The following is a 108,736-nucleotide window of genomic DNA, read 5'->3' as shown; positions in this document are numbered from 1 at the left end:
TTTATCAGAAGGCACGAACATTCGGTTCGGTATATGTTGAACTGGAGGGCTGTACTTGTGTATAAGCTCTATTGTATATCCCTGGATACTGCTTAAGATGTAATTATCGGTTGTTAACTTGCTCCATGCATTCAGAAAAGAGTGTAGTCTCACCCCCAAGGGATTGTGGTTTGCGTGATTATCTGGGCTGCGTCCACAATCTGGGCTGCGTCCACAATCTGGGCTGCGTCCACATCGGTCTTGGGTGGACATGGTCACTAACCGTGTTGTGGTGCCTCCTGATAAAATGCTTTCTACGGCGCATCTGTGAAAGTTGGTGAGAGTTGTTGGGGACATGCTGAACTTCCTAAAAGCCCTGTCCCACTGTACGAGTTCATTCAAAGAGTTCTCCCGAGTTTGCCCTGATTCGAACTCGGAGACTTACGGTAATGGCCGCTTATCAGTACTCGGGGCTCTCGTGGACATTTTTCAACATGTTGAAAAATCTTCATGAGACTTCCCATGCTTACCGCGTTTCCCGAGTACCTGCCGTTAGCATTACGAGCCGCTAAGAGACGTCCCCGAGCTCCGACGTACCCGCTACGTTCATTCTACGTGCTTACCACGAGTTTGATTTTTTTTTAAACTCGGGAGAGCTCTTGAATGAACTCGTACCGTGGGAAGTCCAGAACAAAGGGTCACAGTTTGAGGATAAGGGGGAAATCTTTTAGGACCAAGATGAGGAAAACATTTTTCACACAGAGAGTGGTGAATCTGTGGAATTCTCTGCCACAGAAGGTAGTTGAGGCCAGTTCATTGGCTATATTTAAGAGGGAGTTAGATGTGGCCCTTGTGGCTAAAGGGATCAGGGGGTATGGAGAGAAGGCAGGTACGGGATACTGAGTTGGATGATCAGCCATGATCATATTGAATGGCGGTGCAGGCTCGAAGGGCCGAATGGCCTACTCCTGCACCTATTTTCTATGTTTCTATGTTTCGATAAGCCTTCATCAGTTCATAAGTGATAGGAATAGAATTAGGCCATTTGGCCCATCAAGTCTATTCTGCCATTCAATCATGTGTGATCTATCTTTCACTCTCAACCTGCATTCTCCTGCCTTCACCCCGTAATCCCTGACACCCGTACTAATCAATAATCTATCTGTCTCTGCCTTTAAAGCATCAATTAACGGCCTCAACAGCCTTTGGTGGCAATGAATTCCACAGATTCACCACCCTCAGACTAAAGAAATTCATCCTCATCACCTTCCTAATGGAACGTTCTTTAATTCTGAGGCTAGGACCTCTGGTCCAAAACTCTCCCACTAGTGGAAACAATCTCTCCTTAACCACTCGATCCAGGTCTTTCACTATTCGGTAAGTTTCAATGAGGTCCCCCCTCATCCATCTAAACTCCAGCGAGTAGAGACCGTCACACACTCATCATCTGTTAATCCAATCATTCCTGGGTTCTGAGGAACCAATTGAGCATTTCAAGAATTTTCTCTTTTACTTCCTGTTTTGATTCAGAATTTAGTAGCATCTTACTTTCACTCTTTATACCTGATGGTTCAGTTCAAGAATGCATGTCTCTTATAGTTGAGATTCCTGTAACATGAATCTTTGGATCTTCATTTTGCAAGTGATTTTTATTTTTTTAAGAACTCTGGACTTTCTCAAGCCTAATGGAAATTTCTGTTTCTCAGCACTATGCAGATATTGTTCCTGCACAAAATTACTGTGGTCAATCGAGGTCCTCAATTAGGAAAGAATATCAGAGACTGCAGTTCTATTTGAAAATACACCTTCCGTTTTGTTCCAAAAGAACGGGTTCTGGATGGCATAATGTTCTGTGTTACGTAGAAACATAGAGACATAGAAAATAGGTGCAGGAGGAGGCCATTCGGCCCTTCGAGCCAGCACACCCATTCATTGTGATCATGGCTGATCGTCCCCAATCAATAACCCGTGCCTGCCTTCTCCCCATATCCCTTGACTCCACTAGCCCCTAGAGCTCTATCTAACTCTCTCTTAAATCCATCCAGTGATTTGGCCTCCACTGCCGTCTGTGGCAGGGAATTCCACAAATTCACAACTCTCTGGGTGAAAAAGTTTTTTCTCACGTCAGTCTTAAATGGCCTTCCCTTTATTCTAAGACTGTGGCCCCTGGTTCTGGACTCGCCCAACATTGGGATTTTTTTTCCTGCATCTAGCTTGTCCAGTCCTTTTATAATTTTATATGTTTCTATAAGATACCCCCTCATCCTTCTAAACTCCAGTGAATACAAGCCTAGTCTTTTCAATCTTTCCTTATATGACAATCCCGCCATCCCAGGGATCAATCTCGTGAACCTACGCTGCACTGCCTCAGTCACAAGGATGTCCTTCCTCAAATTAGGAGACCAAAACTGGACACAATACTCCAGAGCCCTATACACTGCTGTGTTCTCTTGGTATTTCACCCAAACAACACTTCTTTACGTGTAGGAAGGAACTGCAGATGCTGGTTTAAACTGAAGATAGACACAAACGGCTGGAGTAAGTCAGCGGGTCAGACAGCATCCCTGGAGAAAAGGAATAGGTGACGTTTCGGGTCGAGACCCTTTTCAGACTGGGAATCAGGGGAAAGGGAACCAGGAGAAATGGACAGAGATCTTTATGTGTGACACACTTGGAAGATTATTTCGCTTTCATGTGCATCAATCAGTACAGATCCGGAACTGTGTGCACGTGAATGAGTAGATTTTCTAGTGCTGAATTATTGGATCGCAATCAGGATCAGTAACAGAAACAGAAACAGATTCTCGCCTCCCTTAAGAAGCTTCTTCACCTGAGATTGTTCAAAGTTTAAATGTTTGAGCTGGCATTTAACTGTTTGATATCTCAATATGAAATCTTAACATAGAAACATAGAAAATAGGTGCAGGAGGAGGCCATTCGGCCCTTCGAGCCAGCACCGCCCTTCATTGTGATCATGGCTGATCGTCCCCAATCTATAACCCGTGCCTGCCTTCTCCCCATATCCCTTGATTCCACTAGCCCCTAGAGCTCTATCTAACTCTCTCTTAAATCCATCCAGTGACTTGGCCTCCACTGCCCTCTGTGGCAGGGAATTCCACAAATTCACAACTCTCTGGGTGAAAACGTTTATTCTCACCTCAATCTTAAATCTTGTAGCAGTACGTTGGTGAATCTTGTAAATAAAATTTCAGATTAATATTATAGCCATTCAACCTCACCGTGTGTTTGTTCCGCTCAGTTTGTATGAATTATTATTGAGTCCAGTTTGACGAGAATCGGGTACCAGTAGGTTAGTTATTAATTTCATCTTTTATTTTTGTTCATGTTTAGAGATGCAACATGGGAATAGGTCCTCCAACGCACCGAGTCCACGCAGACCATCGATCACCCGTTCACACGTGTTCTGTTTTATCTCGCTTTCTCATCCACTCCATACACGCTAGAGTCAATTTTATAGAGGCCAATTACTCCAAAGACGTACAGGTACGTTGACTTAGTGTATGTGTAAAATGGTCCCTCCTGTGTGTAGGATAGTGTTAATGTGCGGGGATCGCTGGTTGACGTGGACTCGGTGGGCCGATGGGCCTGTTTCCGTGCTGTATCTCTAAATTAAACTAAACTAAATTAATGAACAGCAGTCACAGGGTGAACTTGCAATCTCCACACAAACAGCACCCCAGGTCAGGATCGAACCCAGGTCTCTGGTGCTGTGAGGCAGTAGCTCTCCAGCTACGCCATTATGCCGCCCAATCCTTTCAAAATTATTACAAATTTTAGATTCATATTGTTCATCTGCAAATTCACAGGGTCACCATTGATAAATTGATCAAACTGAAAACTAGGATCTTCTGTTTTTAAACCTCGTATTTACAAAAAAAAATCCTCAGTGCTAGAAGTTGTTAACTTGATCTCTAAACTACATGGCACCTATTTAAAGTGACATAAGGTACTTTCCCTTGCAACCGCAAGAGATGCTACATCTAGACTCCATTCAAGGACCCAAGCAGTCGTTCCAGGTGTGACAGAGGTTCACCTGCATCTCCTCCAACCTCCATCCGCTGCTCTAGATGTCAGCTGATCTACATCTCGTGAGACCAAGCGTAGGCTTGGCGATCGTTTCGCCGAACACCTCAGCTCGGTTCGCAATAACCTACCTGATCGCCCTGTGGCTCAGCGCTTCAACTCCCCCTCCCATTCCAAATCCAACCTTTCTGTCCTGGGCCTCCTCCATGGCCAGAGTGAGCACCACCGGAAATTGGAGGAGCAGCACCTCATATTCCGCTTGGGCAGTTTGCACCCTAGCGGCATGAACATTGACTTCTCCAATTTCCGGTAGCCCTTGCTGTCTCCCCTCCTCAGCTCTCCTTCAGCCCTCGGGCTCCTCCTCTTCCTTTCTCCTTTCTTCTCCCCCCCCCCCCCCCTCCCCCCGCCCCTCCCCCCCCCCCCCCCCCCCACACTACTTCAGTCTGAAGAAGGGTTTCGGCCCGAAACGTTGCCTATTTCCTTCGCTCCATAGATGCTGCTGCACCCGCTTATTTTCTCCAGCATTTTTGTCTACCTTTAAAGTGACATAGGGTTGCCATTGTGATCTAATATATGATTTGATGGTTCATCTTGAATATGTTGTTTTAACATATGAATTGTTATCTTTTTTGATAATATCAGGCCGTAACGTCTGTTGAAGCTTGCTGTTTATATTGAGATCAATGGTACAGGAATCTCAATACAGCCTGGTTGAATTAGGGGTAGATGGTTGCATCCCTGTCTTATAGTGAGGACTATGTGCAGGTAATGGGGCATGCTCGTTTTCCCAACTAGAATACATTTTGATATTCTTTTGTTCATGATAATACATTATTTAAACACCACTATTACCATTATGGACATGGTCATACAGGAGACACAAGAGACTGCTGGAAGAACTCAATGGGTCACCATCCGGGCCACACATTCATCTCCCTGCTACCTTCAGGTAGAAAGTACAGGAGCCTGAAGACTGCAACGACCAGGTTCAGGAATAGCTACTTCCCCACAGCCATCAGGCTATTAAACTTGGCTCGGACAAAACTCTGAACATTAATAACCCATCATCTGTTATTTGCTTTATCAGTTTATTTATTTATGTGTGTATATATTTATACAATGGTATATGGACACACTGATCTGTTTTGTAGTCAATGCCTACTATGTTCTGTCGTGCTGAAGCAATGCAAGAATTTCATTGTCCTATCAGGGACACGTGACAATAAACTCACTTGAACTTGAACATCTGTGGACAGAAAAGAGCCGATGACATTGTGGATCAGGATCATTCATCAGAATGATGGAGTAGAGGGGAGATAGCTGGCAGAAAGAAGTGAAGGGACGGGTCAGTCTGGGACATGACTATAGATTTACTTTCACATTTGGGCCTGTGCTGTTAATTGTAATACTAGAATGTAGAAACGAGGAACTGTAGATGCTGGCCCGTACACAAAAGGACATAAAGTGCTGGAGTAACTCAGCAGATCAGGCAGCTTCTCTGGAGAACATGAATAGGTGACGGTTCTTTCTCCAGACTGATTGTACAGGCGGGAGGGGAGGAGAAAACTTGAAAGGGGAGAGACAGGATACAGCATGACTTGTAGTAGCTCAACAGAGGCAAGGGGTTTTCGACTGGCAGAAGGCCAGTGGAAAGAACATTAGGTGCGAGACAGGTTTGAAGAGTTGGGGATTGTAAAGCCAGGGGAGGAAAGTAGCGGGGGGGGGGAGAAATAAGTGGAAGTCCAGGTATGGCCTGGGAGGGGGAGGAGGAGGATGGGGAGGAGGAGGAGGAGGGAGAGGGGGAGGGGGAGAGAGATTGGAAGAGAGGAGAGGGTTTTGGGGGGGAAATAGGAGGGAGGGGGGGGGTTTAGTTAGAGGTTACCTAAAATTGGGGAATTCAACGGCGATGGTATAATACTAATTGTTTATACTTGCACGTCTATTTATAACTCTCACTATCATCACCTCTATTAATACCTATCAATATTTGTTGTCCAAAGGTGACCACCCCAGATTAATGATCCCTTTTTAAATCTTTTCCTCACCAGATTGTTCCTGAAGGCATAGTTTCCGAGATGACGGACCATTCCATCTCCATCGTGGCCATTGCTCACCCACCAGCTTTTATTTCACGGGCTTGTCAAGCCAGGGCTGATGTACACACAAAGTCCGCTTCCCGCAGTGATTGCTCATCCACAGCTAGGGTTGGAAACTAAGCTGCTATTTTTTGCCTGTCTTTTTCCAAACCTAGGCTAATTCATCTCTGATTCTCCTTATTGAGTTGAGTTAAACAAATCTGCGTAGACTGTCTATTCACTTGGCTCACCTTTCCATGATGTTTCATGTAGATTCCTCGTATAATCCCAGATCAGTGGTGTTGTCGGGCAAGGTAAGAGGCATAGAAACATAGAAAATAGGTGCAGGAGTAGGCCATTCGGTCCTTCGAGCCAGCACCGCCATTCAATGTGATCATGGCTGATCATCCAACTCAGTATCCTGTACCTGCCTTCTCTCCATACCCCCTGATCCCTTTAGCCACAAGGGCCACATCTAACTCCCTCTTAAATATAGCCAATCAACTGGCCTCAACTACCTTCTGTGGCAGAGAATTCCACAGATTCACCACTCTCTGTGTGAAAAATGTTTTTCTCATCTCGGTCCTAAAAGATTTCCCCCTTATCCTTAAACTGTGACCCCTTGTTCTGGACTTCCCCAACATCGGGAATAATCTTCCTGCATCTAGCCTGTCCAATCCCTTAAGAATTTTGTAAGTTTCTATAAGATCCCCCCTCAATCTTCTAAATTCTAGCGTGTACAAGCCGAGTCTATCCAGTCTTTCTTCATATGAAAGTCCTGCCATCCCAGGAATCAGTCTGGTGAACCTTCTCTGTACTCCCTCTATGGCAAGAATGTCTTTCCTCAGAGGGACACAAAGTGCTGGAGTATCCCAGTGGATCAGGGAGCATCCTTTGGATATGAGACATAGATAGGTGATGTTTTGGGCCGGGAAGCTTCTTCAGACTGCGGAGACAGAGACGACTACTTCATAATCAATGACTCGTGGTGCTTGGACATGGTGGTATTGGTGAGGTCCTGCTCCCTGGAATATGTAATATAGAAGTGGTCCTATTAACTGCAGCGGGAATGTTCTTCTGCCATTCCGACTATCGTTTACATCCCATCCCACGGACGTGAAGCTTGTACTGAAGTCAAGTTTATTTGTCACATACACATACGAGATGTGCAGTGAAATGAAAGATGTGCAGTGAAATGAAAGTACATACTGAGTGCACAACTGTTACTTAAACATTGGGATAGTCCCAGCCTCGACTACCTCCTCCGGCAGCTTGTTCCATACACCCACCTTTGTGTGAAAAAGTTACCCCTCGGATTCCTATAATTTTTTTTTTCCCTTCACCTTAAACCTATGTCCTATGGTCCTCGATTTGCCTACTCTGGGCAAGAGACTCTGAACGTCCACCTGATCTATTCCTCTCATAAATTTATACACCTTGCAAGCCTTCCATAATCGACTGATTGGGGATGATCAGCCATGATCACATTGAATGGCGGTGCTGGCTCGAAGGGCCAAATGGCCTACTCCTGCACCTATTATCTATTGTGTGGCTGTGTGGTTGGTCTGGTCCTCTAGCTTGGCATGAGTAAGCCTTGAAGCAAAGTACCCAAAGGCATTGTTTACCAAAGCCGGGACTTCAAGCAGACCAACCTCAAGAGTGTGCGACCAAAATACCATCAACACACCTCCTGTCCCACCAGAGGCCCACTGATACACACCATCAAATACATCTACTGTTCCAACCTCCACCCACATGGTCGAAAATCTGACCATCTGCCTGTGCTCCTACTCCCTGCTTATAGTTAGAAACTGAAGGTGAGGATCTGGTACAGAGTCGTCTTGCGCTCCCTGGGGAAACACGTGTGACTGCTTCGAGTTGGTGGACTGCTCCAATTTCAAGGGCTCGGTGGCCAAACTAAACGGACCAGCCGGAAAACTAAAAGGACTGTGAACGCTGGTTTACCAAAAAAAAGACACAAAGTGCTGGAGTCACTCAGCAGGTCAGGCAGCACCTCTGGAGAACATGGATAAGTGACGTTTCGAGTCGGGACCATTCTCACTCCCCCTCCCGTTCCCATACTGACCTTTCTTTCCTGAGCCTCCTCCATTTCCAGAGTGATTCGACAGGCAAACTGGAGGAACAGCACCTCATATTCCATATAGATGCTGCTGCACCCGCTGAGTTTCCCCAGCAATTTTGTGTACCTCATATTCCACTTGGGTTAGCCTTCAACCCAATGTCATGTACATTGAATTCTCCAATTTTAGATAAACAACCCCCCTGCTTCCTTTTCTCTCCCCCCCCCCCCCCCCCCCCCCTCTCTCTTCCCTGTGCCCCACCTGGATGTGCATCCATCTCTTCCTTTCTCTTTCCCTGGTCTTCTTCCACCTGTATTTCGTCCTCTGGCTTCATATTTCACACTTCCATCCTTATCTCACACTTTTTGTCTTTTCATCTCTGGCCTTTATCCAACCATGTGCCAATCATCTACACCCCCCCCCCCCCCCCCCCCCCCTTGATGTTTCCACCTATCACTTTGCAGGCTTTATCCTGACCCCCCACCTCTCTTCCAGCTTTCTCCCTCCTACTACAATCAGTCTGAAGGAGGGTCCCATCCCGAAACGTTCTCCGGAGATGTTCTCCAGAGATGCTGCCTGAACCACTGAGTTATTCCAGCACTTTGTCTTAATTGAGAATGCCATTGCTGTGACAGACTTCATCGATAAGTGTGCGGAGGTCTGCATGCCAGGTAACTCAATCTGAGGATGAAGCATGAGACTTACTCCCTAATGAAGACCCAATCTCGGGTGTTGAACTGATCCTAAAGCCATCAAGAATGCCAGGCGACAATTTCAAACCAAGCTGGAGGTCCAGACTAACCACACAGACGCACGTCGATTGTGGAAGGCTCGCAAGGTGTTTAAAATCATAAGAGGCATAGATCGGAGACATGCACAGAGTTTCTTGCCCAGAGTAGGTGAATCGAGGGCCAGAGGACATAGGTTTAAGGTGAAGGGGAAAAATGTAATAGGGATCTGAGGGGTAACTTCTTCACACAAAGGGCGTTGGGTGTATGCAACAAGCTGCCAGAGGAGGCAGTTGAGGCAGGGACTATCTCAACGTTTAAGAAACAGACAGGTACATGGATAGGACAGGTTTGGAGGGATGTGGACCAAACAGAGGCAGGTGGGACTGGTGCTGCTGGGACATGTTGGCCGGTGTGGGCAAGTTGGGCCAAAGGGCCTGTTTCCACTCTGTATCACTTTGACTCTATTAGGAAACACTGGCACAGAAAAGAATTTAACAGGGTGGGGACATCAAAAATAAGTAATTTCAACATTCAATCTTTTTTTTACGGAGCCCCTGGCCGTGTCCTCAGGTTCTGCATGGACCAGCTGGCAGGAGTATTTGCAGCCATCTTTATCTTCTGCCTACTCCAATCTGAGGTTCTCACCTCCTTTAAGACCACTACCATCATCCCAGTGTTAAAGAAAAATAAAGTAGTATGCCTTAACGGCCACAATCCGGTGGCTGACATTCACCATCATGAAGTGCTTTGAGAGGAGGGTCACAATGTCCATGAAGTCCAGCCTCCAGGCTCACCTAACCCCGCAACAGGTTCACATCAGATGCCATCCTGGCATTGCGCTCATCGCTGTAACATTTGAATAACAAGGACACCCAGGTCAGACGCCTATTTGGTGTCAAAGAGTCTAGTTTAGTTTAGAGATACAGCACGGAAACAGGCCCTTCAGCCCATCAGGTCCGCACCGACCAGCGATCCCCTCACATTAGCACTACCCCACACACGCACACACACACACTAGAGACAATTTTACACTCATAACCAAGTCAATTAACTTACAAACCAGTACGTCTTTGAAGTGTGGGAGGAAAATGAAGATCTCGGAGGAAACCCACACAGGTCACAGGGAGAACGTACAAACTCCGTACAGATAGCACACGTAGTCAGTCAAACCCAGGCCTCTGGTGCTGTAAGGCAGTAGCTCCACCACTGCGCCACCATGCTGCCCTAATATCGAATATTAGTCCCCAGTCATATAATACGACCCTAGTCATATAATATCGAATTTCCCATGCTGACCAAGATGCCCCATCAATGCATCTCCCACCTGACTTGATTGGTCCATATCCTTTGAAACCTTTCCTATCCATGCACCTATCAAAATGTATTTTAAATGCTGTTACTGTACCTGCCTGAAATATTTCCTATGGCTTGTACCATATACCCATCGCCCACCCTCTTGACTATTTATTGACATTAGGTTCACATTCAACACCATAATTCTAATCAAACTCATCTCCAAATTCTTGGACCGAGGACACTCTGAACTCCCTTTAGAACTGGATCCCTTGACTTCCTAACTTAGAGATCGCAATCAGTGAGGATAGGTGACAAATCATCCTCTGTGAGAATTCGGAACATCAGTGCAGAGTATTCAGCCCTTTATTGTTCTCCCTGTAAACTCATGACAGTGCAGCCAAATACAGCTCTAACTCCATTTACAGGTTTGCAGATGACAGCAACGGTAGTGGGCCAGATCTCAAACAATGACGAGGAAGAGTACAGGAAGCAGGAAGATAGTTCAGTCGCATGGTTTCAAGACTACATACTCTCCATCAATGTTAGCAAAATGAAGAAGTTGGTCATTGACTTCAGGAAGCAGAGTGGAGTAACACGTGCCAGTCTGCATCGATGGAGCTGAAATGAAGATGGTCAAGAGCATAATGTTCCTAGGTGCAAACATCACTAACCATTTGTCCTGGTCCAACACATTGATATTATGGCCCAGAAAGCATCCCAATGCTTCTTCTTCCTCAGAAGACTCAGGAAATTTGGCATTTTTCCAACAACTCTTACCAATTTCTACTGATTCACCGTAAAAAGCATCCGATCCAGATGCATCACAGCTGGTGGCAAGAAATTGCAGTAAACACATCTCAGTCCATTGTGCAAACCAACCTTCACCACATTCCATTGACCCGATCTATACTACACATTGCCTTGGGAAAGCAGCCAACATAATCATAACAAGAACCACTCACACCTTGGTCATTCTCCCTTCTCCCTTCTCCTGGTCAGGCAGAAGATTATAAAAGCTTGAAAGCATGTACCGTCAGATTCAGCAACAGCTTTGTCCCGTTATCACTTTTGAACAGATCTCTCAAATCCAACGTGTGTAGGAAGGAACTGCAGATGCTGGTTTAAACCGAAGATGGACACAAAAAGCTGGAGTAACTCAGCGGGCAGGCAGCATCTCTGGAGAGAAGGAATATGTGACGTTTCGGGGCAAGACCCTTCCTCAGACTCTGAGTCTGAAGAAGGGTCTCAACCTGAAACGTCACCTATTCTTTTTCTCCAGAGATGCTGCCTGACCTGCTAGTTACTCCAGCGTTTTGTGTCCATCTCTGATCATAAGGATAAATTCCCGATCTTCCAATCTACCACGTGGCACTTTGTTTAATCTGCATTTTCTATGTGGCTGCACCACTATATTCTGGACTTTTTTCTTCTTTTGCACGACCTTGACGTATTCATGTAAGGTATGCCTGGATAGGGTTTATCACCATATCTCCATAAGTGTGACAATAATACATACATACCAACAGAAAAACTGTGTATGACAATCAGTTTAGTTCTGTTTTCATTGCATTGTGTTTTTAAAGGAAATTAAAATATACTTTTGAAATAATATTGTAATATTTTTATTGCTCGACTCTAAATTGGAGATACAGTATCTACAATTCCTATTTAAAGGATGTTTTTTGCTTCCATCATGCCTTTATTCATGTTTTTTCCTTATTGGAAAAGGACGTTAGTGAGTACAAGTACCACCCCATATATATTTATTTCAGAGATGGAGTTCTATTGACTATATTCTACAGAAGAAAAAAATAGATATAAAGTGTACTGCTATGTAGGGAGGAAAAAATGTATTCAAGAAGGAACTGCAGATGCTGGAAAATCGAAGGTACACAAACATGCTGGAGAAACTCAGCGGGTGCAGCAGCATCTGTGAAAAAATGTAGTTCCTTTAGTGAAAAATAATCATAATGCAAAATTATTAAACAGATGGAAACAACGCGCAATTGCATTATCGAACGGGATGTTTTACCTCCTGGAATAAGGGGGGAAAAATGGGTTTTATGTTTTTGCAAAAAGGTCTGCGCACCCATTTAATCAAAAAAAAAAAAAATCACCTCCAGTCCACTCTCCCGTTGCAGAAGGGAGAGAGCTTTCGCCTGGGGACGATGGAGTTAAATGACGTAATGCACCGGCCCGCCGGCGAATGGGAGGCAGCCGCGCGGGTCACGTGAGGCGGAGACATCGGCAATTTCCGGCAAGTGGCGACGGCTTTGGCCGAGCGCGGCGGGTCTTTTTTTTTTTACGTCGCTGCGCTCGCCGAGAGAACAACAAGCCGCCATTTTGTTTGGTGGGAGAGAGACGGAGACGGGGAGACGGCGAGAAGCGGGCGATAGAGGGAGAGAGGAGAGATCCTTCGCTCGGCTTGGCGGATTGAGGGCAGGGGAGGGGGGGGGGGGGAAGGAAGGAAGGACGAGAAAAGGACGGAGAAGAAAAGGAAAAAGGCGGGGAGGAGGGAACGGGGGGGGTGGGGGGGAAACAAAAGAAAAACTAACAAAATATATAATCAGCAATACGAATTCAACAGCAGGGAGGAAAAAAAGTAGTACTGTAAAAAAAAGCCTCATCTTTTTGCCGACTCCACCGTCCGTTATTTAAAAAAAATTTAAAATGATAGACTAAGAAGAAAATGCCGAAACATTTCGAGTGATTTAACAACGGTTCCTGGTTTTTTTGCTCCAGTGAAGAGCGGAGGCTTTCTCTTGAGGGACGGTGGATGAATCGTTCTCGCTTTATTGGATCGAGAGGGGGAATTTTTTTAAAGGTTTTTTTTTTCTGACAGGGTTTTTTTTTTCTCCCCCCCCCCCCCCTCTTGGTGTCGGGAATGTGGAAGGAAAGACGGTCGTGAGGTGATTTAGGATGCGGTTTTTGCCGGAGACGCCGTTGTGCTTGGTCTTTCATTTTCTTTAATTATTATCGCTCCCCTTTATTCTTATTTTTTCGTCTCTGGTGCCCATGGACGATCGACCTAGAAAGCCTGGGCCTGGCCGTAGGCCTTAGGCTCATTCTCTCTCTCTCTCTCCACACAAGACTTTAGCGATAAGGTATAAAATTGCCCCAGCGAACAGAGGCAGTGGGGGCTGAGCAAAGGAGCCAAGTCCACCGATTAATTCGCGAGGGTTCGTGCGGTTTTTTTTTATTTCTCCCTCTACGTTTTTTTTGGGGAGGGGAAAAAAAGTTGAAACGTGTAATTTTAAAATTGGGGAAGAAATGGCAGAGAATCTCCTGGACGGACCGCCTTCAGCCAAGCGGCCTAAAATCTCCTCCCCAGCTCCTCCGACCAGCGATGGCACAGGTACCGTGTAAACCTTTCTCTTTCGCCACTTAGTTTGTGCTTGTGTGCGCTACAAAATGTATTTGTGATGCTTTTTCTTTATTCTGGAAAGAAAATGTAAGGCTATGATTCAGACTGCAGTTTTTTTTATTTAAATGTTTGTTAAAATTGATGATTCATTTTAATTGCACGTTTTGGAGGAAGTATTTTATAAAAAATACTGGTAATTTTCTTGGGCTATGGTTTCCCTCTGGTTGGAAAGGATCTGTGCTTGTCCAGTGTATTGTTATGGAGGATGGATAAGTCATTTTCCCTTCACATAGGTTGCATTTTAATCAGTGGTTTTCTCTTCCTCTTGCATGAAAGGGCTTTAAATGCATTTATTCATTTCTTGTGTCTATGCAAAGAATAAATAATTCTACTATGCCAAGAATTTCAGGAGTATTAATGGAAGATAATGTGGACGTATTCGTTTTTAACTTGGTTGACTAGGTGTATGTTTAATGGATCATGGTTGGTTTGGTAGGTAGGTCTTGCAGTTGGCTCTCTAAAATGTGCTGGTTTATAACTTTACATGTTCTGAGTAATGTAGATAAAAACGAATTACACCATGTTGACGCAGTGTAGTAGTGTGCTTGTTGGCGTTTAGTGAGTATCCTCAATTTTTAACTGGCGATATTTGTCTAATGACAAATATCTAAATCCTAGGTATTGTAATTTAAACGTTTCTTCAAGAGATGCTTAAATATTATTGGTCAGCATATTATTAGGCTGTTTTAGCTGAATTTGCACCTGTGTGTAAAAGGTATGAAACCTTTTGAAGACGGCATGTTTTGACTTTGGGAATATGCAACAAGCTTTGCTTAATTTCTTGTCCCCAATAAGAATATGAATACAAATCTAATTCGGAGAGATTTCCAAAATTAACTGTTGATTACGATGTGTATATATATCTATGGATGTATTTGATTCTATTTCATGGAAATAAAGTTTTGAGTGAGAAGTTCCGTCCGGTATGTTGTCTTCATACTTTAACACAAGATCATTCACACACATTTGTGTAATTTGTTTTCTTTTCATTGGAAATAATTCTAACAGTGTTCTTGTTATATCTCGCATTATCTTAAATATATTGAAATTGAATTGAAAGACCAGCAAAATTAAGCTCAGTTGTGAAGTAAAGGTCAAATATGGCAAAACCTGGGTCAATTTATGGTGCAGAGAATTCGGTACAAGTGTATGGTTGATTTGTTTTCTAATTTAAAAACATTTGCTACTTTGGATTCCATCTTTTTATGTAGTTATATTTTTGATAATTCACTTTGCAGCAGTGGCGCTGGTGCTGTGAGGTGAATGAAACTGCACTTTGTTCTACAGTAATCTTCAGCCAATTGGAATGCTACTTTAAGCTTACTAAAAATGCAAATAGAGGACACTTCACAAGTGAAAGATTTCCTCGAGTAACTTGACAGTATCTCCAACATCAGTTTCAGCTAAATAATTTCAGCCTGGTGAAATGAGGTGCGATGGAACTTGCACTCCATAGTTTTCTTCAACCAAAATCTTATTGAAAATGAAGTAGTCACAGCCTCATTGCAATTCAAAATAATTTCTATTGATATGGTCAGATCACTTTTGAGTTTTCTGACAACTGTTTTTCAATCTGCTTCATGGTATATGGTCAGCGATGGTGGAGTATTAGTGGGTTCAAGTATTGGTCCACCACCCACTTCGTCTTGTGGTGTTCGCTAAGCTTGGTGTTACACTGATACTACTACATAATTTATTCTCCGTTTCTTCAACTTTAATGTTCCAAACCATTAACTTTAGCCTGTTAGTTTTTCATGGCAAAATGGATTCACGACATCAACTTTATAAGTACTTGGTTCTCTCTTAGAGAATTATATAAAAATAATTAAAAATTAATTTCCACTGGGCTTTAAGTTTCAGTTATCATATAACTGAAAATTGGGCTTAAACTAGTTTTGGGGGTTTGTAATTATATACTTTAAATCAATTTGTTATTTTGAGGGTTTTTTCTCAAAAATGACAATTATGGGACTTGTTGCATGCAAGATAATTGTGCTTACCTTTGTTCATAAATGCAGTCTTCAGAATTCCTCTAATAGCTTCTAATCTGGGCAGCCTTGGATTTATTTAAAAAAATTATCCATTTTATCTTATATTACTAGTTTATAATATGGATTTATTTTATTTGTCTCTTCCACTACATGAATAGGATCACTACCTTTTATCATAATTTTTTTTAATAGATAATCCAGAGATGTTTCTGGTAAAGGCAGCATCTCTGGAGAACGTGGATAGGTGACATTTCTTGTCGAGAACCTTCTTCAGACTGATGGAAGGGTCTTGACCCAAAACGTCACCTATCCATGTTGTCCAGAGATGCTTGCTGAGTTACTCCAGCACTTTGTCCTTTTGTGCTTTAACCAGCATCTTCAGTTCCTTGTTTCTACATTTTCAAGATATTGCCTGTACTATGTGAATCTAGCGCAGTGAAAAAAAGAATCCTAATGGGAGATATATTCTTTTGTGCGTTTCTTTCACGATCGTTTCGAACAAAGTAGCAAATATGAGTAAGGCAGCAACTTTGTAACAAGAGTTTATGGTTAGGTAAAACTATTCTTGGTAGTATTTAATTGAGTAATTATTAAATTTGTTGAAGAAATAGCCATCGTAAACCTCGTGTTAAACCCTGGTAGTTGTCAGTGGCAATTATTTAAATCAGTGCATCATATTCTGATTTTCACAGTTAGCGATGTATTTGTCAGATATTTAACGTTTGTAGGTGGATATTGAACTTGCAATCCTGCACAAACTTTGGAACAAATCTGTCAAATGCCTGTTTCTGTATACTAACTTCAAAGGCATGTTGATTACCAGGAGACCTTGAACTTGAGCATTGACAGTGGTTCTTCGGCTCCTGCTAATGCTTATGGTGAGATTGTAGAGATGGTGATACAGATCACCATTCATGAAAGTCAGATCTTGGTTATTTCAGTTTGGCATCAACAACAACCTTTCCCATCACCATCAACCATCACCACTGCCAATTTCAGTTCTATTGAAAAGGGTCTCTCAGGAAATTGATTTCTTGGTTGTAATGGTGATATAATTTGAGTGTAACTAACTAAGCATGTTAATGTAAGATAGGATTAATGTGTTGTCAAGACATTTAACATAGTTCTATAGTTTCCCCAATGTTGTATTATGGATCAACACTGCTATGATTCCAAACTAATGAATTGCATGTATGTAATGCATAGCTTTTTTGTAGTGAATTTCTTTCAGACTTTTTTTTCAAGATCAGGCTCAGTATTGACCATTTTATGCCAGTTTGGTCATGTTAGAATTTAAGCAATTTCTCAGTAGAATATATATTTTTGTGTTGTGTAGTTTCATGTCAGAAACACAGAATCGCTTCTGGGCCCTAAGCACACTTTCCCCATTAAATAATGTTGTGTATGTTCTAATGTTATCTGTTTGCAGCTTTTTGCAACTTGAGTAGGAAACTTCTTCATAAACATGCTGCTTTGATGAAATGAAGACGTGCAATACTTTCAAAGTATGTCACTCATTGGTAATCTTGGATTGTCTACAAAACAACCAGTTTGTCTACAACCAGATTGTCTACAACCAGATTGTAGACAACCAGATTGTCTACAAAACAACAGAGGTACTGACATATTTGAAAAAAATATGAGTTTAAAAAAAAATCCTGTACATGAAGCCGCAGTGTTGAGTAACTGGTATGGAAAGTATTAAACTCCCCAATGGTGTTCTTTGCATGACATTGGGGGAAAAATAACGGAAAATTGTAAATGGGAAAGGGTTCATTGAAGATATGTTTTATCTTAATGCTTGATGGATTAGTCTATGTACCCCATAAAGGAATGATACCTATTGTATTTATTTTAATGTGAAAGGTAGCCTATGATGTTTACAGTAGATTTTTAACATGCACAAATTATTTTCTGGTATTTATCCAACTAAATGTTGTCAATTTTAGATATAATTATTCAGGTGCTTGCACTGATGACCATAACCAATTGGTTTGGATATCAGTTTGTTATACTATTTGATGAACCTTTTAATTCTAACATTGCCACACTGAAAATGCAAAATAAATCTACCAAGTTAATTGAAATCCACCAAAAAGATTTCTTGTTAACTGGTGCTGATGCACTAAATGTTTTTAAAATCACAAATGTTGAAATTCAGAGCTTTAAATACGAAAATGCTGGAAACGTCAGTATGTCAGGCACTGAAAAGAGAAACAACAAATGTTTGAGGTTGAAAATCCTTTGTCAAATTAAAATGTTTGCTCTTTTTCTACCAATTATGCCTGACCTATCGATTTGTTGCTTTTTATATCTTTAATTGGAAAAGATTTTTATTACAACCAAGCCTATTATGACATTTTGAATTGGGATGCAAGTTTTTCACCATGTGCAAAAGATGTCAGATCTAAATCTATCCAAACAAAGTGCAAACTAATTTGAACTCAAGTGATTTTTTTCCCTGAGTTCTCTTGGTTTAATTGTTTACTGTACATTAACACATGCCTGGTGTGCTCTTGCTACATTAGTCTGTATTTTGAATTTATTGCTCATAAGCCACCAGTTTCATGTTCGTCTTCTGTGATTATTATCCTAATAATTTAACAAACCACCGAGCAGGAGAAATCAATCTCATCCAAGGCAGTTATGGTTTAACCAAATTTAATCTAATTCCAATATATTACCAATTAAAACATTTTCTGCATTCAAAAATGTATCCAATTTGCCCTTTAAGGATTAAAAATAATGTATCTAATCACTACTTGCTATCTGGGTGGCACCTGTATGACCATTACGTATCACCCATTGCTGATTGCTCAACTGAAGATGGTGCTGAGCCATCACGGTGGTTGAAACCTGCACAATTTTACCTTGGAAAGTGTTCCATATAATTTTTAATTGTTCTCCATCTTCCCTCGCTGACCCCCGGCCTCTCAACCTTGAATTCCATTCCAGCAAAGGTGGTATAACTTGAAGACTTATCACTGATTTTTCAGAGGAAATATCAAATTAACCTTTTGAAAGGAAGCTCTCGACAAGTATTTTGACCACACAGTACTATAGATGCTGAAATCTTGTGTGAAACACAAAGTACTGGAGTAACCCAGAGGGTCAGGCAGCATCTCTGGAGTGAATGAAAGGTAATGTTTTGGGTTAGGATCCTTTTTCAGACTGGCAGCTATTTCACTGAATCCAATTTGGGTAATGGATTCGGTGGAATAACTGCTACGGCTCAAGCAGTTAACACTTTTCTGTCCTCTCGTCATTCGCCTACATTTCTTTTGCATATGACATTTTAATGTTCCTTCTATAATAGTGTCAAAAGTGGCATACAGGGCTGTAATTGTGACCTAACCACTATTTAGTGTTGTGAAGAACTCCAGGAGCCTTATTTATCTTTATTTTGTGTACTGCACTGTAATACTATAGAACGGAGGGTAAAATTAAATTTTCGATGGTTGATAGTATGTACCTTTTCCGAGTAGTGGTTGGTCTAGTTTGAAGTTTTAGGAGAAATGGGTGTGATAATTAGTTTAAAGACGCAACAAACTTCAGAGCTGGGGGGGGGGGGGGGGGTTCAGTCTTATTTAACCATCATAATTCTTTGACGTGGGTTCTAAATATATGGAGTATGCTTCCAAATAATTCCAATCAGCCACAGACAGTAATATATATTTTTGAAAAAAGTGCCTGGCATGATCGTATTCAGAATAATAAAAATAACTAAATGGCTTTGTAGGATTATTATTAATCATTTAGATCTGTAAGTTCATTTAAACTTAAACGCAGTTATAATCTCTCTTTCCTGCTAATTTTCTTCCCTTGTCCACTAATTGTATTAATTCCTGGGTAAAGGACAGTTCTGTGAATCTAGATGTGTTTTGATTGTTACTCATGTGTGAGTCTAGGGTGTGGCTATTAGAAGGATACCCATGTTGCAGGAAGAGATGGCAAGAGTTACATGTGTTTTCTCTACATCTTCTGTCATAATGATACATAGAAGTTATGAAAATGCACCATTCAGTTTATGCTGTCATTTTGCCTCGGTAAGCCAATAGCTCTAATTACGCAATTACTTTGCCAATATCCCTTCAGCCTTTTTCCGTGGATTTTTGTGTTTATTTTAATCTGAAATTTTAATGAATATATAGTGTACAAGTGTGTTTGACAGCCACATCTGTGTACAAATATTTCTTTTGCTGCCCTGTATTTAATTTAGCAAGTATAATCCCTCATTCTGAAGCTTGTCTGTTTCTTTTGCACTGCACTGTGATTTGGGAATTTTTTGCCCCATAATCATCTTTGTTTAATGGGGGGTGAAAGGCACACAATTTTATATCCATCTTTATTCCAGTTCTTTTTAGTTTTTGGTGGTGGAGTTGAGACTGCTTTTATGCCATTTCGGTTAACTGCAGAATTGAGTTTTTTTTAAATATTCCTGGTTTGCACATTTCAGTTGCTTGTTGTCATGAGTAGTTGGGTATTTAGTGTAGGTTTTGATTATATTTTTATGAGGGGGAAGACTGGCTGTTGTTTTTATAAGTGCGCAGAATTGTATTGAGTCCATGTTGTGCCTTGAGTATAATTAAAGATTAAAAAATGCTTAACAGATGTGGGTCCACCCCTGATTTTTCCAGAGTCTTTCTGGATTATCGGTTTTGCCGGACGAACTGAAGTCATGGCTTGCGAGAGGTGTGGAACGGTAGCATAACACCAAGATGTCGGCCTGCAAAGCTTCCCTTGGAAATTGACTATGTGAACAGATCTGCCGGCCCCGGCTGCAGGGGGCAAATTCGATCGGACGCGGATGGGCTGATGATGTCCTGATCCGCCTCACATGGCGAGACGGGAGACATTGTGGCGATTTCAAGTGCGTCTTGTAATTTTGCCTGGATTAAAGAAGATGCCGGATCACCAGTTGCTGGGAAAATCGGCGGTGGACCTGTATTATCAACCTTTTATTGACAAAGCCACAGATGGTGATAACATTGTGGATGGCACGGAATGTTATAAAATGATAGATTCTAAAGAGCATATTTAAGGAAGGGAACAGTAGAAAGTTGGAAAATTTGGGGAGTTGTATATTAGCTGTTTGTCCAGAGAATATTTGCATAGAATAAAAGGCACAAGAATGTAGAATTGAAAAGGCAACTTGATTCGTGAGATTTGATTGCCCATGATACACAAGACTGCCATTTGGTGCATCAGGTGCATATTGCTTCCAATCAAACAATTCCAGTATCTCATTTCTTTATTTCCCTGCACATCTGCAACTTACTCCTCTCACATGGCCCCACCACATCTGATTCTTTATGCCCTATATCTGCAGTAAGAGATATTTTGTAGTAGCCATTTATCTTTCATTTATTGGATAGCTGAGGAAAATGGAGCAACAAATGGAAACTCTTGGTTCGATAGCTGAAGGAAGCTGCAGAGATGAGGAAGGCAAAGACCAGAAAGGATGAAGATTTTTGTGCTGCTGGATGTGGTGTTGGGACAATAAGCACAAACATAATGGCTAAGTAGGACTTAGGCATGTTAAAATTTGTCCAACTATTGTTAGGTTAAATACAGGTTATAAATCATATATATGACGAAGATAGAAATGTTTAATCAGGCCATAGATGTTGCATTGGGTTTATAATGTCAGTGATTTAACTCTTTCCAATTGAGGGACTCTACTTATTCAGTACAATAAACTGGCAAATCTATTCTACTGTAGCTTTACAATAAATGTTGCATAATGCAGGTGAATAGAATTTTAAGGAATTGTTTTTGATTTTATGCAAGGATGTTATAGCTTTAATTTTCAGGAGCAAGAAGGTAATTTAGTGGGAAATTTATGAAAATCGATACATTTAATAGTAGCTGGTACATGCTGTTTTAATGTAATAAAATGTGAAATTCTTTAATTTAGTTAAGAACAATATTGTTCACCTTAGAGTAAATGTTGCACATTGCCCAGCCTAGATTTAGTTTTCTTCCCTACCTGCCTTCCCTGTTTTCCATTATCTCCCAGTTTTATAATAAAGCTCCTACGAAGTGCCAGTGCCGAAAAAGTTAAAAGTCACCAACCTGAACGACTACCATCTGGTTGCCTTAACTCCAATAGCCATGAAGTGCTTTGAAAGGCTGGTCCTATCTCACATCAAATCCAGTATCCCTGCATCACTGGACTTGCATCAATTTGCATACAGGGCAAATCGATTAACAGAGGATGCCATCTCTCTGGCTCTTCACACTGTCCTGACTCACCTGGAAAGACACGGCAAGTACGTGAGGATGCACTTCATAGACTATAGCTCTGCCTTTAACACGGTCATCCCCACCAAGCTCATCACCAAACTTCACCAGCTAGGCCTCAGCTCGCCGATATGCGACTGGAACCTGAATTTCCTGACGGTGCGACCGCAGGCAGTGAGACTGGGCCCACAACTGTCCTCCACTATCACTCTGAGCACCGGCACACCACAGGACTGTGTACTGAGCCCCATGCTCTACTCCCTCTTCACACACGACTGTGTCCCTGTATTCGACACCAACACGATCGTCAAGTTCGCAGACAACACATCGGTGATCGGGCTGATCACCAACGGTGATGAAACAAACTACAGGAGCGGAGGTGCAGAACCTGGCGGACTGGTGCTCACGTAACAACTTGTCCCTAAACACCTCCAGGACCAAGGAGCTGATTATCGACTTCAGGAGGACACAAAATGGGGAACACACCCCAATCTCTATCAATGGGGACAGTGTGGAGAGTGTGTCTAGCTTTAGGTTTCTGGGCACACACATTTCGGAGGACATCACATGGTCCACCAACACTGCTGCGCTGGTCAAGAACGCACAGCAATGACTGCTCTTCCTAAGAACATTGAAAAAGACTGGTCTTCCCCAACAACTGCTGACAATCGTCTACCACAGCACCACAGAAAGCATACTAACACATGGCATCTCTGTGTGGTATCTCAGCTGCACGGAGGCGGAGAGGAGCGCTCTTCAGCGCGTCGTCCACAGGGCGCAGAAGATTATTGGGACACAGCTACCCGCCTTGGAGGGCATCTACTGCACACAGTACCTCAGGAATGCCGTCGGCATCCACAAAGACTCCTCACACCCTTGTAATAGTCTGTTCGAACTCCTACCTTCCGGCAGACGTTACAAGGCCTTCTACGCCCGCACCTCCTGACTCGGGAACAGCTTCATCCCCAGAGCTATCGCTGCTCTGAACCGACCCTGCGGAGTGCCCCACCTCCCATGAACTGTATTCATGCGCATCGACCTGGCACAGACATATTTGCACTTTAGACTGTTTTACTGTTTTTTATAAATCATGTTTCTCGGGGTATCTACATTTTATTAGTTGTTTAAGTTATGACTATCGGATGGCAGTTGCATACCATATCTCTTTGGACCTATGTGCGATGACAATAAAAGATATTATTATTATTATGTAGAGAATCTTTTTGTCAAATTATTAATCCGCATGTATTATTGCAGCACCAGTCAACTGGCATTATAATTTCTGGTCTGATTTTCCTAACCCTGAGATGCCAAAGATTTTAAACAACATCACTGTAACATGAAGCAACTGATTGCCTTGTGAAAATGTTTAGTTCGATATTTTGTTATGCAGAGTACTTAATGAGTTAATTAAACTTTATTTCAACCTCTTCTTAACCATGTCCTATCAATCTGCTATTTAACATGATTTGTTCAGCAAGAGTACTGAGGCAATCTTGATCATACAGAACTACTTGGATAATGATAATCTCCATGATTTTTGGTAACAGTTATCTCTAAATTAAATTTTTGTGTGGAAAGGCAGTAAAATATCTGTGTAAATTCACTTTCTTGACGACTAGGAGAAACATTTGTCACAAAATTATTTGGAAGCTGTTTTAACTGTTAGTTATGCATCTTATCAAGAACTAATGACGTGATAAACATTTTAATTTTGATTAAAAAACAATGGAAAGTGCGCAGAAATCTACAGTCCAATAACCTGAATATTTTTTTGAAATCTTTGGACTATGTAGGAAAATTACAATAAGCAAGATCAAGTGAGCTGAAGAATGGCTGATGGAGTTTAATACAGATAAGTGCAACTAGTTGCATTTTGGGAAGTAGAAGCAGACCTTCACAGATAATGGTAGGGCCTTGGGGCATATTGTATAGCAGAGGGATCTATGAGTTAAAGCACATAGTTCCCTTAAAGTAGTGTCACAGGTGGATAGGGTGGCCAAGAAGGTGTTTGATATATTGGTCTTCATCAGTGAGGGTATTGGTAATAGAAGTAGGGATGTTATGTTAGTTGTACATTATGTTTTTGAATCGACATGTGGAGTACTATGTTCGATTTTGCACACCTTGCTATAGGAGGATGTCGTTAAGCTGGAAATAGTGTAGAGAAGATGTACCCAGGGCTTGAGAGGCTGTTTTTCTAGCACATAGGCTGAGGGATGATCTTGTAGTGTATAAAATCATGACGGAATTAGATAGGATGAATGCACATTTAACCCAGGGTTGGGGAAATCAAAAATAAGAATATTAAATGAGAGGGGAAAGGTTTAATGTAGCAATGTCACAAAATTTTGAGATTTAAAAAATCAAGTCTGCAATTTATCCCTCAGATAAAGCATAAAAAGAAGTTTAATTTGACACCTAATTCACTTTCATATCTTCAGTATTAAAAAAGTTATGGCCATTTTCATATTCGGAAATTCTCAAAAGCCCATAACTTTCTTAAAAATTAAGAGAACTGAATGAGATTTTCAGTTATTATAGATTGAAGCATTCTGAAACAAATATAAAACATCTTGCTTGGATGACCTGAAATTAAAGCATATAATTAGTTAATTACCTAATTGTAGTTAATCACAAAATTGACCGAGGGTCGGAAATTGTGCGGGGAAAAGCACGGCTGCTGAGAGTGTTTTTTGCTTGTGACCTATGACCAGGGCATGCCCAGTCAGAATACCGAACTTGCTTATATATCTTGCATATAGACACAAAGTGCTGGAGTAACTCAGCGGGACAGGTAGCATCCCTGGAGAGAAGGAATGGGTGACGTTTCAATTCAAGAGGAATTTTGCTTGCCTCTTCTTACTGCAGCAAAATTTCCATTGAAATGAATGCCTCGCTGCTTGATCTAACCCTATCCAGATTATCAGTAATACATGTTGGGGAATCTGGAAGTTTGTGCTCTGATACTGGGCTGCATGTGAATTTGTTATTGCATTTGGAATGTGTGATATGAATGGATAAATTCAAGCAATTTAAGCTTGGACCTGCTGGTATTTATTGGGCAGGATTTTGGCCCAGTATATTTGGGGGCTCAGTTTAATAATGCCTTTTCAGTGCCTTATTTACTTTAATTTCCCTCCTGTTCTTGCTGTTATTGTTCTGGATTTAGCTGAAAGTTATCTGTAACGTGTTTTTTTTCTTCAGTTTCCTTTTTCTTCAGCACGCATCACCTTGGGCATACAATCCATGTTTCTTTTAAAGGAACGTGTTTGTTTTATGTGAACTGCCTCGGCATTAGGTCCTCCATTACTTGGTGAATGTTACACTTTGTGACTTCCTTTCCATTTGATTTCATGCTAGGTTGAAAATATTTTTCACTGTGCTTTCTCTTATTTTCCTCCCTTTTCAGAAAATGTCAGGACATAGTTCCCGAGTTATGCCATCTTTGTATTATGTGTGGTAATGTTAGCTGATTATTTCTTAATTGTGCTGATGCTTGGTGTTTTTGTAAATTATGGTATTTCGGAGGAAAATTTGGGATGAAGGCATTGGGGAGAGAAACGTGGAACAAATCTCATTGTTAATTTTTATTATACGGTCATTACCGAGGCAGCAGAGCGAAGAGACTTCCATTTCCAAATTAGCTGACTGTAAATATTCATGGTCTCTGACGTATGCTGAACTATATATTTGGAAGCCTGCAGATGCTTCTTTAAGTTATTGCTATGGTTGTTCTCTTACCATTGACCACCCTTGTTCCTTGCTGTTGTCTGAGGCAAAGCCCACCCATTTGAATCCCTGGTGTCACTTGCACCCTATAATGAGAATCCTATCATATCCATGCCATCATAAAGTGATCTGAGTATAACTCCAAGTATTGTTCCACTCCATGCCTCCCACAGCTCGTGTTTTGTTGAAACCAGCCTTTATTAATTCTAGTCTAGTCAACTTTGAAGCTCTGGTAGCCAATCTTTTAGATTCTACCTTCTATAAACTTAACTTTCCATAAAACAAGTCCCATGCTGCTCACATCTCCCAACTTGCACCAAATTGCATCCATGCGCAATGAGCAGAAAGGTAATTCACAGCATTGTTTAAGGAAAGTGTGGTTACTCAATTTGTCATATGGTCGCAATTTAAAAAAAATATGGATAATAACTTATGTAACAGCAGGATCGTGATCTGCTACTTCATGTTAATTGAAAAATAAATGTTTATTGAAAGAGATTTGGAGTAAGAATGAATAAATCTTGCTTCTAATATGTAGTGCTCTGGTTAGACCACATGGAATTCTTTGTAGATTTGTTCTACATTACTAAGTAATGACATTCCTCCCTTGGATATGGTGCTGCTTAGATTCACGAGTAATTCTTGGTATTAGTTTATTGTCATGTGTTGTGCAAAAGAGAAAATCAAGAGTGCATAATACAATATTACAGCTACAAAGAAAGTGCAAAAAAAGCCTCGGAGCTGCAACAAGCACTGTGATGGTGGATATTGGAGGGACTGCATGGTAATAGGAGTTGATCTGTGAAGAGAGATTAGGGAATATTGATCCAAATTTACTGATGATTACGAGAATGGGAGGAAATCTTGTTGAAATATAATTCTGGAAGGATTGAACAGGGTAGGTGGCCAGAAGCTGTTTCCTTTGGCTGGAGAACTCAAAATTAGGGACATGAGGGATTAGGATAAATGAGTCGCATGTATGTTTAAGACTAGAGATAGGAAGGATTACTTTTCTGATGGTCATGTGGCAGAATTGTGGCAGTTAAGTATGTTCAGAACTTGATCATATGGACAATAAAGTTATCAAAGAATAGGGGATTGGATTGGAAAGTTGCCTTGGACTCTGGATCAGGTAGAATCTTGGGTTGGATTGTACAGAAGGCTTAAGGGGCTCTTTTTTTTATATTCGTATCCCTGCAGTGGCTAAGTGATACTAGCAGCCCTATTCAAATATCTCCTCGTGCTGCTCATTGTAACGTTTAGTTTGTTTGCTCTTTGCTAAGTAGATTAGGACATTTTCATGTGTTACTAGCAACACATAAGGGAAAATATTATTGGTATTTAAGTGACGTTTGGATGTGAAAGCATGATAATGCTCCGCAGAAAGTGCACTTGTCGGACTACAATCAGTATGAATTGGAAACAACAGTTCTTCAGGCCATCAGCACAGGAGACACTCAAGGTTGTGCGCTCAGTCTCCCGCTCACTCCTACCCATGATTGTGTACCTAGACGGTTCCTAAGCCATCTCTAAATTGACAATGACACTAGTTCGACGAATAACAGGTAATGATGAGTCAGAGTATAGGACGGAGATCGATAATGGTGCCAGAACAATCTTGCTCTGAATGTTAGGAAGACCAGGGTGATGATTGACATCAGAAGGAGGAAGTTGAGGATTGGTTAGTTTGCGTTCATTGACGGTACGGTGATGGAGTCAACAGCTTCAAGTTCTTGGGTTAAAAAATCTCTGAAGATATGGGCTGGCACCAGCACATTGATTCAATCACAAAAGAAGTTCATCAGTGCCTCTACTTCTTCAAAGGTTTAAGGAGATTTCAACCTGTCGCTGAATACTTTATTAAACTTCTACTGGTGAACAGTAAAGAGTATGTGACTGGTTGCATCATAACCTGGTTTGTAACTCGAACGCCCAAGATCAAAGGAGGCTGCACAAAGTAGTGGACATTGGCCCGGTCCACCGTGGGTATTGAATTCTCCACCATCGAAGCTATCTACGCAAAGCGCTGCCTAAAAAGACAGCTAATATCGTCAAAGACCCACACCACCCTGTCCACATTCTTAACTTGCTGCTCTCAGGAAGAATATATAAGAGCCTACTACTGTGACCTCCAAGTTCAAGAACAGTGTCATCTCATCAAATATCGGGCTCTTTAACCATAACTATAAAGGGCCTGTCCCACTTGGCGATTTTTTCTGTGACTGCCAGCATCATTGACTGACGTTTCATGTCACCGAAAGATACGCGGCGTGACGACGTATGACGCACGGTGTTTTTTCAAGTGTCGCAACCACATTTTTGTCGCTGCTGGATTTTGAATTGCTCAAAATCTTTTGGCGGCACTGCATTGACACTGGCAAAATCGCCAATTGGGATGCACAACTCTAACTGGAACCGTACCTCAGCAACGATCTATGATGGACTTTGTTTTGGTTGCACTATGTACTTTGGTTTGCACTATTATGGTCTGGTTACCTAGTATGTCTGATGATTTATTGTATTCTTCATTATAATATTTTTATTCATTGTCTAATTGCGTTAATATGCCTGTAATGCTGCAGCAAGCAAGGATTTAATTGATCCGTTCATGGTACATAGGACAACTAAACACTTTTGACAGTACTGATGTGTGTGAAATTTGCCTATTCTCCCCTGGGTGCTCCCATTTCCTCCACATTCCAAAGATTTGCTGGTTAATTGGCTAGTGTAAATTGCCTGTAGTCTAGGATGGTAGTAAAACAATCAGAGGTGTTAATGAGAATGTGTAAGAGAATAGGTCACAGGAAAATAAACGAGTAAAAAAAGACATGGGAGGCCATGCAACCCATTGAGTCTGTCATAAACAATATGAAAATACCACGGTTCAGTTCATTTGCGGAGGGGTTCATTGAATATAATGTGATCAGGATGCAATACGTTATTTAGTTGGTATGAATGTTTATAACCCCGGGTGACATCGATGCTAACAGAGTCGCTGTCTCTTAGTGCAAGAGACCCGAGTTTAATTTAGACTTTGAATTGACGGTGTTGAGTTTGCACGTTCTCCGTGTGATTACGTAGGTTTCCTCCTGGCGTCCCAGTTTTCCCATAAATCCCAGTCATGGGTCCGTAAGTAAATTGCTCCTAATGTGAGGGTAAGTGGTAAAAGCTGGGGGGAATTAGAGTACAAAATGGATTAATATGGAATTAGCGTAAATGGATGTTTGACGATAGGCACAGACTCTATCTCTAGTCATTTGACACTGTTACTTCAAGTTAGTCGATGTTGTGGAGGCTTAGTTAAATTTGAAACTTTAATTGTAAAATTGTGGATTAAGTGGACACATTTCCTGCAGTTTACACATTCAGTAAACTCGTCATAACAGACCATAGGCAGCCGTTATTGTTGATTGTCTGCTATAATCGAGTAAGGTACTATCATTCTATGTTGTTGAAACAAAGAACCGTAGTTGATGGTTAATACGCAAAAGAACACACATTTCTGGAGTCCAGCATCTCTGGAGAACGTGGATAGATAATGTCGGGACGCTTCAGGCCGATTCATTCTGCTGAGTTACTCCAGCAATTCGTTTCACCTTTAAACAAGGCACTAATGCCGCTGGTCTGCACCAGCGAGCCCTTCAGGTACTGCATGGTCTGGTTGACATGGCTGTTATTGCAGCTCACATTGTAGCCCCTGGACTTCGGCTCTGTTTTCAGGTTGCTGCCAACGACAAGACGCGCTCAGTAAGTGTGGGGCCCCATTCCTTCACACCTGCTGCCATTTCTCCTGTCGGCTGTCGAGTTGTTCGCTCTGCCACGTCTTCCTCCCGCGGTCGCTGACATCTAAGGTGGAATATTTTGGTGACAACAGGGGAGCAGGAGGCAGAGGTGGAGAGGGAAGCAGTGGAGTGGGCAAAGGGACGGGATGAGGTGACGGTGGATCGGATGAAGCGACAGCCAACAGGAAGAAACAGCAACTGGTGAGAGCGGAAGGAGCCCCATGGTGGCAGAGCGCGTCCAGAGCTGCCTGAAGAAAGTGTTGTCGTCAGGGGCTACATCATGAGTCGCAACAACAGCCACATCAACCAGACCGTGTGGTGGGTGAAGAATAGCTCGCCGTTGTCTAATAGTCACCATGCTATAACTGAAGTCCGTTCAAAAGAGTTCTGTTAAAACAAGGGTTTACAGTAGTTATGAAATTACCAAACTAAATTAATGGCTACACTAGTCAAGTGAGCAACAATGTCATCGCATAATTATTAATCTATTGTCATCACTGGAAATCGAGTTCTGTCTCTTTGCTTTAATAACTGGCAGCATTCCAGTTGGTCCATTTCTTGAGTTAGTTTTCACACTTTGCTAATATCTCAATGTGGACTATATAAATTGATAGCACAGCTTTATTTCCTTTTGAAATATAGCTTGTCATCTCGTTCATTCAAACATGAAGTAATGGTTCTATTAAATTTAGATGAAATCTTAATGTTTAGTGGCTTTAGCAAATACCTGTTTCATTCTAATAACAAAAGTGTTCAACAGCTATTTTCCCCCCCATTTATTGGGTTAAATGGCCAAAAAAAGGATAAAATGACAAAATGTAGCTGATATAGATTTGTTCAATCTTTATTTGTGACTTCACTATGCATTGTATCCCCATATTTGCAAAATGTTGTACATCAGACAATAGACAAGGTGCAGGAGTAGGCCATTCGGCCCTTCGAGCCAGCACCGCCATTCAATGTGATCATGGCTGATCATCCACAATCAATGTCTTTCAGAGCCCTATCTAGCTCTCTCTTGAAAGTATCCAGAAAACCGGCCTTTACCGCCCTCTGAAGCAGAGAATTCCACAGACTCGCAACTCTGTGTGAAAAAGTGTTTCCTCATCTTCGTTCTAAATGGCTTACCCCTTATTATTAAACTGTGGCCCCTGGTTCTGGGCTCCCCGAACATCGGGAACATGTTTCCGGCCTCCAGCATGTCCAAACCCTTAATAATCTTATATGTTTCAATAAGATCTCCTCTCATCCTTCTAAATTCCAGAGCTCCATTCTCTCAGCATATGACAGTCCTGCCATCCTGGGAATTAACCTTGTGAACCTACTTTATATATTTAATCTGTTACTGCCTGATTGGGTGTCAATTAACTTTACATTTGTCCTAGTTTTGGGATTTTGTTTAGTTATTCTATCCTAGTTGTGATATTTTTGTTTATGCTAGATAAATTGTCTTTTTTAAAGTAATGGTTAAGTAATTGTAAAAAAGTGGATATTTGGTCCATATAACGTACTCTTGTCCCTATTTTATTATGTTTCTAAATCTGAGGTTGATAGATAACAAAAGATAATAAATGACATGGGCAATGTCATAGCATGCATTTGATTCACAGACCAACTGTGATCTAGTATGGAATAAGTTTGAGAAAATGCTCAATTCTTCTTTTAACTAAAAAATCATTTTTAATCTTGTAATCTAAATATGTAAGAACTGTTCCTTTTAAGTGTCGATTTTTATTTTTTAATTGCTTCTTGACAAATACAGTTCAATTTACTTAAATTTTTAGATTTTTTTTTTAAAGTCCATGGTTTTTAAATGTTTTCAATTAGTTATACAATGTGCATGCTAATCTATAGGCCGAATAAGTAATTTGTTCAACTCCTGAACCAAGGTGTCTTCATCCTGGTCATAAATGTAATAATAATAATAATACATTTTATTTATGGGCGCCTTTCAAGAGTCTCAAGGACACCTTTCAAAAATTTAGCAGGTAGAGGAAAAACATGTAAGGGGAATGAAATAAATAGTAGAGACATGACTAGTACACAAAGTAAAGACAGACTTCAATACAAAACACAATATGAGGCAATTAATGCACAGATGAAAAGGGAGGGGGACGTGGGGCTAGGGATAGGCAGAGGTGAAGAGATGGGTCTTGAGGTGGGACTGGAAGATGGTGAGGGACACGGAATTGCGGATCAGTTGGGGGAGGGAGTTCCAGAGCCTGGGAGCTGCCCTGGAGAAGGCTCTGTCCCCAAAACTGCGGAGTACAGTACATAGACAACACTGTATATGTGCACGTTTGAGTGTTGAGTTCCAAGTGATTACCGAGTCATTCAGTGAAGCATCCATTAATTAACTTTGCAATAAACGTTGGCAAGACACAAGTACTCTAGCGTTCCTAGCGGATTGTCATTGTTCCTAATCTGTGACCATTAAAGGGTGGAGGAGTACCTATAGAACAAAAGAATCTTGAGGGCTCGGTGGAAATTATGGAGTGCAGCACCACCTGAACACCCCATTTGCTGATCCGCTCCACAAGTATCACCTGTAAAATTGTGGCAGAGTTTGTGTGTCCCAAGGTGGCCTGATCAGGTTCCACAGCATCTTGGAGTTGGGAATGGAAGCAAGTTATCCTTCAGCAATTCCTTGGGATTTAGGATGTACAAGTTTCTTGATTATAATTGCAATGTTTCTACTTTACATGAATATAGATGAGCTTTCTGTTTTCATTTTTTGAAATAATTAATCATCTAAAGCATCTGTACTTTTACAGGTAATGAGAAAGTGTTTGTATGAAAGCTTCAGAAGAAGCGAAGAAAATGTACAATACCATATGCGGTAATTTGACTAAGTTGCACTCATAATAGAGAGACGAAAGAGTTATGTGCATAAAACTGGAATTTTACATACCAAATCTGCAGTATACCAGATTTGCAATATGTGGAATTCTTGTTTTAGTAGATTTAACCATGAATCCGAATATTTAAACATCAGTTTTGAGCATATAAATTGTCTGCACATGGGTATTTACTCAGAAGTTATTTACTACACAAATAATTTTCTACAAATTTCCATAGGTATTACTTAGGAAGTTGTACCTATTTCAGGGATTCTAAAAATATAATCCCATTTGATGAGCCTTAGAGTTGCTTCAGGAAATATAAATATTAGCTGTGTATTAGTATTTATTGCTCTTTGATTGGACAGAGATCCAGTTGGGTTGCTCACAGTGCCCTCCATAATGTTTGGGGGTGAAAAGAGCCATAATTTATTTATTTGCCTCTGTACTCCACAATTTGAAATTTGTAATAGAAAGAATCACATGTGGTTAATGTGCACATTGTCAGGTTTTTTTTAAGGCCATTTTTATACATTTTGGTTTCACCATTTAGAAATTACAGCTGTGTTTATATATAGTCCCCCATTTCAGGGCACCATAATGTTGGGACACATGGCTTCACAAGGGTTTGTAATTGCTCAGGTGTGTTTAATTGCCTCCTTAATGCAGGTGTAAGAGAGGTCTCAGCACCTAGTCTTTCCTACTGTCTTTCCATTACCTTTGGAAACTTTTATTGCTGTTTATCAACGTGAGGAAGAAAGTTGTGCCAATGAAATTCAAAGAAGTCATTATGAGACTGAGAAACAAGACTAAAACTGTTAGAGACATCAGTCAACCCTTAGGCTTACCAAAATCACTGTTTGGAACATCATTAAGAAGAAAAAGAGCACTGGTGTGCTTACTAATTGCGAAGGGACTGGCAGGCCAAGGATGACCTCCACAGCTGATGACAGAAGATTCTCTATAATAAAGAAAAATCCCCAAACACCTGTCCGACAGATCTGAAACACTCTTCAGGAGTCAGGTGTGGATTTGTTAATGGCCACTGGTTAGCCGCAAAAATAGGATGGCCATATTACAGTTTGCAAAAAGTACTTAAAACGAGCCACAGTTCTGGAAAAAGGTCTTGTGGACAGATGAGACAAAGATTAACATATCAGAGTGATGGCAAGAGCAAAGTATGGAGGAGAGAAGGAACTGCCCAAGATCCAAAGCATACCACCTCATCTGTGAAACACAGTGGTGGGGGTGTTATGGCCTGGGCAAGTATGGCTGCTGAAGGTACTGGCTCACTTATCTTCATTGATGATACAATTGCTGATGGTAGTAGCATAATGAATTTGGAAGTGTATAGACACATCCTATCTGCTCAAGTTCAAACAAATGCCTCAAAACTCATTGGCTGGTGGTTCATTCTACAGCACGACGATAATCCCAAACATGCTGCTTAAGCAACAAAGGAGTTTTTCAAAGCTAAAAAAATGGTAAATTCTTGAGTGGCCATGTCAATGACCCGATCTGAATGAACCCAATTGAGCATGCCTTTTATATGCTGAAGAGAAAACTGAAGGGGACTAACTCCCAAAACAAGCATAAGCTAAAGATGGCTCCAATACATGCAGAGCATCACCAGAGAAGACACCCAGCAACTGGTGATGTCCATGAATGGCAGACTTCATGCAGTCATTGCATGCGAAGGATATGCAACAAAATACCAGCACATTGGTTTAAAAAAAATTACATCTATTTGGAATACATTTGTTTAAATGACTGGTGGCAGTGAATGGGGAAGGGTGAGGAAATCTGTGTTGCCTAAAGCCTGAGTGATATGAGTATCCAATAACCTAGTGCTTCCCTCCTACATCTCTTCAAAACGCTTTTTATAAATTATAAAGCAAAATACAGTATAACTTATACTGACAGAAATGTCGATTTCCCATATTGGTTCCTTTACACAAACTTGCTATGATATAATCGAATAAACTCCCTAACATCTGAAGTTTTTAATTTAAGTTTATTTGTAACTCTGGAAGGTTGTTGTACTAGTTAATTATGTTTTGTGTTAATGGTTATATTTTGCAAATTATTACAAACTAAATTTGTGATTTTGTCTTCTAACAAATCCTGATCTCAACAATTCTCATGTTTAAACCTTATGGGTGGGATTGAGTTTCATCCTGCATAACTTTTGTGTTTAATATTGGTAAACTCTTGGCATAAAAGGCAGTTATCAGAATTTTAACCTTCATTCAATCTTGCATTGGTTACTTGAGTCTGCAATAAAGTACAGATAACCTCTTATTCGGCATGTCAATCACGCGATCTGAACCCAATTGAGCATGCCTTTTATATGCTGTAGAGAAAATTGAAGGGGACTAACCCCCAAAACAAGCATAAGCTAAAGACGGCATGATTCTTAACTTACTTAGGTACTTCTAATTTCTTTGTCAATGGAAAGTCACGCTGGAAACTGATTGGATTCTGTCCCAACGTTTATTGAAAGATATCTCGGTGGGAGTGATCTGTCAAGCCTGTGAGAATCCCGCCTTTTAAAATCTCAAGCTTGATGTTATAGTCTGAAAATAAGGATCAACTATTTTAGGTCTGAGATGAGGCACATGTTTTGGAACACTTTCTGAAATCAAAACTGAGTGTTCCATATATTCAAAACTTTGTATGAAGAATATTTAAAAATGTATGAGTGGGAGAGTGGAATCAAAATAGTGGTGTCACAATGTTGAATGGCTGAGCAGATCTAAAAAGGCTTTTTCTATTTCTATTGCATTTCTTAATTTCTGTGTCTCTCCGTTGCTCTTTGTAGTGTGAAGGTATATTGTTCAGTTATGTCACCTTGTAAAACATCTTACCTTGTTCCCATACCTAATGTGAAGATTCAAATTGTTGCGAATACTTTGTATGATCAGGCAAAGCCTTTAGATTTCTGCTTTCAATTCTATCCCTGTGGACCAGAATCCTATTTTTAATGGCCTTGTAACTTCTATTTGTGCATTCCTATCTTCTCAACCCTTAAATTGCTTTGTTCTGCTTTGGGGCCTGTTACTGAAGAAATGTGTGGCCTTTTTATCTTCCTACTAAAGATGGAAATGAAAGAAGGGTCTTTATAGCTCATTCAAAGGAAACATGTAGTTTGCTATAAAGCATTTCGGCTGATTTATGTTCCATATTTATTATGGAAGCTAGTTTTGATAGAACTTATGGTGGCTCTACTTATGGAAGGGATGGAGTCTTATTGCTGATGTCTGCTGTAACCCCATAATCCAAGGGATGGTTCTGGAAGGTCTGCGAAGATCCTCAAAACTGACACTCGTGGCAGAAACCAGAGGGAAAGTAGAGTAGATAACAAAATGGGAGTGATTACAATTATATCCTGCAAATGAAAACATTTTTTAATTTGTGTTTGTTTTTCTTTGCAGATTTTGGACCCTTTTTTGATCTTGAGAATGACTTGCCAGATGAATTGATCCGTTCAGATCCTTTAGGACTGACAAACGGAGGTGACTTGGCTCAGCTAACTGGTGTTGGCATGGTGCAGGATGCTGCCTCGAAGCACAAGCAACTGTCAGAACTTCTGAGAAGCGGTGGTTCTAGTATCAACATGGGACATGGAACAGTCAGCTCTGGTGGTGCCTCATCACGATCCATGGATAGTCCAGTTCAGTCCGTAGGCAGCCAAAGTCAACAGAATAGTCCCAGTATAGGAAGTTTAAGTAGCATGGTCAAGAGCCCGTTAACGCAAGGTGGTCTTACGTCCCCTCCCAATATGGGGATTGGAGGAAGTGGAGCCAACCAGCGACCTACAACGCCACAGTCCGTGAACCCCCAAAAACACGACCAGCTTCATACGTCAGCAACCGGTTTGATGCCTGGTGTAAACAGTCCAACCAACCAAGCAGGAATGAGCATGAATGCTAATATGAATCCAGCTCTGATGAACAGTGTGAATACTCAGGGCATGATCCAGGGACAAGTAATGAACGGTTCTCTTGGTGCCGGAAGGGGCAGACCTAATGTACAGTACTCAAGTCCAGGCATGTCCAACACAAATAACCTACTTGCTGAATCGTTATCCCAAGGATCACCTCAGATGGCAGCTGGTCTCAAAGGACCCCAGCCTGGGGCATTGAGCAAGGTAAGAGCCAAGCATTTTGCACTGTGTACATTAACATGAAAGTGAAATTGTATTAAAAAATGTGATGAGCCTCTATTCCGCGAATGACACTATTGGGGATGTGGCAAATGTGTATTAGTACTGATGCTGGAAATTGGAAATCAGTTCTTGAAATACTTAATTGATCTAGTGCCTGCTAACTCAAGGTGGTCTTCCCAATAGAAAAAAAGTGTTCATAAGATCATAAGTGATAGGAGCAGAATTTGGCCATTCGGCCCATCAAGTCTACTCTGCCATACAATCATGGTTGATCTATCTCTCCCTCCTAACCCCATTCTTCTACCTTCTCCGCATAACCTCTGACACCATGGATCAAGAATCCATCTCTGTCTTAAATATATCCCCAGACTTTGCCTCCACACCTTCTGTGGCAAAGATTTCCACAGATTCACCCCTCTCTGACTAAAGAAATTCCTCCTCATTTCCTTCCTAAAAGAACATCCTTTAATTCTGTGGCTATGACCTCTAGTCATAGACTCTCCCACGTCCTCTCCCCATCCACTCTATCCGAGCCTGTACGTTTCAATGAGGTCCACATTATTTTAAACTCCAGCGAGTATAGACCCAGTGCTGTCAAACGCTCATCACATGTTAGCCGACTCATTCCTGGGATCATTTGTGTAAATCTCCTCTGGACCCTCTCCGTTGAACGAATGACTAAATATTTCTGTTTGATGATCATGAAAACTGCTAAAAGTTAGAGCAAACAAAATCAAGAAAGGGAAAGGGGGATGGAGGAGGAAAGGCCAATGTTTAGTATTTGGCTTGTGTAATTAAATGACAGAAGAGGCAATAGTACAAGGTAAAATTGGGTATTGAAAGGATTATTCAATAACAAAAGTTCTGAGGTGGTGTACAGCAGAATAATTGAAATCAATTTAATATGAAATGCAAATTCTGCAAAGCGCAAATTATAGATATATCTTGAGCTTTATACCAATGTTGATACTGTAGACAGATACTCAGAAATGTGCGAATGCTTTGGAACATTTGTGGAGCGAGCAGAGGTGTTCCATGGCACTGATCTAATTTATGTTTGACTTCCCTAATGCAGAGGAGACCATGTGGAGATGATTGCAATTTACTTCTATATATCAACATAATCTTAAATTGTAAGCTACTTTTGCTAGAAATTATGATTGGATTATCTTTGCCAAACCACATAACAGCTATGATTCAACTGGATATTCACAATAAATAAGACCCAAGGTTAATCTTGTGTGTTAACCATCTACGCCCAAAGGTTAGATTGTGAGGAAAATCACCACATTTAATGGGGTAAAATGTCTCAATGCATTTCGTAGGAAGATATTGAAAATTTGAGATTGGGCTTTAAAGCAGCTATAAAGGCTGATTATTCAAACGTTTAATCAGGGAAGATTTAAGGAGTTTGTGGTGAGAAGACATTTGGAGAAGGAGAGGGGTTGAGGGAGGAAGTTCCATTGGCAACCAAAGACAAGGCCACCAATTCTGTTCTATTTGTGTATGGGCTTCTCTGTCATGTTCAGCATATAATGCCCATTCCTAATTTTCCTAATAGAGATTAAAATCAAATATTCTGGAAAGGACTGTAGAACTAGTAAGAGAGATTGGAGGAGCAAAGACGTGTGGGAATTTGATAAATAGGATGAAAATTTAAAAACAGGGTGTTGTTCAAATGAGCACTAAATTTGAGGATTGAGCACAGGATGAATGGTGTGAGTTTGGATAAAGGCAGCCGAGATTTGGATAAACATGTTTGCAGAGAAAAGAATGGGTGAGGTATTTCAGTAGATGAAATAATTCAGTGATCTTTCCCAAATAATGTCTTTGAAACATCTTACGAAAGGGTTTGTCCCCACATGTGGATTTTGGGAAGGGAAGAAGTCCCTACATGGTAAATTTAAATTGTTCATCAGTGACCATGAACCAGTAATTTGCTTCAGTCATCATCGTGGGGGTGGGTTGGCAACAATAATAGTGCATTTTATAAATCCAATTCACAAACTGAGTCGTGCTGATCTTTGCACTCACTTGTCAATGGCAATTGAAAATAATAAAATGAAGACTATGGAGATTACTGTGCTTTCCTCTACATTGCTTTTAGGGATAAGAGGTTTTGATGGGCATGATCACTTTGTCATATTTAACTAATATTTATGGCTATAGTTCAAATTAATTAATCTGTCTAGGGGTTCCTTTCAATATCTTGAATACAAATGTATTTGAATTTTCAGAGTTTAGATCTACTTTCTTACTTCCCATTAAGAAGCTATCATTTTAAGCTATTCTCAATAATTTAACTGTTCAGAATATTTGCTTTAGCACATGCAGTACTGTTTAAATTATTTGCTTTTCTAAATTTGACGGAAAGTTATGATTTATACCTGCAGTAGCTTGACTGACATTTTATGGAGACAGAATGAAATTGCTTATATAAATTTAATTTTAGTCAAGTCGTGTAAATGAAGGCAATACAGTTGCGCTCTGATTGTTGGTTCTAAAGGATGACAATTTCTAAACAATTTCTAAGTTTCTCCTTAAACATGAATGGCTGAACTTGAGTCTAAAGTTTGGCTTAACATGTTGTTGGTTGTGCAGCACAGGGCCCAGCTCCTTTCCCCTCTTTGTTCTTATGCTGTGGTGTAAGCACCATCTGTTGCCTATGCAGTTCAAGAAAATCAGGTCATTTTCTTCTGTCGCGGCCTCATTATGGTCGCCGCAAATTTTTCAACATGTTGAAAAATTAACGGCGACCAGAATGATGCCGCCATGGAGAGTAGTGAGAATTCTCATGCCGTAGGTGGATCGCCAGGAGGTCCTAGTCGGTTGCCAGAAGGTCAAAGGTTCTCGTAGGTTGTAGCTGGTGCTGACTGGTGAATTTCATTGGCTCATTAGGGGGGAAACGTAAGCGGTAGTTTTCAGAACCGATAACCAACCAGTAATGTTAATGTCCGCCGAACTTCACAGCCGTATATCTCTGGCTGAAAAGTTGTCCCCACTCCTTCTTCCCCCTCTCCTCCACTCTTTTAAAGGACTTACCGTACACTGCGCTTTAGCTGTCTTAATTACAGCGCAAACCTTCCTGTTCATCGTGGTGTGTTTCTGTATCACCTTGGCTTTGAACTGTGAATTTCACTCAGACAGCGCTCCCCCGCTTGCCTGGTCCCCCCACCTGCATAACGGGCTGGTGAAGAAAGCGATGTGTGTGTGTGTGTGTTCCACTCTTGACAGTCGCCGTACCAGTTGTCGGTTTTTCAGGCGACTGCTGGCAACTTGATAGTCGCCTGAAAAATCGCCCAAGTGGGACAGGCCCATTAGAGTAGTACAAGGTAATTACTGTCCAATGCATATCCTACTTTTGAAATATTATTCCTTTGTTCTGGGTTACAGATTAGAAAGTAATGTCCATAATTTTGTAATGTTTACATTGTATGATGAATAGTGACAAATTAACCAGGCTCTCTGCTGTGATATTCTAAGTTACTCTGGCAGTGCTTCCGTATTATGGTCAGGATCTGACTAAACTGCATATTCTGCAGTCGGCCCTACCTCCCCATGTTAAATAGCTTTTGAGTATATGGCTAAGTTACACTGGTTTTCCTCTAAATTAACCTCTGTAATTGTATTTTATTATCTTGTCATCAATTTTGCTCTTTTAAAGTGTCATTACATTGATCCATCATTCGTTATCTGAGCTCATGTGAGGAAAACCAGTTGAATGAAGTATCGGGCAGCTGTTGATAACCCCAGCAAAAGCTGGGCACTTTTAGGTGTCAAGTAAACACACAATCTGTAGTAAAGAATCTTATCTAAATATATGGATAGGCGCAGAAGTAGTCCATTCAACCCTTAGAAGGTACTCCACTTGCCACCAAGATTTTTTGTGCACTATTTGCCTTAATGTCCAGAAATCAATCTCTGCTTGAATAAATGTAGCAGCTGAGTCTCCACAGACCTCTGGTGCAGGACATTCCAATGGTTCACCGCCTTCTGAATGCACAAATTAACAATGGAATCCATGTGCTAAGTGATGCATCTTTCCATCCAGTTATTTGAAATATTTTTTCCCCCCCACACGATTTTAACAAACTTCGTAGTTCCTCAGTCTAATACCATATGCCTAACTGTCTTCAGCTGTTTTGGCAATGACCTTTTCCTTTAACGTATGGTCACAAATGGGAATCTGCTGATCACCATGTTTACTTTCACTTACATTTTGGTGGCTTTGGCTGCATATACAATGTGATGCTGTTGTATATGGCAAATAATATTTACACAACATGGGTACCAGCCAGTAATTGCTCCAACAAGACACTGATCACCCCATTCAATTTATAACACGACTATGTGCACATCTCGAGGATCTTATTGATCAGAAATGTAACTGGCCTGTCAAATTAATATAGTGGCTATATAAGAGATCAGATTCTGTGGTGAATGACCTGCCCTCTGATTCCTAACGGTTTCATGCCATCCACTGTGCATCATTCAAGAGTGTAAAATAATGTTTTTCACATAGCCTGATGCCTGCAGTTGTAAAAGCATTTGGGGCCCAGTACCATTTTGAACAGAGTGCTCTGTTTGATTGTCCACCACTTAGTGTTCACTTCCACCATTTAGTAAGTTGCAGTAAGATGCACTGCAGCAACTTAACAAGATTTAACTACTCCTTCTAAACTCTCAAAAGCAGGAAACTGGTAATACTGAATTTTGTTTGTCGGCTCATTATTCTACTATCTATTAAGTAGCATCATAGATGAACTCTCACCATATAGTCTGCAGTAGCTTAATGGGATTCACCACCTTTCAAAGACAGGCTGATACAATAAGTGTGGACATTGTAAGCAGCTCCCGAATCTGATAAATGAACTTCTGTCCGAAATATCTGCAGTCTATATTTACAAGCATTGTTCTTTCTCTCTTTCTTCCCTTTCCAACTCTCTCCTCTTCCAATCGCTCTCGGTTTACTTTCCCTCCACCAATGATTTGCAAGTTTCTCTAATGTTATTTTATCTGCATTCCCATGAGAAATTTTGAAGCATTACAGTGGAAAAGTGATCAGGGAATTGAGGGCAAAATTTGTGGTCATGGTTTAATAGTCAGAAGGGAAATACTTTGAGTAAATATATCTATTGAAGTGGTATGTTTGAATGATGCAAAATCGTTTGTGTACTTCTATACAACCACTTTGATACTGCTTGTAAGTTGTCAGTGACACTTCAGATGCTATTTATTAACTCTTCCTTTTCCAAATATTTTTGCAATGTACACATTCAACAGCTGGAAAAATGGTCAAAGATTCTGAAGTCTCTGCCTATAACTAGCCCTCATATTTTCTACTTTAGAGAGCCCCAAAATGTTCTCTTCTGTTATATTATTAATATGGATTTATGTTAAATGAAATTATTTTTGTATTTTTAGTTCTGCTCATTCTCAGTAGGAGCACCCTTGATTTTTAATTAATGCAGCCAACTTGAGTTAAATTATAAAAAAATCCCAAAGTACACTGATTTTGCTTTTTTTTGCATGAATTGCGATTTCAGAGAGCATTTGAAATGTGAATCTTAATCCAGAATGCATTTGACCGGCAGATACTATTGCCAGATTGGTGACTTGGTGTCAGATAAAATATGTACATGTGTGTGTTTTTTGTCACCAGAAGTGGAAAGTATCATCATAACTTCAAAGAATAAGTTGAGATGACCATTATGAGAGTGCTTGTAATGCCACTTCGCACATTTCCAAATACATTCTTGTAACACGGGTGATTTCACCCTTTGGATTAATGTAAAATTGAGGGGGGGAGGAGGAGTGAAAGATCAAAATGAAGCAGGTCCATGACCAAGTCACTTTTTTTTTAATAAACATTCATTTTGTAATGGTTAATCAATAAGCTTTGCGTCAGTAGCCAATGCCATTGTTTTACTTTGCCTCCTTTTATTTACAAGGTGCCTTCGATTTAAGAATCCCAATAATTTAATCCTGAAAGCATTTGGCTTTAACGGGTACCATTTCCAGTTTGGTGACTTGGTGTGTAAAAAGGATCTGCAGATGTTGGTTTAAACCGAAGATAGACACAGAAAGCTAGAGTAACTCGGGCAGCATCTCTGAAGAAGGGTCTCGACCCAAAACGTCACCCATTCCTCCACTTCAGAGATGATGCCTGTCTTGCTGAGTTACTCCAGCTTTTAATGTCTTTCTTTGGTGACTTGGTGTCAGGTCACACCATTCAGAATTTTAAAAGTAGTGTGTGAAACCCTGCCGTAGTTTTCCTTTGCAACATGCAGGTTAGAAAATACTATAAGTGAATTTTAATTGACAACAAAAATGGTGATTTGCAGCTTTCACCTGTGCATTTATTTGAGGAGTAAACAATATGAGATCATGTGCCAGCTTCCTTGTATGGGAAGCTGCAGTGGTACCTTAGTAACTCAATTATATTACAGTAATATGTAGAGAACAAACTAAAGTCAGCTATCTAGCTTTAAAAACAAATCTTCAGCAACTTCTGATATGAAAGTCATTAACACTGCATACAGAAATGCCTGGTATTTTGAATTAAATTGGCCATTGTATTAATGCTGTTCAGGTGCTGATCGAGCATGTATAAGATATTTTGACGAGGGAACTTGGAATGAACTTGATTCCTAACATTTCTTAGAAAAGTTTCATGTTTTCATTTTGGCATAGGGTAGAAGCTTCCTTATTTAGGAACTAGATCAGGGCATATTCAGATTTTTTAATCTTAATTAAGGTTGGAATATATATATTAGCTCACGTACTCAGCCAGGACAAGTTTTTTTCGAATGGTATCTTTGGCTAATTATCATAGTTTGTAAGATTTTGTGTCACTTTGTAATGCAGTATTTGTTTTCTGCCACTGGAGGCCCTTAAGAGCTACAGTAAAAGAACATCTAAAAAGAATTTGCAGTTAAACGACTCGAATTTTACTCATGAAATCGCAGAATAATTCTGCACATCAAAATTAGCGCTCCCCCCGATCACCCCAGTATATTTGAATGGATACTAAAAAGGTTCAAAGAAAATGTTGCATTAGCACGAGTCGGTATAATTTAACTAATTCCATTTTGTTCACTTCTAGATGGGAATGATGGGAACCCCGAATCCTTATGGGCAGCCTTATGGCCAGAATGCCAGTCAAACACTGGGTAGCAGTGGACTTGGCCAGCAGAATAAAGGTGGGCTAGGGAACAGCTTGCCTCAGTTTACAATGGAGAAGAAACCTGCTGGCAGTGTGGGGATGCCAAACCTGGTGAGTGATGATGCGTGCATATAACTTAATACTCATATTTCCTCAATGCATGATTTGTTGAGTTTAAGTTTGGTCATCCTTGTTAACAATAAAAATGTAGAAGGGAGTGAATGTCAGAATAGATGTTTCAAAGTTTTTTAAAATCATGCTTCCCTTATAATGCAGGGTTGATGAGGATTGTGACTGAATTTCCTATGTTGTTTCTCTGGTTATAGTTAAATTTGTGTAATGAAGAATGATAAAGATTGAAAAACATAAGAACATGATGAATGGGCCAAGCCTGCCTGTTTCCATGTCTAATCAGATCTTGGTCCCCACATCACTTTTCCACCCTTCTCCCTCTACTCTCGATTGCTTGTAGTTCAAGTGTATGTCGATCCACTTTGAATATGCTCAATAACTCTATCTCCTTAGCTCCTTGGAGTAGACATTCCAAAGAATCATATCTCTATGAGGGAAGAAATTCTTGTTCACCTCCCTCTGAAATGAAGAACCATTATTCTGAAACCTTATCCTCTCATTCTAGATACCCCAAGAGGGCATGCATTCTTTCAGCGTTTTCCCTGTCAATCATCACTCATACTGCGTATAGGCCAAACATTTCTCTGTACATTAAAGCCTTTATCCCAGAATGAACCTTCGCACCATTGCTTCCAGTGCAAGTATCACTTTCCTTAAATAAGGAAATCAAAATTCCATTCACCAGATGTGATCTCACCAGGGCTTAAGTGTTGCATTAAATTTGTCTACTTTTATAATCCATCTCTTGCAATAAAGGTCAACGTTCTAGTAACCTTCCCAATTACTTGTATGTTACTTTTATGTCTTGTGTACTAGGACCCCTAGATCTCTTTATATTATAACATTTGGCCGTCTTGCTTTATTTAATAATAATTTGCTTTTTCTTTGTTCATTCCAAAATGGAGGCCCTTGCATCTTCCAACATTATGCTCCCCCTATCAACTACTCATTTAACCTAACTGTGCGCCTTTGTCCCCCCCCCACTCCCCCAACTTGCCAAGTACCTTTGTATCATCACAAACTTTGAATGTAGTCTGCACAGTCCCGTCATCTAAATTAATAATATTGATTGTAAGTAGCTGCTCCACGTGGCACTCCGCTTGTTATTTATCAATTGGAAACTGACCCATTTATCCTGATCTCTTCTATCAGTCACTTCTGTACCAATATATTACACCTACAACATCATTTCAACTTACCTTGCAAAGTAATCTTTTGTGGCACATTGTTGAATGCCTTCCGAGAATTCAAATGCACCATGTATACCGGTTATTGATCCATTCTGTTTGTTACATCCTTAAAGAGTCCTAGAAAATTTGCTATACCTAATTTACCTTTCATAAAACTCTTGATTCTTCCTGATTGTTGTATAATTTTCTGATTGCACTATAACATCCAGTTTTCTCCACACTCCAAAGGCGTGCAGAATTATAGGTTTGGCTTGGGTAAAATTGTACATTGTCTCTAGCGTGTAAGAAAGTGTCACTGTACAGTGCGATCGCTGGTCGGTGCGGAATACAGTGCTCTCTATGATGTTTGAGGCAAACACCCATCATTTATTTATTTGCCTCTACAATTTGAGATTTTAATAGAAAGAATCACATGTGATTAAAGTGCACATTGTCAGATTTTATTAAAGGTTTTTTTAATACATTTTGGTTTCACCATGTAGAAATTACAGCTTTGTTTATACATAGTCCCCCCCCATTTCAGGGCACCATAATGTTTGGGACACATGGCTTCAAAGGTGTTTGTAATTCCTCAGGTGTGTTTAATTGCCTCCTTCGTGCAGATATAAGAGCTCTCAGCACCTAGTCTTCCCTCCATTCTTTCCATCACGTTTGGAAACTTTTATTGCTGTTTATCAACATGAGAACCAAAGTTGTGCCAATGAAAGTCAAAGGAGCCATTATGAGACTAAGATACAAGGATAAAACTGTCAGAGACATCAGAGAAACCGTAGGCTTACCAAAATCAACTGTTTGGAACATCATTAAGAAGAAAGAGAGCACTGGTGAGCTTACTAATCGCAAAGGGACTGGCAGGCCAAGGAAGACCTCCACAGCTGATGACAGAAGAATTCTCTCTATAATAAAGACAAATTCCCAAACACCTGCCCGACAGATCAGACACACTCTTCAGGAGTAAGGTGTGGATTTGTCTATGACCACTGTCCGCAGAAGACTTCTTGAACAGAAATACAGAGGCTACACTGCAAGATGCAAACCACTGGTTAGCCGCAAAAATAGGTTGGCCAGGGTACAGTTTTCCAAGATGTACTTAAAAGAGCAACCACAGTTCTGGAAAAGGGTCTTGTGGACAGATGAGATGATGATGAGCTTATATCAGAGTGATGGCAAGAGCAAAGTATGAAGGAGAGGAGGAACTGCCCAAGATCCAAAGCATACCACCTCATCTGTGAAACACAGTGGTGGGGGTGTTATGGCCTGGGCATGTATGGCTGCTGATGGTACTGGCTCACTTATCTTCATTGATGATACAATTGCTGATGGTAGTAACATAATGAATTCTGAAGTGTATAGACACATCCTATCTGCTCATGTTCAAACAAATGCCTCAAAATTCATTGGCCGGCAGTTCATTCTGCAGCAAGACAATGATCCCAAACATACTGCTAAAGCAACAAAGGAGTTTTTCAAAGCTAAAAATGGTCAATTCTTGAGTGGCCAAGTCACCTGATATGAACCCAATTGAGCTTGCCTTTTATATGCTGGAGAGAAAACTGAAGGGGACTATCCCCCAAATCAAGCATAAACTAAAGATGGCTGCAATACAGGCCTGGCAGAGTATCACCAGAGAAGACACCCAGCAACTGGTGATGTCCATGAATCGCAGACCAGTCATTGCATGCAAAGGATATGCAACAAAATACTAAACATGACTACTTTCATTTACATGACATTGCTGTGTCCAAAAGATTATGGTGCCCTGAAATGGGGGGACTATGTATAAACACTGCTGTAATTTCGACATGGTGAAACCAAAATGTATAAAAATGGCCTTTATTAAAATCTGTCAATGTTCACTTTAACCGCATATGATTTTTTTCTATTACAAATCTCAAATTGTGGAGTACAGAGGAAAATAAATAAATGATGGGTCTTTGTTCCAAACATTATGGAGGGCACTGTAGGCGGGCCTAAGTATCCGTTTCCACGTTGTATCTCTATAAAGTATCTCAGTATATCCTGTTCATGTTAAAGGTGTAATATTAATAATGTCTTATTTTCCAAAGCCACAGCAACCTTCTCCAGTGCAACAAGGAGGAATTGGGCAGCCTCCAGGGCAAGGGATGGGTTCTGCACCCACAGCGGATCCAGAGAAACGAAAACTTATCCAGCAGCAGCTGGTTCTGCTTTTGCATGCGCACAAATGCCAGCGTCGGGAGCAAGCAAATGGTGAGGTACGACCCTGCAACTTGCCACATTGCCGGACTATGAAGAATGTCCTCAATCACATGACGCATTGTCAGGCTGGCAAATCTTGTCAGGGTGAGTATGGACTGAACTGGTAATGTAAAATTATTAGGGATTTGTCTCACTTTTCGGATGCATAAAATTCCATGTACTCTATTTCAAATCATTTAGCGTAGTCTTGGATTTATTTTTATTTTTTTACCTCTAAAATGTACTTCAAACATTTTGTGCACATGATGATGCTAAATGCTCATCGAAGTCACCAGGTCAAACTTATGAAGAACCTGTTTCTGTTGCAGTTGACCTGTGATTATTTTCCATCCTGTTATTACCACCTGCTGTAGCATAGAGTGGAATTTCTGTGGTGATTTAGTTGAGGTATCAGAGTTTAGAACTGTTGTTTTAAATCACTTTTGAATGTGGAGTTCTGATTTTTGTAATATTTTCTGTTTGACATTTTTGTCTGCCCTAATTTTTGTATTTGTTGCTGGTCCTTTCCAGTTGCACACTGTGCTTCATCACGACAGATCATCTCCCATTGGAAAAATTGTACGAGGCACGACTGTCCTGTTTGTCTACCGTTGAAAAATGCTGGGGATAAGCGTAATCAGCAGTGTAAGTCTACCTGCTTTGAAAGTCTGCAAATGCATGGCACAAGTGATTCACAGGATTAAAGTTCTATATAAATCTTGAACAATCTATTATGGTGTCCCGCATTTGTTCAGCTGACTTACTGGGTAACGGTGGATATAGGCTACAGGGCAAGTGGGTGCTTTAGGAATTTCCTATATCATTGTGCAAAATGAGCCTTGCATGCTATTTTCAAAGATTCAAAGATCTTTCATTGTCACGAGTTCTCTACATACAACATTATGTCGCTTCAGACAATGGTAGGGACCCGAGTCAGTTCTAGTAAACGTTGTGTGTTAATTAATATTTTGATTCATGTACATTTTTCCTTTTCCACAGCATTATTAGCTGGTGCAGCAGTAGGATTAGGAAATTCATTAGGGTCAGTAGGAGTTGGACAACCAACCACACCAAGTATAAACACTACCAGTCAGATCGACCCAAGCTCTATAGAGAGAGCCTACGCAGCACTTGGACTCACATATCAGGGTAATCAGATGCAGCCTCAACCTGCGATGCAGAACCAACAATCGTCTCAGTCTTCACAGGGGCACCAATCTCTGCGGTCTATGAATGCTATGGGTAGGTACAGACAAGCTACTCGCAAAATACCTCTGATTGTTGAAGATAATTTGTTCACTGGTTGTTATTTGCAATTCTCTAGACATTTCATTTTGTACGTACTTACTGAACTTGTCCTTAAGTATTGGTAATTAAGATTTAACAAGAAAAGCAATTTTATTAAAATCTGCAGCAGTTCATTTTCTATTTTGTTTGCCAGAGATAATGCCTTCAGAATTGTTTTTCTTGCTTTATAAATACTGGGCAAATTTATAGAAATGTATTGAGGCATTTTAAGATCTTTAAAACTTTGTAGTTGGATTGGATAAAGTGCTCTTCTGATTGTTACTGGCAATTCGGATATTACTAAGAAGAAAATGAGACGTATGACTGTAGTATTAAATGATAGAATGAATTCCAGCTGTAAAACTACTATAGGGAAATCAAATATATATCTGGAACTTAGTGAAGGGGACTTGGCTTTTTACCATTCTGCCTCTGGATATTGTTTGACAGCTTCATACATATTTGTGACCTATTTAACGGGGGGGGGGGGAGAAAGATGAAACAACATGTACAGCTATAAAAAATATTGCTGAAAATGAGTGCTCTCAGGATCATAATGGTGCATTTCAAAAAAATGTTTTATAGATTAGTGTGTGAATAAATGATTGGTGTGTGACACGAAAATATATGCATGTGAACAAATTGGATTGTCATCAAATGAGGCGATGCCTCAGTTCTACCAATGACTTGTTGTTCCATGCATGTTATAGGTACCAATCAAATGGGTGTAAATGGAAGTAATGTGGGTGCGCAGACCTCCTCCCAGCAGTCCAGCTTACTGCACGATGCTATGCTGCTGCCATCCATGACTTCAACAAAGTAAGTCTAGGATTCATTTAAACTAATTTACTGTTCAATATATTTCCACTGCTGATATTTTAATGCAAACATATTAAACCTATTTTGGTTACCAATGTTGTCCTTGCAGCTTAGAGATGCATTGCTTTAGACTCTAGCGATATAGTACGGGAACAGGTCCTTCGGCCCACTGAGTCCGTGACGGCCAGCAGTTACCCCATACACTAACACCATCCTACACACTAGTGACAATTTACAGATTTTTTTTTTACCGACGCCAATTGACCTACAAACCTCGACGTCTTTGGAGTGTGGGAGGAAACCGGAGCACAGTGAGAAAACCCACGCAGTCACAGGGAGAACGTACAAACTCCATACAGACCGCATTCGCAGTCAGGATTGAATCCGGGTCTTTGGCACTGTAAGGCAGCAGCTCTATCGCTGTGCCACTGTTGCCCTATATTCTTATGACCAAGCTTAAGAACTTTGCTGTTACAACTATCATGTGTGGCTGATCATGGAATAAAGAGCTATTAGAATCCATGGCCATACCTGTATGCTTTTAGTTCAGTGATTTTGAATCTGTAATAGGGGGGGTGGGGGATTCAATAACATGCTTTTCACTATTGCCTATTCCATACTCATATCAACTTTTGATATTTGCAGCCAAATGTTATCTGACGGAACAGGTGTTGGCAATCTAAGTGCGGTGCCAACAGCAGCGGCCCCCTCAAGTACTGGCATTCGGAAATCATGGCATGAAGATGTCACTCAGGACCTACGCAATCATCTTGTGCACAAATTGTAAGTGGGATTATAATTTATTCATGGCAGTCAAAGATGAATCGCTTTGTGGATCTTCTTCTTTCGAGTCCAACTTGTTACAAATGTTGACATCGCTGTCATCGACTGTTCTGAAAAGGATGCAAGCTTCCGGCGACAGTCAGTGGGAGCCACCACTTGTTACAATAGGTGATGGTGGTAGCAGAATTAGCTCAGGATGCTTCCAGTTTCCAGCCCTGCGACGTGGACGCTTCTGCTATGGAGCCGCTTTGTGGATATGCATATGAGGCAGTTTAATTCCATTTGTCATTACACTGGTTATTGCACACTCACAAAAGCTGACTATACATGTGGGTTATCCTCATGCAAACTATCTTTGTTGCAAATTTAGAGTTCATAGCAAAATAGTCAGAGGCAATATAAAGAAAAGCGAGTTCTCCACAGTGAGAATCCAAAACCTTAAAAGGCCATGGCAAACGATTCATTATTATTTTCAAAAGACGTATTGCATAAATATTATGAAAGAAGATTTGTAACGCTATGAAGGAAGAAAGTAATTGGATAGGCAAGAGGCAGAATTGTTTCTACATCTGGCTTAATTATAAAAAGAGCCACAAACAAGTGTGCAGTGTTCTTTGCGATTTATTTTGTGAGATATTTAACACAGCACAGCATCTTTGTGATGACGTAGCTGCTTCACTCTGACAAAACTGAATTTAAAGTTGGTACTTTAGGTTGTAAATCTTAATTATGTTATGAAGCCTGCTGCATAAATTAACGATTAATGCTGCCTTCCTGCATGTTTAAAGTTCACTTTTGCCCATTGTGCACCCGAGTTATTTAAAATCACTATTTCCCTCGATGCAGAGTTCAAGCCATATTCCCAACACCTGATCCAGCAGCATTGAAAGATAGACGAATGGAAAACCTGGTGGCTTATGCAAGAAAAGTGGAAGGAGACATGTACGAATCTGCTAACTGCAGGGTAAATTACAATTCAAGATTTCAATTTGAACTTGGTTTAGTGGAAAGCATTGGGGCTGGTTCTCACAAACATGTTATGATAAATGTGTAATTGTGTATGATGTAACTGTTTGAAAATTGAACAGCACAGAATGCTAAGTATAGTTTAAATAATTGCTGTACTGTCAGGTCAATTGAACCCATTATAGCCATTTCTGTAGTCTATCAAAAGTATGTGGAGACAACAAATTATGTGAGGAATGTGAGATACTAGAACTACTTGCGGTCTTCTGGATGTGGTTTAATCAGGGCTTTGTATGGCACTAGCTTTATATATGCACAAAGCATATGGACCAAAATTTGATTAGTTGTCATTTAAGCATGTTAAAGGATGCAACAGTTAGTCAAACAAGCTGTGAGCAATTCTATTACCATAATTTCTGAACAGAGTTGGAATGACACTGAGCTGACATAACAGTTATGAATGAAAATAAAAAACACATTTCCTGCCATTTTGAGTTGGGTTTAAATGTACACTGGCTGCCAATTTACACTCGTACTCTTTTAGAACTGTTTAGGTTCGTTCCCTGTTTTGACCCTGCTGCCTTTTTATTGTTTGCCATTAGATTTTGTGATCTTCCCTTTATGGAAATGAGACTAATTTATCTTTGTAAATTCAGGCTGAGTACTATCATCTGTTGGCTGAGAAGATCTACAAGATTCAGAAAGAACTTGAGGAAAAGCGCCGCACTAGGCTTCAGAAACAGGGTGTGATGCCAAACCAAAGTGGTCTGCTATCTGCAGGAGGAGCCCAGCCTCCCAGCATGACACAGCTGCAGTCGGGACTCCCTCCGAGTAAGAAGCTGGGATTTTGTTGCACTTTTGTAATGTTTTTTTGAACATATGAATGAATTAAAAGAACCTCTTTTTTTCACATTTGTCAAATGCGTAATGGACTCCAATATGGATTCTTTATTTTTCCCAGTACTGTACTTTGCACATAATTTAAGTACATATACAGCATTTTTTGGCTGTTTATTTGGGTTGAGGCAGAGAGTACGAAGGGTCCTGACTGAAATGACATGTATCCTTGTCCTCTTGAGGCTCCTGATCTGCTGCGTTACACCAGCAACTTGTTTTTTCTTTGTAAACCAGCATCTGCATTTCCTTTTCTCCCATGCTATTTTGATTTGTTCATTTTAATAATTTACTTCATTTGGATCAGTATATTTAAAAAAAATCTCCGTGTAGGCATTAGACATCATGATTTTAAACAAACTGGTGATTAACTTTTGGACTGTTAAATTTGTTTGCTGGTGTTAGGTGAAGGTGGTACATATCATCATTTTTATGAAACCTTGGATTAAAACAGAAATCATTTACCAGATGATTCCAGCTGTAAACTCAGTTTGTTTGAGGACCAGATACGAACTGCATGTGGTCTTCATGCAGTAACTCCGCAGTTGAATGTTCAGTTAGTCAGCATTCAGCCCGAATTCATACATTGGAGTCTTGCGACTTATGTAGTAGGTGATCGCCAATGTTGTGGAACAGTACTCCTGTCTGTTGTTAACTAAGAAAGGAAAGGAATGTTTTAAAATACAATGAAAATGCTGTTTATCAGCATTTATAAACAGAAAAGACAACTATGGCGTTTATGGTTTGGGCCTGTAATCAGAAAATACAATTGAACGCATCCAATCGATGCATGATCTTATTTTTGTATTCTTTTACAGTATTATGTGACAAAATTTAAAACCATCACTTGGGATTCATATATAACTTAATATTAAAGGGTAGCACAAGTAATTTAGTATCTGGCCTTGGGAATTATACTTTTAATTAGTTTTTAATGATTAATTGAAGTGAAAGGTCACATTTGCATTGGATTAAAAAGGTTTGAAAGAGCTAGTGAGTTTTTCTTGCTGTACAGATATTTGTTCAGATGCTTTCTCTTCTGAGATTGATAATTGCAGCGTTACTGTTCTCATGGTGCTAGCAGTTTTCCAAAACTTCAACTAAGTACGGCCTTCTGCTGCTTAGTTACAGTGTTGGCAAATTATTTGACTGTGGTGAAGTGGTTTCGGCCAAGACTCATTTTGCCATTATCTAAAACGCATTATGCAAGTGCATCTTTTCAAATAGAAACTGGTTATCCCATATCCTATGTTCTATAATAGGAAAAAAAGTCTGGATTGGAGGAACTTGGAGTCAGCACTAAAAACAAGCATTGATACTGATTAAAGATGAAATTGGGATAAAGCAGATAGTGGTCCTGCTTGGCCTAGGACCGTCACTGGAAAGGGAAGCCAGCCTGGATCTTGGATATTGTATCTCCACAGACTATGTTATAAACATGCTCTACAGTCATACCCTACTTAGATTTGTACATTACTGTTATAGTTCCAAAAAATAAAGCCATGCTAAGTTACTGCAGTTTCTAAATATTTCCTTTGGTTTGGAGGGCTTCTATGCTGTATTCAGGATTGTAAAATGCACATGGTAAAAAAGGAAAGAACACATTCATCGTTGACATGAATGCATTGTTTCATACATTTATGCCATTGTTGAATTGCATAATTCAATCATGCATTGCTTCCCTCCTCTCTCCCCATTCCTTTGGCAGCAAAAAATACTTTTGCATTATTCTGGCATTTGACCACATTTTTGTTTACATCTGATCCTGTTGCATTTCAGATGGGCCACTTTCTGACCCAACCCTTATGCGGCCCAATGTGCCAAGTCAGATCATGAACCGGATGCAGACCCCAAGTGGTAACATACATTTTTCAAAATGTATTTCTTGTGTAGAAGTGTGACTGGTATAAATGAATTGTGCTGTACAATTGAAATGATTGCAAACTTGTTTTCAAAACTTTCAGCCTCTCACCAACAATACGCTTAACAATTATATTGATCTGTGGAGTTTGGTTGTAATCATGTCTTTGTCATAGCTCCTTATTTATGCAATTAAAGGGCAATTCCCTGATTTGTGGCACAATGTAGATAAATAATCTGTTTTTAATTGATTATGGAGTTATCAATAATAGCCTTGCGCTTTTAACCAAGATTCGCAATATTGTATTGATCTTCAATGTTCTGATCGATTCTCTATAATTGGTTGAGCTGTGGGTCTATCAGAGTCAGAGTTTATGAATGATAGACGAAACAAAATAATTGATTAACATTAAGTAAGATCAACAGTTCTTTTATTGACTAAGTTTCAGTGAATAGCAATACTTGAGGGCAACTACTTTTATGTTGCTCTGAAGTATTGGTCCAGTAAGCTGCTACAGCAACCTTTTACTATATTAACACATCTTTCCCCCATTAGTCTAACTGGAGATTCAGCTGAAGTATTCATTTTACATGGAAATGTTGAAGTCTAAAATCTGCTTTTGTATTTGTCCTGGGATGATTTATGGCTTAAGGCAGCACTATAATATGAAGTCACATGTTGACCAAAGCAGAAAGTTAGTGGGGTTGGTTCTTTGAGGCATTAAGAACAATATTGTTGGCAAACTAGACATCATTCTAGACATCTTTGGATGCATGCCACAAACGGCCATATTTATTGAACTAATTTTCATAATTTTTAATGCTTTGATCTCCTGAATTGTTTGAAAATTTACAATAATAACGATTTCATTGTTTGACACTTGCATCCTAACACTGCAGTGAAATTGATGTTAGATGGTAATGGGAATAGAAATTTAAGTGTCCAACTAAACAGATATATTGGCTTAATATAAGCAAGTTCAGTATTCCAACTGTGCATGCCCAGGTCAAAGGTCACTATGCATAAACAGCCCTGGAAAGCAGTGAAGTAGTGCACCTTCATTTCTTCTGTTTTTTCCGGCTTTGATTATTCTAGGTAAGAAAATGCTGCTTTTAAACTAAGAAATAGTTGTATTTATTGTTCCTTTGTTAAAAGCTAAGATTACTTTCTTGTTTTTATTGCTCATGCTTTGGTGAGTGAGCGAGATCGTGCTCGTCGGTGTTGGGTCCAGGTCTGTTGTGTTGCTGCTGGGCCGTCCCCATTCCCTCCCGGGTGTCTCGTTCCTGTCGGGCTGGTGTCGTCGGTCCGGGGCTGTCGGTTGGCCTGGTGGAAGTTGAGCTGGGGTTGCCGCTTCTTCTCCGCGCTGGCTGTGGCCGACACCAGCGGCCCCAGACCCACAGCCAGCACGGAGAAGAAGCGCCAGCGGCCAACCCCACCCCCCCCCGGCGAAAGCCGAGCACTAGCCATACACAAAGCGCTGCAGCAACTCTGCCTCCTGCGCTGGCTGCAAGCCCGGCCCTACACCTCTAGCTGGCTCTGGTCGCACCCAGACAGGGACGAGGCACCCGGGAGAGGACGGGGACGGCCCAGCAGCAACTTAACAGACCCGACACCGACCACGGACGAGCACGATCTCCCTCACTCACCAAAGCATAATAAAGCAATAAAAACAACAAAATAATCTTGGCTTTTAATAAAGGAGCAATAAATACAACTATTTCATAGTTTGAAAGCAGTATTTTCTTATCTAGAAGAATCAAAAAGCGGGAGAAATGAAGGTCCACTGCTTCACTGCTATCCAGGGCTGTTTATGCATAGTGACCTTTGACCTGGGCATGTGTAATCGGAATACCGAACTCACTTATCGAAACATTTTTGATACAATTTTAGTGCATTAAAATTATTAAATTTTAATTATTAAAAGCTATTAAAATATGAAATATTGCTATTATGTAAGCAGTATAAAATGGGGTTAAGAGGGTTATGTGTAAATAAGTAATAAAAAATAGTCACTCAACATGCTTGAAATTACAATTTGGAAGTTAACGTTTCTGCTGGCGACTACAAGGAGTGTCTGTCCAGGTCTATTAGATTTGATTGATGGTGTAAATGACGCTTTCACATTTTTCTATTAAAATGTGCTTTTTGTTTTGTTACTGTGTTCAATCCAGGAATGAATCAGTTTCCACCTCTGAGTAGTATGCAGATGCCTGGTCTGGGACAACGCTTAAATCCTCCATTACCGCATCCAGGACAGATGTCGCAAACAGGACCCATGAATCAGGTCTAGTTTGAATCTTCTCCACCACAATTCTCAGAAAAACCTCTCCATTAAAACACATTAAAAATTAAAATTTTAGTCAAGTGCTACATTGAGGATGGGTTATATTGAAGCAGGAATATGGATTATTGGTAACACTAAATTATGCATATTAAGGACTTGCTAATTATGTACTTGGCATTTGATAATACTGTTTTTAGTCCATTCCTCTTTTAGATTAAATATGCACATAGCGTATGAATGAATATTGATTTTATGCTATACCAAACAGCTGCATAAAAGCAGATTAAACAAACATCAAAGTATAGTGGTAGGATGGCAATACCTTCTGTTATCATGCAAATCAGTTGTTTTCTGATTACAAATTATTTGTCTTATATCCATTACGCAAGCATATTGTTAATCAAATCTGCGAAATCAAGTTGGAATAAAATTGCACGTCTAATTAGCATCATATTGAAAATTGCCTAACAAAATTAATTGCCATGAACAAGCAGGCGCTGTTTATTTAATTTGTCAATATGGATATTCTAAGATCTCAGTAACAGACCGTTGCAGAGCTAATGATTAGTTTGAGAGTTAGACAAGTTACTAAATTAAAAGATTTTTCCCCAATTGCCCCATCTTTGGGTCCACGTATCCCAGTGTATGGGTAAACATGCTCTTAAACTGCCAATCCAGCCATGAAAATGAACACAAAAGGCTGGAGTGACTGCGGGTCAGGCAGCATCTCTGGAGAAAAGCAGTAGGTGACGTTTCGGGTTGAGACCCTTCATCAGTATGGCTGATGAAGAGTCTAGACTTGAAACGTCACCTATTCCTTTTCTCCAGAGATGCTGCCTGACCCACTGGGATACTCCAGCTTTTTGTGTCACTCTATGGTGTAAAGCAGCATCTGAAGTTCCTTCGAACACAATCTAGCGATGACACTGATCTGCCACGCATATTGAAGCGTTGAATGACCAAGGCATTTGTCTTCACTCTGCACTGAATGCCATCAGCAGACAGTTCCGTGATACTGCCATAATAATCAACGACATTCTACACAACGTAAACCCCCTGAAATACAATTAATTAAATGTCTTTCCGAAATCGCTTGTCTTCTCACATCAGTATTTATTTTTGTTCACAGATGGGATTAACCACTTCCCGAATGTCACAGCCAATGGCTGCACAGCATCCTGGCCAGAATCAGTTCCTGACCCCTAATCAGTTTCCTGTATCCTCTCCTGGAATGAACACTGGCAGTCCCACCATGACGCAAGCCAGCAACCAGCCTGTCATGTCTCCGGTATTAAATAGTCTTTCCTCTACCTCTTTTGTATTCAAACTTGTTGGTTACTTTTTAATTTGATGAACGTCATAGATATTATTATCAATAATCTTAAACACCTTGTTGAGACTGGCACAGTCAAGATCCTAAATGGGATTAATACACTGGAAAGGATTGTTGGATAAATCCTATCAAATTTTAATTCTGAGGAAATGTCAACAAAGGGAATCCTTCTACCATACTTAAATCAATATTGAATGATAGTCATTCATTTAATGATTTACTAGATGGAGTAAAATGCATTGTTTTTGTAAACTACATTGAGTTAACAAGCCTCATGTTTCCATCTTAATGCTTTGTGTTATTACATTTAAAATGGTTTCAATATTAATCAGTGGATAGCTTTTGGCTCCCCTTATTCCCATTTCATATTGTCATTTGGGGGATCTTAATGGACAAATGACCATAACTAAAAAATAAATCAAATGTTAAGTCTTTAGAATTGTCAATCTCATCTGGGTGTCAAGTAAAGAATGATAGAGATCCGTGCATGGAGAAAAAACTCAGCAAGGGAACTGAAGAGAATAAAATGAGTAGACCCCATCATTAATTTGTCACGGTGTAGCAATTTAATTGTATACCAGATGTCCAAGATAAAATGGCAGAGGTATAAGGACTTTTTTCCCCAAAGACAAACGAGTTGTAAAAGCTACCAGATGTTAGTTTTTATTTAAAGGGGTCTTGTAGCACAGAAGGGGTTCCGTGGGCCCCACTGCATCTATGTTATTGATCATGTACTCACCTATACTAATACTATTTCCCTGCACTCTGACCGTAGCCTTCTGTTTAATAGCATTTCAACTGTTCATCTTATACAACTAAAATGTGAGATTACCTTCCACAAACAGTGCATTTAAGATTAAACTGCCCTCTGGGTGAAAGAAATGCCTCTTCAAATCCCCTACTCCATAGTTTAACTATGTACTCTGGTCATTGACTCCACTACTAATCCATGCCCCTCTAAATTTTGTACACTCCAATTAGATTAAACTCTCACCCACCACATCTACTCAGCTCCAAGGGAACTATCCAGTGTCTTATAGCTGAAACATTTCATGCCAGGCGATATCCTTGTGAATCTTCTCTGCATTCTCTCCAGTATAAATCATGTCCTTCCTGTTGTGTGACCACCAGAGCTACCTACATAGTCCAGCTGTATACTAATGTTTTATATATTGGTACCATAGCTTACCTGCTTTTTTATGTCCTATGCCTTGCCTACTGAAGGCAAGTATTTAATATGCCTTCTAAAACACCTAATGAAAATGGGGAGGTATTAGATGCTTTAGCATTCTTAAAAATAGATTAAGTTCAAGTTCAAGTTACATTCATTGTCACGTGCACCAATTGGTGCAGTGAGATTTGAGTTATACAGCCATACGAATAAAAAATAACAATACACAATAGAGTTTAACATAAACATCCACCCACAGCGGAATCAACGTTTCCCACTGTGAGGGAAGGCAATAAAGTTCAGCCATCTTCCTCATTAATCCCTTGTTTCTGATGAGATGATTGTAGCCTGCATTGGGAGGCGAGGCAGGAGATTGCTGGGGTTCCAACAGATTAGTAAACATCTCATCAGTCCCTGGCAATTAATCCACCTTTAAGCCTTCTAAGGCATCGAATGCCACCTCCTTTTCAGTGATAATTGTCATGGAATTTCCCCACTGTGCAATTCTCTCACTACAGACAATGCCTGTGTAAGGGGAGGGGGAGTTGCAATCCTAGACAGGGTCTGGTGTTGCGATTTACAGTGATGCGAAGCTGGGGGTAAGCTATGACCTCACAGGAGGAACGTACAAAATACACACTGACAGCATTTGAGGTCACGGTTAAACTTCTAGTGGCATTACCGTGAGACCCCGATATTCTGTATTTTCTGTCTTTTATTTAAATTTATTCTTTATGCAAGCTATAAATTTAGTCTTTAATATATACACAAATATTAAAACAAAATGTTTTGCTTCCACCGAATGTATTTTAGAGGAATTATCAATTTTAGTATAGTGCTTCTGTAAATTGATTTGGCCTTTTTTCACGAGTTCATTGAGTTAATGTCTTCTATTTTATGTATTTCCTTGTTAGGCTCAGAACACCTCATTACCTGTCAACAGTTCTGCTTCCATGCAGCCAGGAGTCCAGAATGCCCAATTTAACTGTCCACCACCTCATTCTCAGCCTTCGCTTCACCAGAATTCCCCGTCCCCTGGACCAGGAAGTCTCACGCCCACTCCTCACCAGACACCGCCTAGTAGCATTCCCCCTCAACAGCGACAACAGACACCGTCACCCAATTCGCAGCCGCCGTCAATGCCGCCCCCTCCTCAAGTTCAGACACCTCCACAAGCGCAGCTTCCCCGTCCTCCATCAGTACCTCCGCAGTCCCAAGTCACGGCTGGGGTGAAGCAGCAGCAACGAGAGCGGGAACAGCAGCAGCCCCCACCGACCCCAGCAGCACAAAAACAGAATACAACACCATCAACACCTACACCGATTCCATCAATACCGCCTCATCATCCCAGTACCCCGGTGAGTATTATTATTAAAGCTTTTAATAAAATATCTACACCTGTGAATGAAGGAGGAGCTTTCTGATCCATTGAAATACAGTGCCCTCCATAATGTCTGGGACAAAGACCCATCATTTATTTATTTGCCTCTGTACTCCACAATTTCAGATTTGTAATAGAAAAAAATCACATGTAGTTAAAGTGCACATTGTCAGATTTTATTAAAGGCCATTTTTATATACATTGGTTTCATTTGCTCTTGAAAATATGCAGTGAATTGCTCTCCAATGCCTTTGGTGGAGAATTCCACAGATTCACAACTCTCTGGGTGAAATTTTTTTTTAATTAAAATTTTTTTACATTTTATAATAGCCAAAGCTGCAATCTGATCTATTGCCTCTACAACTAAAACATCCATCTGTCCTCTACTCCATTTCTTATAATGTTCTGTGAGCCTTTTTGGGTTTTATTTTGTCCAGAATACCATTATATTAATATTGGGAGTCCTTTGAAGAAAATGTAAATCAAAAGAGACAACTTAAATTAAGAAAATAAACCACGTGCGACTGTTGTATGTGTTAATGTTGTGCTTTGAACCAGTTTTTCTTTAATGGAATGTATTCTCTAGTTTCAAAATCCTGATTACAATTGGTTTATTTTAGCTTTCACAGTCGGCAGTGAGTGCAGATGGCCGAGTATCGACCCCAGCATCGGTCAGTAGTACAGACACAAATTCTCAGCAGACTGCTCCTGAAGCACCAATGTCCGATGTAAAGATGGAGGAAAAGCAAGAAGAGGAAGAAACTGAGCCAGAAACTGTGGAGCTAAAACAAGAAATTAAACAAGAGGTGCAAATTTACATTTATTTCTTAATTAATGGAGTCACTTCTGATTTTATGATAATACCTCTTTACTTTAATATCTCTAGGAGTTGAGGATCTGTTTAGCCTGACTTGTTGGGCGACGTCCTCCTGCTCTGAATTTTGCAACTTCCATATTCTTTTGTCCATGTTCTCGCTAAGCTATTTTAAAAAAAAAAGCTTATCTGGTCAATGCCAACGGTCACCCTGGTTTTACCCTATCAGAGGGGATATCTTCCCCTCCCTCCCTGTAGTTTCTTTCGTCTACTTTCTGTTTCTGGTGCAGAGTCTCCAACCTGAAACGTTGACTCTGCTTCACTGCCCACAGATGCAGCCTGACCTGCTGAATATTTCCTGCATTTTTGTTTTAGATTTTCAGCATCTGCAGTTGTTTAGTTTTCACATTGTGAAGCTATAATTATTTACACATTTTACAGTTGAGTTCATTGTCACGTTTACCGAGGTACAGTGAAAAGCTTTTGTTGCGTGCTATCCAGTGAGCAGGAAGCCAATACATTATTACAATTGAGCCATTTACAGTGTATAGATATATGATAAGGGAATAACGTTTAATGCAAGGTAAAGCCAGCAAAGTCCAATCAAGGATAGTTTGAGGGTCACCAAAGAGGTAGACGGTAGTACAGTACTGCTCTCTGGTTGTGGTAGGATGATTCAGTTGCCTGATAACAGCTGGGAAGAAATTGTTCCTGAATCTGGAGGTGTGCGTTTTCACACTTCTCTACCTTTTGCCAGAGGGGAAAAGAGGGAGTGGCCAGGGTGCGACTGGTCTTTGATTATGCTGCTGACCTTGCCGAGGCAGCGTGAGGTATCAGTGGAGTCGATAGAAGGGAGGTTGGTTTGTGAGATGGTCTGGGCTGTGTCTACAATTCGCTGCAATTTCTTGCAGTCTTGGATGATGCAGTTCCCAAACCAAGCATTTTAACACCAGTAAATACGTTCCCAACAAATTGCACAGGTAACATTAACAGAAATTATCTTTGATTACTAAGTCACAAAATGCACGACAAAATTGTTAAGCAATTTTGGGTTTGTTCACTGTATTTTGGGTTACTAGTTATCAAGTTATAAATCGACTCTCAGATTGTTTCCCCCAATATTGAAAGAACTGGAGAAGAAATTCTTACCGATCTGCGTTTTTTAATAAACCCTTTGATTTTGTGTAGGTGAAGGAAGAACCTGCAGTAGAAGAGTGTAAACAGGAGCCAATGGAGGCTGATGAGAAGAAACCAGAGGTGAAAGGTGAAGTAAAAGAGGAAGAAGATACTACAAATTCGGCAACGCAATCATCTCCTGCGAGTGGACAGTCACGTAAGAAAAGTACGTACAATAACTTTTTTCCTTCCTTGTGATGATGAGGGGAGAAGATGCAAATAAAACTGAAGTTCCCGCTAAAATAAGATTTGAATGGGAATTGTACAGTACATATCCATACCTTTAAGTAAGACAAATCCTATTTATTAATTTGAAAATCTAATTTGAAGATCTAAAGTGGTTGAAAGTGTGAATGCTGAATGGCACTAACTTGAGGGGAAAGGTTTTGACGCTATCTACACCTCTGATAATTTTATATAACTTGCCACCCCTCTGCCTCTATCACTCCAAGGAAAACAAGCCCAGCTACCTAAAGTCCTCCTATGCACAGAACATCCTGGTGAATCTCCTCTGCACTCTCACTGGCGCAATCACATCCTTACATTTGTGGTGACCAGAACTGCGCACAATAATCCCAAGTGTGGCCTAGCCAGAATCTTGGAAACGTTTAACTATTGTGTTTTGTGCCGATCGATGAAGTCAAGCATGCCCTATACCTTCTTTACTACTCTTGCTATGTTGCCACTTTCGGGTAAGTTTGGACTTGAACCCCAAGGTCACATTTACCAGAGTGTTGGCCAATACAATATATGCCCACCCCTATTTGACTGACCAAAAACCATTGCATCACCCTTGTTGAGGTTAAATGTTATCTGCCAGTGTACTGCCCAATTTTCTTTTATAAGATAGGCTTAGGCAACCCTCCTTGCTACCCACAAAATTGCCATTTTTTAAAGTCAGGCATGTACTTACTCATCAGTTTAAGGGTTCATAATGGTCTATTTCTGCGAACAACTAACAGCTTGCGCTAGCAAAGGCTTAAGACTTTCTTTTGAATGCTTTTAAGTCGATGTCTGCTTTAGCTTCTGTGAATTTACTTTTTTTCATTGTCTTTAGTTTTCAAGCCAGAAGAACTGCGGCAGGCACTAATGCCGACACTGGAAGCACTTTACCGTCAGGACCCTGAGTCCCTTCCCTTCCGTCAACCTGTGGATCCTCAACTCCTGGGTATTCCTGTAAGTAGTTTGAGAGGCTATACAGAGCATCATGAATGCTATTTTTCAGTGACTGCACTCAAAGATTGCAGCAACAGTTAATTGCTTTCCTAGTTCAGCTGAAACAGCTGGGAAAATTGAAATGCAATGAATTTTTGCCTCCAGAGCAAGTTCTGTGATGTGTTTATTTTTAGTACAAAACATGTTCTTGTATCATGCAATTTTTCTTTTTTGCTGCTTTTTTTGTATCATGGTGGCAACAAAAAGAAAAGGCAAATATAAATACCATAGAGATGTATTGGCCCCCTTGTTGCTTGCCAAAATTTGTTGTACATTAACCTGATTAAGCCAATGTCCAATTTTTAATGTTATACCTTTTTGGTGAATTGACTTCTGAGGGTAGAAACTGCGACACTAGCCTTTGATATGGATGAAAAATAATTTAATAATGAATGAATAAGTTAAATTCAGTTTTTATTCCGCGCTTTTGGGAAGGCTTTCCTGAGCAATATCTCATGGAACTAACCAAGGAACAGGAAATTATAATCTAATCAGTAACTTTGAATAGGTAGACCTACAGTTACCAGTGTTTGGGAGAATGAAGCATAATCTCCCGAAACCTGTAATATTCTGGGAGAATAACAGTGAAGGTTGACCACCAGGGGCACCGCATGATTGGCAGCCCTGCCAACAGTCTATCTGTTTTTTCGTCTTTTTTATTTTTAGTGCATGTTAAAAGTTTGTGTAAATGTTCTCTGGTTTGTTTATGAGGGGGTGGGGGGAGGGGGAAACTTTTTTTCAGTTTCTTACCTTGCCGGAGATCCAATTATTTTCCGGATCGCATCTTCGGTCGCTCTGCAGCCTACCATCGATGGAGCTGGAGGCCTCCTCGGACTGACCTTGAGCCCCAACGCGGGCGTGGACTTAACATCGGAGTCGATCCCTTGCTCCAACCGCGACCTGCGGACCTTGCCATCGCGAGCTCGCAGTCTCGGGAGAGGCTCCATCGACGCAGAGGCTCGACCAGCCCCAAAGCGGGGTCCGATTACTGGCGCGGGGGAGCTGACATCCCCTCCGGTGCAGGAGCTGAGTGCCCCGATGCGGAGGGCCCAAACGCCGTCGGCTACGGGAGTCAAGATTGTCCCGTCAACGGTGGACTCGACGCCCCCGTCTGTGGGAGAACAAGGGAAGAAATTGAACTTTTTTTCGCCTTCCATCACGGTGAGGGATGTGGAGGAGTCACTGTGGTGGATGTTTCTGTTAAAATGTGTTTTGTGTGTTCCGTTGCTTTTTATTTGTATGCCTGACTTTGGCAAATGAAATTCCTCGTATGTTGCAAAACATACTTGGCCAATAAAGTATTATTGTGATTGTGAAAATGTGATTCCTCCAAAAGGAAACTTTAAAACTTTGGTGCATAGACCTGTGTGGCTGAGCTTTATGCCTGAATGGAGTTTTTATCACGTAGGAGTTTGAGAAACCTTTCCACCTAAGGAGATATTAACTAATAAGTATATTCAAATGTGGAACTGAGATTTTTACAGTGAAGGGAGGTTTGAGGATTAGGTGAGAAAGTGGACTTGTGTTACAAGATGAACAAGGATTTCTTTTGAATGGCTGACCTACATTGTTTAACGGCCTACTCCCGCCCCCTACCTCTGAGGTATTGGGATTTTGCATCCTTTCGTATAAAATATAATGGTGTTTTCCATTTTTCTTGAGTGCAAAACATTGATTTTGGCATTATCAGTCCTTTTGAATTTGTCGTGGACTAATTTTGCAGTAAACATTATTATGCACATGCTATCTTTTTCTTTTACAAACTTTTCTCTGCACATGTACACTAAATCCTCATTATTCACAAAGGACAGGGACGCTTAATTTCGTGCAGATGAAAAACTGATCATTCTGAGGCTATTGACATCTCCGGTAATATAACAATTGCATGCAGGTTCCAGCTTGTCAAGATGAGCTGAAACATACAGGTGTGCTGGACTTTTTCCAATCTCCAGACCCGGGCTCCAGCTGCACGCTCAGCTCACATTCAGGACCCCAACCCTAGTCCTCCTTCCGGACCACCTGACAAGTGCTGGCAGGCATTTCTGCTGGTTTTGTATCTCAGAACAAATTTGAAGCAGGGCCTGGGACAGTCTTTGCAATTACTCAGATGAGAAGATTCATGGATAATGAAGATATAATGTAAACTGTAGGTTCTTCAAAAGGCAGGTCAATAAGTATTTAAATGAGGGAAATCAGCAAATATGACATCAAGTTGCTGTCTTTGGTGAATTACAATGGTGTGGAACTAAAGTAATGTGTCTATTAATTTCTGTTCTCTTTCAAATATCTAGTTCAAGTGTTTGCATATTTCCCCATTTATAATACAAGTAAATCCCTTATGTGTGTTTACTTTGGAAAATGACGTATAAGTTGTATAGAAAATCTTAGGCAATTATGAATATCCAAACCTGTGGGGATGCTTCTGGCACCTTTTTATAGAAAAGTCAATCTTTTTTTCTTTTGTCTCTTGAAGGACTACTTTGACATAGTGAAGACACCAATGGACTTGTCTACAATCAAGCGCAAACTAGACACTGGCCAGTATCAGGAGCCATGGCAGTATGTAGACGACATTTGGTTGATGTTCAACAATGCCTGGCTGTATAATCGCAAGACGTCGCGTGTGTATAAGTACTGTACAAAATTGGCAGAGGTCTTTGAGCTGGAGATCGACCCTGTCATGCAAAATCTTGGCTATTGCTGTGGTAGAAAGGTCAGTCTCTAAATATTTTGTATTCTGTTTTACTGTTTTTGTCTGAGAGGCTTTCACTCAGTTCTTCTTCCTGCAAATAATAATCATATGTTTTTGAATTTGACAGAATATCAACAGGTTATTCAACTTGTGGTGGAAGTGGCAGGAAGATGAGAGAGGCTGAGGATTGGGAGGGGCAGAATATGAAAACATTGTTCTTATCTAAAGTTTACACAGTTGCATTTCCAGCAGATTGTTTGAACATGAAAATGTAGAAGGGTTCGCATGAATCCTTTTCTTTTGCTAATGGAGAATACGGGGAATAAAGGTGGAGAGAACAGGGGAATGTCTATTACAGGATGGAGACCAGTTATGCAAATGGTTGTGTTGGTGGCTGAGAGTAAGGTGAAGGCTGGTTAATTGCAGGTGATGTCTGGAGCAGATGTACATACAAGAGGATACACGAGCTCTGAGAAAAATGTACAGTGTGTGGACACAGCAATTGTTTAAAATCTAAAGTAAAATAGAATAAAATAGAAATATTCTGGTCAGTCAACATCAGAAATGAGAGAAAGAAAGAGTTGATGTTACAATTTTAACACTTTATCAACATTCGCTTTTATTGTGAATTTCCAACAATTCTCTTATGTTGTATCTCAGTTTTGACAGTTTTACCTCAGCGGTTCTTATTCACTCCCTTCCATTTACATTTTCTTTTTCTGATTGAAAAGCCTTCAACTTCTGACATCTTCACCACTTGTCTTCAATCACTGCATCTCCACCCTGGCACAGACCGTCTCTTTGTTCTTCCTTCCCCAGCACCTTCTCCATAACTTGAAACATATTTGATTACTATTTTTTTCCTCATACTGATGAAAGGCATTAACCTTAAATAATGACTGTCCACTCCGCAGAGCCTGCTTGACCTGAGTATTAGTGACATGCCCCAGGTCTTAATACCCAAGCCAACTCCCCATTGCCCTGTATTTTTTGATCTTTAAAATATATTTTCAAAACCCCTTAACCACCAATTATCTAGCCTTCACAATACACTAGAATAAAGAAATCTGAAGATTCAACTTGTCAGTTTTAAATGAGTACCCCATATCTTGTATGTAGCAAGAAACAGTAGATGCTGGTATATACTGAAGATAGATGCAAAGTTCTGGAGTAACTCAACGGGTCAGGCAGCATCTCTGGAGAAAAAAGCTGGGTGATATTTTGAGTCTGGACCCTTCTTCAGACTGAAGAAAGGTTCAGACCAGAAGCATCACCCATCCGTTTTCTCCAGAGATGCTGCCCGAACTTCTGAGTTACTCCAACGCTTTGTTTCTATCCCTGTATCTTGTAACTATGTTTTCTCCGAGATTCTACGACCGAGAAACATCTGAACGTCTAACCCTCAGAATTTTGTATGTTTCAATAAGATCACACTCTGTTCTCATAAAGTGCAATAATGCAAATCCAGTTTCAGCTGCTTGTGATCGGACAACGCTCCCACCCCATGAGTCTTGTTTGAGCTGCCTTCAAGACGGATATCTTTTCTTAAATGATAGGGCCAGAACTCTGCATAATACTCGAGGACTGAGCTCGCCAGTGCCCTGCTCAAAAATACATCCCTATGTGTAATCTTCAATTCTGTTATTACACGTTGTATTTTTCACAACCGTTGCTTCCCAGAGTGGCGAGTGCAGTCTCTCAAGTGCACAGTTCTAATCAAAATGCCACCAATTTGTACACAGCGTGGTTCCACAAATGTAGTATGATAACGATCAAATTGCCTGCATAGCAAAGTTAATTGAGAAATTTATGTTAAACAGTACATCAAATTAACTTCCCAGATCTAATTCTTCTGCCTGCAGATGAAGACTCACTTTAAAGCTTCATCTGAAATAGTTAGCTGTTAGATACTCAACTGTTTGGTTCTTAGAGAGCAAGTATGGTGGATAACTTCTTTGGTAGACAAAAATGCTGGAGAAACTCAGCGGGTGAGGCAGCATCTATGGAGCGAAGGAATGGATGACGTTTCGGGTCAAGACCCTTCTTCAGACTACTTTTATCAGTTTGATCTTTTTTTGTTTTTAATCCTTGTTAAAATGTATTCTGTGTGTTCTGTTGCTTTTTATTGGTATGACTATGGCAGATCAAATTCCTCGTATGTTGCAAAACATACTTGGCCAATAAAATATGATTATGATTGAAATTGATCACTAGCTGTTTCCTAACTATGCACTGGTTCACGGAAGCAGAACGGGACTGCCCATCGAACAAGAGTCAAAATGGATCCAAGAAACATTTAAAAGAAGGGGAGCATCATCCCACCAACCTGTTCCATATTAAATTGTGCTGCGGTTATTCATTGCTGCCATGTTGTTTCCTTGTCATAACTCTACGTCGTTTAATTGCTGTGGATAAAATTGGATCCGTCTTGAAAGCTTCAATAGATGAGAATCTACATGGAAGCTACATTTGTTTGAATAGAAAGTTGTACTACTTGAATTTTCTGCTAAATTACTGCTTGATTTGAATAACATATCCCCTTTTATTAAATATCCCCCCGAACATAATTGATTGATTGATTGAATCCTTTATTTGTCATTCAGACCTTTCGGTCTGAACAAAATGTTGTTGCCTGCAGCCATACATGTAATAATAACAACACGCAATAAACACAAATTAACATCCACCATGGTGAGTTCACCAAGCACCTCCTCACTGTGATGGAGGCAAAAGTCTTAGAGTTACTGTCTCTTCCCTCCTCTTCTCCCTCTGCGCTGAGGCGATACCCCACCGGGCGATGGTAAGTCAGTCCTGCGGTTCAAGCTCCGCGGCCCGGGGGTGGTCGAAGCTGCCGTCCTCCAGTCCAGCGGACGCAGCTGTTGCCACGGGAGCTCCGGAAAACAGGCACCAGCCTGTGCCCTGCGAGCTCCCGACGATGTCGTCCACTGGCCCGCGGCCAAACCCCAGATTCAGGTCGCTGCCGCCAGAACGCCGCCTCAGCCACCGGAGCACCGTCTCCGCCCCGCACTGGGCCGCCCACACGGCAGCGTCTCAGCCCCGCACCGGGCTGCCCCCACGGGAGCACCTTCCAGCCAGGAGCCGGTCCGCCCACACGGGAGCACCTTCCAGCCGGGAGCCGGTCCGCCCCCACGGGTGCACCTTCCAGCCGGGAGCCAGTCCGCCCACACGGGAGCACCTTCCAACCGGGAGCCGGTCCGCACACACCGGAGCACCTTCCAGCCGGGACCCAGGCCGCCCTCACGGGAGCGCCTTCCAGCCGGTAGCCGCGCCGCCCGCACAGGAGTGTCTCAGCCCCGCGCCGTCCGCCCTCACCGGAGCGCCGAGTCGTGCCGCTGCCCGAACGTAGCCGCAGCTCGAAGACGGCCAGCCTCGCTGGCTCTACCTCCGGATCCTCGAGATTGGTCGCAGGTTGGAGGCCGCCAGCTCCACCATTAGGCCTCAGCTCAGGCGGGGGAAGAGAAGGGGGATATGACAAAAAAGTCGCATTCCCCCGAAGGGAGAGACAGAAAGCCCTGTTTCAACCCCCCCCCCCCCACACACACATAACACCACCTAATAACCAAAAATTTAACTGAACTAGACCAAAAAAAACACACAAAAAAGTAAAAACAGACAGACTGCAGGCGAGCCACAGCCGTTTCACAGCGCTGCCACTAGTGTTTACTTTGTTCCTTCTAGATTATTAAAGACTTTAGCGTTTGAAATCTGTAATAGCCTCTATGATATGCTTTAGAATACCATCCAAGTAAATCTAATAAATTAACCAAATGTCAACCCCCCCCCCCCCAATCCCAAAGCTCTCAAAGCCTGCTCATAGTTAAGAATATTTCATTGAAAACTAAACTATTATCTATACTTGAGATTTTAATTTTTCTGTTAAGGCTCTTTGACTGTGCCTTTCAAAACACTATCTTTCAACAAATGTGATTGAGATGAGCAGGCCGAGTCCAAATCCAGTTGAACTTGCGCGGAGGGGAATAATTTATATCCTGTTCTTAAGCAATGATTTTGTGGTTTTCTGTCCACTTTCAGTGTTTCTATGTTGCCCTTGTATAAATTCGATATGGGCAACAATGAACGGAAAGGCTGCACCAGTTTGTAAAACAAGTTTAGAATGCGGCAGTATGGAAACCATACTACCCCTTAAGACCCAAGAGAGTGGGATGATCAAAAAATGCTTGCAAAGATTCCAGTTGCTGATTACTTGTCTGAGTATGTAAGGAAGCATTAGGAAGAATGTTGGTGTGATGTCCATTGCATAAAAAGCACGGCAACACCCTTTTTAAGATGAATCATAAGGTCATAAAGGGTCTGTCCTACTTGGGCATCATTTGCGCGTCATGCAGATGGCGCGTGAAGATTTTGTACATACCAAAATCCTGGGGGCGCCGCGTGCAACCGCGCGTCACTGCCTACGTCACGTGCGTGACACAATGCGTGCGTCGTGACGCGTAAATGATGGCGCGCAAATGACGCCCAAGTGGGACAGGCCCTTAAGTTTTCAATGGTTTGATTTCTAAATACGTTTTTCTAGTATTCTGTTTACTTAATTTGATTTGTCGAATATTTAGTAATGAAGATCACTTAATAATTGAAAAGAAAGCTTGTCCTATCGACATCCTCTGTTTGCCTCCCTCCTCAACTCTCCTAATTTCATCTCCTCTTTCTCTTCACGCCCCTCCCCTTCCCCCCCAAAAAACATACTCTCCACCTAATGATGTAAGAATCACATTTACATGGGATATAAAAATCCTGGTATCTTTACCTCGTTTTAAAGCTTAAAATAGGTGTGGCCATGTTTTCTATACCATGGATTAAGTATGGATATCACACTAAGGTTCTTTGTAATGTTCACTGTATACTCCAGACTAATAATCAGCAACGGGAATCCTTGCAACCTTAGTCCATCCCACTCGCTTGGGTCTTAAGGGGTTTCCATACTACCGCATTCTAAATTTGTTTATTTTGTGCAGTCTTTCCATTTACTGCCTGCGCCAAATTTATCCAAAGTTGTTCTCATTGGAATAATTTAAAGCTATCTGGACATTAATACTTGGCATTTGGTAATATATACTTACAGGTGAGACTTTGTTCTGATCTGACCAACGATTTTGATAAGCCATTTATTGCTGAAACCTATTTTGTGATGGCAAAGGAAAAAATAACGTATTTCTTTAATTGAAGCAGCATTTATGTTTAAAGTTTCTCCGACTGGGGAGCAATTTGTATTTTTCAACTAAAGAAAATATGTAAAAATGTAAGGAATAAACTGATGCTCTTTAGAAGTGCTTTTGCCGTCTACTGTTTCAACCACAATGTAACCAAGCCAGGATAGCTCAATTCTCTGCATTGAACTCCATTTTCTATTAATTTTTTGAAAGAGACCATATGTAACTTGCAATTGCTTTCAGCGTTCTATTCACTAGGCAAAATGCTTGCCGCTGTTGGGAGTAAAAAAGCAGATTTTCTCATTGGGTGAAATAAAGATATAAAATTCTTGGGCATGTTAATTTAAATAAGGAATGAATTGGCTACCTGGGAATATTAACGATGCTGTGAGGCTGAGCAGCAGGTGTCTTGCTGACCTTCATATGAACACCACACTGAAAAGCAAATTATAGATTTGTAAGATTCTGTGGCATTTCAACAAAAAGCAGCAACCTTTCTACTGTTTTGAAGAGTTGCATGAGCTATAATCATTTCTCCTGATTCTTTGCAGCTGGAATTTTCTCCACAAACCCTCTGTTGCTATGGGAAGCAGTTATGTACAATCCCCCGGGATGCTACCTATTTCAGTTATCAAAACAGGTAAGATGGTGGCGTTTGAATCAACCTGAAGTATTTTAATATTTTAAATAAATTATTTGATGCGCTGATTTCTACCAGGCCTGGTTTTGTGTCTCTTTAATAATATCATCTAACCTGGTTATGAGCATGTCAAATGATCATTATACTATCAGTGAAAAGAGAAGCAGAGTTAATGTTTGAGGTCTGAAGCCCTTCGCTGGAACTGTCATAGGATCAGACCTGAAATTTTAACTCTGCTTCTCTTTCCACACATGCCTTCCACCATTTTCTATTTTTATTTCAGCATCTGCATTTCTTTCATTTTGGAATAATATTCTGATTATCATATTTTTTTTCCTCTTAATACGGGTTACAGCGAGCACCGAATGTGTGGAGGAAAAATATGTACAATGAGATGGAAATAATTTTCATATGTACCTCATGAGCGTTTTATAGCTTGTTATACCATCAAAATATCTTGATACTTCTGTTTAAATTAAATTGGACAAATGACTGAAAGTTGATGCCATTAAGAATGGGGAACAGTTTAAAAAAAATCTTCATACAGTCTCTGATCGGTTTTAAACAGTCCCTGGGTGAGTAATTTGATGCATGTTAAAAGATTTTCAAAATCGCTTCAGTGAAAGCTTACCATGCAGAATTTGCATTTTAATTATGTGTTGGGCATATTTGATGCTAGATGTATTTACATTCTCTAACCAGATAAAAAAAGAAACAGATCCTTAAATAAAATGTCAGTAAAATATTTTGAGGGATCCAATCGCACTCTGGGATATCAATACATAATTTGGACTAAAGGTGTGGTGCTGCAATATACAGTGCCCTGCATTATGTTTGGAACAAAGACCCATCATTTATTTATTTGCCTCTGTACTCCACAATTTGAGATTTGTAATAGAAAAAATCACATGTGGTTAAAGTGCACATTGTCAGATTTTAATAAAGGCCTTTTTTATACATTTTGGTTTCACCATGTAGAATTTACAGCAGTGTTTATACATGGTTCCCCCCCCCCATTTCAGGGCTCCATAATGTTAATGACACAGCAATGTCATGTAAATGAAAGTAGCCATGTTTAGTATTTTGTTGCATATCCTTTGCATGCAATGACTGCTTGAAGTTTGCGATTCATGGGCATCACCAGTTGCTGGGTGTCTTCTCTGGTGATGCTCTGCCAGGCCTGTATTGCAGCCATCTTTAGCTTATGCTTGTTTTGTGGGCTAGTCCCCTTTAGTTTTCTCTCCAGCATATAAAAGGCAAGCTCAATTGGGTTCAGATCCGGTGATTGACTTGCCCACTCAAGGATTTACCATTTTTTAGCTTTGAAAAACTCCTTTGTTGCTTTAGCGGTATGTTTGGGATCATTGTCTTGCTGTAGAATGAACTGCCGTCCAATGAGTTCTTTGTTTGAACTTGAGCAGATAGGATGTGTTTATACACTTCAGAATTCATTATGCCAGTACCATCAGCAACTGTATCATCAATGAAGATAAGTGAGCCAGTACCTTCAGCAGCCATACATGCTCAGGGGGCCATAACACCCCCACCACCATGTTTCACAAATGAGGTGGTATGCTTTGGATCTTGGCCAGTTTCTTCTCTCCTCCATACTTTGCTCTTGCCATCACTCTGATACAAGTTAACCTTTGTCTCATCTGCCCACAAGACCAAGATGTGGTTGCTCGTTTAAGTGCTTCTTGGCAAACTGTAACCTTGCCATCCTCTTTTTGCGACTAACCAGTGGTTTGCATCTTGCAGTGTAGCCTCTGTATTTCTGTTCATGAAGTCTTCTGCGGACAGTGGTCATTGACAAATCTACACCTGATTCCTGAAGAGTGTTTCTGATCTGTCGGACAGGTGTTTGAGAATTTGTCTTTATTATAGATAGAATTCTTCTGTCATCAGCTGTGGAGGTCTTCCTTGGCCTGCCAGTCCCTTTACGATCACCAGTGCTCGCTGTCTTCTTAATGATGTCCCAAACAGTTGATTTTGGTAAGCCTAAAGTTAGGCTGATGTCTCTAACAGTTTTATTCTTGTTTCTCGGTCTCATAATGGCTTCTTTGACTTTCATTGGCACAACTTTGGTCCTCGTTGATAAACAGCAATAAAAGTTTCCAAAGGTGATGGAAAGACTAGGTGCTGAGAGCTCTCTTATACCTGCATTAAGGAGGCATTTAAACACACCTGAGCAATTACAAACACCCGTGAAGCCATGTGTCCCAAACATTATGGTGCCCTGAAATGGGGGGGGGGGACCATGTATAAACACCGCTGTAGTTTCTACATGGTGAAACCAAAATGTATTAAAATGACTTTATTAAAATCTGACAATGTGCACTTTAACCTCATGTTTTTTTTTCTATTACAAATCTCAAATTGTGGAGTTCAGAGACAAATAAATAAATGATGGGTCTTCGTCCCAAACATTATAGAGGGCACTAAAAGAGGGAATGGCCTTGGGATCCAAAGTTAAACAATGATTCTGTCTAATTGGATGTTAAGAGTTGATGTTCTGGAATTTTGAAAATCTTATGGGTTAGTGTTATCTTTCCAAATCTTTAGTTGGTATTCTAATTGGTAATAGTCATAAGGTTATACAGCATGGAAACAGGCACTCATCCATGCCGAGTAGCCTGCATTTGTTCCATAGCCCTCTAAACCTTTCCTAATCCTGCATCTGACCAAATGTCTTTTAAACGTTGTAATTGTATCACTTTATCTGGCAGTTCATTCCATTTACCCACCACCCTGCAGGAAATCGTGCCCCTCGGGGTTTCTTTTCAATCTTGCCCCTTTCACCTTCGATCTATGCCCTCTTGTTTTATCTCATGGAAAAATATTGCGGACATCCGTCTCATCTTTGCCCACCATATAAACCTCTGAGGTCACGTCTCAGCCGCCTTTGTGGTAGGCAAAACAGTTCCAGCCTATCCAGCATCTTCTTAGAACTCGGGCTCTCCAGTACTGCCAACTTCCTGGTGAATTTGTTCTGCACCCTGTGGGCAACTTGCAAGAAGATAAACGTGGCCAATCCCATTTTATCCTTTGTTGATTGTTTTTATGTAAAAATAACTAAAATGCTTTAGTAATCTGTACATTGCCATGTTTTCTATTATAGTCATTTCATAAACTTTACACACTGAGATATTGTAATTGATTCGTAACTGCTGCTCGAGGGTTGTAAACATAATTTCACCCAGACATTTATTTTTAACAGGTATCACTTCTGCGAAAAATGTTTCAATGAGATCCAGGGAGAAACTGTCTCCTTGGGTGATGACCCTTCACAGCCTCAAACGTAAGTATATTTTCCAGCAGTAATATGGACATTAATAACCATGTTGATACCATTTTACATTGGTGAAATTTGTATTGCATTTGCATTCATTGCCAGTGAAATAAATTCTGTGCTTGCCAGTTCCTAGAGCTAAAGACTTTAATAAAAATCAATAAATGAAATTGCAATAAGATATTGGTATATAGACTAGATATGATCACGTTAAACAATTGCATCACACTGCTATTTCTTGCATTCTATTATATCTTCAGATTTTCATTTATTTTAGGACTATTTCAAAGGAACAGTTCTCAAAGAAGAAGAATGATACACTGGATCCTGAAGTGTAAGTGATTTCTGAAGACAGTGGTTTGTTTTAATCGGGTAACTGTTGACCTTATCCTGAAACTCTAATCCCCGTGCCCAAGTTTCCTGTTGCTGGGATTTAATTTCCATTTGCCGCCTTTTCTGCATCTTTTTTTTTGTCCTGTTTTGTTTTGAAGTTTTTTGCTAATGTACCTGCTGAGCTGGTGTTGGAAATTTATATAGTTAAGGTAGACAACTTTGAGTAAATTGCCAGTAGCAAATGCATAATTGCACAGTCTGAGATTGGCTCTGAAAAGATTATAAAACGGTTTAGCTTTATCTAGTAAATAATTCCTGTTTGATAAATCAAAACCAATCAGTTTATGTTAATAGCAAACATTTTTCTTTTGAGAACTTTTAAGTATTCCTGGTCCTCATTTTAAAGTATATGTGAAATGGATGGACATCTAATCCATTCATTGGTTTTGCTGATGTACCATTGAGAAGGGTGGCTTCCAAGCTGACCCCTTTTCTCTCTAGTAAGCATTTTACTCTAAAGATGCCGTGCTTCACGTTTTCTCCCCGTTTTTCTTAAGGTGAGAGAAGCATATTACCTTATTAACTCCTGTCGGCATCTGTATCATGTTTCTGCAGATTTGTTGAATGTACTGAATGTGGTCGGAAAATGCATCAGATCTGTGTCCTTCACCATGAACTTATTTGGCCCTCAGGGTAAGTTGGATTCTACATACATATGTGCAGAGTTACTTGCATTTGAAGGGGTTTAAAAAAACAACCTGTTTTATTGCATGCAAATAGACCATCCGTTTCAACTTTTTAAGTCCTAGTAACTAGTCGTCTTTTACCTCTTGCAGTTTTGTTTGTGATCCCTGTTTAAAGAAAACCGGGAAAACAAGGAAAGAAAATAAATTCTGTGCAAAAAGTAAGTACACTTGGTTGTGAATTGTGATTGTAAAACCGATGCATCTTTAAAAGCTGTTGTGCTTGTCTAGCAAAACAATGTCTCCCTTTCAAAAAAACAACTATCCTCCAAAGAGATGAGGTTTTGTGGGTGTCTGGTAGAGCTGTGGTTTCTCACCTATTACTTGTATTTAAATCTATCAAAGTTAGACGGTCACTTCCCTTGACATCAATGAAGCATTTGGCCTAGTGTGGCATCAAGAAGCCCCAGAGGATCTGAAGTCAACGAGCATCAAGGGGAAAACGCTTCAGTAGATGAAGTCACACAAGGGAAATGGTTGTGGTATTAAAAGTCACACACCCAAAATATCTTGAGCTGCTTCATTCACTTGGATATGTACATGGATAGAAACGGTTTGAAGGAATATGGGACAAGTGCGAGCAAGTAGGATTGGCTCGGTTAGGCTGAGTTGGGCCGAAGGGCTTGTTTCCTAGTTAAATAGCTCTGACTCCATAAACTTAATGATGTCCTTCTATTAAAAGTTCAAAATGGAGTTATTTGCTTATTATGCAATATTCAAGTCCATTTGCAACTCATCCTATGAAACAGTTCAGGTCTACATTTTCGCAAGATCTAGATATATTCTGTCATGAACGATAAGAAACGTAATATTTGTTAGGCACAAAATGCTGGAGTAATTCAGCCGGACAGGCAACATCTCTGGAGAGAAGGAATGGGTGACGTTTCCGGTCAAGACCCTTCTTCAGACTTCCTTCTCAATGGTACAGCTCCAGAAAAATTCTGTCATGGACGATAAGAAACAGATACCGCTGCAGCTGCTGGAGAAATCAGAGTAACTACGACAACATTGTAGAAGGAACTGACTGGCTATGATGTACATTGCCTGTGAAATGTCCCACTGCTGAATGGTGTGCATCTGATTCTTTTTTTCTTTACAGAAGTGTAACATTCAAATGCAGAGAATGCAGTAACATTGTGTCAAAAACTTTTTGTTTTCCCCTCAGGGTTACCAACCACTAAGCTGGGTATTTACCTAGAAACCCGTATTAACGACTTCCTCCGCAGGCAAAACCATCCGGAGGCTGGTGAGTGCACTGTTCGGGTGGTGCACAGTTCAGATAAAACTGTAGAAGTCAAGTCTGGAATGAAGACGAGGTGAGAGCATCCATTTGCACGATTGTGAATTTAAAAGGTCACTGAAATACAGATATGACAATTACTCGTATATCTATCACACCTTCCACAAAAGAGAAGCATCCGAGGCATGGTAACGAGTATGAATATCTGGGAGAAGGAGATTTAGAGTGCAGGGTAGGGTACAAATATACAGCAGTAGGACTGGTGATTATGTCCACGTCAGCGCAAGTGTTGTTGGCTGTGGCGTGGTTGAGAATGTGACAGGAGAAGATCATTGAATTTAGAAGAGTGGAAATAGTAAAGGCGAATCAGATGAAATACACCCGAAAGCTAGCTAGTGGGAGAAAGGGGAGATGAAAATATCTGCCACTTTCCAGACTGCTGCCGGAATGAATGTGGGTTATATTGTATTCCATTAATAAGGAACATAAGGTGAGGGAGGGGGGATTGGGGGAAGATTTAATAGGAACCTGAGGGGAAACTTTTTTTTTGCACAAAAAGTGGTAGGTATACTGAGTGAGCTGCCAGAGGAGGTAGACTTTCTCAAAGTTTAAAGGACATTTGGATAGGTACATGGATAGGATAAATTTAGCAGGATATGGGCCAAGCATAGGCAGGTGGGACAGGTGCACATGGGGCATGTTGGTCAGCGTGCGCAAGTTGAGCTGAAGGGCCGGTTTCCACACTGTATGACTCTTGGGTTAGCATGCAGCAAAAGCTTTTCACTATGCTTCGGAACACGTGACAATCAGCTAAACTAAACTAAACTCTTAAGAATGGAGTTCATGAGTGGGGCCAGTTACAGTGGGATTGAAAGAGCCTTGCTCACAAAAGAGCCGAGAAGCAGCACAGGCATAGTGGACCAAGCTATCTCTGACAACCTGACCATTGCATAAAATTATATTAAACAAATAAAAGAAAGAAAGATACAAGATCTGCTGGTTCCTGATATCTGAACATTACACTCATCAGAATAATTAGTGGTCCAGGTTATTCCAAACCAATAACAAAACACAATCAAGTTTTCTTTTTAACCCAGATGCACAAACTTTAATCTCCGAGGGCATATGTTTCCTACTCATCTAGGAAACAACATATTTTCTTCTCAAAATCACTATTTTGCACTATTTTTGTGGAATCACACAAATGTATGGATTTGTACCCATCCTTGATGTTGTTGGAATAGAATGTGAGACAAGGGAAGGGCAGTGTGACCCACCAGCGTTAGTGGCTCCAGCTTGGAGGCATCCAGAGGAACGACGGTCCAGTTTTTTTTAATGATGTGTTGAAAACAGGAGAAAGGGTCATTTTTTAAGGAGTCTAATAAAGGCTCCTGACCTGAATCATTGTCTGAGCTTCTCCTCCACAGATACTGAGTTCTTCCAGCACTTTGTTTTTGATCAGAAGTAGTTTGCTGTCTCAGAGGGTGAAATGTTTCAATAAATACGGGACTCGATGGCAGATAGTTTTGTTTTAAATAGTGAATACCTGGGTATGCAGCTTACATTTTATTGTTGCAAAAAAAAGTCCAGATTTTCCCTTTGGATCTTCAGTTATTCTATTCGCGGTTCAACTGAAAAACTTCAGTGCCTACCTATTAGGAAGGCATGTCTGTGATACATAATGAGCATTGAAAGATTGATTACAAAGCATCCAGTTATGCACCCCTTGTTGGTTATGTCCACCTGGCAAAATAACTGGGGATAGACAAAAGTGTTTGAGAAACTCAGCGGGTGCGGCAGCATCTATGGAGCGAAGGAAATAGGCAACGTTTCGGGCCAAAACTCTTTTTCAGACTGTTGCAGGGTGGGGGTGTGGGGGGTGGGAAGAAGAAAGGAAGAGCAGGAGCCAGAGGGCTGAGGGAGACAGCAAGGGCTACTGGAAATTGGAGGTCAATGATCAAGTCGCTGGGGTGCAGACTGCCCAAGCGGAATATGAGGTGCTGCTCCTCCAATTTCCGGTGGTGCTCACTCTGGCCATGGAGGAGGCCCAGGACAGAAAGGTCGGATTTGGAATGGGAGGGGGAGTTGAAGTGCTGAGCCACAGGGAGATCAGGTTGGTTAATGCGGACCGAGCGGAGGTGTTCGGCGAAACGATCGCCAAGCCTACGCTTGGTCTCACCGATATAGATCAGCTGACATCTAGAGCAGCGGATGCAATAGATGAGGTTGGAGGAGGTGCAGGTGAACCTCTGTCGCACCTGGAACGACTGCTTGGGTCCTTGAATGGAGTCGAGGGGGGAGGTAAAGCGACAAGTGTAGCATCTCCTGAACAAAATGGTGGGGATTATGTGTAATGCTGAATCTGTATGATATCTATGTGCAATGTTTGGTAATAATACAGCAAATTAAACATTTGTAGATACATCCCCAAAACTTCAGGGACCTTTATTAATTACTTTGTCTTTACTTACAGGTTTGTTGATAATGGGGAGATGGCTGAGTCGTTTCCTTATCGAACAAAAGCTTTGTTTGCCTTTGAAGAGATTGACGGTGTGGATGTGTGTTTCTTTGGCATGCATGTGCAAGAGTACGGTTCTGACTGTCCTCCACCTAATCAAAGGTAAATTCCAGTTTAATTTTAGTTTTAAGTTTCAAAGATGCAGCATGTAAACAGGCCCTTCGGCCCCAGGTCCACACCAATCATCTAACACCCGTTCACACTAGTTCTTTGTTATTCCATTTTTGCATCCACTCCCTACAAACAAGGGGCTATTTACGGAGACCAATTAACCGACAAACTTGCACGTCTTTGGAATATGGGAGGAATCCGCTGGAGCAATCACAGGGAAAACATGCGAACTCCACAGAGGCAGCATCTGACGTCAGGGTCGAACCCAGGTCTCTGGTGCTGTGAATTAGTGGCTCTATCAGCTGGTAGAGCTGCTGCCTCACAGCGCTGGAGACTCGGGTTCAATCCTGATCTTGAGTGCTCCCCTTGACTGCATGGCTTTCCTCCAAGTGCTCTGGTTTCCTCCCACATCCCACAGACATGCAGGTTGGTAGCTTAATTGGCTGTGAAAATTGCCCCAAGTGTGCACGGAGTGGATGAGAAAGTGGGTAACACAAAACTGGTGTGAACGGTTGATTGATGGTCAGGCGTGATCTCTGGTTAAAGAGCCTGTTTCCATGCTGTTTCTTTAAACTCTAAAATCATGACTCAATTATTCTAGATTTTTAAAGATTGTAAACAAATTGAAGTGGAATGTCAGTTCGAAACTTCGCATTGCAGGGATTTAAATACATTATTAAATTGCTGTGGAAAGCCATTGAGGCAGCCAATGTGAAAAGATTCAAGAGATGCTCTGTTTCTGAGTTAGTGGAAATATGAACTTGCTGGAGCAGATAGTTTTTGCTGTAAAAATACTTTATCTCATTCTCTTACAATATAGTTTAAATTACTGAAAGATGAAGAATATTCTGGTTGAAGCCTGATTATTGGTTGATGGTCTGTCTTTCTGGTCTGTATTAGCTTTTTAAACGACATGTTTTTGTAATGTAACATTTAAGTGTGCTCTGATCATGTATGATTAATATTGATGTCCACTTTCTGTCTTGTATTGAATATCAATGATTTAACACTTCACAATAAAACAACCAGTGAAGGCAACTCTAACTTGAAAATTATTTTTGATGGTTTTGAAGATGCTAAACGGTTTATTTTCCATTACAGACGTGTGTACATATCATACCTCGATAGTGTACATTTCTTCCGCCCTCGATGTCTGAGAACAGCTGTCTATCACGAAATTCTGATTGGATACTTAGAATATGTAAGAAAGTTGGGGTAAGTGTTTACTAGGTGTAGCTGTGATTATAATGAAATATTCCTAGTCTATTTTTCATTTAACATTTGATCATCTTTTCGTTTTCTTGACATATTGGCTTTGCATCTCTATTTCCTCTCGGAGCTGAATTTAATGTATGGGTTTTATTACATTGCAAGTTGACTTAAGGGCCTGTCCCACTTTCACGACTTAATTCAAAACCTCTGCCGAGTTTAAAGGACCTAAAAAAAAAATCAAGATCGTAGTAATCTACAGACTCCTATGACCTTCCACGACTATGTTCACGAACTACTACGAACATGTCTACGAATTCCCACGACTATCTTGATGCCCTCCTTACGAGAAAAAGTTGCAATTTCTTTCAAACTGACCATTTTTTTAACTCATGGGCATTTTTTATCGGGCTGGAAAAAACGTCCCGACTTGCCTAAATAGGACGTACATGGTAAATGGTAGTGAATTGAGGAATGCAGTTGAACAGAGGGATCTAGGAATAACTGTGCACAGTTCCCTGAAGGTGGAATCTCATGGAGATAGGGTGGTAAAGAAAGCTTTTGGTGTGCTGGCCTTTATAAATCAGAGCATTGAGTATAGAAGTTGGGATGTAATGTTAAAATTGTATAAGGCATTGGTGAGGCCAATTCTGGAGTATGGTGTACTATTTTGGTCGCCTAATTATAGGAAGGATGTCAACAAAATACAGAGAGTACAGAGGAGATTTACTAGAATGTTGCCTGGGTTTCAGCAACTAAGCTACAGAGAAAGGTTGAACAAGTTAGGTCTTTATTCTTTGGAGCGCAGAAGGTTAAGGGGGGACTTGATAGAGGTCTTTAAAATGATGAGAGGGATAGACAGAGTTGACGTGGATAAGCTTTTCCCACTGAGAGTAGGGAAGATTCAAACAAGAGGACATGACTTGAGAATTAAGGGACAGAATTTTAGGGGTAACATGAGGGGGAACTTCTTTACTCAGAGTGGTAGCTGTGTGGAATGAGCTACCAGTGAAGGTGATGGAGGCAGGTTCGGTTTTATCATTTAAAAATAAATTGGATAGGTATATGGATGGGAAAGGAATGGAGGGTTATGGTCTGAGTGCAGGTAGATGGGACTAGGGGAGAATACGTGTTCGGCACGGACTAGAAGGGCCGAGATGGCCTGTTTCCGTGCTGTATTTGTTATATGGTTACCTGATGCCACGAGTACCTACTGCTAGCATAACGGGCCGCTGCGATATATCTACATCCTCCTACGGACTTGTTACGAACATTCTGCGAGTTTGAATCAAGGGGAAAACCCAGGAGAATTCGTGAATTACTCGTGAAAGTGGGACAGGCCCTTTAAGAAGATGATTCAAAGATAAAAGCAGTCAAATATAGTTTGTTGCTATATGTTTCAACCATGTGCGTTAAGTAGATGTATCTAGTTTTTGTTTTGTCAGCAACTGATGGGTTCATTAAAGAAAAAGTAACTTATGGCTCCTGGTTACTTACCAAAAAAGGGGGAAGTTGCCTAGTGCAAGTGCTGAGCTTCCAAACGGCTCCCTGTCTAACTATCAAGCAGGAATGTTGAAAGTACCCAAAGTACACATTCCTTTTGCGGGTAGAACCAACTTTTTTTTTTTGGCATGCATTTTTTTCCTCTGTATCAGAGCACGAGATCCTAATCTGGCTTTGCGCTTATTTTCATGTTTTTTAATCCAATCCAGATACACAGCTGGGCACATTTGGGCTTGTCCTCCAAGTGAAGGCGATGATTATATTTTTCACTGCCATCCACTGGATCAGAAAATCCCTAAACCCAAAAGACTGCAGGAATGGTACAAGAAGATGTTGGACAAGGCAGTGACAGAACGAATAATTCATGACTATAAGGTATTGTGCGTGGTGTTTATTGTCATTATAATATTGAGAGCTACTGATTTATCAGGATGCACATTTCCAGCCATGACTATTTCTACTTGTATTGTAGTGACTTTAAAATAGAAAAATCTCCTTTTGATGTTCCAGGGTCATAAGAGGAAAAGTTGGAACCCCAGCCCAGAGCTTGGTCAAGAATTTGATTAAATTGAATGAGAATTAAAAGATTACAGGGAAGGAGTTTGAAGAGAACAGCTGAAAGCTAGCTCATAAATAATGTGATTTTAAAACAAAATGTTTGGGGGCACATTAAAAAACAGAGGTAAAAACTGGGAAGATATTTTGCCATTCCTCCATCTTCACTGAGTTTAAACTCTATACTGAGCAACTCTTATCGGAGTTTCCATGCTTGCGGAGTTATGACAACTTAATTGCTTCCCCAAACACCTTTACCTGCTTAGCAGTCAATTTTGGGGTTAAGAAAACAATTGTTTATGCAGTGTTAACCATGTTCATTACTACTCTCCCCACCTTGAGTCCCATGCTGAGCCAGAGATGCTAAACAAGACCAGGGTATCGTTCATTTAGAGGCTTCTTGACAATCGGCCATCCCCTTGCACTAAATAACCTCGGCGGAGCTGAATAGTGGTTTTCCAGTTGACATAAATGCTGAGATTTCACACCCAGAACCCAGCCTCTTTGTCCATCTGGCCAACAGCCCAGAAATGAAAGTTAAGCTCTGTAACATTTGTGAATGTCTGTTGGTTCTGATATTGTTGCACTAAGGTTATTATTATTATTGATACAAAGGTGCACAATGATTAAAATTGTATCAGATCAAAATATTATTTAATCCATAATTAAATCCAAGTTCAGAGTTATGTCTAAGAAGGAACTGCAGATGCTGGAAAATCGAAGGTAGACAAGAGTACTGGAGAAACTCAGCGGGTGCAGCAGCATTTATGGAGCAAAGGAAATAGGCGACGTTGCCATGTCAATTGTTTTTATTGTTCTTATAACTCAGTCACTTTTGTGGTTAAAATAAATGGGCCCATCTTGGACAACCACTGTAAGTGTCAAGGGGTTTCCGGGCTGACTGCGTTTGATCTGGATTGGTGCTCCTTCCTCTGTTCTCATTGAGTTCAGTTTGGCTTGCTGCCTTTGATTCAAAGACATTGTATAGATACATACATGAAATAATTCAATCAAGCCTCCACATGATTAATTCAGTCAAACCGCACATACATTGTCTCATTGTCCTCGTTATTCTATTTCTCAATGCCATTTTCTGGTTTTGATGCTTTTTCGCTCTTGTCTCCACGCCTCTTGTTATCTTTGTTTCCACAATCTTATCTGGTGTAGATGTCCGGTTACTCTTTCACACTTTTTCTTACGTACCCTGTTGCAGCAATTTACCCAAAGCTCCAGCAATGATATTTTAGTTCTCAATGACAACCGGTTGTCTTACTTTTAAAAATGATAACTTTATCATTATAATTGTAAATTATAAAATTGTTACAATGTAAAATAAGATATTGTACATTAGATTGCAACTTGTAAAGTGACTAATCATGTAAAGGACACAGAGTGCTGGAGTAACTCAGTGGGTCAAGCAGCATCTCTGGAGAACATGGATAGATGATGTTTCGGATCGGATCCGAAGAAGGGTCCCAGCACAAAAGGACACCCATCCATGTTCTCCAGAGATGCTGCCTGACCTTCTGAGTTACTGCAGCACTTTGTCTTTTTTTTGCAAACCACCATCTGCAGTTCCTTGTTTGTGCCACTGTGATCTTACTAAACAATACAATGCGTGATTGAGGAACTTGCAATGTACTTTTCTCTCGCAGGACATATTTAAGCAGGCAACAGAAGACAGACTGACAAGTGCAAAAGAGTTGCCCTATTTTGAAGGTGACTTTTGGCCCAATGTGTTGGAGGAAAGTATCAAAGAGTTGGAGCAAGAGGAAGAGGAGCGTAAGAGAGAGGAAAATAACACTTCCAGTGAGAGCACTGATGTAAGTTGTGATATTCATTCATTATCAAAACCAGTGCACTGTGGACACCCATCAGTTGGTGCCCCAACAAAGGCTCTGGCCATGGAAAAATGGCGAGTGTGAAGTCGATTAAAGAAGGAAAAATGAAGCTTGAGAAAATAAATGATACCTCTTCCCATGTGCCCAAGTCTGGGAAATTACACTAGATCTGGTAGTTTGAGAGATTACCATCTGTTGAGCTGTTCTGGGGACTACAGTAATGCTGTTGAGAATTCCCATGGGGTCGAGTGCAAATTGTTACGGGCAACGAGTCTCCCTTTCTAGCATTGACTTTAAGTTTTGTTTTGTTAACCATTTGTTTCTGATCACAAAAAGTATCTCTTAAGTATTTCCAAATAGAGCTACTGAAATGTCTGAGCTTCCAGAATTTCTTCTCGCCTGATGTACTTGATACACCCGCTATCTACCCAAAGTTTGGTATTCGGGCAGAAGTGCCGTGGAACTTGGTGGGGTTTTTTATTGCGTTCCATCAAATGCCACAATAAACAACTGGCCTGTCTTAATATCCAATGCTCATTTGGAAATGAGTGGACTGTGTTCATGTTCACAGTCTGCAAGCTGACAGGACCAGCAATTAGCTACAGTACCTGTATTTTAACGATGGCATGCTGTTTGATTGTGAGATTAAACTGAATCTAAATTTGCTCATATACAGAGACACTAGTACCCCTGTAGTAGTGTCTGCAAAGAGAGTAACAGAAATATCACAAACTGGTTGTATGTGGTTACATTTGAGCAATGGTTCACATGAGTGACAATCAGAAATCATGTGTTGTCAATCTGTCCCTTCACCCAGGGAAATTATGTACCATTCTATCGCTGATCCAACGCATCTCACGGCCCTGAACATTTGAATACCCATTCCACATTTAAACCTAAATGGTTAAAATCAAAAAAGCTTAAAACACATGTTGAAATCATTGAGCCTCCTACGTTTCTCAACTAATTCTGATTTACCACAGTTAAACAAAAAGACGCCTTTCCGACAGGTCGGTGTCATATTTCGCATTATTAACGATTTTAGCTGCCCCTCTTTGAAAAGACTTGTCACTCAAAACTAAAATAAATCTCCCATCTTGGGCATTGCTGCAGAGATCGAAATCGAAGGATATACTGCTTCCCGAGCCGAAGGCATTTCTTTCTTAGCTTTGGGGGGGTTTGAGATACCACAACTAAAAGCATGCCGACTGTTTGACTGGGAAATCATTGCTTCATCATTGTCATGGAGATCTTGAACCAAGAGACTGCAGTGGCGGCACGGTGGCGCAACGGTAGAGTTGTTGCCTTGCAGTGCTAGAGACCCGGGTTTGATCCCGACTAGGGGTGCTGTCTGTACGGAGTTAGTACGTTCTCCCCGTGACCGCATGGGTTTTCTCCAAGATCTTCGGTTTTCTCCCACAGACTAACAGGTTAGTAGGTTAATTGGCTTGGTATAAGTGTGTGTAGGATAGCGTTAATGTGTGGGGATTGCTGGTCGGTGCGGACTCGGTGGGCCGAAGGTCCTGTTTGCGCACTGTATCTCTTAACGAAAAAAAACGCCCATTCTCAAGGGTAAATAAGTATGAAAAATAAAGGGGCTGTCCCACTGTACGAGCTAATTCAAGTTCTCCCGAGTTTCCCCTGATTCGAACTCGGAGAATTACGGTAATAGCCGCTCGTATGTACTCGGGGCTCTCGTGGACATTTTTCAACATGTTGAAAATCTTCACGAGCTTACCGCGTTTCCCGAGTACCTGCCATTAGCGTTACGAGCCGCTAAGTGACGTCCCGAGCTCCTACGTACATTCTACGTGCTTACCACGAGTTTTTTCTTTTGTTTTTATTTAACTCTGGAGAGCTCTTGAATTAGCTCGTACAGTGGGACAGCCCCTTAAGTGATGGTTATTTTGCATGTGAAATTCTATTCTGCAATTTACATTTTAAACCAACTGAACATCAGAACGCTGAAATGGAAGTTGCTTTGAGCAACCTAATCCTTGCTAGCACACATTGGTCCACTTAAGATGCAAAGATTAATTCCGGCTTTTAAAGTGTAAAACCACACTCATGGGTTTCTTAGGATTTCTAAGTCTGAATGTAATAAGATATGAAGCCTAGATAATGTTTTAAATTGTTATGTTCTTGTAAAAAGAACTACCATTGCACTTCCATAAAACATAACACTGGATGTGTCCTCTTTCTTGTATTCTTATTGAAAGTAAGTAACATTTATATTCATTTATTCAAAGCCTGACCAGCTATGATGATTCGCATTACCTTTTCTTGCATGAAAATGTCACAATACAAAGGTACTACTGCAGTACCTGTAGTATGCTCCCTCTTGCTGAACTCTGAGATCTGTTGGTGATTTTTTGGCATATGTTTCAGCTGTACTGTTTTAAACGGCAGCGTGTGTGAGGAGGTGATGGATATGCAAGACCCGTCTTATTGCCAGGTTTGCTTCACTTCTGCCCTGAATTCTTCCTGTCTGCTCCATTCGAGTGGAGAGCTGGGTTGAAGTGAATTTGCGTTTGATGTAACTTTTCAAAATTAAAATAAACATTGACATTTTGTAACTATCTATTTGCATCTTTCCAGGGGAAAAAGGGAGACAGCAAAAATGCAAAGAAAAAGAATAATAAGAAAACGAGCAAGAATAAGAGCAGCCTGAGCCGAGGTAACAAGAAGAAACCAGGAATGCCCAATGTGTGTAATGACCTCTCCCAGAAACTCTACGCCACCATGGAAAAGCACAAGGAGGTATGTTTCTGCTGTTCCTGTCGTCTTTTTGCGCGTAATTGCTGATTTTCTTTTTCATTAGTTCTGCATGTCTCCTTGTATCAAATAAAGAATATGCTGCCCCTCTGATTTCCTCCTCTTTCTGTGCCCATTAGATTTCTAAAGTATGTATCCACAAACCCTCCAAAGGTTAAGTGAGAAGACACCTGCATACCATGAACATTCATCGAAAACATTTTTTGATGGACAAACTATGCAGACAGAATTTACCACTGAGCTACTTTAGCTGCTTTGAACCAAAGCAATGGTGCTGGTGTTCCAGCTAGCCCCACTGTTTCCATATACAGTGCATTCAGAAAGTATTCAGACCCTTTCACTTTTTCCACATTTTGTTACGTTACAGCCTTATTCTAAAATGGATTAAATTCTTTTTTTTTTTATCATCAATCTACACACAATACCCCATAATAAAAAAGTGAAACCAGGTGTTTGGAAATTTTTGTCAAGTAATTAAAAATAAATAACTGAAATATCACATTTACATAAGTATTCAGACCCTTTGCTATGACACTCAAAATTGAGCTTAGGTGCATCCTGTTTCCATTGATTATCCTTGAGATGTTTCTACAACTTGATTGGAGTCCACCAGTGGTAAATTAAATTGATCATACATGATTTGGAAAGGCACACATCCATCTATATAAGGCCCCACAGTTGACAGTGCATGCCAGAGCAAAAACCAAGCCATGAAGACGAAGGAATTGTCCGTAGACCTCCGAGACAGGATTGTGTCGAGACACAGATCTGGGGAAGGGTATAAAACAATTTCTGCAGCATTGCAGGTCCCGAAGAGCACAGTGGCCTCCGTCATTCTTAACTGGAAGAACATTGGAACCACCAGGACTCTTAATAGAGCTGGCCGCCTGGACAAGATTGAACACTTTTGCCTGAATGCAAAGCGTCACGTCTGGAGGAAACCAGGCACCGCTCATCACCTGGCCAATTCCATACCTACGGTGAAGCATGGTGTTGGCAGCATCATGCTGTGGGGATGTATTTCAACGGCAGACACTGAGAGACTAGTCAGGATCGAGGGAAAGTACAGAGAGATCGTTGATGAAAACCTGCTCCAGAGCATTCAGAACCTCAGACTGGGGCAGAGGTTCGCCTTCCATCAGGACAACGACCCTAAGCACACAGCCAAGACAACGCAGGAGTGGCTTTGTGACAAGTCTGTGAATGTCCTTGAGTGGCTCAGCCAGAGCCCAGACTTGAATCTGATCGAACATCTGGAGGAACCTGAAAATAGCTGTACATCGACGCTCCCCATCCAACCTGACAGAGCTTGAGAGAATCTGCAGAGAAGAATGGGAGACTTTACTCAAATGCAGGTGTGCCAACCCTGTAGCGTCAAACCCTAGAAGACGAGGCTGTAATCGCTGCCACAGGTGCCTCAACAAAGTACCTCAACAAAGGGTCTGAATACTTATGTAAATGTGATATTTCAGTTATTTCTTTTTAATTACTTTGCAAAAATTTCTAAACACCTGTTTTCGCTTTTTTATTATGGGGTATTGTGTGTAGTTTGATGATAAAAAAAAAAGAAGAATTTTAATCCATTTTAGAATAAGGCTGCAACATAACAAAATGTGGAAAAAGTGAAGGGGTCTGAATATTTTCTGAATGCACTGTATAATGGCCAATGTTTACTTTTCTGTTGCTGTATGAGGGCATGTGTAGCAGTGATAGTCCCTGCATTAAAATAGATGCTCGGTTTTCATGCTGCAACAAGAAAGATCTTCCCCTGGTTTATCCCTTGAGGTTGAGAATGACTTGCTTCCACTTGAGCTCTGCAGTGGCTGATGAAGCCAATGTGGGACCTGCTGAGTCTACCGCAGGTAGGTGAGGAGATGCTTTGCTGAGAAGCTGAGTAGGTTGGGAGGTGAGCTCCTTCCACCATTTTCTTTGGGCTTCTGTGCTCCTGACAAATGGATTTGTGGCTCTTAATGCTCTGACATTTTAGGTCTGAAGTTCTCAGGACTCGGTTGAGATGTTGCATTTTATTTTAAGGTGGTTTTGAGAAAGTTGGTCATTTTCTCTTGTGATGGGCCTCAGAATAGACTGTCGTGAGGTTGGGCATATAAACAATGTTGGCCTGCTCATCAGGTAGCGAGGACTCAAATGGACATTGGTCCATTTATCCTGTTTGAGGATTTGGAAGGTTTTGCGGGGATAAGGTGGTGATATCTCTCTGGTGCTGTAAGTGGTGCACTACTCGGAAGCTTGGAGGGTGGGAAGGCCATGAGTTTAACCACAGTTTTAGGGTCACAATATTCAGATACTTTTCCTCTGTCAACAAAATTTATGATGGTCATTGAACATGATGCAGAATGTCATCGTCAGTGTCTGCCTCCACTGGGAGGAGGCTCCCGTACTAAGGGAAATGGAAATATTTTCCTGGGTCTTGTCCTGGATCTTTGTTGTTGGAGGGCGATGTTGTACAGCAGATGTGGTTGGCAGAGAGCCTTTCCCTCTGCAGATTTAACCATTAGGCCCATTCAAGGAGTTGAGCCATTGCCAATTTGAACTCCATTGGCAACCGATTGAGAGAAATACACTTACCCTCTGCACTTTTCAGACAAATTAATCTGTATGCATTGAATTGATTGTAAAACTTTCCACTGCACTCTTTGTTATAAATCTAATGTCTACTGCAATCTGTAAGGAAACTCTGAAAATAAATAAAAATAGACATTTGGTTGGACAAAAGGTTTAAATCTGTTAACTGCAAACAAAAAAAACAAACAAAAATTTAAATAGAATTAGGATGCAGTCTGGAAGTATTTAATTTGCACATGGGATGAACAACTGGAACTAGTTGAAGGTACACAAAAATGCTGGAGAAACTCAGCGGGTGCAGCAGCATCTATGGAGCGAAGGAAATAGGCAATGTTTCGGCCCGAAACGTTGCTTATTTCCTTCGCTCCATAGATGCTGCTGCACCTGCTGAGTTTCTCCAGCATTTTTGTGTACCTTCGATTTTCCAGCATCTGCAGTTCCTTCTTAAACAATTGGAACTAGTTGGTGTAATGCATTTCAAGCCATAATATAGTGCTAATTTGAGAATTATTTTGATAAGGCAGTAAGATGTCTGTTAGTTCCAGTAGTAGTGTCATCATCAACCAGTTAGGTACTTTGTACCTGTTACAAATTAAATAAACGTTCAGATTTTTATTTGGGTCTGATGATGATGTTTGGCTTGAATTCTAATTGTCTAATCGATCTTGTTCCGCAGGTGTTTTTTGTGATCCGCCTGATTGCGGGTCCCAACTCAAACTCATTGCCAACCATCCTAGATCCTGATCCTCTCATCGCCTGTGACCTGATGGATGGACGCGATGCCTTTCTCACACTGGCAAGGGACAAGCACATGGAGTTCTCATCGCTGAGACGAGCCAAGTGGTCAACTATGTGCATGCTGGTGGAGCTTCACAACCAGGGCCAGGATCGCTTTGTATACACATGCAATGAGTGCAAGCACCACGTGGAGACCAGATGGCACTGCACTGTTTGTGAGGTGCGGAATAATGTTAGTTTATTATTCCCATTTACTCTTTTTCAGTTTCATATTTGTATAGAATTATGTACTAACGCTCTTTTTATTCCTATATAAAAAATATCAATTGAAGCACAGTGATACAGCTGGTAGAGCTGCTGTCTCTCAGCACCAGGCACCCAGGTGCCATCCTGACCTTGGCTGCTGTGTGTGTAAAATGTACATGTTTTTGTATTGTATTCAAATTTATTGTATTCAAATGTATTGTCATTGTCTCAGTTAGAGACAACGAAATGAATTTCCCTTACAGGCAGTATCTGTGACCACGCGGGTTTCCTCTGGGTGCTCTGCTTTCCTCCCACATCCCAAAGACGTGCGGGTTTGTAACTTAATCGCCCTGAATAAAACTGATTGATTGATTGTAAAGTTGCCCCGAGAGTGTAGGGAGTGGATGAGAAAGTGGGCAACCATGGAACTAGTGTTAACGGGTGATCAATGGCCAGTATGGACTCGGTGGACCAAAGGGTCTGTTTCCGTCCTGCACCTTCAATCAAAATATATGTTTGGGATTATAAAACCAGGCCTTGTGGCTGCTCATTCCATTACTTAGATCAGAAATTAGATCGCATATGGAATATTTCACTAACAATTGCTCGTTCTTTTACCAATTTAAACTGTCTTGGTGTCAAAAGCTACTTGTTAGCTGTTCAGCCTTTCAAACCTCTTCCATTCTTTAAGCAATGGTTGATCTGTATCTTGGTTCCATTTATCCTTTTCTTGATCCACTTGATAATTTACCTTAATACCCCTTAATCAGACTTTTGACTATTTTAATTGCTCCTGTACTTTTCACCTTTTTAAGGCATGCAAATTCTGCCACCCTTTTTGTAATTGTTTACTTGTCGCAACCAGAAGGATTGCAAGTTCTCTGCAAACACCCACACCGATTATTCCTCAAGTATAATTAAATCACCATTAAACGTCCCAAATTCAAAGTAGCACAAACAAAATTTGCTCAGCCATAATCCAGTCCGATTGCTGTTTATGAGCAATTGAGAATAAATGATTTTGTACACCAGTTAAGATGCAGGAGTTGAACCATCTTGTTTTTCTTTGCCCTAGGATTATGACCTCTGTGTCAACTGCTTTAACACTAAAGGACATGAACACAAGATGGAGAAGCTTGGCCTTGGCCTGGATGATGAGAGCAACTCGCAAGGTTCAGAAGCTAGCACTGGAGATTCAAGGCGGCTGAGCATACAGCGTTGCATTCAGTCACTGGTCCACGCGTGTCAGTGCCGCAATGCCAACTGTTCTTTGCCTTCCTGCCAGAAGATGAAGAGGGTGGTGCAGCACACCAAGGGATGCAAACGCAAGACCAATGGCGGCTGTCCAATCTGCAAGCAGCTTATTGCGCTCTGTTGCTATCATGCCAAGCACTGCCAAGAGACCAAGTGCCCTGTGCCGTTCTGTCTCAACATCAAGCACAAGCTCCGTCAGCAGCAGCTCCAGCACCGTCTACAGCAAGCCCAGATGCTCCGCAGGAGGATGGCCACCATGCAGCGAGGCGGCGCCGGACAGCAAAGCTTGCCATCCCCGAGTGGCACTGCTCCCACTACACCAACAGGACAGCAGCCCACCACCCCACAGACTCCTCAACCCCAAACCCCAGCTCCACCACAGCCCCAGCCGCAGCCCCAACCCCAACCTACACCACCGTCTACCATGCCTTCCTACACCAGCATGGCTAGAAGTCAACCGCAGGCCCCTATACCTCAAGGCAAGCCGACTCAGGCAATATCTGCAACGCAGGCCACACCACCTGTACAGCCTCCACCACCAGCAGCTGCAGTGGAAATGGCCTTGCAGATTCAGAGAGCAGCTGATGCTCAGCGTTTGATGGCACAGCAGCAGCCTTTCCAACGGCCCGGCGTAATGAACCCCCACATTGCGCCCATGAATCAGATGGCTGGGATGAGCATGAACCCACAGCAGGTGCAGAGAGTCCCATCTCATGCTGATCAGGGAATGGGACCAGCGAGCATGCAGCAGGTACAGTGGGCCCAAGCTGGAATGGCCCAGAGTCAGCAGCATCCACAAGGAATGCAGAGACCAGTCATGCAGATGACCCAGCAAGCCCTGCAAATGAACATGCAACCCCAGCCGCCGCCACCCATGAGCCAAGTTACGTCAGGAGTGCCTCAGCCCAATCGAGGTGCCATTCCCCAGGGAGCCCTGCAGGACTTACTGCGGACTCTCAGGTCCCCAAGCTCCCAGATGCAGCAACAGCAAGTGCTTGCTATTCTCCGCTCCAACCCCCTGCTTATGGCTGCTTTCATCAAGCAAAGGGCAGCCAGGTATCAAGGAAGCCAGGGCCAGGCAGGCATGCAGGGGCAGCCAGGAATGCAGCCCCAGCCAGGGATGCAGGCTCAGCAGAGTCTTCAGGGACAACAAGTCATTCACGGCAACCCAGGCATGCAGAACATGAGCCCCATGCAGCCTGGAGTTCAACGGCCCAACATGCCTCAGCAGCAGCAGCAGCAACAGCAGCAGCAACAAAGCATAGGTGTGATCAATGCACAAGGACAGTCCATGAACATGAGCCATCCCAGTATGAACTCCCAATTCCGGGAGCTCTTGATGCGAAGACAGCTCTTGCAACAGCAGCAGAAGCAGCAACAGCAGCAACAACAGCAACAGCAGCAACAGCAGCAACAGCAATCGAGCCCTGGTATGGCTGCTGGAATGGCTAATCAGTTCCAACAACCTCAAGGTTCTGGTTATCCCATGCAACAGCAGCAGCAACAGAGGATACAGCATCATATGCCCATGCAGCAGGGAGCCATGGGCCAAGTGGGGCAACCCATGGGACAGATGAGCCAACTTCCGCAAGCAGGAATGGGGGCAGAGGGCACTTCAAGCCTCCACCAGGCCCTCCAGCAGCGAATTCTCCAGCAGCAGCAGCAGCAGCAGCAGATGGGTTCTCCAGTCCAGTCCAACTCCATGAGTCCGCAGCAGCACATGCTCCCTGGCCAGGCTCAGTCACCTCACCTCCAGGGCCAGCACCCATCCTCTCTTAGCAACCAGGTACGGTCGCCGCAGCCCGTTCCTTCACCGCGCCCGCAGTCCCAACCACCTCATTCCAGCCCGTCGCCCAGGATGCAACCTCAACCGTCTCCACATCATGTCTCGCCACAGACTAACTCCCCACATCCGGGAATGGTAGCTGCCCAGGCAAATCCAATGGATCAAGGACATTTTACAGCTCCGGACCAGAGTGCAATGCTTTCCCAACTTGCTAACCCTGGAATGGCAGGCTTACATGGTGCCGCCAGTGACCTTGGCTTGGGTTCTGACAACCCAGACTTAACAGGCACAAACATTAATCACAATACACTAGACATCTTGTAGCATTTTGGGAGCAAATTCTCATTTTTCGTCTTTACTTAGGGTTTTTGTACTGAAAAAAACAATTTTGAAATTTCTAGGGAGGACAATTGTCCCAGAATTCAACAAACTGCAATTTATTGAGGAAAAAAAAACTGAGGGATGATATTATACAAAGAATATATTTTTTGTTATAACTGGTCAACAGCCAGTCCTTTTTTTTGTTTTCCTATTCTGTTATTTCAATTGCAGATTGCCCATACCTACATTTTTTTTAAAAGGAGAGTTGAATTCATATTTTTATTTTCTAACTTCAAAGAATCTTGTAAGCATTGTCCATTAATGCAAAGCATTTCACAGCAAAAATACAGCCTGCGTTACTGTATACATTTGTTTATTTGACGACAGTGGATTACCATACCTCTTGTGTAGCCCCTTCTTCCCTTAATTTTTTTCATTTCTATACAAGGGTTTGAACAGAAATTTCAAAGTATTAATAATTTGTACAGGTAGAATGAGAGACTATTGCACAAACTGGCAGCTGCCAAATGTCCTGCAGATGTAGAATATTGTGGGGGTTTTCAGTTTAATGGTGACATTTTACTTTTTATTTTATTTTTTTTGGTGAGACTATCGAAGGATCCTTTAGAAAAAAAAACTGTGTGGCTGATTTTATTGAAAACATCCCTTGGTTTTTCCTCTTTCAGACTTCTGTGTAAAACTTGAAAATGGGCAAGCAGAAAAAGAGAGAAAACCTATCCAGAAACGTGTAAATCATGCAATTTATTGATAATTACTTATAAATATGAACTTTGGATCACTGTATAGACTGCTAAAATTGATTTCTTTCTTATTTACCATATTGTTGAATAAACTGTGTGCAACAGCGACACTGCCTGTTTTTAATGGATGCTCTCTGCATGTTATGGTGCTTCTCAGACGAATGTAAAACAAAATTGTATTTTCTTTTGGTGGTCTGGATTTGTAGATTATTCATCCCGTGGTCTTGTTGGTGGACAGCGAGCCCTAATCAGGTGATCTGCACATTCTTCTGGGCGATCTTAATAGGGCTGATGACAGAAGGCGGACATGTTGTAATAAAATCCTCCCCAAACGGTGTCCCTCCACTTATCACCAGGACTAGAATTTATTCCAACTATTCATTTTTAAGTCAACCTTCCCTAGTTTAAGGGGGAGGAAAAGGATCGAATTGCCAGTTTTGAGGAGAAAATCTGCTTTCAGAATCTGCATCAATACCGACTGGATAAACAAAGTTAAACGGGTTACAGCTATAATGTAAAGTATCCACTTAGCTCAGTCGAGTTGAGAATTTAAATCTAAAGTGATCCTCATTTACCTCGAGTCGAGTTGAGAATTTAAATCTAAAGTGATTAAATTATAATTGGGACGATGCAGTTTTAGTTGAAGCATTGTTGGAGGTGTTGCCTTTGGAGACGTTCTGCCAAAGCAATGTTAGAAGATGCCTGAGGAGAAGGGAGTTTACCTGTGCCCTGGTCATCCTTCAGCCATCTTCACTAAAATCCACGTGATTGTTAGCCTTCCAGCTCTTGTTCTCAGATCTGTTCCTGTACCACAGGGTGTTCTTAAAAATGAATCTATTGGTTGTGAAGAAAAGGGTGTCTGAACCTGTCCTCACTTCAAAATGTCCTCGGCACAATGTTCGGCCTTGTGTGTACTTTCTACCGACAGCAAAGTGCTGGAGGAACTCAGTGGGTCCGACAGCATCTGTGGAGGGAATGGACAGACTGATGAAGAAGAATTCCAACCCAAAAAGTAATCTGCCCATTCCTTCCACAGATTCTGCCTGACTGGCTACATTCCTCCAGCACTTTTTATTTTGCTCAAGATTTCAGCATTTATCGTTTCTTCATTCTCCCAAACGCTCCTGCTGTTAACCAGGGCACAGTTATCAATAATGCAGCAATGAACCTGGACGGAAAAGAATGTTTCTTCCTCCTCGTGTACAAAGAGGGAAAGATATCCTTCAGCTTGTTACCTCGATATTCCTGATGTTATCAACACCCTGGCCTGAAGATATAGTGAACAAATTGCAGAACCTGGATCTTTTGAAGTGTCAGATTTTTATTGTCCCAATTTTTCCACTGTTCATGCAAACATTCACTAGGCTATCATCCAGAAGAGTGGTCACACTACAAACGCAAAAGAATACGCCAGTAATGTAACAAGAGACTGCAGATGCTGGAATCCTAAGTAAAAAATAAAGTGCTGGAGGAAATCTGCTGGTCAGGCAGCATCTGTTTCAGAGATTGAGCTTCATCCTCACCTCCATTCATGTGAAGAAGGCTCCTGACCTCAAACATCACCTGCCTATTTCCCTCCACAGACACTGCCTGACCCATTGAGTTCCTCCAGCAGATTGGTGCTTACTCTGGTGATAACATTTTTCTATCCCATTGCAGCTGCCCCAAAAAGCGTCAAAACTTGTTAACTGCACATCATGTACTGCATAGAAAGCATTAAAGCATCTGCAGATATATAAAGCAAAGTATTATGGTGCTTGAATGTAGCCTTATGGCAAGATTGTCTGATAGATTGGCCATTCCCTGGGAAGGGATTCAGCCCCATCAAAACCAGCACTGTTGTGTGAGTGCATGTGTGTGCGTGCGCGCACACACACGCACGCACACACACACACACACACACACACACACACACACACGCGCGCAAGGCAACCTTCCAGATACAAAGACCTTTACAAATGTACAGTTGGAGAAGAATATGTTCTGGTTTATGTATTATATTTAACAATGTTATGAAAATGAACTGACTCTGTAATATGATTATCTTAAAATTTAACAATGGTTTACAAGCACAGTTTGTTCTTATGCTGTCCACCAAACAATGTTCTTCCCCAAGATTATGATCACTTCTCATTTAGTTTGTACAGAGAGCATTGATCCCTTGCTAAGTTGTGTACGTCCTTGGAACTTTTCATGATAAAAAATAAGGAATCGTTTTATTATTGCACCAAGACTTTGGGGATAAACTTGAGATGCACAACAACAAACAAAAACTGCAGCTCTAAGGAAAATGGGACTCTATTTGGTTCTGCACTGGTATAAAAGGTCAAATGCGTTTTGCTTTCAAACCTCGAGCTCAGTAGCGTTATTAAGGTGATATGCTGATGCTCCAATCACTGCTTCTCTCTTGACTATCTGGATCCAATAATGCTGCAAGATCTTATGTTATTTCACAATGTTCCAAAACTTTGTGACCATAACTTTGGTCATGTTTTTTTTACCACTAGTTTAAAACTTGATAAAACTAGATTGGAGATTCTAATACAAAATCTTTAATATTTTGGTAGAGTTTGCAGCCTCACACGCCAGAGACCGGGATTTAATCTAGACCTCGGGTGCTGTCTGTGTGGAGTTTGCACATTCACTCTAAAACCTCATCTATGATCTCCGGTTTCCTCCAAAGACATGCGGGTTTGTGTGTTAACTGGCTCCTGTAAATTGTATGGGGGGGGGGGGGGGGCGGATGAGAGAGTGCGATGATAGAACCACTGTGAATGGGGGATTGATCTTGGACTCGGTGGGCCAAAGGGCCTGTTTCCATGCCGTGCTTCTTGACTCTAAACACATTTTGTCATGGTCCCAACAAAAAAACTTCGGGAGCGAATTGTACTTTTCAGATTAACACATGGCAATCGACTCAAAAATATTTGACGAAAGTTTTAGGAGTTCTGGGGCTGGTTCAGGAAAGTATTTCTAATTATTTAGCTGATGCTTAGATTGGTGAAGGAAGCAACCTAATGTCTATGTACATGTTACAGCAATTCATCTGAATTTTCTCTGTGAGGGCTGTGAATTTCAGCCCATGGACTATAATTGAAGTGTCAAAGATGGTCAGCTTGTTTGCTGAAATATTCGGTTTCATTCTCTCCATTACCACACACACATTTTCTGAGGTTCAGAATGGCTTGTGGAAATATACATATGATGCTTTAATTTTCTATTGGTTTTGAGATCAATGGTTTTATTTCATCAAGAAGAATCTCAGCCTTTTCTGCACTAAAGGTCTTGCAATGAAATTAGATTGCAGCTGAGTTGTTCCTTTGTGTAAAGGCTGTTAGAAATAAATATGTGCTTCTCAGATGCTGAGCCACTTGTGTCATGCGATGGGTTGGTCTCCCAGTACCAGAGACCTGGGTTTGATCCTGACTTTGTGTGCTGCCTGTGAGGAGTTTGCACGTTCTCCCTGTGACCATGTAGGTTTCCGGTTTCCTCCCACATCTCAAAGACGTGCGGGTTTGTAGGTTAATTGGCTGCTGTAAATTGTCCCCAGTGTGTAGAATAACATGGAACTAGTGTAAATGGGTGATCGATGTGGATATGGTGGGCCAAAGCACCAGTTTACCAGAGCGAGGAGGTCATAGATAGGAGTTACAGGGAGGTGGTCACTCCAAGACCACGGGAGACAGAAAACTGGGTCACAGTTAGGAAGGGCAACGGGCAGAGGCAGGGACTGGTGAGTACCCCGGTGGCTGTACACCTTGAAAATAAGTACTCCTGTTTGAGTAAGGGTGGGGGAGACAGCCTACCTGGGGGCAGCGACAGCGGCCGGGCCTCTGGCATAAAGACCGGTCCTGTTGCTCAGAAGGGTAAGGAAAAGAAGAGGAGGGCAATTGTAATAGGGACTCTATAGTCGGGGGGTCGGATAGGCGATTCGGTGGACGCAGACAAGAGACCCGGATGGTAGTTTGCCTCCCTGGTGCCAGGGTCAGGGATGTGTCTGAATGGGTCCAAGAAATCCTGAAATGGGAGGGAGAGGAGCCTGAAGTTGTGGTACATATAGGTACCAACGACATAGGTAAAAAAAGAGAAGAGGTCCTGAAAGAAGAATTTAGGGAGTTAGGTAGAGAGTTAAGGAGAAGGACTGCAAAGGTAACAATCTCAGGATTACTGCCTGTGCCACGCGACAGTGAGAGTAGGAATGGAGTGAGGTGGAGGATAAATGAGTGGATGAGGGACTGGTGCAGTGGTTATGGATTCAAGTTTCTGGATCATTGGGACCTCTTTTGGGGATGGTGCGACCTGTACAGAAAGGACGGGTTACACTTGAACTCGAGGGGGACCAATATCCTGGCGGGGAGATTTGCAAAGGCTACTGGGGAGACTAAACTAGTATGGTTGGGGGGAGGGACTCAAATTGGGAAAGCTAGCAGTCGGTGTGTGAGGCAGGAGGCAGAGAATGGTAGCACTCTGACCCAAAATGTAGGGGAGAAAGAAGAAAAAGACAATAAACAGAGAATAAGAGGGTGGGTTTCTTAAATGTGTATATTTTAATGCTAGGAGCATTGTAAGAAAGGTGGATGAACTTAGAGCCTGGATTGACACCTGGAAGTATGATGTTGTGGCGATCAGTGAAACATGGTTGCAGGAGGGCTGTGATTGGAAACTAAATATTCCAGGATTTCGTTGCTTCAGGTGTGATAGAATTGGAGGGGCAAGAGGTGGAGGTGTTGCATTGCTTATCAGGGAAGATATTACAGCAGTGCTTTGGCAGGATAGATTAGAGGGCTCGTCTAGGGAGGCTATTTGGGTGGAACTGAGAAATGGGAAAGGGGTAGCAACACTTATAGGGGTGTATTATAGACCGCCAAATGGGGAGCGAGAATTGGAAGAGCAAATATGTAAGGAGATTGCAGATATTAGTAGTAAGCACAAGGTAGTGATTGTGGGAGATTTCAATTTTCCACACATAGACTGGGAAACACATTCTGTAAATGGGCTGGATGGGTTGGAGTTTGTAAAATGTGTGCAGGATAGTTTTTTGCAGCAATACATAGAAGTACCTACTAGAGAAGGGGCGGTGCTGGACCTCCTGTTAGGAAATGAGACGGGTCAGGTGGCAGAGGTATGCGTTGGGGGACAGTTCGGGACCAGTGATCACAATACCATTAGTTTCAATATAATTATGGAGAGGGTCAGAACTGGACCTAGGGTTGAGATTTTTGATTGGAGAAAGGCTAACTTTGAGGAGATGCGAAAGGATTTAAAAGGAGTAAATTGGGACATTTTGTTTTATGGGAAAGATGTGGAAGAGAAATGGAGTACATTTAAAGGTGAAATTTTAAGAGTACAGAATCTTTATGTCCCTGTTCGGTTGAAAGGAAATAGTAAAAATCGTAAAGAGCCATGGTTTTCAAGGGAAATTGGACACTTGGTTCGGATAAAGAGGGAGATCTACAATAATTATAGGCAGCATGGAGTAAATGAGGTGCTTGAGGAGTATAAATAATGTAAAAAGAATCTTAAGAAAGAAATTAGAAAAGCTAAAAGAAGATATGAGGTTGCTTTGGCAAGTAAGGTGAAAGTAAACCCAAAGGGTTTCTACAGCTATATTAATAGCAAAGGGATAACGAGGGATAAAATTGGTCCGTTAGAGAGTCAGAGTGGACAGCTATCTGCAGAGCCAAAAGAGATGGGGGAGATATTGAACAATTTCTATTCTTCGGTATTCACCAAGGAGAAGGATATTGGATTATGTGAGGTAAGGGAAACAAGTAGAGTAGCTATGGAAACTATGAGATTCAAAGAAGAGGAAGTACTGACACTTTTGAGAAATATAAAAGTGGATAAGTCTCCAGGTCCGGACAGGATATTCCCTAGGACATTGAGGGAAGTTAGTGTAGAAATAGCAGGGGCTATGACAGAAATATTTCAAATGTCATTAGAAACGGGAATAGTGTCGGAGGATTGGCGTACTGCGCATGTTGTTCCATTGTTTAAAAGGGGTCTGAGAGTAAACCTAGCAATTATAGACCTGTTAGTTTGACGTCAGTGGTGGGAAAATTAATGGAAAGGATACTTAGAGGTAATATATATAAGCATCTGGATAAACAGGGTTTGATTAGGAACAGTCAACATGGATTTGTGCCTGGAAGGTCATGTTTGACTAATCTTCTTGAATTTTTTGAAGAGGTTACTCGGGAAATTGATGAGGGTAAAGCAGTGGATGTTGTATATATGGACTTCAGTAAGGCCTTTGACAAGGTTCCTCATGGAAGGTTGGTTAAGAAGGTTCAATGGTTGGGTATTAATGGTGGAGTAGCAAGATGGATTCAACAGTGGCTGAATGGGAGATGCCAGAGAGTAATGGTGGATGGTTGTTTGTCAGGTTGGAGGCCAGTGACTAGTGGCATGCCACAGGGATCTGTGTTGGGTCCACTGTTGTTTGTCATGTACATCAATGATCTGGATGATGGTGTGGTAAATTGGATTAGTAAGTATGCAGATGATACTAAGATAGGTGGGGTTGTGGATAATGAAGTAGATTTTCAAAGTCTACAGAGAGATTTATGCCAGTTGGAAGAGTGGACTGAAAGATGGCAGATGGAGTTTAATGCTGATAAGTGTGAGGTGCTACATCTTGGCAGGACAAATCAAAATAGGACGTACATGGTAAATGGTAGGGAATTGAAGAATGCAGGTGAACAGAGGGATCTGGGAATAACTGTGCACAGTTCCCTGAAAGTGGAATCTCATGTAGATAGGGTGGTAAAGAAAGCTTTTGGTGTGCTGGCCTTTATAAAGCAGAGCATTGAGTATAGAAGTTGGGATGTAATGTTAAAATTGTACAAGGCATTGGAGAGGCCAATTCTGGAGTATGGGGTACAATTTTGGTCGCCTAATTATAGGAAGGATGTCAACAAAATAGAGAGAGTACAGAGGAGATTTACTAGAATGTTGCCTGGGTTTCAGCAACTAAGTTACAGAGAAAGGCTGAACAAGTTAGGGCTTTATTCTTTGGAGCGCAGAAGGTTAAGGGGGGACTTGATAGAGGTCTTTAAAATGATGAGAGGGATAGACAGAGTTGACGTGGATAAGCTTTTCCCACTGAGAGTAGGGAAGATTCAAACAAGGGGACATGACTTGAGAATTAAGGGACAGAAGTTTAGGGGTAACATGAGGGGGAACTTCTTTACTCAGAGAGTGGTGGCTGTGTGGAATGAGCTTCCAGTGAAGGTGGTGGAGGCAGGTTCGTTTTTATCATTTAAAAATAAATTGGTTAGTTATATGGACGGGAAAGGAATGGAGGGTTATGGTCTGAGCGCAGGTATATGGGACTAGGGGAGAATACGTGTTCGGCACGGACTAGAAGGGTCGAGATGGCCTGTTTCCGTGCTGTAATTGTTATATGGTTATTATATGGTTTACAGACTATCTCTCAGATAAACTAAATGAAACTAAACTGCATAGAAAGTAGAAATGAAACTGGCTATTTGGACAGATTTTTTAAATCAGGGTTCCCGCACTTCGTTCAAATGTCGCTACATCTCTAAATGCGCCCCAGAGTCTGTTGACAGATTAAAGCCAGCAACAGTAGTCTCTACTCTGCTGCCTGCATCACTGCTGTGCCTGCACTCTGCTAGTGACCTCCTCTGAAGGAGCATTGCAGACTTCCACAGAGTTCCTAGCTCTCGGGCTGGGAAGACCACTTGCTGTGGGCCTGCATTGTGTTAAACATGGGATACAATGCATGGAAAGGGACAGATGGTAAGTAGAACCTGATTCAATTCAAAATCAAAAACTGCAGTCATCGGAGTCTTTGTCCTGAAATGTGTACTCGACTCTTTCCAGAAATGGTGGTAGCCTCCCAGAATTTTCTGTTCCTGTTTTATCCCGCTGCACTGTGAGTAAGTGACATTTTAGCGTTTGATTTATTAACACATAGGGTCATATAGTGTGGAAACATGCTCTTCGGCCCAACACCAACCAACATGTCCCATCTACACTAGTCCCATTTACCTGTGTTTCGTCCCATACTTCTTGGTAGAAACCCCATTCAATGCAATTCCAACAAAGATGCGTCTGGCTGTCAATTTTCTTGCAAACACCGCCAAGCAACACTGGTAGAGGCATTGAGGTTGTCCCTCCAGGTGAGTTACACCGGCCTGGCACTACCTGGGCTTATGCCAGAAGGAACATAAGTGAACCCTGGACCATGCCCCATGCTTGTGTTATCTTTCACTTAAGATCTTGGTCTTCTATCCTTCAATAATCTTTCCTTCAATTCACTAACAAGTGACATGATGCCTACGTTGATGACAAACTCCAACAGTGCCATGCACAACCTCGCATTCCTTAATGCTCTTAAAATTTCTCCTCTGTTTTGACATTTATTCTTGGGGTAGATGTGTCTTGTTCAAGATTCCATCCGCTATTGTAAAGTGTATTTCTGTTACCTTGAGTTCACCATCTGGACTGGCACTGCACATATACACATACATACACACACACACACACACACATATACACATATACATATACACATACATACACACACACATATACACATACATACATACATACACACACACAAATACATATACACATACATACACACACAAACACATACATACACATATACACACACACATATGTACCCACATATATACATATACAAACTGAACCCTTATTGCACCGCGGGCGGATGTAAAATTTGCAGCTGGAAGAGAAATCCTGCCCAATATTTATCTCTCTGCAAAAGGCAACGTGCTGGAGTAACTCAGCGGGTTAGCCATCATCTCTGAAATGTAGATAAGTGACCTTTTGGGTCAAGTCCCTTCTTTCTCCAGGGAAGCTGCCTCGCCTGCTGAGATACTCCAGCTCTCTGTCTTAATTGTAAACCAGCATTTGCAGTTTTTTGTGATACATCTATCAGTCAGGATTCCGTGCTCCTTTCCTTTATGAGCCGTACCCTGCAGGTGCTCTCCTTAATGAAGACATTATCTGGTCATTTACTGTTGCCCTTTATGACTTCTTGTAGACGTTGTGCCTCGGTAGATGTTGTGTTGCTTGCATTACAACAGCGACTACTTCAAAAGTGATTCACCACTTCAAAGTTCTGAAAAAGACATAAAAGGTGTTATAAAACTGCATGGTTGACAAAAAATGCTGGACAAACTCAGCGGGTGCGGCAGCATCTATGGAGAGAAGGAATACGTGATGTTTCGGGTTGTGACCCTTCAGACTGATATGCGTGTACATTTTGTTTCAGAGGGGAATAAATGAGCCATGGTATGGCATATCCAGGCCATAATTTCAAAGTTTGCACCTAACTGGAAATATGAATTGTGATCAAGAAAAAATATATTGCACCAAAGAGGCACGGGCTAGTGAAATGGGCAAGCAGACTTTTTTTTCCTAGACGGGTATGAGGTTATGCGTTTGGTAAGAAAATGAGTATGTAAAAGCTGTGAAATGGAGGTCAGATGTAGGTAACGCCCATCAGATCAGGTAGTGCAAATAGAAAGAAAAACAGTTCATGTTATATATCAGTACTCCACAGTAGAGCTGTCCAGTCCTGATGCAGAAAAAGCAAGCCACTGACATTGTTGAATTCGATATTAGCCAGTTAATGTGGATTAACGATTAGCGTAATGGAATTCACTTAGAGATGGGTGTAAATAATCCTGAAGTACTTGGGAAGAACATCGTCCAGCACAGAAACTGGCCTTTCAGCCACATTGTGCCAAACATGATGCCAATACCAACTCTCATCTGACTGGACATAATCCATATCCCTCCTGTCCTGCATATCCAGGTACCTATCCAAAGTATCTTAAAAGCCACTATCATATCTGTCTCCGCTGCTGCCTTCTAGATACTGAGCAACACGTATGTGTGTGTGTGTAAAAAAAAATAAAAAAATTGCCCCACACATACTTAAAGTTTGTCCCTCTCACCTTTAAAGCTGTGCCCTTTGTCTTTGACATTTCCACATTGGGGGGAAAAAGGTTATATCTACCTACCCTGGGCTTGATGGTGGTGCAGTGGTAGAGTTGCTGCCTCACAGCCCCAGAGACCCTGGTTCAATCCTGACTACGGGTGCTGTCTTTACGGAGTTTGTATTTTCTCCCCGTCACCTCGTAGGTTTTCTCCAGGTGCTTCACTTCCCTCACAATTCCAAGGACTTGCAGATTTATAAGTTAATTAGCTTCTATAAATTGTCCCTAGTGTGTCGGACATAGAACTGGTGTACAGGTGATCATTGGTCAGTGTGGATTTGGCGGGCTGAAGGACCTGAATTAACGCTGTATCTCTAAACTAAACTAACATAATATGACATACTTCTATCACCTCAACCTCCAGTGTTGAGGGACAGAGAGTTGTGAGTCTGTGGAATTCTCTGCCTCAGACAGAGGGCGGTGGAGGCAGGTTCTCTGGATGCTTTCAAGAGAGAGCTAGATAGGGCTCATAAAGACAGCAGAGTCAGGGGATATGGGGAGAAGGCAGGAACGGGGTATTGATTGGGGATGATCGGTGGTGGAATGGCGGTGCTGGCTCGAAGGGCCGAATGGCCTACTCCTGCACCTATTGTCGATTGTCTATTGTTCCAGCGAAAACAAGCCAAGTCCGTCCAACCTCTCCCTGTAGCTAATATCCTCTAATCCAGGCATCATTCTGGTAACTCTGCACCCTCTCCAAAGCTTCCACTTCCTTCCTGCATACAGGGTGACCAGAACTGTATGGGAGGGAGAGGTTCTTGCTCATTCAGGCCTGAAAACTCAGCAACTAGTGGCTGGCAAGAGGCAGGAAGCATCAATCCCCAGCTGGGCCGAGGGAGAAGGGCATTCGAGGCTCTGATATTAATTGGATGTCTTGGCTGTAGGGGAATCTAATTAAACCTGCTGTTCCTAGAGACACCTGCTCCATGAATGCCTGATCCTGGCAGTTGTTCCCAGTGCAAACTCCTGCACTTTGACAATGTGCGAGGAATTCAACAGAAGTAACTAAGATAAAACGCACATCAGAATAGATTTTAATGAACAAATTTCAATGTTAGTCCTCAAATCTGTCTCTCAGCCACTGCATTTTCAGCCACGTTGTTTAAAGGGCAAGATAGACACAAACTGCTGGAGTAACTCAGCGGGACAGACACAATCTCTGGAGAGAAGAAATGGGTGATGTTTAGGGTTGAGACCCTTCTTCAGGCAGTCGGGGTAAAGGGAAACAGATATTGAACAAATGATGAAAGATATGCAAAGGAATAAGTTACGATGATAAAGGAAACGGGACATTCTTAGCTGTTTGCCAGGTGAGAACGAGAAGCTGGTGCGACTTGGATGGGGAGAAGGATGGAGAGAGGGAATGCAGGGGTTACTTGAAGTTAGAGATCAATATTCATACCACTGGGCTGTAAGCTGCACAAACAAAATAAGAGATGCTGTTCCTCCAATTTGTGTTTAGTGTCACTCTGACAATGGAGGAGGCCTCGGACAGAAAGGTCAGTGTGGGAATGGGAATTAAAGTCAGTGTGGGAAGGGGAATTAAAGTGTTTGGCAACCGGGAGATCAGGCAGACTGAGCGAAGGTGTTCAGCGAAACGATCGGCCAGTCTACGTTTGGTTTTGGTGGTGTAAATGGGATATGGACCTCTCTGGGGCTGGGCCCTGCCTAGCTGTTGGTTTCCATAAAGTAGCGACACACGTAGAGAGAAGGGTAAAGAAGGGATATGGTATAAAATGATGAGAGGAAAACATCAGGCAGAGGGTGATAATTCTCTTCCCAGGATGGAAATGTCAGACACTAGAGGGCATAGTTTTAAGGTCAGAGGGGGAAAGGTCTTCGGAGAGAATGGTGGGTTCGTGGAACGTGCTATCAGGGATGATGATAGTGGCAGATACAACTGATGTTTAAGAGGCTTTTAGAGTGTGCATCAATATTGAGGGACTGAAGCGATGTGGATCATGTACAGAGAGAAGGGATAGGATTAATTTGGCACCATGTTCAGCACAAACATTGGGGCCAAAGGGTCTCTTCCTCTGCTGCTCTGTTCTATATGTATCTGTGTTCATTGTAAGAGCACCCCAACAATAATATCAATAAGGAAAGGGGATCTTAGTGCTATGACTTGGGAATAGGTGCCGGGCAAATGAATGTTGAAACAAGGAACTGCAGATGCTGGCTTACAAAAAAAAAAGATACAGAGTGCTGGAGTAACTACGCCAGGCAGGTAGCATAACTGGAAACCATCCCTCTCTCCCCCTCCTCCCCGACCATAGGCATCCTACTAATTCCATTGCTCGCATCCCTGTGTCATCTCTAGAGGGAAATTGATCTGCCAACAATCACAACACACAAGGTGCAAGAAAACTTGAAATTAAAATTAAATTGAAAGTAAAAGAAAAAGACAAGCGAGTGTTGGGTGGCTGCCATGTGCACAGCGCCTAAAGGGGAACGAACGAACGAACAAACAAACGACTTATGGGCTACAGTTAGGGTTGCCAACTGTCCCGTATTAGCTGGGACATCCTGTATTTTGGGCTAAATTCGTTTGTCCCTATGGGACCGCCCTTGACCCATATTTGACTGCTGCGACTCGGGTCGATGGGACTGTTCGGTCGGAGCGCCGCGTCACCTGTCCCGACGTAGTGCAGCCCATGGAGTGCAGCAGCAGCACCTCGCCCGTGGCCCCGTTGGTCGGCAGCCCAGCCAGTTGTCGGACCTTCGCTTACTGCCGACACCGCCACCACCCCTCCTTCGCATGGCCGATCATTGGTTCATGAGTTGGATGGGGCGCCGGACCAAAACTCCTCAGCTGGCCCGCCGGCTGGGCTTTGTGTGCAGTCCAGTACCCGGGCCAACTCATCATTCACCCAGCCACGGCCGAGTCGGTCAACGAATTGCCGTCGGGAATTTGTCCCATATTTTGACCTTTTGTCCCTTATTTGGGAGTGCGAAAATTTGTCAACCCGAGCTACATTCATCCTTGTCATCTATTGCAGGCCCTGATTTGTTTTGGCCTTTTCCTACCTCCAGTTTCCCCCTCTTTCCCACTTTCGATCTGAAGCAGGGTCCCGACCCGAAACGTCACCCATCCTTTTTCTTCAGAGATGCTGCCTGACCCGCTGAGTTACTCCAGCATGTTATGTCTATCCATGACCTTTCATAATGCTACACTTGTCGCTTTACCCCCACCCCCCCTTGACTCCATCCTAGCAGTCTTTCCAGGTGCGGCAGAGGTTCACCTGCGCCTCCTCCAACCTCATCTATTGCATCCACTGCTCTACATCGGTAAGACCAAGCGTAGGCTTGGCGATCGCTTCGCCCAACACCTCCGCTC

The 108,736-nt window shown here is 41.4% G+C and overlaps 1 protein-coding gene and 1 long non-coding RNA gene across 8 annotated transcripts; one reads left to right on the top strand and one right to left on the bottom strand.

The window, feature by feature from the left end:
* Positions 1-12,526: 12,526 nt before the first annotated feature.
* ep300 (E1A binding protein p300) lies at positions 12,527-95,509 on the top strand. 7 transcript variants are annotated; one of them, XM_033013255.1, is made up of 33 exons: positions 12,527-13,561; positions 35,653-36,368; positions 43,492-43,662; positions 46,940-47,195; positions 47,622-47,735; positions 48,090-48,332; positions 49,088-49,196; positions 49,842-49,979; positions 50,826-50,943; positions 51,602-51,776; positions 53,619-53,696; positions 55,872-55,984; positions 57,114-57,272; positions 59,403-59,846; positions 60,490-60,675; positions 61,872-62,025; positions 62,917-63,035; positions 65,548-65,787; positions 71,507-71,595; positions 74,813-74,893; positions 75,162-75,218; positions 75,833-75,910; positions 76,054-76,121; positions 77,126-77,276; positions 79,674-79,820; positions 80,931-81,044; positions 82,751-82,916; positions 84,752-84,919; positions 87,536-87,697; positions 87,832-87,840; positions 90,972-91,265; positions 92,355-93,524; positions 93,768-95,509. In XM_033013255.1, the coding sequence occupies exons 1-33, from the start codon at positions 13,477-13,479 to the stop codon at positions 94,641-94,643; spliced, it is 7,248 nt and encodes a 2,415-aa protein (XP_032869146.1). In that variant the 5' UTR covers positions 12,527-13,476; the 3' UTR covers positions 94,644-95,509. The 7 variants fall into 7 exon arrangements, with proteins under 7 accessions (XP_032869146.1, XP_032869145.1, XP_032869141.1 ...); XM_033013254.1 differs by having other exon boundaries at positions 51,602-51,689; positions 92,355-95,509; XM_033013250.1 differs by having other exon boundaries at positions 92,355-95,509.
* LOC116966892 lies at positions 25,606-43,496 on the bottom strand. The gene is made up of 3 exons (XR_004410086.1): positions 43,105-43,496; positions 34,203-34,205; positions 25,606-25,619 (listed from the first exon to the last, which is right to left on the bottom strand). It is a non-coding gene; the product is annotated as an uncharacterized LOC116966892 (long non-coding RNA).
* Positions 95,510-108,736: the final 13,227 nt, after the last annotated feature.

Source organism: Amblyraja radiata, chromosome 38, assembly GCF_010909765.2.
Source record: "Amblyraja radiata isolate CabotCenter1 chromosome 38, sAmbRad1.1.pri, whole genome shotgun sequence".
Taxonomy (NCBI): Eukaryota; Metazoa; Chordata; class Chondrichthyes; order Rajiformes; family Rajidae; genus Amblyraja; species Amblyraja radiata.
The sequence above is the reverse complement of the archived record's forward strand: the minus strand, read 5'-3'. Positions and strand labels throughout refer to the sequence as shown.

Bases quoted from the DNA above. Each gene is read 5' to 3' on its own strand.
- ep300 (XM_033013250.1), top strand. From the start codon at position 13,477: ATGGCAGAGAATCTCCTGGACGGACCGCCTTCAGCCAAGCGGCCTAAA. The intron at 55,985-57,113 runs GTCTAGTTTGAA...TTTTGTTCACAG, and splicing joins AAACAGGACCCATGAATCAG to ATGGGATTAACCACTTCCCG. The intron at 65,788-71,506 runs GTCAGTCTCTAA...GATTCTTTGCAG, and splicing joins GCTATTGCTGTGGTAGAAAG to CTGGAATTTTCTCCACAAAC.